The 144179-nt window shown below is 38.0% G+C and overlaps 3 protein-coding genes across 3 annotated transcripts in view; 2 read left to right on the top strand and 1 right to left on the bottom strand.

The window, feature by feature from the left end:
* Nucleotides 1-30764: 30764 nt before the first annotated feature.
* Nucleotides 30765-91835, top strand: LOC121317352 (synaptotagmin-14-like). The gene is made up of 7 exons (XM_041253191.1): nt 30765-30809; nt 52538-52690; nt 65390-65602; nt 78554-78825; nt 79513-79962; nt 83470-83662; nt 88687-91835. The coding sequence occupies exons 2-7, from the start codon at nt 52591-52593 to the stop codon at nt 88998-89000; spliced, it is 1542 nt and encodes a 513-aa protein (XP_041109125.1). The 5' UTR covers nt 30765-30809; nt 52538-52590; the 3' UTR covers nt 89001-91835.
* Nucleotides 91836-110379: 18544 nt separating this feature from the next.
* Nucleotides 110380-123411, top strand: LOC121317351 (SERTA domain-containing protein 4-like). Its single transcript, XM_041253190.1, has 6 exons — nt 110380-110649; nt 118256-118411; nt 118529-118690; nt 119622-119801; nt 120472-120587; nt 120822-123411. The coding sequence occupies exons 3-6, from the start codon at nt 118633-118635 to the stop codon at nt 121458-121460; spliced, it is 993 nt and encodes a 330-aa protein (XP_041109124.1). The 5' UTR covers nt 110380-110649; nt 118256-118411; nt 118529-118632; the 3' UTR covers nt 121461-123411.
* Nucleotides 123412-141278: 17867 nt separating this feature from the next.
* LOC121317350 (glycine N-methyltransferase-like) overlaps nt 141279-144179 on the bottom strand; it is a 9396-nt gene continuing 6495 nt past the window's right edge. Inside the window, exons 5-6 of the mRNA XM_041253189.1 lie at nt 143343-143467; nt 141279-141653 (exon numbers count right to left, since the gene is read on the bottom strand). Of these exons, the coding sequence (XP_041109123.1) occupies nt 141482-141653; nt 143343-143467 (297 nt within the window). The 3' untranslated portion in view covers nt 141279-141481. The remainder of the gene's footprint in view (nt 141654-143342; nt 143468-144179) is intronic.

Below are 144179 nucleotides of genomic sequence, written 5' to 3'. Positions count from 1 at the left end.
TGGAGAACTGAAAGAACTGGACAACTGAAAGAACTGAACTGGAGACCTGAAAGAACTGGAGAACTGAAAGCCCCTGAATGATTGTGTGCATTTTACCTATCTGACGATTTGCAGTAAAGGGCTTTGAGTATCTAGCCTTTTCCCTTATAAAAGTTTGTATGGTAATTTGACATTTTCCTATGGCTATACTCTGCTTTTATCACAGTTTACTATGGTTTGCCATGTTTTTAAAAATGCATTACCCTACCTCCTTGGATTTTACTATGCTTACCAATTCTTCACCATGGTTTCACAATGTGTTATTGCTAGGGGTCTACCTAAATTGCGATTTCGTGGATTTCGTGGAAATTGTGAAATTAAGGGGTCACCACAAAATTCACATCTTTTAGGGGCCAATGCATACAAATAAGTATGGAGAGGAAAAAAAAAAAGAAACCTCATTTAAATGAAAACACTGTCATGTACTGTACTGTATCTGCAGCCTACTGACCCACCAGTACAAGTTATATGGAGTGCTACAAATATTATAAATCACTTGTGAAAAGTCAACCAACCATCATTCAGGATCAGTCAAAATTCCAGTGCATCTTAAAAATATGCTTCACTATTTTAGTTGTGCACGTGTTGATTTTGTAAGATTTAATTTGCCCTCATTCATGAATTAATACACAATCCCCTGGTGGGCAACTAATAGGTGTGACTGCATGCCTAATACATGAGAGCAACATAATTGGTTACAAAGAAATATGGAATGAATACAGGTAATTAAATCTACTTGAACAAGGCTGAATTCAAAATGAATTCCTTCAGAGCTGTTGTTCATGTGGTATTCAGCTAGAATTCATCATAAATTTGCCGCCTTTATTTTAAAGCTTTACCAATTAAAAAAAAAATGTAAGCTTCCCTGTGGACTCAATAGGGCTCCCAGAACCTTAGCAAGATGGGCCAAATGGCCTCCTCTCATTTGTATCCTTTCTTATGTCTAACTTCCAAGTACATCTGATATACCACTAACCAAGAACCTGTCCCCTTGCCACAGTCTACCAAACTATTATTTAAGTAGATCTTTAATACTGTAGCTTTTGATGGTATGGTAACACTTCACTTAAGTTTGCTAGCCAACATTTATGCCATTAGACATTATTTCAGTCCAATTGTGCTAAAATAAATTTAAAAGGGTAGATAACATCAGAGGTCACCTTCTTGATACACAAGCTTTCAGTTTCCTGCAATGAAACGCTGAGAATTGAGAACTGTCCATTTACTGTGGTTTTGTTTGGCAATATACAGAGGTAATTGCTGCATGGAGTAAAGCTTGAATTGGGATCAATCTCTCACCTAACTGCAGTAATAGCTGTCATGCAAGCCACTTTCCCTGTATAAAACTGCAGTGTGCATCCATTCGTCCTTTGGAGAGATGTAAAACCGAGGTCCTGTTGTAGTCCACATCCAAGTCTTTGTAAGTCGCTTTGGATAAAAGCATCTGCTAAATGACTAAATAAATAAATAATAAATGGCACATCCAGCAAAGGCGCTCCATGCGGATGAGCCCTATAACCTGGGGATCGCAGGTTCAAGTCCAGGCTATGTCACAGCCGACCGTGACTGGGAGTTCGTAGGGGGCAGCGCACAATTGGCCGAGCACTGCCCGGGTAGGGAGGGCTTAGATCGGCAGGGGAATCCACAGCTCACCGCGCAGCAGCAACCCCTTTGGCCAATAGGGCGCCTGTGGTTCTGCAGTGGAGCTTCCAGGTCTCTGCTGACCTCCAGCGCTATAGGGTTGCGAGCGGTGAGCCGAGGGTACAGATAATAATTGGGCATACCAAATTGGGGAGAAAAACCGGGGTAAAAAATTGGAGAGGACTAAATTTATAAAATAAATATAAAATAAAAAATAAATGGTCTGAACCCCTCCTTCCCAGTCTCATTCACCTTCCCCCCTTCAGGAAGGTATTTAAAATATTAGTTTACTGGGTGGCTCTGATCATGCTGCTTCTATAGTAATTGGAACCTATAGTTTGGTCTGATCAACCATGCTCTCCAGCGATGCCTGACACTCATCAGCCACTGTGGCATCAAATAATTGCTATTGCTATTGACCAGTAGACATCCATTTCAGTGCGTGATGAATGGACATTGGATCCCATGCCAGGGATTGCTTTATAGTCCTATCAACCAATTCCCCTGTCTCTAAATAACTGGCTAGGCAATGCACCGTTCATCGTGTTGTCAAGTAGTAATGCCAGGGCTTTTTGACTCTGACTGTGGGAAGGGTCTCAGGCAATGTACCTAGCCTGAGCTAGATTAGCTTAAAGCTGTTAGGAGGCACTAATTGTTAGTGTCAAGGAAAGTATCTAGCCTCATAACTCATAATCTTACGCGACTGCCAAGCCAGCAAACAAATTGTTCCTTGCTGTTAAGGATCCTGAAATACAACAGAGTGATATAGTAGGTCCTTTTACATCCATCAGTTCAATGCATTATCTATGGTCCAAACCAATCGTTAAAGGGGCCATATTTGATTTTCCTGCAGGGCTTCAGTAGCTATTGGGGAAATAGTACCAAAGGAATGGTAGCAGGCTAGACGTAGTTCTAAGACAACACCTGTGTGTTTAACAGGATGGAGGCTGTGAATCATTGACCAAGCACACTGTAATCAAGAATCTTAACCACTATGCAAATGTCAGACACCTGCAAGAGTGGTTCTAGAGCTTTTAATATCTCACTAAAAGGGGTCAGATCTGTAACAGCAGTGAATCCACAACACTGCCCATTATACCCATCCTCTCTTAACCTCAGAGTCACAGGGCAGAGGAGTATACAATAATACTGTATGTGTTTGCCGTCTTTAGATTCATCAGGTTTTATTTAATATATATTGGTAGACGATATCCTTATCAACATTTATGGTAACAACAAAGTTTAAGATGGCTATAAAACAGAAACTGAGTCAGTGTCTCTGATACATTTTAGCAAAGATTTCCATTGTTACATGCTATCATAAAACAATTCCAGCAGGTGGGTGTATTAATTCATTTTAATGTTTCTAGCTTCTAACTTATCTAAAGCCTGTATAATCTTGTCCAGTTTTGTATAACACTGCAATACAGAAAGTATTTATGGCACAAAACTGCTAATTCACTCAATGAAGAAATAACCACCAGTGCTCTAGTTTGCAAATGATGAGGGCCCTATTTATTTTCATAAGTTTGTGGAATAACCCAAATTAAATGCAAACATGGTGATCAACAAAAATCTGGTATTTTTAAATTGCTGTATACTGTACATGATAACAATGCCATAATACATGTGTTAAGTAATTTTGTATTTCCTATGCATCACCATGGCTTTCTATGTTTTTTAATATGCTTTAGCATACCTCTCTGGACTTTACAATGCTTATCTGTGCTTAGACATGCTTTCCATATGCCATAATGGAACCTGTAAAGAATTGAAGACATTCATAAATAATTAATCCTCTGTGTATGGGTATTAAAACTAAGTGTAGATGTTTAAAAACCTTTTGGTATCACTGTGTACAAAGTAATTCCCACTTGAATTGTGGTATATTGCCTGATGAGCCTTTAGTTTGTTTTTGTACATTGCTTTCACAAATGCCAGGTTTTATTATTTGTTAAACTTGATCAATGGTTTATATACTATTTGTAAAAAAAACCTCCCTCAGAATGTCAGGAAACACATTAGCATTAATCATTAAACTCACTTTAAATTATTAAACATCAGTTAAGTGCTTCAGCCTCTTTCTGATTACAATATATAACAGAGATCTAACAAGCCATGAAATAGCAATACTGGCAGCCATAGTACTGGCAACTATATTTGGAATGAGTACAAGCTAGAAAAGGCCAGCACTTAGACAGATCTCCCTCAAGGAACAATAATTGTTGCACCATGATTTCAGTGGAAGTGCAGTAAGTAGCATAAATCACAGCACCATAGTTAGGATACAGTTATAGATGGGCTGCTTGAGGTCCCCAGAGGCTCACTTAGTATAAATCATTACCGAGTGTTGAGGGTGAATCATGCAATCGAGAGTTTGCTGGTTGGAGTCTCGGTAGAGCTGAGTTGCTGATCTTTGTTAGGGGCCCTCACAGCGCGCTGCACTGGCCTTTGCACCCCCGTGGATTGGGGAGTAAACCTGTTGCCTCACCTTCTGAGAGTGGTTCCTAAGAGTAAGGCACCCACCTAGTCCAGTCAGAGGCTTCCTAGGCTGGTTCACACCTCCAGGGTTCAGTCGCTTGGCAACTTTGGCTGTTTAGGTTTGTTGGGTGATCTTTTCATCCAAGATCAGCCGAGCTTTGAACTGCTTCATAACAGTTATTTTCTTATTTTCAAGTAAGACATTTTACCACATTCACAGTATGTCCATGTGGGTGGCTGTGTTCTCTAAAGAATAGGAAAATCTATCATCAGTGAAACTATAGCATTTAGCCTCTCTGGGTTTGCACTGTTCAGTTCAATCTGAGCTATGAATATGATTTTTTTTATTCACCACCTGGGAGATGAATAGCTAACATGTGATGATTAAGTTATAAGATGATGTGATTGGAACCAGACCCTAAATAATTGAATTACTCTGCAGTATAAAATAACAGACTTTGAAACAGAAGGGTGACTCATGTGAAATATTGGAATAGAATGTGCACTACATTATAATCCAGTGATACACAGGATGAGGATCAATTCTGTGGTGGAGTTGTGCTGTTCTTCATTGCCAGTTCAGAGTTCCAGGGTGGACTGGCACAGTGCCAAGTAAGGGAAATGTCACAGCGGTCCCACAGTGCTGCAGCAAGTGAATGACCGACTCTCTACACATATATGTATATGTGTATATATTCGGTAGCACTCTTATAAAAGTGGAACATGTACCACTTAAAATTTGCTCCGTAATTTTGCAGTTTTCTCTTGCTTCTTCCATGGCTGTACTATACACTTACTATGTTTTTTTTAATATGCTTTAGCAATCCTCTCTGGGATTTATAATGTTTACCAATGCTGTAGCACTATGCTTTATTACACTTTTCCATGCTTTCACTGTGGGTAACTTTTTAGTAAGGCATAAAGTACTAGGTTAAAGTAAGCAATGTTTGCATGCCTTATTTTTAAGTATGGTTGCACATTCTGGGACACTTCTTTGCACAGAGTTGTGAGGGTATGGAATGGGTTACCTAGTCCAGTTTTTGATACTGAATCACTGGGATCTTTTAAGAACCAATCTGACAAAATGGTGAGATCTCCAAGAAACCAGAGGGAAATGGATGGACTGAATGGCCTCCACTTGTTTGTATTCTTGGTTAACATGTTCTTATTTTCTTATTTCAAATTTGTAAAGAAGTTATTCACCAGTGAGAAAAATGGCACACTAAAATCATCTAAGTTTGAGCTGGAGAGATATTTGGAGGAAACACATACACATTTAATGTCATTTAATGCCTATGTCAATTCCTTCAGACATCCCACCTATCAATCTACCAGAATACCAAATGGAGGACTATGCACCTAAATGGAAAGAAGTAGAGCAAGCTGTGAAAAAAGCAAGGGTGTCATCATCTTGAGGGCCTAATGGAGTTCCATACAAAGTGTACAAGAGTGCCTATGGAGTTCTACAAATCCTATGGAAATTGATGAAAGTGGTGTAGGAAAAACAGATTGTACCAAGAGCATGGCGCCGAGCAGGTGGAGTCTTTATACCAAAAGAAAAAGATTCTGCAAGCATCAGTCAGTTTTGCCCTATTTCCCTATTAAATGTAGAAGGCAAGATTTTCTTCAGCATTATTGCTCAGAGATTGTCAACTTACCTATTATAGAATTGCTTCATTGACACTTCAGTACAAAAAGCGGGCATTCCAGGTTTCCCAGTATGCTTAGAATACATCAGCGTGATCTGGCAAAAAATTCAATCAGCTTAAAGGAGAGGAAGGAGCTTGATGTGACATTCCTAGATTTTGCTAATGCATATGTTTCAGTGCCACATTAACTTCTTTGGGCAACATTTCATTTTTTTCTGTGTAGTGATGACAATAACAAATTTAGTGAAAGCCTACTTCGGATATTTGAAATTTTGTTTTTCAACTTCAGAATTCAGCACTACATGGTAATGCCTAGAAATTGGAATAATGGCAGAGTGCACCATTTCTCCACTGGCTTTTACCATGGCAATGGAAGTAATTTTAACGGTATCAAAATGGGTAGTGGGAGGAAAGCACTTAGCTTCTGGAATGAAACTGCCACCAATTCAAGCAAACGTGTATGACATGACAACCATGACTACAATAGTAGCCTGCACTAATTGGTTATTGGGCAAATTAACCAATAACATTGAATGGGCACAAATGCAATTCAAGCCCACGAAATCAAGGAGCATCTCTATAATTAAAGGTAAAATAGTAGATGTGTAAAAGGTTCTACATTAATGGTGAGGCAAAACCAATCGTGTCTGAGAAGCCAGTGAAATATCTTGGGAGATGGTACGATGGGGATCTAAAGGACACAGTTTGTGTAGGAGAAGGTAGACAACAAGCAGCAGAAGGGTTGAAGAACATAGACACCAACACTTTACCGGGCAAACTGAAACTCTGGTACTTTCAGTTTGGTCTACTGCCAAGGCTGCTGTGGCCACTGACTGTGTACGAGGTTTCTTTGACCACAGTTGAGAAGCTGGAAACTTTAATCAGTTCATAGGTCAGGAAATGGTTGGGAGTTCCATACTGGCTCAGCAGAGTGGGACTTTATGGTAAAGGAATACTGTAGCTACCAGTCTCTGTTCTGACCGAAGAGTTTAAATGCACTGTGGTCCTACCTGAAATGACATTAGTAGATTCACACAACAAATGCGTAAGGGAGGCAGCACCTGTGTTGAAAACTGGAAGAAAGTGGGCAGCAAAGAAAGCCTTGGAGGATGCAAAGGCGGCCCTTCAAATCAGTAATATTATGGGGCAAGTTAAGCATGGAAGAGGGGGTCTTGGTCTCAGTTCAGCTCCTCCTACATGGTACAAAGCAACCCCAGCTCAACGGAGGAAGCAGGTAGTCAATGAGGTGCAAAAGCAGGAGGAGAGGATCAGGTGTGTAAAGGCCATTTCCCAGGCCAAGCAGGGAGAATGGATGAGATGGGAGAGTGTGGAATAACGCAAGATCGGCTGGCAAGACCTATGGACAATGGTACAGAGCAGGATCAGTTTCCTCATCAGATCAACATATGATGTTCTCCCATCACCACAGAACCTAAACCTCTGGGTAGGTAAGGATCCCTCCTGTCCTTTGTATTCATCATCTGCAATATTAAGGCACATTTTGATAGGATGTAAGGTGGTCTTGGCCAAGGACGGTTTACTTGGCGCCATGACCAGGTGCTGCAGTGTTTTGCCTTAGCATTGGAAGACAAGTGTAGCATAACCAATAAGTTGCCAAAAGTGCCATCAGAACATTACACACAAAAGACAATATTCCTCCGTCCAGGAGAGGAACCACCAAGAAAAGGTATTAAAACCAGGCCTCGCCCAGGACAACTGGAAGCAATGTTGGTCAGTGGCTTCTTTATCCTGCTGAGATTGCCACCAGTAACCTTGGAACATTGTCTTGTGGTCTGCATCAGCACACTTTGTTCATCTGGTAGAGCTAACAGTGCCATGGGAGGATGCTGTGGATGAGGTGTATGAGAGGATGAAACTTTGATATGCTCAACTAGCTGCTGAAGCCGATCAGCAAGGATGGAGAGTCCGGGTTTACCCAGTGGAGGTGGGTTGTCGAGGATTTGTGGCACACTCTACAACCCAGTTTCTCAGAGATGTCAGGTTCAGTGTAAGAGTTGCGTTGCACATTGGAGAACTTATCTGAAGCAGCAGAAAGGAGCAGCAACTGGCTGTGGTTGAGACGGAAAGATTCTGGCTGGGGATTTCCAGCACAATATAAAGAAAGCAACGTTGATGTACGGGTAAGTAAGCTGGGCTGAGTTGAGTGGGGGACGGAGGGGGGTGATGCTGGGACACCAGAATCACTGTCGAGCCCTCTTGAGGTGTCATGGGCTAGTCGACGAAATACTGAGGATGGAAGGTGCCCACTTGAAGACCACAGAGATGTACCCTACTTAGCTCAGTCCAGACAGTTGTCATGCTGATACACTGGGGAGACCGCACTGTGGCCAGCATCACAGTCTTTGTGTGTGCTGATGCACTGGGGAGGCAAAATAAGCTCCTCCCTAGAGCCAGCATTACACTTCAGCCATCAACCACAGGCAGAAGGATATCTACATCATCAGATGGAAAGAAAACGCAAATGGGTGGAGATGCAGATGGGTCACATTAGTTTACTGTAAAGCTAGAGCTGAGTTAAAAAAAGCATGAAGTTTTAACATCTACTCTCATGTAATAGAAATCAGTTACAGAAAGGAAAGGCTATTGGTTAGTGTGGCAGGAAATAGCGTTGCGGTGATGTCAGACCAGAAGAAGTAAGCACACGCAGGTCAGTTAACTGCAGTTTACAGGCACGGCATGCGACGTTTATTAAATAACACAAAATTAAATAAAATATTGAAACAAAAATAAACACTGCTCACAGAGCACAAAAATAAAAGGTTTAAACAAATATAAATCACGAACACAAAATACAAGTATAGGTCAGGCTGGGTGATCGCCTTCACTGTTCCTATATCTGCTGTTTTTAAATGAATCTCTCCTCTCCTCTCCTCTCTTCTCCTCTCCTCTCCTCTCCTCTCACTCTCCCGTTCTCCACTTCTGAACACCCACCCGGGGTGCCAAGAGCTGCAGGTATTTATGCAGGTGACCATCTCCCCATTAGCAACAAATTAATCACTTAATTATTTTGGGAGATGGCCACCTTTTGCATGGGTTTTATAATGTGGATAGGGCTTCCCATCCACGCTGCAAAACAATCACAAAACTAAAACACAGCTACACTGTTATACAATATATAATAAACAAACAAAACACACGGCGATTCGTCGTCATCTACAAACAAAATAAAACAATACAATAAACAAATACAAAATAACACAGGGACGGAGGGGGAGACCCCGTTCTAAAAATAAATAAACAAAATACATTAAAGCAGGGCTTTCCTACCACCCTGCTACAGTTAGATATATGCATGAATAGTATATGACCATAACATCATTAGCATACAGGCTTGCAATAAACAAATAGTTATTTTCAAACGGAGATCAGCTTGTTGATCTCCAAGGCTTGCAACATTATCTTTGTTGTCGACAGTTTTCCAACTGGGAATAGTTCCGTTGATCAGACATAACTCAGTTAAGATAATGCAATTGAAAAGTTATATAGTTTGTAGAAGTGTTCTTGTTGCAATTCTCTCTCTAGATCTTCCAAAAGTATAACTGATGGCTTCGCTTCAGTTCGTTTCATGCTATGTGGAAATAAAGAGCCGCTTTCTGATTAATGCAGTATCCCGTTTACTGATTCAGTCTCTTGTAGGACAGACAGCAGGGCCCTTCCTCAGAAGATGATTTTAGCCATTATTCCCAGCCCTAGAACCATAGAACAATGAATCTTCCTTGTGTTCCGTGAATTCAAGCAATTATTCTCCTATGACTTCAGTAACTTTCTTCAAAACAGTTCAGCTTCCATTTCTCCCTCAGCAGTCCTTCTGCTTGTCAAAGTTCAAAGACTTGTTTCTTGTGTGGAGAGTGCTCTCTCTTGCCTGGAGCGCTGTTCCTTCTGTGGGGCACACTTATAGTGTGGGGACCTCTCTCTCTCTTGCCTGGAGCGTTGTTTCTTCTGCGGGGAACTTGCTTAGTGTAAAGAAACTCTTTGTTTGTGGAGAACATGTTCCATTTCTAGCGACTGGTTTTGTGATTCTCACTTCCATCCTGTGATTGGTTATTTTGGGCTGTGCCCGAGTCCACGTGGGGTGTTTCTCATTGGTTGTTCTTGTTCAGAGACAGCCCATTATTCTCAATTGGTCTGTGGTTTTGTCCCCTGTTGGCTATATTTAGGTGTACTGAGGCTATATGAGGTGTACTGTTCTCTGTCCGAGGAGTCAAAGCACCCAAAACTGTCTGGATTGCGTTGTACAAGATGTTGCTGGCACCAAATGAATCATTCAGTGGTGGGGGAAGATAAGACATTGAGTTTATGACTCTTTTTGAAAACATTATTTGTCAGTGGGTGAGTTTGTGACCAGAAACCAAATAGACCCTGCCCATATATATTCCATTTCTGTTAATTTCATACACAGAATGATGTTATGACCCACATTGTTGCTACAAAGAAATCACCTGTGGTAAATGTTTATGAATAAACTAACATTTAACATGTGGATGTGGTGTGGCAATACAGTATTGTACATGTTTATTTCACTTTATTTTATTATTTGAAACTTTTGCCCACCCTCACAAGGGGATCCTGGGAGATAACAGCCACAGCCACGGTTATGTCTTTAACACTAAACATTACAAATATATTTACACTCACAATATAAAATCATCAAATCAACACTCACTTCAATATTACAAACATATCTAATGAACTCCATTCATTTCTTAAGTTTTCTAGCAAACCCTCCAATCAATACCAAATGTCTGCTTCAGTACGCTTGAGTCATGTGAGCTCTGAGAAGTGTGTTGATTTTTAAACAGCAGACTCAAACTTGTGGTTTATTCCTAGTACCTCATCCCTTTCTGTGTTATAGGTCACATTTAGTTCAGTGGTCTTATTGAAAAGAGAACTAGAAAACACCTATATACTGCATTTATTGCATTTAACTAAATATTCAAGACTTAAAACAAAAACAAACAAAAAAAAACATATCTTGCTTGTGGTTCAAAATCAAGTGTTAATTTGGTTGCATTTTATTGTGTCTTTAAAATTTCTATCCAGGTGGATAGAAAATCCCAATTAATGCCCCTTCACCTTCAAATTGTATTTACTACATAACCTTAGACAGTTCAAAAGGTGGAGGTGTAAGAAAGTATGATTCTACAATTGAGAAGAAAAAATGTTACCTAAATGTTATGATTATACCTATACAATAAACATAAGTCTGTATTTAATTGTAATTAAATTACATATATTTTAAATTCTGCATCATCAGTTGACAAAAGCTAATACTGTCTCTGATTTGGAAGCAACCATTTCATCACGCTCCTATCTCCCCCTGTTTAAAAAGGTTCTAATCGACTCTTCCACCCCTGTCTTTATCAGCCGGTTTGGTAGAGCCCGAATAGAACATCATGGCGATTGATGGTAAGTAGGCCAATAACGGTCTCCTCTTATCATTAATAACTTCCACTTGATATTTTGAAAATGTACAAGGGCTGGGAAATGTACCCGTGTATAATCCCACGACCGGAAACTGGTAGGGGCAGAGAGGGTAGTTTGCTGAGTGTTGGAAAAGTTTTAGTCGTTTGTAATTAGGCTGTGAATGGGGATGAGACGGCGAGGACGGGATAAGCCCTGAGCTGCGTGCTGTATAAACCCGCGCAGTGCATGGGCTCCGCTGGCGGTTTGTAGTGCTGAATGAACAGCTCCTTGCCTATTCCTGCAAGGAAAAAGAGAAGGAACACAGTGACCTAAATCAGTGATAACCGAGTTAGGGTCCTTGTTAATAAAAACATACAGGTAAACAGTTATTACGATGTTAAATTATTCTTGATTTGAGAACCACCACTAAAATAATAACAACAATAGTCTGACTAGTCACACAGCTCACAACTTTGAAAAAAATACAGCTACTGTCTGACTGATGGTAACTGAAAACGAATAGATTTTATATAACTGAAGGAACTTGTAATCGTGATTTGAAAGTGCCTGATGGAATTAGAATATCCCTGGAAATGCTGGTGAATTTATTTTGCTATGTGTTTCGATTAGCAATTCGAGAGTTTTACAATATGTTAGACGATCAGATCAGCCCTGCCAAATTAGTTATTCTCTGGAGATGTGCTTGTTATTTTCAAAATGACCGTACCACAGCCTCTTTTAAATTTTTTTTTTAAACAATTGTTCGACCTATTTATTCATAATTTTAATTTGTTTAACTAGTAATTTTTTTGTGGACACTATTTACCTTTTCTTCATTTGTTCCCATGGGTCTGTTGTGTTAGTTTCATTTGCTAGAGTGTGTCAGTCACAGATTCACATTTATTTGGTAGTATATGTGCAGTAGTCAATTAATAGTGCTATTAAGTCTCATTTGGCATTTTATTAACACAGTCACACCACTGTAGTAGAATGTACTGTAAATCATTTTCTGTTATTTACCTCTTCTGTTTTCAAAATTATTTTATTAGCTGTATGAATAGTGCTCTGCTTTCTTTTTAGTTTAGAAGGTTTATATTAGTTAATAAAAACGTAAGATAATGTGTGTTATTATCTTATGAAATGCTATTGACAAATATTTATTTATTTATTTTAAACTGTATTAAGCAGTTGTGGGATTTGAAAGGTAAATATTATGTCACATTTTCATTGTTATGAACAGATTGTTTTTGTAAAGTCTCAGCAGCCTTAGACATATAAATTAATTTTTGGAATTTTGCTTAATCAGACCATGTTTTTCTATTTTACCACAAGAAACAACAACATTCAAAACATATTTTTTTATTTGTGTATTGCTGTAAGTCACATAATGCCTATTTGTTCTGAATAAAAATATTGAAAAATACTTAAGTGATGTGCAAGATAAGACGAGCGACAGGTGTCAAAGCCTGCTGCAGCCTATTTAAATGCACCTTGCACACAAAATGAATGGAAACCGTGTAGCTCTTTATAAGACAAGGCATTTTAGCCTAAAAATGCCCCTAGATCAATTAAAGATACTGTTCTTACCACACCAAAAATGGTAATAGATCCTGCTGGCAGAACAGTGTCAAACATACAGTACAACGATAGGGTTTTGAGACTACTTACAAAAATATTTCATGCTACAGAACGTTATACATTATAGTTACAGTTGTATAATTAATTATAGGTACTATATTATTTTGTGCAAAGCAATTAAAAGCATTGTCCATTGTTTAGAAATATAGTGATCTAAGAGACCTGTGAAGTGTACCTCATGAATGTGTCACAGCAGTTTTTCATTTTTTATATTAATTTGGTTGTAAAATGCGACTGGATGCACAATATCAGTACAAAGCAAGGCTTTGTTTTTAATTAGACAGTATTGTTGTACATTTTTAATGGTGTACATTGACAGTTGGGATTGTAGTCATGACGGGTGCTAGGCCTATATACTTAAACTTTTGTGACGAGACTCATTTTTGCATGTTTTTTTTGCAAGTGTTTTTACTTGTAAAGAAAGTGTATACAAATGTACAGGTGTATAGAAGACTTGCCTTTATCCAATTTTATACTTCCTGCAGTAAATAAGTATGCTTGTAAAAATTATTTTAATGTGACCTTTCTCTATAGTATATTATATTATTAGTAGTAGTAGTCTAATAAGACTACTAAGTAGTCTTATAAGAGTAGTAGTATATTTCATTTACTCAGAACCACTGCAGAGCTTTTCTTTTATTGATAGGCACTATAGTGCTGACACATTCTCCTTTACAGCTTGAATTTTTATCCAAACAAGTGCTGTCCCACAGTTGATTTTTGAAGTGTATTAAGTATACTTCAGATTGCTTCATGATAGTGTGGGTTTGGATGTGGTGGTTTAGACTCTGAACATTAAACATGAAATTGTCCTTTTACAGATTGACCTTAACATGCCTATTTATTACAAATTAGTAGGGGTGGGTATTGGGACTTAGGATCTGTTTTGCAGTATATTGTATTACTGAAGGCAATATTGCGATATCTGTTGTGATACATGTTGGAATTCAATGCTGAGTGATGTTGATGTTTGGTATTGCTACCAAAATGAGAAATGAGCAGTTATTAATCAAGTTTGTATGTATATTGCAATTTTGCATATTTCAAACACACTGAATTAGCTATTTAAAATTCATTGAAAGCAATGATTTTAAACATCATTTTTAAATTTATTGTAAATAATCTTTTATCTTATTTATTTATCTTATATATTGAACATGTTTTTTTGAACTCAACATATGTGAATAATGCCAGAGTCATTATAAGTTTCACTTCAGCCTTGTCTTTGTTGTACATCTCTGGTATTATAACCTCTGAATTGGTTCCTGCTGGTACTTGGTATCGTCAGTCCTCTGAAGTGTACTGAATCAACCATTCTGTATGGCCTGAGTTTTTTAATAAAAATAAATAAATAAATAAATAAAAAAATAATAAAAAGTGCACTTTTCTGTGTTCATTATTGCAGTTGCTGATTTAGCTGGGTAATTCGCCCCAGGCATAGATGTGATTGTTTGCTAACATGAAATCGACATATTGGCCTTTACTTGTTCACTGGGACTTGAATTACTTTCTGCAAGTAAGACCCCCGGGTGATACCTGCGAATGTGATATGTAAGATTGGTGGTACCACTGTCATGGCAAATATCCCCCTCCTATAAAAGTATATTAATAAACGTGATTAATGTGTGTTCAGACAACACAACAACCAGCACTATTGGTGTGTCTGAATGAGAGAAAATTAGTTAAAACGTGTTGAACTTAGGTTTCAGTTTTTCAGTATAATACAGGTGCACTCCACTTGGACTCCAAGAGAGAATGGAAATCTGTACTTTATAAACAAAGTACATAGTAAACACAGTTCGAAATGCTGTATTTAACTGAGAACATAAGTACCTTAACTATAAACAAAATAAGAAAGCTTAACTGCCAAAGAACTGGAGTTATTATTTGTACAAAACATGCCCCTGTGGGCCGTACAATATAATAAGTAGTACCTTTTTACAAATTTATATTTTCGCTAATGTAATTAAAATTGTGTACGTTATACGTTTAAACTGTACTCCAGCTGTGCTAACAAAAACAGATGAATAAAATTTCTACAAATTGATGTTTTTTTATTGCAGAATAACTTTATTCAAAATATGATATTTAGATGGTTGAAAATGCGCCATACTGGGGTTGGTTGTCACACGATATGGGGTTGGTTGTCACAGCGTATGTTCTTGCTTTTACAGTAGACTATAATGCAACATTTTTAGTTTTTTTTTTTTTTTTTTTTAAATAACAAAGTTTCTACTGTGCACAATGACAGAAAGTTGTATTTTTACTTTTTATGTGATCATAAAAAATACAGACATATATATATATATATATATATATATATATATATATTCACACACATTGTCAGTTGTTGAATAAACAGAAACAGAATAGTTCCACGGCGACTTGTTAATTGTTAGTTAACAATTGGCAGATTATCTTTGATCATGTATTAGTGTATTAAATATAGAGTTTGGCCCTGAATTGACTGAAGGCTCATTCTTGCAGTGTTAAAGATTTTTGTTACAACACACACACACTGTCAACATCCCGGTCTGTACACACGTGATGCCGCCTCACAGTGAACTCTTTTGTCTTAATAAAAATGCGTATTCAATGCCTTCGAAATGAACATCATTTTATGTGCAACAAATCTGGAAACTATACTGATAGTTTGAAAAAAATGAGTAACACAGGCATAGCTCTGTCTTGAATAATAAAAAAAGAAAAAAAGAAAAAATAACTTGAGGATCTGAGTAACTTATCTTTCACGTCAAACTTCATGTTGGGTTGATTTGGTATAAAACATCAATCTGGGATTCTGTTGGATTAAGATTTGGTGCACTTTGAAATGATTAATGTCAGATTGATTTTGAATAAAAGTTCAGCTTCAGTTTGGGATTTTTGGTTTTTGTACCGCGTTTTAATTCTTTAATGAATTAGATGAAGGCAGAATACTGCATACATGAGACAAACAGGTACATGTAATTCTACTTTTATTCATAATCTCATCTCATTAACTTACTCAACAGTTTATCATTCATTTTGATTGTCTTTTCGCTATAACGAATCCCTTGATATAACGAACAAAGGCTTGGACCCCTACAAGGTGTGCTGTACAATTACTCTCATTGAGAATGATTTTCCAACGAACACTACCACGTCCTGTGTTTTTTTTTTTTTTTTAAATTCCCAGAGCATGTAGAGGACGCAGCTTGCATGTTTGCGTATGCCTAGTGGCGGGCTTGCTCGACAACAGTGTCTCAGACTTGCATATTTTCACATTCATAGTGAAGCATTAAGGTTGCAGATAGGAATTATGCAAACAAACATTCAGGAGAAACACTCTGATGAAACTAAAATGGAACTTTTTGGCCTAAATGCAAAGCGTTATGTTTGGCGCAAACCCAACACAGCGCATCACCCAAAGAACACCATCCCTACTGTGAATCATGGTGGTGGCATCATCATGTTATGGGGATGTTTCTCATCGGCAGAAACTGGGGCACTTGTCAGGATAGAAGGGAAAATGAATGGAGCAAAGTACAGAGAAGTCCTTGAGGAAAACCTGCTGCCCTCTGCAAGAAAGCTGAAACTGGGACGGAAGTTCACCTTTCAGCATGACAACAACCCAAAGCACACAGTCAGAGCTACACTGGAGTGGCTAAGAAACAAAAAGGTAAATGTCCTTGAGTGGCCCAGTCAGAGCCCTGACCTAAATCCAATCAAAAATTTGTGGCATGACATGAAGACTGCTGTCCAACAACGCTCCCCAAGGAAATTGACAGAGCTTGAACAGTTTTGTAAAGAAGAATGGTCAAATATTGCCAAATCTAGGTGTGCAAAGTTGGTAGAGACCTATCCCAACAGACTCACAGCTGTAATTGCTGCCAAAGGTGCTTCCACCAAGTATTAATTCAGTCGGGTGGAGACTTATCCAATTATGATATTTCAGTTTTGTGTTTTTAGTATAGAATTTTTTTCTTAATAAAAACTTGTTTTCTCCCCCTTAAGAGTGTGGAGTATGGTGTGTAGATAAGTGGGGGAAAAAAAAAAATCATCATTTAAATGCATGAAACTCTGAGGCTCTGACACAACAAAATATGAAAAAAAGTTCAAGGGGGTGTAGACTTTCTATAGGCACTGTATCTATACAGTATATATATCTCCAATCCTAAATAATTGTACCAGATTTTTAAAAAAGCATTCCCCTGAATTCGGAAAAAAAATTCACCCAAAAATCAGAAGCCCTACAAGTAAGCCTGTTGATTTAGCTCATTGGTTGGCGACAAATCCATAATATAAATATCTAACAGTACTATAAAATATGTTTTTATAACCTGGATTTATAGAAATATATGTGGAACAGGCAGTGTTGTATTATTCACAGGAGAGTTATCACAGAGCCTTTGGAATTGATTTTCCCTTTTGTACAGGGTAAGGGTTATTGTGACTGGAGATAAAACATTCTACTGGCTGTAGAATGAGAAGCATCTGGTTGTTGGTTTTCAAATAAATAAATAAGATGTTAAATAGGTAGAAAGCCTTGTCATGCATTTTAGCAAGTTGCGGAGGCCCAGCCCACACTGTTAGATCTGAACCGAACACGTGGCAGAGATACAAAAACCTACACTGTACACTACCAACAAGGAATGAATGCAAACTGCTTTCTTTAAAGCTAACAAAAGAATCCTAGTAAATCCTAGCTCATTTGTATTCCAAGATTCACACATTCTGTACAGGTAAACATGTATTTGATTTTTTTAATGGTACAATGGACAGGCGGGTTTGATGTCAATCTAGGCCAGGAGGCTGTCTAGAGAGTCCAGACATGGATTGTGGGTACAAACACCATACCTAGCCTAGCTCCATCGTTCCATTCTATAACATGCATGTCACAGAGCCAGTTCTTCTAGTACTAGTTAACTTCTACTAGTAGTTAACCCACGTTTCTCCGGATACATCTGAGGAACATCTGCATAGGTCTCTGGATCCTTGTTGGCCACATGGTAGCGTAGCATATAACCGGTGTATATAACCAGTTAGGAGACATACCAGAGAGAACACGTACAAGCTATAATAGTTGTATGTACACAGAAAGACCATAACTGAAAGTTGCTGACTCCTAAAAAGGGTGTACTGTATAAACTGGATTTTGCAGCCGTTGTTAAATGGCACATCTCACTGTGGAGATCATTTAAATTGTGTTTAGTAGCATAACTGCAGTGACAATTTTAGCATTACATAAGTTTAAATATAAGCTGCTGCTAAATAATTGTTTAACTGAAATGCAGTTAAACTAAAGCCTAATGAGGCATAATGCATTTGTTTCTCTATGCAGGTGCACTGCAGTTATTTTTAGTTGTAAAAAGCTGTAGAACTCAAAAAGAAAAGGGCAGCATAAAACACAGTTGCAGTAACCAAAGGATGATTTATTGTCTTTTGGTAATGAGCTGGGCAAGTTAATGCTCTTTCTCCAGCCTTTCATGAATACAGTCGGCCTGTGTAAGTAGGTTAACTGTGAAGTCTTGCACCTTAGCGTCTCTACTGTAGGCATCCATTACCAGATCCCCTGTGGTGGGCATAATGGAAAAGAACAGTATGTATTGAGTGAGAGCAAAGGTGATATTGCAGTCTTTTACTAATTCTCTGGTCAAGATGCAACTCTTCAACAAGGACAGCTTGTAACGAAAGTTGCTGTCTCACAGAATCAAGTTGAAACATGTTACTGTATGTGTTTGTCAGTTTTTTTAAATGATCAGATGGAGCTGTCAGGTAGAATCCTCCCAGTAAACTAACTTGTGGACAGAGTACTAGCTAAAGGTTTATAATATTGATTAAAAACCCTGTTTAAATGTTGTTTTAGGGACAATTCTGTTAACACTAGGCAAACCGGGTGTATCCAATATTTTTGATGTATTGAACCACACTTATTAGTATTTTTAATAACATAGTTGTAGTGTCGACATCAAAGACAATAATAATTGTAGCAGAGGTGCTACATTTATAGTACCTGTCCAAGAGATATTTTACCCTTTTGCCAAAATACGATAATGATCCCATTGCGTACATAGGTTCTACCATTTGCCCTGTAGCCCTTGAATTTTTCTTTCTATTAAAATGACTTAAACTCCATTGACTAGCAGTGATTACTTTTTTAGAGACGCTGGACTAAATTGCTGATGTTAAATATCAGCTATTAGTACATTCATGGATGCATGGAAGATCAGTATCTAACGTCGTACTCATAGCATCTGATGTCGTACCCATACAAATTGAACTGCAACAGGGATATTTTATACTCCTACATAATAAATGAACCACAAAACTATGAAACATATAGCCCCCTGTACATTTAAGTTTCATTATACCTCAAACGGACACGGCTCTCCAATTGTTTTCTATAAAGGTCAGCCATTCCATTATAACTCAGTAAATGAAAAGGTAACCCTAATGAATGACTCTGGTTCTAAAACCACAGCTCACTGATGAAATGCTTTGCAGGGACACTGGAGCCGTGCACTCAGAAAGTGAACTCTTTCAGTGGATGCAATGATTATTTCACAGATGTACATAAATAACTTTAAAAAGCTGTAGTATAATATTGATAATAACATTGCTATTGTGTGTTCTTCGGTAATAATGAAACTCCCTAGTTTAAATTATTGACTCGTGAGTTACATTATTACCTTGAAACACACCACGGCATTGCCATTCCCTCTTAAATAACACATCTCACATGCATGGCATTCTCAGTAAAGACTAATAAGGACTGATAATAAGTTGGTATGACAGGGTAGCGTCACAGCCCAAGATGTTACCGGCAGGAAGAGATCCTCAGACAAGAAAGCTGCACTGAAGAGCTGTAGACGAAAACACATTATCAAAATAAACAGGCACAGGGGCCAAAACAAAAAGTCGATACAAAAAGCAACACATACCTTCACCAGCACTGCCAGCTTGTCATTTTGAAGTAACCTAGACAAAACTCAAAATAGAGCAATATGTTCAATTTTCTTTTTTTTTTTTTTTTTTTTTCCCCACACACTTCATACACAGTTGTGGTGGCCTACATAGCAAGTCAGGAGTGAGATTCACTGGTTAGAAAACGCTTACCAAGCAAGGAATACTTGACCCATAATACTGAAGTTGGCTTGTATACTAAACAGTTTGGAGCCTGCAGCCCAAGGAATCCTGCTAGGAAAACATCTTGGTAAGGGTGTGGGCACTGGAGGGGGTCCTCCAGTAACAATAGCTAGCAAGATTCACTCTGCTCTAATATTCTCAGTGTGTGGCCTTCAGTATTACACCCTAACTATTCAGTTAAGGCTTTTGTAAGTAGACTTCACTTGATGAAGGGTAGGTGTCCCAGTACATGAAGTAGAGTATATTAGTGGTGTGCCAGCATTCAATTTTGTTTTGTTCTTGTTTTATAGTTTTCTTTAAATAGGAAGTGTATTAAAAAGAACAGGGCTTGAAACTCACAATAGACCTTCACCCAGTACCTTTAATTAAGCATGTTATTTAAATGATCAACAGCCAGGAATTCCTTCCTTAAAGCTGAATTTGTGTTACAGCTCTACATTTTACCCCATGCTTAGAATACAATTAATCAACAAAATATTCCAAGTGCAGGCTACAAGCCAAGCAGACATTAATTTGTAAAATCGTGTCTGGCAAGCAGGCATGTCAGTCTGCATCTTGGAGAATAGAAAACATCAGTCTTTACACAATTCAAATCCTCTTTCTGTGGAATAGTGGAAACTACATGGTTGATTAAAAAGATGCATGTAATCCTTTTGTTAATCGATACATGCTTTACAAGTTTTAAACCATTACATCCCACAAAAAAAAGAAATGTTGTAATGGGCTAATGCACACTGGTCCAGATCTGTGAGGCTGTAATGGAATTTAATGCGTTTTAGTAGTCTTATGGTTTCTAGTTTAAACACACTCATATCAGTGTTCTGGGTATGAGAATGTTCACTTAAAGCACAAAGAAATAGACCTATTACTTTTTTCTTTTTTCATGTATTTCAGTTTCACATGTGATAACTTGTAAGGAATGTGCTTATGATACTTAAGATCAAACCGAAAAAATAATAAGACACCCAATTCAAATGAGTAAACAGCCATGTGATTCCCATGTTCAATGTAATTTTTTATTTTTTTTTTTAACATTATATTAATTAGTGTGAGAAAAAAATAAGCAATGGATTTCTATTTTCTATTTGGTTTGAATTCACCAGTATAGCTTTGCTGCAAGTCATAATCTTTTTCCAGCTTTTCAAGAATTCAATTTACCTTGATTAGCAGCTGGCAATCCTTCAGTTGTGAAGTCGTAAAATTTGAAATTTACTACACTGCTGATGTCTCCGAAAAATGACTTGGCATATGTTTTCTTGTATTCTTCCCTGGCATCTCTCCACATGCATAGAGTTTAACAGATCCCTCTATATAAACAGGGTAACATCTTAAACAGAGTTCATTTTAAACAGGCGATTTCTCTCAGCTAAGTTATCACTTACTGACTAGAGGGTGGTGGGTAGCTCAGTGATTCAGTGAATTGTCAGGATGCTATTTAATCATTTGCATGATTGAAATTTTGACATGAAGTCAGTGCTTATTACAGGAGTGTAGCAGCAAGGGTTTTTGTCCAGTGCTTTAATCAATGTTGTGTTTTAGAGCTTTGTGACAGATTTTGATTGTATCAGTTTCCACTGCTGTTGAGTGTATCTCTGAGGCCCTAGGCAATTCATCCATAACTTCAAACACTCAGTCATGAATCCTGATGTAAAACTGTAAGTCAAATAGACAAATGGTGCAGCTCATGTCTGTGTATTATGAAGGCACATATCCTAAGGACACAGGGACTTAACAATATATTGTACAGCTGCCTATAGATTATTCTCATATGAATGAGAAGATATTATTTTATTATATAAATCTTTCAGTATTTTTTTTAATCTTCCTGTCAGAAATAACTTGCATTGTCTCACAGTGTTGGCTTAAAAAGGAAGTAGGGATACTGCACTGGAGTTTTTGCATATCCAAAGTTTTGATACAAGCTAAATTATTCATACAGATTTTGATCAAGTTTCCCTTTCTGTGGCTGGCAGATGTTTGTGGGCACTTACTTCTATAATGACTTTGTTTGTCTGGTCTTGCCTACATTGTGGCATGCAATTAAAACTGCAGAGCAGCTCCTGGACTCATTGACTAAGTGCAATAACAGGAGTTTAGTACAATTGCAATAAGAATCAGAAAGAATGATTGTAAACATCATAAGAAGTTAAGGGAACAGTTAAAAAAAAAAAAAAAAAACTTAAGAAAATATCATTTGAAGCTACTGTTTGTTCATTTAATATTGTTTTGTGAGCTTAGGTCAAACTTGGCTTAGTGTGAAAGATGTAGCCATTTGCACATCAACAGTTAAAAATGCTACTTTGGGTCAGCTTTCCGTCCTGGATGTTCAAATGGGTGGATTGATTGAACACAATTATTAATTCATTTTAATATGTAGATACGTTTTGTATGCCATGTAAAATCTCCATTTCAAGAGAATTATTTCTTTCACTGGTTTGCTGCATATATCCTGCAGCCTGAAAAAGGAGGCTGTTGTCTCTTTGAAATGCTCTTCATTTCCCTAGCTCAGGGCACTTTCAACTTTCATGAGCACTTAAAACAACAGTGTCCTGGTTTCTTAAATGAGGTAGTGGAGTTTCCACAAGAAAAATTGGGACAAGCTAGAAATATAAGCGTGTCCTTCATAGAAAAAAGGGTTGTTGAAAGTGTGGCTTTTCTTTTTATTCTTATTTCAAAATAAGTGTGTGTGCTGGATTTAAGCATAATATAGACATGGAGGGAATTGCCATAGATTATTTACCGGCATGGTATTATATCAAATGAAAATACAAAATCCTGTTTTTGCTTCAGTTTTGTTTTGCATTGATCTACCAGGAGTGAAGTAGTTTCTTGCTTTACAGTAACGTGGAGGTTAAAGCTGATTTAAATTATTCAATAATTTGTACCTGTCACACACGTCCATTTGCTAGGTTTGTTGTTAAATGTATTTATTATTTTTAAATAACATTTTCTAGCAAACATGTACTTTATTTTATTCTGGGATGTACTGTGTTATAGAAAGCTTTCAGTGTGCATGACTTACATTCTCAAGGTTAAACAACATTGGAAGTGCAATTGTAAAACACCACCAACAGTAGATACTGTAGCCCTGTCCCGATCCTGAGGCTAGGAGACAGTGTCTGGTACAGCAGGCATGCCTGGTTGCAATATCTATAGATATTGATATTATAATAATTGCAGTTCTCAATGGCTGGGTTTACATGTCCATGAAAGTTGACTCTACAGTCACGACTATGTGAAGTTGTCATGCAAATACATCGTGAAACAGCAAAAGCACATCCTTTGGTCAACATGACTTTAAGGTCAGGGTGAATCGCTGACAATAAAAATAGCTGTAAAAACCCATGTAAACCGGAGCAGGAGTCGTGCTTGTGTTTCATGAGATTTCAGCAGTCAAGATCCTGTTTAACTGGCGGAATGTCACTGTGGAAGGGGTGTGGCTAATTCACTGACTAGGAGACAGACAGGTGTAATTGAAAATGCCACACAGGTGCCCAGTTTTATTTTTAGACCAGTTCTTATTTTTTTTAAATTTGAAAGGGCACTGTTGGCCGTGGGCTGCCTATCAACGATGATAGACAGCACCACGGAAATACCACAGCTGGTAAACGAACAGCAAGTGCACTCGGAGGTGCTCAAAGAAATAAAAATGAAAACAGAAGGCGAAAAGAACAAGGGAAAATAAAACAGTAATAAAACTATAAATAAAAGGTGCTGCACTCGGCAGCGTTATCCCGGTCGCCACTACCCACACGACCCGGATCACCGTCCTACTCTGTCGGCTCCCTGCTTGCTCTACACAATAGTTTGGGGTCTGCCCAAGGGTTCCCCGCTGTCACTCTCTGACTTGTTCGCTGTTCTCAGCTGGTCTCTCCGTCCTCGACCAGCGCTTCCGCACACACACAGCGCGTCTACAAAGGCAGACCTGAGGAAACAGCAGAGCATTTTTTATATAGGGCTAGCAATCTGCCAAGACTCGCCTCTCAGCCATTCAGAGAGGGGGAAAGTCCACACACCTTCCTTCCCACCTCCCTGTGTCACTGCCATGACTCACAGGCGGTTGTTGGAAGGCTGCCGCCCTCTTCCTGCAGTACTGTGAACACGCCAGCAGAGTCAGCACAGAGCTCTCCCTGCTACAGTCACGTTATTCCTTAGCAAAGCACCTGGGTTATCGTCAAGAGTTCTGGAACAATGTTCTGTGGACAGATGAGTCAAAAGTGGAACTTTTTGGCCAACATGGGCCCCGTTACGTCTGGCAAAAACAAACCCTGCATTCCACAGTAAGAGCCTCATACCAATGGTCAAGCATGGTGGTGGTAGTGTCATGATTTGGGGATGCTTTGCTGCATCGGGACCTGGACGACTTGCCATCATTGAAGGAACCTGTATCAGAATATTCTACAGGAGCATGTCAGGCCATCCGTCCGTGAGCTGAAGCTGAAGCGCAGCTGGGTCATGCAGAAAGACAATGATCCAAAACACACAAGAAAGTCTACATCAGAATGGTTGAAGAACAAGGAATTTAAAGCTTTGGAATAGCCTAGTCAAAGTCTAGACCTAAACCCCATTAAGATGTTGTGGCAGGTCTTGAAACAAGCAGTTTATGCTCGAAAAACCATGAATGTCACTGAGTTGAAGCAGTTCTGAATGAAGGAGTGGGCCAAAATTCCTCCACGGCGCTGTAAGAGGTGGCGTAACTAGTTATTGAGTTATTAATAAATACATCAAATAAGTATAACAAATGTGTGTTATTTGTTCACACAGGGTCCTTTTTAACTAATGTTAGTTTTTTGTTGAAGATCTGAAACATTCTGTGTCAGAAATATGCAAAAATGCAGAAAATCAGACAGGGGGCAGATACTTTTTCACGGAACTGTAAATGCTGTGATGCACAACTAACCAAACTTTTAGCCTATTATTATTATTATTATTATTATTATTATTATTAGTAGTAGTAGTAGTAGTAGTAGTAGTAGTAGTCGTAGTAGTTGTATTTTCTTTCTATAATTTTTTTAAAGATGTCCCAGGAAAAACATAGCTCCTCCTCTTCTTCCACCGCACAGAACTGGAATGAAATGTTAGCATCAATTCGCATATTGTGCAGTAAGTAAAGGATATAGTTAACAAACAAAATACATGTACCGTATTGCTTTAAAAAAAAAAATGTTTATAATATTACAAGACATCCACATTTCATTATAGTGTGTGTGTGTGTGTGTGTGTGTTAAGCAGATTCTTTACCTGGCACTTCTACCACAGCTGCAGACCAGCAGTCACTGGCTTCTCAGAGCAGAGGCAGGGTATAGGGACTGGCAGATGTGTACAGGAACATTAGGATGCTCAGCCTGGTACTCCGCCTATAGAACTGCCAGTGCATGAAGCTGCTCAGGAACCCTGTATGTATTTTTACGCATCCCCCTGTTATCAATCTTATATTCATATAGACCTAAGGATCATACAGTTTTTTTTATTGTAGTGTAATGTAATCCCCTGTGTTCCCACACTTTCCACATACATTTATATACTATTTTAATTAAATAAAATGTTTAGATATTATGCATATCTATTTTTTAAGTAGTAAAACTTGTACTTAGAAGTTTTATTTGATATACTTTTATGTGTGTGTGCGCACGTGTTGGAAAGGTAACAAGACACAAACAAGTAACGCGTGATAATTCAGAATGTGTGTGACAACAGTTAATACTTTTCACTTGTCAATTTTTTCAAATCTTCAGGGCAACGCATGATGCCTGTCCTCATGATATTCAGAGTCATTCTTTCCCTAATTACTGAGTTTGCAAATGGAACCAACCACAATCGCAAATGGAGATAAGACATGTTTGGACAAATAATCTACATTTCTGTATTAAAATGAAAATGCTGCACCATTCCCTCTCAACCATGCAAGTCAGTCAGTATTCTGAGTCTGCTTCTAATATATTATTCAGAACATACTGAGGATATGACAGTTCTGTACAAATAGCTTCCAGAAATAAAATATGTATGATTTATTAATATTGCACATTTTAAATTAATTATACATTAGGTATATGTAACCATTAGTAAGTCATATATTATTACTAATGTTTAATAATTTTGTATTAATTGGAATTATCAGGCATGAGTTTTATATTTGTAAAAAAAAAACAAATTGCATATTGTATCATTTTTAAAGCTTCAGCTAATTTAAATATGTATGTCTAGCTAACTTTCTCAAATTGCGGTTAACATCTAAATATGCATATGAATGACTTAATTTGGAATTTGTAGAAAGAGGTGGAAATAAGGTAGATGCACATTGTTTATTTTCGAACTCAGCTGCTTTCCATGTTCAGTATTAATCAAGGTCTTAAGAAGACCCTGTTTTATAAGTCATGAGTCATAATTTGACCGGGTTACAAGTTAAAGAAGACTTAATCTTGTGTACAACTGCTGAAGATGGATGTTACATTGCCTGTCAACGAAGGGGTCTAGAGAAGATTATATTGCCATATAGCAGGAATTCAGGGATGACTGTGACGCTGATCAGTTACAGGAGGTGTGAAGACAGTGTGCAGTGACAAGGTTAGTGTGGAGACAGAAATCCGACTAACTAAGTAGAACTTTGTGTCTGGAAGTGGGCTTGAAATGCTGATTGAGGTCACGGGGTGAGTTTGGGATTCAAAGTTACTGAGTCTTTTGGTTGTCGTGATTTCTTGGAACTGCAGTTCATAAATACTGGTAACTAGGTTAATTATTGAATATTTGTCTAAAAGGGGTAAAAAAAAGACTTGGGCCTCCATGTCCTGGGTGAGTCACTCACCGCTGATAATTCTGAGGTTCCAGTTTAGGATTTTGTTGAACTGCACCGAATTGCAGTTTTAAAGTGAATTTCTCATGCTGGAGAAACATGTGAATTTTGTTTGTCCTAGAAATGTACTCTCCAGGCTGTAGGAAAAGATCTAGGCCAATAATTGGCACACAGACTAGTTGAATCTCTGTATACATACACAAATAGATGTTTCTTAAACAAATGAAAAATGAGAGTTATTAAAAATAAAAATAAATGATGGACAAATCATTTTGGTCATCTGAATAAAGCTAATGTTCTTTATTGCTAGAAATGTAATCCTGCACACTGTGTTAAATTTGGCTCTAATGAAAAATGACAATGACATGAAGTTTACATTTCAATTAGTATTGCAGATGCTGTAAGTTCTAGCAGTGCTTTTCAGAATGTTAATACGCAGCGCTGGCTTTAGCAGTGATTCTCATGCTACGCTCTCCCTGTAACCAGTTAATTTCCATTAGGAATTTAGATGAAAGGTTTTGGTAAAATAATATTGTAATTTGGTTTACAGATAATCTCAAAGATATACTATACACAAGAATAAATTATATAATTGTCCCTGGTGGACTGCTATTGGATAGATAATAAAATTAAATGGCAAATATCATTAAATATGGATTGATTTTGTTAAGGCAAAATGAGAAAGCATGCAGAGAAATCTGTGATTTTATTTATATTTGGTTGTTTGTATGGTGAGAGGTAGAATCGGTATCTTCTAAAGTAGTAGTTTTTTTGTTTTGTTTTGTTTTACTTGCCATCACTAGCCAAGGCTTGAGGCAGAGAAACAACCAAATAAAAAGTAATTTTGCTTCTAGTGTTCATTACACAATTGTCATATATATATATATATATATATATATATATATATATATATATATATATATATATATATATATATATATATATATATATATATATATATATATATATATATATATATATATATATATATATATATATGTTTTTATTTCCAGCCCCAGGTAATTTTATGATTGATATAAAAAATACACAAGCATTTTTCTTCACTGTTTTGTTTAATAATCTTGCTGACAGATTCGACATTTAATAAACATTGTGACAAACCAATCCCAGCAAAACAACTACCTTTTGAAGTACACAAAAATACTGTTTTTAATGCAAACCGAGTGAACAGTAGAATTAAACTTTTAAATGGTTAAAACTGTTCATTGCAGTCCATTTTAAAAACTGAAACTGGTTAAAATTGGTTACTGGTACCATTATTCAGAATTGCAGCAGCAATGATGTAGTTAAACTGCAACCTAACAACACTAAAGTTTAAACTGGGTTTACTGAATTTCCACTTGCGTACTTTCAAGTGTCAGGCTAGTGGAGTGAAGTTGCTGGTTTAATTCCAGCATGGGTTTCCATTGATTTAATGGTTTTTCAATGAGTTCAGGTTGTATCAGTCCACAGCACAGGTGTACACATTTTAATTAATTTAATTTCCTGCACAGGGCTGTAATACCTGACCTGTCAATAACAATGCAGCGAATGAAAGATTTCAGGATTTATTTTTTAGTAAGTAAAAGAGCAATGATCTGTTATGTTCTAATAATAATAATAATAATAATAATAATAATAATAATAATATAATAATAATAATAATAATACTTGTAAAGAACATTTCATTATACATGATCCCAAGGCACTTCACAATAAAAACATATTAAATAATAAAACAATGATGGTACCTATCAAAATGCTTTACAATGAAGTAGTAACACAGTAATAATCATTTTTTAAAAAACTTAATTTTAATCGGGGGTTGAAGGGGATGGACGGACGAACCTGCTTACTTGCGTAATTTTCTGGAGCACTCTTCGTTGTACAACTTGAGAATTGTATTAAACTGGTTGTTCCCAGGGTAGTAACAGTTTTTCGTCATCACTCATTTCAGTTTGCAGCAGCTAAGGATTGTAATGGGTTTCAACAAAAATTAGAAAGGTTGAAGTTGCTTTCAGCTTAATGGTTAACTCATTGCTGACTGACATCTGTACCTTTTTAAGTTGCTGCTGAGGTTTATGTTTCATGGTTGATAATGTGTTTTTTTTACTTCTTATTTATTGTGTTTTATGATGTTTGCTTTGGTGTTGTGAGCCTCTTGCCAGGTCATTATTGTAAATGGGAATATGTTCTAAGAATAAGAAAAAGCCTAATCAAACCTAACATTCATCAGTTCACTCTCCAGTATTTGTTTTGTTATACATTAATAAATACCATGCTTCCCAAATTAGTTTGGGTGCTTGTCATCTTCCTTTACCATGGGTTTTGTGTGGTTGAGTGAGCAGTATGGAAATATGCTTATTGACTCTTCACTTTATAGATTCAGCTGTCTAACGCTAATTAACAATACTAATACCAAACAAACAGTACCTAGACCTTTACTTACACATGGAAGATACATGGTGGTTCGAAGTAGGAAATGCAAAAATAATCGAGTGACGAATGACATATTGACAGAGGGATGATATTTTGAGATAAAACTATGAGTATTAAATGTCTTGACTAATGCCTTAGTGTTATGAAATGTTTTTTTTTTTTTTTTTTTTAAAAAGGGAAGCATATGTATAGTAGAACTGTGCAGAAAGTCATTTCTCATTGTGCTTTATAAAAATATATTAATTATCTTTCTGACCTTCATATTCTGTACCTCAATCAAGGCCATTTATTTTATGTGAGCACAGCAAATGAATTGTGCCCATACCCATGGAAACAGCCCTGTTTAATTGAAGATGATACAGCGGAGAAACGTGGTTGCATCATGAAAATAAATGGGAACAGAGCACAAGAAAAGTGCGGACTTTGACTGTTTCAGCAGGGAAACATGTTGTTTTGATTTAGACTACGATTTCCTTGAATGAATTTAGTCAAGAAATGCCTTTCTGACTTATCCATACAGCCTGTAGCCCTTTGATTAATACCAGTAATGGTAAAAAACAACAGATAGGATGTAACTTGACAGACTGAGCTGAAAGAGGCCATAAACAGGGTTCAAAATTAATCATCATCAAAGCATTGTCTGTTGACAATGAAAATAAAGAGCAGACAGGTAAAATAAACCCTGAATAAACTGATTTAATATAAAATATCAGGCCTTGTGATTTACTGGGACATCCTCATGCGGTGAATAAAAATCATATACCACAAATTCATTCAGTATCCACTCTTCTCTAAATATCTATCTGTCTGTCTGTCTATCTAGCTATCTATCTATCTAAATATATAAATCTACACACACAATGAAGCAAATTATTGATTTTTTCAGTATAAGTGTAAATAATGTACTGTATTGTTAACTAAACAAAGTCCTGTCATGCTTGGCATCTTTGTTGGCAGCCTTTCTAGGAGATCAAAGGGCACGTATGTTGAACTGAGCTCTTACCGAGGGTCAAGACACATTGGCTAGGACTTTGGCAGTGTGGTTGTCTGTGACATACTTTAAATAAAGAGTAAAATTAAAAAAAAAAAAAAAAAAAAAAAGATTAGCACTTAAGAACTGGTTAATATTCACCTCTGTCTGAAGACTGGTAACTGACAGTATCTAATAATAATATTGATAATAATAAACTATATTTTGGGGGCCAAATGTATACAGAAAAAGGCTGGTACCACAAAGTAAAGAATGAAAACAGATCCACAAGCCCCTTGTGTGTTGGTTATTATCCTCCTTACTGCGAGACTGTGTATTGCTAAGAGAGAGAGAGAGATGATTGGAGTGCTTAGAATAGACTAGTTTTTTTAGCCACTGGGACTCATGTCACTCACAGAGAATGCACAAATTATCCACTGCATCTAATGTGGGAAATACTGATGCCGGAGTGTTTACACCTGGATGGCTGGAATGGTGCTAATTATAGTATATGGTTCCATGTCGTCCATGCCACTGTCGTTTTAAAAATACATTCTCTCAACAGGTGGAGAGCGCAACTGTGGAGTACATGAGCTCATCTGTATTAGAAAAGGTAAGATGGCAGCTTTATTTTGATCCACAAGCCCCTCGTGTGCAATTTTTTCTGTGAGATATTTTGCCTGGGTAGTAAAGCTTCATAATAGGTTTGCACTTACTTCATTATATTCAAATGTGATTTATCGACCTATAGTTGTAAAAATTTATATTGACTATTAAAGAACCAGCATTAAGGGAATCAGCCTGCATACACAATGGAGTTTGGTTTTGCCAGAATACATAATTTTAGATACATGTCCATGCTAGTTTTAGATGCTCTCAGAATCTGATGTCACCTTTACTTGACAAAAAGGAGAGTACCCCAATAATATATTTCCTTTACACGGAGGCATCGCTTGGCTGACAAACCTTCAATCTTGGGAAAATAGGGTAGTAACGTGGAGGCGTCCGTATGTTTCTATAGTTATTTCTAAAGAACCATGTATTTAGAATTTAATTTGGTTAGAAATTCTTATTAGCACAGGTGACCTGTCTGTTTATCATATGCATTGCATGTTGTACTTCATATTTCTACATCTCTGGAGAACCGCATATCCAGTTGTGATGCAACTTGGTAACAACATTCATAAGCTAAAGTTGTCACAATTTTAAATATAGTAATGGAACCTCTGAGAATAAGGCAGTCCTGCCACTGCTGAGTTTAAATGGGTGAAACAGCAGTGCAATACAGGGAATAGTATTAAACAAGCAGCTATCAGTTTTGGCAATCTTACTGCTAGTGCTTTACTGAATGCTTTGTCTCTCAATTACACTTCACCGTTTGGTAATCCCAGACGTGGATAATTAAGGTTGCAGGGTAGATTTGTATTTAATAAACTAGTTTTCCTAGCTGTGTCAGTAGATTGTATCAGTGTTATTAATCTTGTTGGTTTAAAATATTTGTTAAGTAAAAAGCTCTGTATAACAAATTGATAGTGTGAAATCCTAAAGGCACAGTGCTTATGCTGCTGCACTGTACACAACACATAATTTGTAGCTAGATTAGTCCCGGAGACTGGAGGTTACAAGCTGTCTGGCTGTTAATATATTTCGGCTTCACCCGTATTCCTTGTGTCAGGCAGTTTTAGATTCTGTCTTTTTTCTATTTCATTTACTAATAGTACTCACTTTAAGCCTGACTGACAAAAAACACATTGTACACAGCACATTATAGAGACGGGGACACCTTTCATGACAAGACACTTGCTATGGTGTACACAGTGCAGTATATGTCAAACAATTTGATAGTGGCACCTATAGTGTGAATTCTCAACAAAAAAACAACACTTTATTTTGTCAATGTATTCTTGGTAAATGGAGCCATGTGCAATTAGAATATGTATATCATAAGATCATGTAACATGAGATGTATAACAAAAAATGTACCATAAATAGGAGCACGCTCAATTACAGTAAGTTACAATGCTCACACTGGAAAATATAAAACCACACTAGAACGATAGCCATCACAGTTGCTCATTATTTTATCCTGGTTTAAATAGTCTGCAAGTATTGGGGGCTACAAAAGTGTTGTGACAGTGATTAATATCAGATGGAATGATTTGTGTGAGAGATTTCAGTTGTGAATGGGGAAGTTTATTTTGATCAATTCTGATTGATTGACATCGGGGTGTTTTGTTTTTTTGCCGTGAAGGACCCATCTTAGTATTCTGATGTGAATGAAGCCAATGGAAAACAGGAATTGTGATGTACACTGTGACCTATCTTTTTCTTTTCCAGATCAACACAATTTTATAGTATTATGAACCAACAATACACGTTTAGTATTATAATATAGGATTCCAACATTGTCTTCTTATTCTTATGAACTGGGATATAATTTAAGACAATGACTTATAAAATATTGTTATTATTGGTTTATTTAAAATAACCTCTTTAATTTCCTGTGCCATACTAGCAGGTAGTAGATTGTATACTGTACATAGGAATCTATCTGGGTTCAGCTGGGGTCCTATTTACATAAAACACAGGAAGCAAATGGATAGGGGCAACTTACTGCACCATCAAAAAAAGTGAAAAATTGTATGTATTTTTTTTAACATTTGATATTCGGAGTGGATAGTTATTAACATAAGCAGTTTTATCTATCAGCCTCTGACGTCTTGTATTTGTGTATGAATGTTTGACTATGAACTATACTGCACAAATGTGTCTGTGCTGAATTACAATACATTTCAAGTACTCTGTATTGAACTGGCCTGGCTTAAGACGTGGTAAGGAGATTCTATTGATTTTGCATGTTTCAAGTGCAGTTCTCTGCACAGTACTGGTTTTCTCTTACTGAAGGATTCTTGGATGAAACTCCTCTGGATAGAACCTTATTGGTAGACTGTAAAGAGATCCTGTCATTGTAACAGAGAGGAAGATATTTGTTTTGAGAAATATCAGGAAATTGTCCTGGTGTAATTAAACTGTAATATGTACTGTATCTTTCATCCACGCTCCTCTCCTAGTTATTGTGCTAATAAAGCTGCTGCCTCCTGCTTTTGAGCTTCATTATTCCGGATGAGTCATTTTGTGTGTGTGTGTGTGTGCGTGTTATAATTCCGAGCAGGTAAGACTGTTAAACTGATAGTCTGTTTCCTTGGCAACCCGAATCGCAAAGATCAGACAGGCATGGCAAGTGCATATAGATGGCACCTAGTGACAAGACTGAAATGTTTGCAGTGTATAGTTGTCGATCCCACCACCACCGTGCACTCTTTACTTGTTTGCCATGAAGTGCCGTACTGTGCTTGGGCCCCTTTTGAAGGACTATTAATCAGTTATTCATCCAGGGTTTATTGTCCCCTGTCTCCTCATTCTGTGGCTTATTTGTACTTTCACATGTGTCAGATCCAGGCACTGTTTTATGCAGCCCCAGTGGTTCGCTTCTATTTATTGTGTCAAACTTAAGAAGTCCCTGGGTTTTGTCTGCACATTCATCTAGTTTTCTTATGAAATATTTGCCAGGGTATGTTTCTTGTGTTTACTGCTCTATGAACACTACACTACACCCTTCTTACATTTTCCAAAGCACTTGCCTTGTGATGCATTAAATTAAAGAAAAAACATACAGCACACTGTGGTAGAGCAAAGCTCTGCCCTTTTTAAATTGGCAGGGATGGGGTTAATTTCCCCTACCTGCCTGGGTTTATTATGTTCAGGTGGCTGGGGTTGATTAGTTTTGATAAGGTTAATTAATGATCAATCAGTGCCCAGCCACCTGACATAAAAGGAGGCCTCTGCTTCTCATTTGGGAGGAGGGAGTTGAGGAAGCAGGTTGGTAGTTTTTGGGTTGTGTGTATTTTTGAGATTTGTGAATCCATTGAAGGCATTGCCCAGCCTGGAAACCTTTATTTGTACATTTAGCTTTTTGTCTTTCTTTTTGTGTTTAAATCCCTTTATTTTGCTCTTGTGCACTTTTATTTTGTGTTATTTATAATAAAATTAGTATTTTTTTGAACTGCAGACTGTCTCTGGGCCTCTATCCACTCACCAGCCTTCCACACACACAAACAAACCAACTGTGCTTTAACCTACACCTAAAACAAATAAAGCAAACAAAAATATTTACATATGGAGATTTTATGTGAATATTAAAAAATGATTTTTAAACAGCAGATTTGAGTGTCTGCTCTTATCAGGATTGTCTTGACATTGGCGACATTGTTTTAAGGTTGAGTAACTGGGTGAAGGTACTGAAGCATGTCTGGCCTCCTGACTATAGGTGGCGCTGATGTCAACTGCAGGCTTCTCTGACTTGGAGGGTGGGGATAGCCCTTTAAGGCCGTCGTCTTTGTAAGGTCAGGTAAGGAGATACAAGGAGGTACCACAATCTGTTCGGCCATGTTGGTAAGGACCCCTACTAGTAGTCTATAGGTCCAGGCTGATTGGATAGGTGGAGCCTCTGAGTATATAGGGACCTACCTTGTTTGAAGCCTCCAGTTGGGGTTTGAAGAAAAACAGGAGGTGAAACCAAGGCCACAGAAGGGAGTGTTGTGTTTTTAACTTTTGTCCTCAAGATTGTTTCCGTTTTATACCTCACCACAGAGGCTCATTCTTGGGAATACCAATGAGCTGAGAACTGAGGAACTAAGGACTGGAAACAAGGAGGCTGGAAAACCTGCACTGAAAGGACTTTGAGGAAACTCCCTAATAAGGCTTCTCCCTAGGACATTAACCCTTTAGACTCTATGGCCTGTTTTGTTTTTCTGTAAATAAACCATGCCTTTGTTTCCTTGCAAAACATGTGCCTCTGTCCTCTAATTCTGTATCACCATTTACAGTAGGTTCTGTATAAGGCAGTAATCCTAAAAAAACAAAGTCATCTCTAAATGGTCTTTTTGTTTTTGTTGTTGTTTTCAAGGTAGAGGCAGCAGTGCAGATAACTAGATTCAGTGTAAGAAGAGCAGAAAGTCACAGTGCATGGCACAAGAGACAGCGCTAGGTAACCATTTGGAGATTTTTAATACAGTACTGTATGTGTGTGTGAGTCACTAGAGTTGGTAGAAGGGTTAGGGGTGAAAAATATTTTATGTAATTGGCTGAGGTTCTTCATCGGTACACCATAAAACTGGTTAATTATACAACAGGTATTTCCCACTTTCATTTAATGAGTTGTTTCTGACCAGCTGAGCTGATGACACACCATGATTGAGTGGGGCAAAGATAAAGGGATCCAAAGCCAAAAGGCGTCAGGTATGATTGATACCCGTCGCCTCAATATTTCAGTATTTTGTGAGCCCCTGAAAAATAAACATTGAAAAGGACTTAGCCTACATGCTTCAGTACAACAGTTTCATTTAAAAAGTAAAAAAATAGACTAACTGAAAAGGTCTCTGATTTCAGATTACACAACCTTTCCAACACAATAATGTTAGTCTTTTGAGACACGAATAAACACGATGTTCTAACAATTGCCCCATTCACTGCTTTATAAAGGGAACATATTGTGGGTTAAAGAGATCTTTATCTCTGCAAATGTATGTTTCAACCTACATTTAGTGCCCTCGCAACATAGGTAGAGTTTGATTCAAGGCCTGTATGTGATAGCAGCTTTGTTTCTTTGTGCTTGAAATACAATAATAATTTCATAAGAGGCTTTGCCATCTCATTTCAAATCTTTGACTTGTACTGCAGTTCAGCTTTCTACTCACAGCTGTAGAATTGGATTTCAGAATAAAAATTAGAGTAGAGATGAATGAACTGAGGAATATGATTTTTTCTTTTGTATTTTTTGTTTATTTATTTATTTATTTTACACGGTTTAGAAAAATCAGTTTGACATCTTTCCAAAACTTGAAAGGTAACTGCCTGTGAGGAATTAGAAAGAACTTGTTGAAACTGGGTTTCAAGCATTTTACCAATGAATTGACCATTACTTGCTGAGAAAGCAGAGCAGCTGACCGAGAGGCTTGACCAGAGTGATTGTAACTGTTTAAATGGAAGGTTATATCCTGTGCTGACTAAAATACCCCTAATACATACAAATAGAAATATACGGGCAGGTGGCATTCAGTGGCTAACAAACCCCACAACTCCACTGCCACCCAAAGCCAAGGTGTCATTTTTTTTTAAATAGATTTTAGAATAAATAATCTAACGAAATATACATTGCAGAGCAAGTATATAAGCCCATGTTGTTTGGCAGGGATAGGGTTAATTCCATCCCTGCGAATACTGTGGAATGTGGCTGGATCTTGTTTGTGTGATTGATCATCAATCAAGTTTCAGCCACATAATATAAAAGCAGGAGAAATCCTTTGTTAGAGAGAGATATTAGGGAGGTAAAGGCTGTGAGTAGCAGAGTGTGCTCACAGTTAAAGCACTGGGGTAGAGGTTGCTCAAGAGTGTGTTTCTTTTGATGGTGTAATTGTTTTGTTTGTTTTTAAACCTTTTTTTTTTATTTTTTACTGCAGTCATCAGGGGGCGCTATCCCATTTCCTGACACCAGTGTGAAAGGACAGCATCACTGCCCAGGCTGGCTACCCTCAGGAAGCAGACTCAGAAACAGGAATTTTTCAGTAGAAGTGCAAGAGCGCATATTTATTAAGAAACAGCAACAACAAAAAAAAAAGGTTTTAACAAACTAAACAGTTACGCCACCAAAAAAATCAATCACTTCCCAGTGTTTAAGCAAGACCCAGCCTCATTCCACAGGTGTATTCGGCAGGGATGAAATTAACCCCATCCCTGCCAAACAAAGTAAAAACACACTCCCACATTGTTTACCCTTTATCCTACCACAAAGTATAATAAATGGGCTGCAGTGAATTATAATCAGATACATTTAATCAAGCAAAACCGAGCAAAACATTTCACAACGTGGAAGTGGTTATTCCTTATAATAATTGTCAAATCCTTTAATAACATGTATACATGTTTTAAAAATGACTTATTAAACTAAAGAGTGTTCAATATTTTTTGGTTGACTGAATTTACTGTGAGGAAAAAAAAAAAATTGCAATGATGTATTTTTTTGGATGCGTCTGTTTTTATTAACATGCACTAGTCTTTCTGTGTTTGGGAATGCAATAGGTAGATAACTAATAATACCAACTCCCACAATTCTAATGTAATGTGTACTAGAGATCCTTTGATTTATAATACATCCTGACACCAAGACTTCCTTCCTTCGGAAACACATTCAGAAGCAGCTATTCATTTGTAAACGTCTAGGCATCCATAAGTGAATTGCTTTTGAAGGGGAGCTCATTAGAAACTAGCAGCTGTTTGAAATCTGAACTGTGCATGCCCTCTTGCCTTCACCACTTGAGAATGATGCTGTCAAATGAAACTGAATCAGGATCTGAATCCTCTAGCAAAAGAACCACAAGAGCCATGAAACATGAACCATTTGTAGGCGGTGAGCGGTCTTGTAATGAAAAAGCAAAAAAGAATAAGGGTTGCTTACATTTGGCTATACATATTTAGGACATTGCCATATGCAAAACTGTTCCTGGAAGGAGGGTCTGACAGTGCAGTTGTACACATTTCATACATTCACCTGTTCTTGAAGAATTTACTGTATGGCCAGGAATCAGTATCCAGTATGGGGGTTAATGTAGCTTAAACAAAATAATAGATTTGCTTATATTTAATGCTACCGTGGAAAAGATATTGTTGTAGGTTTTCATACTTTAATAAATAAAAAAAATATTCTGAAAATGTATGGCTGGCTATGCCTTGACGCTACCCTGCATAAGCTTTATGTGTAAGCAAACGGTGACCATTTTCTCACCCTCGCTACAAGCACAGTGCAACAGAGAAACTGACAGTAACCAAAACTTTTTATCTAATTTAAGAAACAGAATATATGAGTCTTAGCAGAATACTTTTATAATGACACACAGACAAACAGAATATGTGCGTGAACATGGAATAAAAATGAAAAGAAAGCACCATTGGACGCCTCCAGAGGGAAGAAACAAATGGTTAGACATGTATATTGAAGTAGCTAGAAATTAAATAATAACAGGCCTTACAAGTAAAGGTAAACTAAATGTAACGCTGAATGAAGAAGAAGCGCTAAAGGAATTACTAAAGGTTCAGAGGTGGTAATAATGAACAGAGATGATTATATAAAAGCAGTAGGGACTAAATTGCAAAGTATTAATACATATGAAGAAGTAAAAACTATTGTGTGATAAAATGCTCTGACTAATAAATTGTTCTATACTATTTTACGAGACTGATTATTTAACAAGATATATATATATATATATAATATATATATATATATAATATATATACTAATATATATCTATATTATATATATATATAAAGCGGATCCAAGAACTGAGTGAGCAGGTGCTGGGTCCATGTGCTCTCTGTCTGCCTGTTCCCAGTCTTCTTGCTTGTTGTGGCTCTGCAGCATTGTTCATGTTGAATCTCAATAAGCTGGGGAATGAACAAACCTATATTGTCATTGCCCCTTTGCTCCGGGCCAGGCATTGCACTGCAGATTCGCACTAAAATCTTTGCTGTTGTTTATGTTGAGCTGAAAATAGGTATTTTTTTAACGAAGTTCATCTTAAAAACATACAGTGCTGTTCTAACAATGCTATTACTTTCTGCACTGTAGGGTACAGAGAACAGATAGAAGCACATAGAAACAGCAGAGTACACAGATAGAAACAGCAAGGTTGCAATGACTTATTAGCAAATTGTTGCACTTCAACTGCAGTTTTAACTACAGTTATTTTTATGTGGCCGCTCACAGTACCATCAGCAGTATACAAGCCCAGTAGCCTACCTTGTACACATTTCTAAATGCTTAGTTATACCTGTCTATCTGTGAACGCTAGGAGTGAAGCATATGAAGTAGGTTTCTACCCGGCTGACTGACCAGTGTTCATCCTCTTGTATCAGTAAGAATGCGGAGCAATTTATGGCCAATTAATACTAACTTTGATACCAGAGGGTTGCTAGGAAACCTATTCCATTCCAATTGAAATGGTACAGACATACAGTACTTCTGCACAGGAAAACATTTTAGTTGCTCATGTTAGCTGTGTTAAGGTTCTTAACGAGGGGAACCAGGATTGCATCTCTCTAGGGTTGTGCAAAAGCCCCTAGGCTTGCAATTTTAATTATTTTAATTTTCATAATATCAGAAATAATAAATTGCATTTGCATGGTGCTGATATAATCATAATAGACGTTTTTTTGTAATTCTTATATACTGTACAGTGTAGTAGCAAAAGTGTTTAGGGTTATGAAAGTGATGTGAGATTGCAATTTTAATATAATTTTAATTAATCTTTAAATACAGTTGTGGTGTTAATCTGCAGTAACAATGTGGGGGCAGCCCATTAAGCGGCACAGCCATTTCAGATGGGATCCCACACATTTATCAGCAAACTGCAAGCCTTACTGTATGAACCTGTTTGTATAACTTGACAAAATACTTTCCAATATTCTGTGGTGGATGTGTCCCGAAGCATTATTTGTATCCTGTCCGAGCAGCATCATCCACATCACAGCAGATCCAATCACAGAGATAGCATTCTTGACAACCTGGTGCTGAGCTAATTTAACCAGCCTGCATGGAGCTTGACACTGCTAACTAGTAACCAAGCAAAGGGGACAGAGCTGGTCCCTTGCTGTGCAATCAAGACAGAGATGTGCAGGATGGGTTGTTTCCTGCAAGAACTTTTAACTTTAGATCTGGGCTTGCCACTGCTATTATTTTGTTAAGTACTATGACATTTTCTCTTGTTTGCAACAGTAGACTTTGATGTAGCCTGTGTTTGGGGCTTGGTGGAGGTGTCTTTCAAGTCCTAAGGTAATTTATTGTATGTGATTCCTGGGTGAAGCTGTCTCAGTCTTGTCACAATAAGTACACTGACTGGATGGTACTCATAGTGTGGAAAAAAACACAGTTTGCAGCACTGTCCCAGGCAAACAAGTGCTAACAAACTGCAGGGAAATACATGTTCTCAACAGCATTCTCAAAAAATTATTTGGGTTTTCATTTCTTTAAAAAATGTTTTATTGATCCTGCCACCACTCTGTAAATTCATTACAAACTCTCATAAATCTAGGCTTAGACCCATTTTACCACCACTATAGTTCTAGTGTAGTTGACTGGTTACAATCTGTGACAGAACAGTGTCACTGGCCATGCTGTTACGACCAGGATGGGAGACTCACATAAGTTGCAAATTTCAAGTGCTAATGTGCACTTTCAATATAAACAAAACACAAGAACAAAACAAAAGGCATGATGGCCAAAATAAACAAGTTTAACAAAACACACCAAACATAAACAAACATGGACATCAACATAAATACAGCAGAACACGCATCTCACCTCTAACACCAACATCAATCCTATCCTTACAAACACCTGGGATCACCCTATTTATACACCTGTTATCACCCTATTTATACATCTGTGATCACCCTATTTATACACCTGTAGCTGGAGCCTTAATTAATCATATAATAATGTATTCAATTCACGGCTTCAGCCACATTCCCACATGTTTTGACAAGTAGCAATCTAACCCCCTTCCTGCCAACCCATTATTCCCCACACCAACACATACACACATGCACTGGCTTTCGCACTGCCAGACAATCCAATAGTTATTCTTGAGCAATTGCATTGTAACAGTTAAGCTGATTTGATGTATGGTCATTTAAAACTTCTTAGACTCATAAATTGATACATTATAATAAATGACAAATACTTTGCTTTTGCCTTCATCTGTATGTTCTGCATTTCACAGCTTTTACCCAGAAGAAACATAATTCCTCTTATAAGCATCTTTGTGTATCCAGATATTTTTATTCCTCCTGTAATGCTGCTTGATGTTTTCTGGTCCCACAATACACCACACATTTCAGATGAGAGCACCAGCATTGTTGGAGGAGGGAGCATGAACTGGTTACATACCGATGCTCAAAGGATAAATTATTCCAAGCAAAAGTTAAGAAATGTATGTCCCAGGTGTATTTCTGCTATATTAATAAAAATGTTAAAAATAAATTAAAATAAAAAGTCTTAGGCTGCAGCAAAGTAATTCATTTTATGTGAACACTGCAGAGTGTGTGCATTTGGAAGAGAAGAGGGGATACCCTTAGCTGTAAGCACATTAATTGTGTTCAAAAACAGCGTCTGCTTTGGTACTGTACTTACATCATCAAAAAAAGAATATGCAAGTTTCATGGCTCTAGGTTCATTAGAACTATGTGTTATTGATGCCTGAACATGGTTCAAAATTTGCATTGATAAGCCCTTTGTACAGCTCTAATAAACATCCTTCTATCAGTGAAATTAGTTTTTGGTGTAAATCACATTGAATTGCTGTGGAATCCCTCTATTGTTTTAATCTTAGGCCCTGTCCACACTATGCCTGTAAACCGTCTAAGTTGCCTTTAAACTGGCTTAAAAGTGCTAACTACATTTAGTGTCTACACAGCGTTTAATACTGGACTATAGTTGAGACGACTATCAATACTGCTGTGCCATTTTCAGGCTTATGTTGTAAAAGTGGATCATGTAGATGCCAAAGTCAAGGCACTTATTGGTAGCTGGAGCAATGAAATTGTTCATGGAGAACTTTACAGTTCAAAACGAAATGCACACATTTATGATAAAATGTCTACTTGCATGCAGCAGGCTTTTAAAGAACACCAAACCAGTGCAGGGTAAAACTGAAACAATTGAAAAGTAGATACCAAGCTGTTTAAGATCAGAACAATCTGGAAAAGGGAGAATCACTTTTTTTGAAGAGATTAACAAAATACTGGGTTCAAGGCCTACAATGCAGCCTGTTGTACTGGAAAGTTTGGGAAATACTAGTTTTGAAGAAACCTGTAAACAAACGAATGAACGTGAACTGAGGGAGAGAAGCATAGAAAAAGTGAAGGTGTTAGAAAGGAAAAGTGTTTTGGCCCTGGGAACTCCTCTGACTCGTGTAGAGAACCTTTCTTCTCGGAGGATGGTGTAGCCCGCCCAACCCAAGGTTGGGAAGTGAAGCTTCACTTGCCCCTAGAGATGACTGTTGCAGAGGTGATGCAGAATAATGGAGGAGGTTGGGAGGAGGAGTAAAAAACTCAAACACAGACACAGAATGGGGAGTACTCAGGGTTTATATATGATTGGCAATTAAATTGGCGCGAACTGAGAAAGTAGGTGGAGCCTTACCTCCTGTCCCCTGAACCCCACCTAAAAGTTAACATCAAAAGAAAGGATCTATCACTTACTATTCATATAGGCTGCTTCTGATTTATTACTAGAATGAAAAAAAATATCACTAGTCATTGCTTTTGGGTTATTAGGAAAACTACAGCTTTACGAAGCCTTTATCAGTTAAACAACACTTTATTGTTTTTTTTTGTTTGTTTTGTTATTTTAAAGCATTGTAATTATGCACTGCAATTTTTGCCAATAGCTTTTTTATTAAGTATAACTTTTAAAAATATATTTACTCTCCACTGGAGTTTAGACAAAGGGGCATTCAGAACAGAAAATAGGAGGCACTTTTTTACACAGAGAATTGTGAGGGTCTGGAATCAACTCCCCAGTAATGTTGTTGAAGCTGACACCCTGGGATCCTTCAAGAAGCTGCTTGATGAGATTTTGGGATCAATAAGCTACTAACAACCAAATGAGCAAGATGGGCTGAAAGGCCTCCTCTCGTTTGTAAACTTTCTTATGTTCTTATGTTCTTATACAGTTGTAAACAGACATGGTGGGATACTCTCGTTTTAAATCCCACAGTCCATTGTGCCGCCAGGAACTGTAACTGAAATATTGTAATAGTGTTTGTATGCATTAAACCCAACTAAACATGAAACGGTACTTCGGTGTGGACACTTTGAGATGGATTAATTAAATTTTTTTTTGTATGATTCTCAAGATCGGTTGTGTGTGTAGTGAGGGCCTTAGAATAAAACATTTTCTTGGAACCCAAATTGAACATTATTCTGTATTTTCAGTTGTTTCTGTTACACAATGCATGTTTTTTTTTTACTTAGTAAACTTAGTAAATAAGTGATGTAGAGTAATTATTTTGAATACCACACAAACAGTTGCAAGTCAGATACAGTTTGCTGAAAAGCACACATTTGGAAGCTTCATGCACACATTCCCAGAGTTAACGTTATTATATCAAGCTTGGCTGAAAACAGCAGTCTTTTCTGGTCAGTCTACTCTAGATGTATGCCTTTTTAACAGTTCATGATCAATATTTTATTTATTATTTTTATGTCTGAACTCAAGTTATCTGATGCTGTTTTTGATACTTTTTTGGCTGTGTTTGAGAAAGCTTTTAAATATCACCAATGTCAGATTTAGACAGCGTTAAGAATCCTTGGGCCATTTTAACCATCTACACAATATTGAAGTTGGCAGAGAGTAACCAGAGAAGTTCTACCAAAAGCAAAGTACAGGAAAATGTTAGTAGTTTGCTTTTTTTGATGGATTGTGCTGAGGGTCAGCATTCCTCACGTCAGAATAATCAGCCTGTAAGAAACTGTACCATTCTGCTAATAAATGTAAACTGTTTATATTTATAAAATTGCATCTGTAGAACATGTAGGTCCTGTTTTTTTTTTTTTTCTTTTTTGAAACATAGCATATTATAGAACTTGTTTAAGTCATAAGAAATATAAGGGATTGATTTGATCACCTATGTAATAAGCCACAGCTTGAATTTTCTAGAGCAAAAATAAGATGTTGATGCAGTTCAGGTGGATACCCTGGTGCTGCAAAGTGCTCAAAAAAGTAGGTAAGGCAGGGAAATGGAAATTTGCTGCTAATGTTTTAATATGTGTGATTATGAATATGGCTGTTTTTAAGCTGTGTTTTCAATCAAGAAGTCTAGTTGCTTTTCAAGTTGTTTAGACGGTCATCGGTTTATTTTATTTTTTTTAATTAACCAATAATTTTTAAGTCGTTGGACTTGGCCGGTTGTTTTACAGATATATAGTGGTAATTAAAAAGAGTTTCATCTGATTAGAAAGATAATGCTCATTGATTTTAAAAAAATTAGATTGATTGCATTCACACAATTTAAGAGCCCATAATAAAACTGTGACAGGGTAGCCAAAGTGAGGAGACTCAGAATCAGGTACTGCAGTGAAACAAAAATACTTTAACCAAAACACTGAAATAAAAAGGCACGAGGGCCAAGCAGAAGGTACAAACACAAAGGTTTCAAACAAAACACTGGAAAAAAAGAAATCAATTTAAACAAATATTTATATTTCTATATACACACTTTTGCGGGCAACGCTTTGGTTAATAAACCAGCACGTCTAGCAATTGTTATTTCAGTGTTTTAGACTCTCGTCTCTCCTCCCATGCAGCCCAAGCTGCAGGTTCATATAGTGGTGACCGAGGGATTAACTGGCTAACAATGATCTTATTATCCCTCGGTTACATTCTGCACGAGTTAAATAAGGATGCGCGACTGTCAGCTAGTTAACAATCAGTAGCTGATCAGTCACGCATCCTCACTAAGTTTTTAAAATAAAACAATAACAAATAATATTAGCTTTCGCCTTCATATATACATATAAATTATAATACGAAATAAATAATAAACAAAGGGGCGGGACACTCTGCCACAATAAATTAAAGAGAGGTTAAGGAATATCAATATCAGACATTGTATCACTTATAAATAATCTTTCTAAACTTGATATACAGAAGACTCATTTGGCTGAAGTGATTATATGCATTTCAGTTTGTTGTCTGATGAGTAAAGTGTAATATAAAATCTATGTGGTTGTACTGTTTACTGTATATGAGGCATGAGTGTGATTCTATGTGTGATTTTATGTGCAGAAACATAAAAGAAATAATTGTCATATTTTATAAAATGTTCCCAAATACAGTGCCTTCCCTCAATCCTCCTGCCAGTGTCCTCAGATTAATGGTGTAAATATGGAAGACATTTCTGCAGCCTCAACTCACTCACATAGGTGGCTTCATTTGTGTATGGGATAGTGTTGCATCAATCTCTTGAATAATTTAGGCGCAGCGCTGACATATAGGCAGATAACCATATGGCGTCACACAATACAGGGCAGGTGTGTGCCTCGGTAATGTGACTTCCAGAAAGGCATATAAAAAAAAAAAAAAGTAATTGGATTTCAAAGTCTGCTGGATTTCAAATTTTCTGATGTTTGAGGATTAGACTCAGTGCTGTCTCCGGAGAATAAGTTGTCATGTGTGGATCTAACTGCAGAAATATACAATACACCCTAGACTAAAGGTGGTGTATGGAAGGGACCAACCGACAAGGGGACGGGATGGGGTAAAATAAACAGTCCCTAATGCACAGGTGAATGCAGTACGTGATAGAAAGGTAAGATTGTGTGTTTGTTTTGTGGTTTGTTTTTGTGTCTTTCTGACTTGAACAGTCTTTAGATATTTAATCCTGCTCTCTAGACCCCCATTCCCTTTTCTCTGTAAGGCAGACTATGCCAGATTTATAAAACAACTCCAAAATCATCATTAAAATGAAGCATTTTATATATGTTGACGCCCATGGAAAAGTTTCTAAAAGAAGAGCTATTGTATACCGTTCGTGTTGGGGGAGTGGGTGTTACCCCCTAGAAACATCTCCCGAGTGGACAATATTTAAGTTTCTTTTTAAATAGAATTTCAGTTGTAATGTTGCTGCTGCAAGCCTGGCCATTCAGGATGACTGGCAGAGATTCTAGCTGCTGTAGATGTAGGGACTATGAGAGTTGATAAATGTAGCTAAACTTGCACCAAATGATGGGAATGATGGAAATCTAGGACCACCAACGATGGAAATCTAGGACCACTCTGTAGTATATATAATACTGTATTGCGTTATCTGTCGTGATGGAGGGCTCCACTGTCAATATACTACAGTATTAACAGAATACTTAGAGCACACAACATGCTGGCAGAATGTAAGAAAATGTACGAACGAGACGAGGCCATTCGGTACAACTAAGCTTGTCTGGTTCATAGTAGCTGATTGATCTCAGAACTTTAATCATCAACAGACTTTATAACCACCCATATGTGAACTTGGATTACAGCAAGTCAGTGAGGAGTAATTCATCTGGTATCCAAAGGAGTCTTTGAAAGTTATTGCACTGACTGAGAGTTTAGAATTTCACAGAATGCCGTGGTTGTTTTCGTGATGGACAACTCACTTCCTAAGCCTAAACTGGGACGTAAACCAGCTTTGAAACCAGGTCTTCAGAGACGACAGGCTACTTTTTATGGTTTTAGGTTTTGGACAGGATTAAATGGCAACAATCATGTGATGGTTAATGTTTTTTTTTTTTCATCTGCCTTGCTTTTTTCCTGGGTACCAGAATGATCCATTTCTTAGATTCATGTAAATAATTCCTGGGTGATGAATAATATATTCATAAGAATCCTTGTTTGAAATCCATATTTGCTTTCATGAGGCACAACTTGTTTCTCAAAGAATACATTACTGTCAGCAAGTTATGCACAAGTGCTTGTATTGTCCTTGAATTCAGCAGACTATTTTATTCTTTTTTTATTACTTCTGTTGTGCATGAGCAAAGCTCTATTGGGTACAAAGCAATCAGTTGTCCCCAAGTATAAAATACTAGAGACCAGGGTGACTATTACTAAGAGATAAAACACAGTTGACTTGGCATAGCCCATGATTAGAAGTATTTCATTTCATGTGCATAACATATAGCACTATGTCCAAATGAACAAAGCTATGGACCATACAAACTATTTTACTGCTTGAAGCACCCTTCCCTCTTTTGCATGTTTAATGTATGTAAACTTGCATGCATGTTCACACATGTATGCATACAGCTGCTCTCTCACACTGTGAAGTGGGCTGTTGTTGTGTTCTTGTAGCAGCTGCTCTTGAAAGCATATTGAATCTGGTCATGTTAGGTTAACCAGGAAAAGAACATAATCTGCTGCAGGTAAAAAGCAGATATACTGTATGTTTTTGCAGTGGACTGTTGATTTTGTGATGTTGGTTGCAATATAGGTGAAAAAAAAACCTCAGCTGTGTGCGTGCGAGCGTGCATTCGTGTGTGTGTGTGTGTGTGTGTGTGTGTGTGCCTTGTTCCTGGTCTGACGTCACCTGTAGGCCATCTTGCCACAGAGGTGTTTATGTTGTGTTGTCTGGTCAGCAAAGTATATCTCAGTTTATATATGAATAACAGCATTTTCTACTGTGTATCATCTGCTATGCACACACACATCAACGGCACACTCATAATTAGATCTTTTAATGCACGATTTATAGTATCTAGGTTATAAACCCCAGACAAATTAGACGCCATTATTTTTTTCGACCTACTTGTCCACCTCCAAAATGGTATCAAATAAAACCTGCAATAGCAGTTGGTAGCTGTCTCACCTGGAATTTGTTTTAAGTGTTTGTGGTTGGCAACCCTGAAAGTACTAGTCTGACCTCTACAAGCATCTGCTTGTGTGTATGCCAGGAAATTCAGAGGAAGATGAATTTGTAATGTTCTCACAACAAGAATTCTAACCTCCAGAACACGCAGACATTGGACAGTTTTGCTATGTACACAAGATACCCCGGGCTCCACATCAGACCCATTGTAGTAATTAATCTGGAGACTAGTTAGGATTAGTAGCTACAGTGTACCTGCTGTGTTCTACAAATAGCTGAGTTGTAAGAAATTGAAACGGGGTGATTGAATATCCACTCTTGATGTTGTCAAGTTAAACAATAGGGATCAGGTGCAGGCAGGCATTTGGGATTCCAATGCAATATTTTGCAAATTGAATGAAAATTCTCCGAAATATGAATAATAGTGCTGTCACAGTATATTATCAACCCCTAATAGTCAAGTTAGAATAGGTGGACATGGGGAGTTTATACAGGTCCCAGCTTTGATGTCTGGTGGAATTTTGTCTGTTTATTGGGAATAGGGTATGCTCATTTATATTGGTTGGATTATAAATAACTGTTGTGATTAGAATTTCCACAATTAGGGCAACATCTAGAAGGCTGGAAACATTTATGGGATATTTAAGTTTTCTTGCAAAAAGAGCTATTGAAGTAATAATAATGTTTCAATACATCATCAACCTGAGTGGAAATCAAATGGTTTGTGAACGTACAGTACATGTCATACTTTCCATATACCTGATTTTATCATTGCTGTGTTAGGGGATATGTATGTTACTATTTTACGTGTTTAACATATAAGTGTATCTTTACATTTCCTTCTCCTTCAAACAAGCATAGAGCAATGTTATTTTCCGTGCATGCTTTTTATTATTCAGAATAGAGCTGGCACATATGTCAGCCAGATCCCTTACATGAATGCAAATTGTTACAAGAAAGGCAATTTAAAGGTCCTGTACTGGTACCAGATCCCATCAATTGGTAATGACCGCCAGGCTCCAGTTTCACTACTTTCATGGGATGTTATCGACCACATGGTTTTTCACTTCATGCCGCTGTCATCAGATATTGTGCGGCCATGGAGGGACAGGCGTCACGGACAAAGGCTGGCATTCTCAGCTGGAACACTAATAGGGTATTAATAATTCTAATTAGACTAAATGGAGCACTGAGGGAGAAAGCTACATGTGGAGAAATGGGGAGTTTGCTAGTGGCTCAGTATTTAAAACACAGAAACTCAAGGTCACTATTGTAGTGCATGCTCTTTTGAAAGTAACTAAATTGTTGGTATGCATGTGTTGTGGAAAAGGGGTGATAGGGGCATGCAATCATGAGCACATTGTCCACAGCCAAATGACCCAGGACCAAATCTTATACCAACACTAAACCACCATTTTACTGAATCCTAAACTTAGTCAATATTTTTCCTCTATTCAATAAAAAGCTATTGTCTCTATTCAATAATTGTTATTCAAAATATGGATGTTAAAAAATAATATGTAATAATTGAACTGTTTTTTTGTTTTTTTTTCTGTAGGAATACAATAAGGTTACAAATGTGCAATCAATATAAAATATTTTAAAATGCACCATGGTTTGCCAGATGTTGCATGTTGATAAAAGTTATTTATTTATTATAGTGATTGTAGCTAACAAAATTAGTTTTTTTTTTACATTTTCGCTACCATGCACATCCATTCATTATATAGTAATTTTTGCAAACAGATATTTTTATTTCAAAACATATCTGGTACTGCACTAGGTCAAATGTATCTTTGTTGGCATGCTACGCTTTTAGACTGTTTTGCATGGAGGTTGAAATTTTCCTCACCCCTTCATTGGATTTTGCCTGTCAATAACCAGTGCTGCTTTCCTATTGACTGACATGCATTCAGCCAGTAACATGCTTTGACCCAGAAGTTACTGCTTAGGTGAAATGACCCAGGAAGTGCAAGTGCAAACAGATAACCTGAGAATACGGCATAGAAACAGAGCTTCATTTAACCTAAAGTAGTACCAAATATATCATTTTAAAATGAAAATATACACACTGAAAACTCCATATTAAATGCAAAAGAGGTACGATTTATGGAATTATTTTGTTAGCTACAGTTACTTTAAAGAACATCCACTGCAAGAATCAATTATATTTTGTTGTCCAATGCAGCAAAGTCAATTGTTTGTATCTCTAGGACTATTTGTTTCATAAACTATAACCAAATAAGTAAATAGCTGACTGCTAGACATACATATATATTCCAGCAATGGCTAGCACTGGTATATGCTGGTCTGAGCTGGTTGTGCTGGCTTGGGAAACCTACAAACCTTGATTTTTTCAAAGAAAAAATAGTAAAACTCCCTTTTACTAAAAAGATCTAAAGTCTACTATTTGCAGTAAGCTTTGTCTGTGATTTAATTTATCTTTCTGCAAGCCCAGTAAAATGGTCAGTAAATATGTTATTCTAATTCCCAACTTAGCTGGTCACTAGTTAATCAGTAGTTTCTGGAATGTTTAGGAGGGTTTGCCTTTATATACATTTCTTGGGAAATTCATGGGAATTGATGTCCTTCACATGGTATGTACAGTATATTCTGGGACAGCCTTTGCTATTTGATTGGTGACCAAATAGACAATAATAAGTGGAATCAAGTTCAGTTGGTCATGGTAGAGAACATTTGGGCCATTCTTAATGTTTCATTGTATTTTGTCCCTACATTCTCACATTGGAAACACCCCTGTTCAAAACACATATAGCTATGACCAAAAGTTGTGCATTATATTTTATGATTGAGATATCATAAAAAAAAAAAATATATATATATATATATATATATATATATATATATATATATATATATATATACACACACACACGCACGCACATAGTATCAGTCAAAAGTTTGAGTACACCTGCTTGAAACCAGGTTTTTCATGATTATCTATGCTTTTAACTATATAAACTTGTCTATAAACACGTAATATTTCATTACATGATACGTGTACTTATATAAGCTAATAATCATAAGTGAATTGCATTCAAAAATTACATTTTTAAATGAAAATGTAAATCTTGCAAATTCAATGAAATGGTCACCCAAAGCAAGGGGATTTCAGTTTGAAGCCCAGGTCAGTTAAAAGTCTGAAAAGTGTATAACACGGTGTTAGAACACTGATCTATGTATAAAAGTGTCTTTGTTAGATGTTCTCTAAGTTAACTAGAATGTTACCTAATTAACCTTTTGTCACCAATTATTGTTAACAGGTGAGGGTCCATGATTACTATAAATTTAGGTAGCATAGGCACAAGTTTGTCATTCCAGAACGTAAGGGAGCAGAAAATGGCAAAATACGCTCATTTAAGCAAAGAAAAAAGACTGTAAGTCTGTAATTACTTTAAGCAATGAAGGTCAATTTTTAAGACAAATCGCAAGAACTTTGCAAATGTCTGTAACCGCTGTGGCCAAGACCATCAAACGATTTGAAGAAACTGGCACTCATGAGGACCGAACAAGGTCAGGCAGGCCAAGGGTGACCTCAGAATCAAGTCACTTCATTCGAGTCACAAGATGCGAAACTGGCGATTAACTGCCCCTGAAATACAAGCTCAGCTAAATGCTACTAGAAGTACAGATGTTTCAACATCAACTGTTCAGAGGAGATTGCGTGAAGCTGCGTTAACCATTGTTAAGAGTGCAGAATAAGAGGAAGTGACCTGCCTGGGCCAAAAAACACAGAAACTGGATGTTTGAGGAGTGGACGTTTGAGTCAAAATTTGAAATATTTGGGTCCAACCGCTGAGTATTTGTAGGACACAGAGAGGGTGAGCGCATGAGTTCTGCATGTGCGTTTCCCACTGTCAAGCATGGAGGAGGCAGTGTCATGGTCTGGGGTTGCTTTGCTGGTGACAGAGTTGGTGATCTTTACCAAGTCCATGGCAAGCTCAACCAGCATGGCTATCATAGCATACTTCAGAGGCATGCCATTCCATCAGGATTACGGCTAGTTGGGCAGTCTTTCATTCTTCAGCAAGATAATGACCCGAAACACACCTCAAAGTTGTGCAAGAACTATCTGACGAAGAAGGAAAGTGAAGGACAACTCAATCTAATGACCTGGCCTGCCCAGTCTCCACACCTCAATCCCATAGAACTTGTTGGGACGAACTGGACAGACGTGTCAAAGCAAAGTTACCCACAAGTGCCCTACATCTCTGGGAATTGCTGTAGAAGAGCTGGGAAGACATGTCGGGTGATTTCCTGCTGAAACTTGTTAACCGAATGCCTCGAGTTTGTGAGGCTGTTATTACGGCAAAGGGTGGCTATTTTGAGGAATCCAAGATTTAGAAACAATTTTCAATTTTCTTGAACATTGCTTTGATACTCCTTATGTTTTGTTTTGTATACTGTAACGTGTTTTCATTTAGAGGTATTTACAGAAACGTATATGACGTAAAACATTGTCAATTATGAAAAAAACCTAGTTTCCGGCAAGTGTACTCAAACTTTTGACGGTGTGTGTGTGTATAATGAACATAATTTAGAGATTTTATTTCACATCATGTAATTAAAGATACTACAAAATTATTCCGCTTTTCATTAGGTATGTGGAATACTACAAAGCAGTATGTAATTCAATTTGCTGATGTAACATTTATTGGACAGGTTTCGTTCCGTTTTGTGAAGCAAAATTTCTATAGGGAGATGCATAGCTACATATACCACCTCTCTGTTTAATGTGCATGAATGTCACAAAAGAACAGGTTGAAATTTAAGTAATTTTCTTTGTTGATGGAGTCTGTCACTGGCACAGCTATGGTACCCAGAGCTTTCTCTTTATTCTTCTTGTCTGCTTTCCTCTCAGTATCTCCAGAGGCGCTAGGATTCCTGTCAGCCGTTGGAGTCTTCGTTATCCTCATGCTCATCCTTTTTTTATACGTCAACAAGAAACTGTGCTTTGAGAACGTCGGGGACCTGTCATGCATGGACAAGTACAGAACAGGCAAGGATTTGAAAGGTAAATTCTGCTAAGTAGCTTCTAAATCGGACTAATCTTGTTAGTTTTTAATAAGTCTCAGAAAGCAGACATACCTGGTAATCCCTGTCATAACAACGCATCACACAAGTAGTATTTTTCATTAACATTACATCTATTTAATTAGAGCTGGCGGTGCACAATGTCTAAGGTGTTTCATGGCCGTCATGTTTAAGCTTTGACCATACAGCTCACCTATACTTTTTATAAGAGGCTTTAGTAGGAGAGTTACTATGCTCCAGATATCTGTTGTATCATCGTAATTCACAACTAATTATAAATCATTTCCACAAAACGTCAATGAAAAAACACAAAGCTGAGGTTTCCATGTAAAAATAAAAATAAGTCTCACCTTTTTGTTACGCTATTTTGATAATACCTTTTGGGTAATTTGGGTTTCCATGTAGTTTTCTTTCAAGGGAGAGAAATCATCCTTCCAAATGCAAATGAACTAATTTATTTAAAAATACCCACCAATATTTTTATATTGTTTCGATCTGAGCTCCAATTTGGCCTTGCTTGACTGCTGATATTGTGCCAACAAATGCAATTAAAAAAAGCACAGTAACCAACATAAACCCAGACATAGTGGCACACAAATACAAAGAAAAAAAACAACATTCCATAGGAAAGCGCTGTGTACTATCCTTGTATTTTTTGCTAAACATTTTTTGACTGCGTATATATTTTTTATAATATATACAAGTTTTCCTCCAAAGCAGTAGCGTCAACAAAGCAGTAGCCAGTCAAAATGTTTAGTACAGTAAATGTTTTAAATCTTGATACTACATCTACAATAGGCTACTACCCTACTAACCCACATTGTGCACTACATACTACGTACTACTACTACTACTACTACTACTAGTAATAATAATAATAATAATAATAATCCGAATTCTGCATAGATATTGCAAGGCTCTCATCAGTAGAATGTGGTTATATGTTTTGTTCTTTTGTTGTTATTGAGGATCCAGTATAACGATAGTCCATGCGAGTTCAACACATTTCTCAGCAGATGCTGTAATCCACCCGGGACTTTCAAGAACTTTGTTATATAAGCCTTGCCACAAGCTAATGTTAAACCCTGTTTTTGTCTTTGTGAACAAATTATTTTTCATGTTTTCGTTCATCTAAAACAAATGTTGCTCAGTGAGTTAGGTTTAAGAGATGTTACTTCAGTGTATTTATTGCAGAGGTATTTGTAATAGCTTCACTATTTAACCTTGCTCTAACACAATTAAACTGTCAAGCACTATAATTGGCAATAATGTGAAACTTTAATAAATGGTGTCACATAAAAAAATTAATTTACAAAATAAAATAAAAAAAAACACAATGAAGAGGATTCTAAACCCGTCGCACTGTATTCTAATTTTTTCCTACTTGGTACTAATCTTGCCAAAGCTACTTCCAGCATATCTCAATAGTGAATAAAGAATTGCTTTATTGGTACGGCCTTATAGCAGAAAGTTGCGCTAGGTTATGTCACAAATGGGATCTTCACTGCTGGAGTCTCGTGAACATAAGGCTTTCTGACATGTTTCCATATATAAAAAAAAAAAAAAAAAACACCTTTAGTGTTTTGATCGATTTGTGTTGCTTTTAAGCGCAAGAAGGTGATTTACCGATCCTTTTTAGGTGTACCATGTTTTGGCCGCGCACTTCCTGTAGCGTGAGGAATGTACGTGTTATATCACATTCTTACAACAGTGGAGAGAGAATTTGGATTTTCTAAACTGCAAGAAACCCTGGCAATATATTCTCAGAAAAGCACCTATCAAGTCCTGAAAGAAACCTATCTACTATTTCAAAGTATTCTATTTTGGCATTCAATTCAGAAGAAAGAGGTGTGCTGTTAGAATTCACCATATTATTCTTCCCAATTGTGGAGTCTGTGGGAAACTTCTACAGTCGTGATGACACCTTCTGAGCTTGTCTAGACCGCCCCTAACTTTTTGTCACATTAATTTCTAAAGCTGTCTCGATATGTGCAAAAGACTTGCCTGCATCAAAAAGGCTAGGGAAAGAAGTATCAGATTACATGCTTTGTAATACGATCCTGGTTGACTCGATGAGCAAGCATGCTTTTGAAATCGAAACATCACTTCACTAGATTGAAGCTGATCTGATAGACTGTTGGCACGGAGAACCTGCTCTGCAATGTGGAGAAGAACGACAGATCTAAAGGACTCAAGTTTGTCTCGCAATCCTATAGCTTCAGGTGCTGCATCCCTGTCAGAACCTTCTGACAGTACACCTAAAACTGCAAGCAAACTTCCATAGCGAAGTTTAACTTTTGAAACTGAGCGATACCAGTAAGACCATCTGGTTACAGCAGTTTGCTCAAGTGCTAGGACTTGAAGATCCTCAGCTTTTTGAGCCTCAATAAAAAGTTGATACCTGGTGTTGCCAATGTTTCTAAGCAGTTATCTAGAACAAGATCCAGTCTATGTGCATGGCAATGAATATAGATTGCTTGAGGAACCTTTTCCCTTAATGGTGCCTGTACAAAATTAAAGCAACCACTCAAAACACTTGCCCCATTGTAGTATTGAACAATGCAGATTGACCAGTTCAAGCCAGTTTGCTGAATTTCTTTGTAAATGAAATCAGCTAAACTGGCTGCATCAAGCTTCAGCATATGATAACAGCCTATCAAACGTTCCTTAACTTTTCCTTCACTAAAGTACCTTACTGAAATGGCAGCTTGTTCCTTAGACAGATATTTTGCTTCATCTACCAGAACAGAAAAGCTGAAGCATTTCAATGAAATTTCCAGCAATTGAAGCACTATGAACTTCAGAGTGACCATGAAATGCTAGACCCTGGCTACCCAAAAGTGCTACAACTTTAAGAAGAGGCTTCACGTGTTCTCTGTTTTCCTCAATTTCTTGCTGTGTCACGGAGTACAAACACGATGCAACTGACTGAAGAGAGCCAGACTGAATACCCTTGAAATGAGACCATGCAATCATGCTCTTAATGTGCCGCTCAGTAGCTTCATGTTGTTTAATACTAGAACTGCCGCAGTTGTACTTATACCTAAAGCTGCCGCCTGTAGTCCTTGACGGTTACATTTTAAACAATATCAATATTAAAATGGATTTCAAACTATCGGATACAACTAAAAAGTTTTATTCAAGCACATCGTATCAACTATAATAAAATAAACATTTAAAAAAAACTAGTGTGTAAACAGGTATACAAAAATGTAGAAATAAAAGTAGTATTTAATTTAAAACGAAAATACCATATGTTTTCCCTTGCATGTGTGTCACTTGGTGCAGCACAGAATCCAGGTTGAGTTGCAGCACCCTGCTGCTTTGCAGTTTTCTGGTTGAAATGTTTCTGCCTAAGTGCTGTGGCTATCTTCAAGATGAAATCTCTCCTACTGATATTTTCCACAGTGCATTCCTTGTACAAAAACAAAAGAATTGATGGCTGTCAAGTCCAGTAGAGATAACAATAGGCTTGTATATAAAAATAAAATAGAATATTGTAGGTTATATTTAAAATAAAAACAGGTGTTGTAAAAGTCAGTCAAAATGACTGCTCTGGAAGTTCTAGGTAGAGGGGTAGTTCTAGGTAGACTTTTTTTTTTGGCAATCCTGCCTTTCATACACCATCAGGGTATTTAATACATGTATTTAGGAAAAGTCAACAACGGACAACTGCGTATCTTTCACACACGCAGAATAATTACAATTTTAAAAGTGAAAATCGTCAAAATGACTGTCGTGGTGGTTCTAATGTTAAACAGAGCAGATATATCTTTCCATTTCCGAGCTCCAACATCTACAAAAACCTGCTTACTAATCTTTTCACCTTTTCAAACTGCAGGTCCTGCAAAATACGTACAACAAAAGCAATATACTGCATCTTGTGAAATGGAGTACTGTAACCAAGTAAAAGCTTCAAAATAAATGGCTCTGAATTTCCTATTACTTTAGTTATTAGGGTATTCTGTCAGTCTTGGTTGACATGGACCATAATAGGGTGTTTTAGAAATGTCTGTTGTGGATTTGTGTGACTGAGAAGGCAGATTCAAGAACTTCTAAACTTGAAGAGACTTGCTCAGTGAAACTGTAGATGTCAATTGGGGATACTGGAGTACCAGTGGAACTATCACTGACTGCACCTGACGCTTCACCAATGGAACTATCACTGACTACACCTGACGCTTCACCATTGGAACTATCACTGACTGCACCTGACACTTTACCAATGGAACTATTACTGACTACACCTGACGCTTCACCATTGGAACTATCACTGACTGCACCTGACACTTCATCAATGGAACTATCACTGACTGCACCTAACACTTCACCAATGGAACTATCACTGACTGCACCTGACACTTCACCAATGGAACAATCACTGACTGCATCTGACGCTTCACCATTGGAACTATCAATGACTGCACCTGACGCTTCACCAATGGAACTATCACTGACTGCACCTGACGCTTCACCATTGGAACTATCACTGACTGCACCTGACACTTCATTGCTGGTAGATTCTGTGCATGCATCAATGATCTAAAGAAATAATGACAAAAAATATTTATTTTGCCACATTATTTGTTCGTCACAACTTTCAGTCATTTGAAATGTAATATATTTAATATTAAAATGAACTAGGGCGACACATGGCGTGGTGATTAGCGCTGCTGCCTCACAGCTCCAGTGTCGTGGGTTCAATTCCAGCCTAGGGGTCTGTCTGTGTGGAGTTTGCATGTTCTCCCTGTGTCTGCATGGGTTTTCTCCAGGTACTCCAGTTTCCTCCCACATGCTGTTCAGGTTGATTGGTCATTCCAAATTGCCCTATGTGTGTGCAGTGCCCTCCAATGGACTGGTGTCCTATCCAAGGTGTAGTCCTGTGTCTGCCAGGTTAGGCTCCAGCTCACCATGACCCTGTAAAGGATTAAGTGGTTGGATGGATTAAAATGAACTAAATGGAGGTAAAGTTATAATTAATATAAAATTTGATTTCAACTAGAAAAAATCTCTACAATCTTTGAAAAAACAGACAAAAAATACTTAAACTTCTACTGCTGATGATGTACATAACAGAAACACTTTACTTCAAATGCATCTTACTTTTTCAGCGGGAGGATTTAGTGATCTGTTGAAGAAAACACTAAGTTTTGGTTGCTTCCTCTCTACTTCTACCTTTTTTTTTTTTTTTTTTTTTTTTTTGCTTTGCGCTTCTGACCACCTGACAGGTATACACGACTACTCATTCACCTTTCCAGTCAAATACCAGAGGAGAGCTGCTAGAAAGAGAACAAAGAAGTGTTAGATAAATAATAATCATGGATTTCTCAAAACAAATGGTAATTTGCAATGCATTTGAATCAACAGTTGATCCAGTGTACTTAACAGACATTTGAAAGTAAAGAACTCCATATAGATTCAGAGAAGGGACTCTTTTGCAAGAACTATTTCATTCATCTTAACAGTTTTTCATGAAGTTTCATGAACTTAGTAACAATTTTTGTTAAATAAGATGTTAAATCTAAATAAATAATCTGCTGAGAATTAATATGTTAGCTTGTTATACAAAATGTATACAATGTCTTAAAGTCACTGCTGCAACGTTTGGGGCAGTTAGTATTGTTAATGCCCTAGGACACGCTGTATGTGTCCATTATAAATACCATATGGGATATACTAAAATTAAAGAAGAAATATATGAAAAAGGAATGTGATTAGGCAGATGCAGAAACCCAATCAATGTATCTGGGAATGAACATTCATGTTTGTTGTATCTGTTTTTTTTTTTAATACAATAAAAATATCTAAATTTATAAGTGTTCATTTTTTAGGAAAATAAAATGTAAGCCTAATATTTAGGGACCCCAACAGCTGTTGTTGATTCTGACTCAGGAACTTCACAGCAGGACTAGCAAGTTTACGTAAGGACTAGAAAGATTAAAAAAGATACTAGTCCTTAGGACTAGCAGGGGCGGTTCTGCCATACAGTAAGTCTTGGGGGAGCTTAAGCCCAGGTGACAATTGTGTAATCAACTGCTTAATCAGCACACAGCTTTTGTTAGTTAATTACAGGCTAGCAAGAGAAAGACCAGTATATTTTTCTCTCTGGTAATTTGTAACAATTACAGTTGTTCTAATGTCATCACTAGTAAACAAACGAGAGAACAGCCTAATTCTCAACTCCAGCTAATTTTCACCCCCGTGAATTTTTACCTAGGCTAATTCTCACCCCTCTTGAATTGTATTTTAGGCAAATTCTCACCCTCTAGAATTAATTAGCCTAGGGCTGAGAATTAACCTTGGCTAAAATTCACGGGGATGAAAGGATTAGGCTGTGACGCCGACATGAAAAATCTCAGGTTCAATTCAGAGAGTGGGCTTCCAGGGAATTCCATTTTCGGGATGTAGATAAATAGTTGAAGCAGACGCAACGTTAAGAATTCATATACATCAGTTTACTTTTATGAGTTTGATTTGATCAGATTTGTGTAAAGCTATTCTTGTAATACGTTGTTTGTTTAAAGTGACAGCAGTAGCAGAACATTGCATCTTGATTGAAAATGCAGAAACAAAGAACTCTTTGTTTGAACTATTTCAACACTGCAGACCTATATACAGGTCTAGGAAAAATAACATTGCAGTAAACTGATCTAATATACTATGTGGCTGTTTTAATTTTTTCCAGTATGGATATTGTTTATTGCATTCTCCTAGGGTAGTGTAAAGTTTTTCTGCAATTGCACCTTACGTTTTTGGCAGTATTAGTGAATTTACTGCATACATGTTATGCAAACAGATTATTAGAATCGATGTGTTGTATAACAGTTTTATTTAAAGCTTATTAGTATGTTTTATTGTTCTGTAGAGCTGGCACCCAGTTGTTTTAAATAAGCTTTACCGATGGATGCTCGACCCTCTGGACGTGCGGACGCTGAACCCTCCGGATGTGCAGCTGGCTCCTCCCACTTTGGCACTTGAGACAGCAACAGCTCCTCCCTTTTTGGCACTAGACAGCAATGGCTGCTCCACTTTTGGCACTGGAGACAGCAACAGCAGTCCTCACACGCAGATTTTAGAGAAACCTCTAAAACCTCCAAAACCTCCAAACCTTGCAGCTTAGCACACATTTTCAACATGCTATATTTATCTGGAACAGTCAGTTTAATGTAATAGATAAACATTAACTTTACTGTAAAATTATACATCACTTATCACGGATAAGTATATTTATTAATTTTTTAAAATTTATTTATTTATTTAATGTAGCATGGACAGGGCTGTTCATGGCTTCATTGTATAATGGTAAAATGTCCTTCACCTCCACTAACAAGGTGGCAGCAGTAGTTTTAGTGTTTATTTGTATTACGATTAGCAGGTCACTCGTGATCTTTGCATCATCCCTTTGGTTCACAGCCGCAGCCAGCCTCCCGCAGTAACATTCAAAGCTGTGCTGGGCTATGCAGAATCTGCACAGATTTCTGTGGGTGTTGAGTGACGTCTACAGTGCATCTCTGAGATTCTGTGCAGCACTGTCCAGAACTGCGGAAATCTGCGCTATAAGAACATGACCAATATCTCAAACAAAACTAGCACAGACCCGTGACTGCAGCAGGATAGCCTACTTGTTATCAACGTGGTTTTTTTTAAACTAGTTGTAACAGTAATCCAATTTTCTTAGGTAAGTGAAGAAATCTTATTTATCCGGTTGAAAAAAATAAATGACTCATCTCTTAAATAATAACCTGTATGGGTACATGTTTGTGTTTTAAGCAAAAGACCGATCATCTAAACCTTCAGCTAAACAAAGTATTTATTTATTTATTTGTTTATTTGTTTAATTTTATAAGTTAATATTTTAACAAACTACAGCACCATGTCATTTTGAGCAAATAATAAATCTTAATACTGTTGTAGTATAACATTGAGAGTGTAGGTCTTAATTTTTTTTTAAATTAATTAATTAATTATTTTTAATTTATTATTATTATGATTGTGTTTATAAAAAAAGAAACGTACCACGTTATTTGACATAGTAAAATACTAAATACCAAATGTTTAAATCATTCCATGAAAGGAAGTGTGTTTTGTTGGTTTTATTTTTGTGAATTACGGTAATTTAAGTGATTTACATTCGTCATTTTTCATGTGAGGCTGTACTTGATAACTTGCATGATGTACAGTATACTGTGATATTAAGGTTATCATGGTATTTTTTTAACGGTTATCATACCATGCAAATTTCATACCGTCCCATCCCTATTCAGAGACAGAAGCTGCAGTCTAAAGCGCAAAGTGCACATTTGTTAAACACAACCAGGAACAAATAAACAGGCACAATGGCCAAAATAAAGGTTTTCAACAAAACAATACAATAAGCAAATGTAGGCTGGGCAGTGTACACACAGTTCCAAACTCACCTACACACCAACCCCCACAAGTAGAATTTCCCCTACAGCCACATTCTCACATGCATTATGGCAGGGAGGATTTTAACCCCCTCCCTGCCAACCCTATATTCCCAAAACGCACATATAATTTACATTTAGGGCTTTTAGCCTAACACAGTCTGTTATTACAGCCGTAGTAGTCCATTGTTCAACTAGTCAATTATGGGTGGTAAAGGTTCTAGAACTACTGTACTGTATGTATGAGAACATTTTGATGCTTTTGAGCAATTCCATGTCATTATCACAAACATGCTCAACATTCTTCCTGAGTTCCAGTTAGAAGCCTTAGTTCACAGTCACCTTTAGTGAAAACCTAGGAGCTACATCAGTTGGAGCACTCACAAGTACTTGCACATTATATCAGTATGTTTAAGTCTTCTTACCTGTCCTCAGTTATTCTCCTTATTACTAAATGTGCATCAGTATATAGTTGACAATTATTGTTGAAGACATTGAAAAATACTTCTAGTCAAAACGTTTGTCATTAAATTTTAGTTTATTTTAGTATTTCTAAATTCAGCACTATTGAGTGTTGAATAGTTATGGATGGTAATATATACATAACTGAAATAAAGCCCTCTACCCCTCTTTGATTCATTACATTACGGCTGTCATATAGTGTGGTGGTTGTGCAAATTTTATGTACTGTACTGGAACACTACAGTTCCTTGTAAATGAATTGTAGCTGTAATAGGGTTGTAACTTACCAAGCTGTGCTTAGGGACACATTTCAAAACTCCTAATCCTCCACCCTTTAAAATGTTTTAAGTTACTTTTATTGTAATTTTAACTTGCTGCATTGCACCACCATGTGGTCCAATGTTATACTTAGTTTCATTTTTTTTTTTTTTTCAGTGGTAGTCAAGTCGATGCACAATGCATGCTGGAGACGACAAGTTCAAAACTGTTGATGTAATGAGGGACAGCATATTTAAGATCTGGGGATCAAGAGTACAGTTTGGGGGTCCCAGTACGGGGGCTGGCTTTGCAAAACATTCAACTTGAAATGTTCACATCTGTAGATAATAAAAATTGATTGAAGGACTGCATATGCTATAAAGTAGTAGGCCCCTGGATATACATTTTAAATAACCCCTGTCTTGGCAATTTTTTTTAACAATCTAAATATCTAAATATACGTATTTTCTTTAAAGTATGAAATACAAGTGACGAACCAAAAAAATAATAATAGTCAGCATTTGAAAAGGGGGAGCATTCATTGATTGGGCAGATATTGCTAGTGCAAATATGGTGCAAGAAAGTGGATTGGTTAAAACCTTGGTTACCACTCCTTTAATCCTGCTGGTGTTTTTTTGTCTGGGGTGATTTTTTCGCCCCCCCTTAAAACAGTAAAGTTTATGGTGAACAATAAATACGTAGATATGTGAATGAATCAAATGAGTTTTTTTAATTCACTCTTTAATCATGATAAAAGAAAACCTTGAGATGATTTAAATCAATGCATTTTTTTTTTTTTTTTTAATTAAGTCTCATTGCACAGCCATATCGGAGCATCAATTTAAATTCTGGATAAATCTGAATGAGCAAGGCCTTCTGCCTTTGTCATGAGAGTGTGGGAGGCTGCTATGAATAATTTTTGTGCAAGACAGGTTTCCATTGTGTGGACTAACGGATCTTAGTCAGTCATGCTTGAGCACTTAATTACACAAGGCAGATGGAACGCTCTGTTGATTTTGCTACAGATCATTATTAGGATTTTAACTTTATTTCTAAGAATTTAGAATTGAGGATAAATCTGAAATGTTTATGTTTGCTGTAAGTTTATATTTTCATGAGTCTTGCTTAATTTAGCAGCTGTGATTGACTTAGAAATTGATTTGTTGCCAGTCATTTCAAACATTCCAGGGCTTGAAGGAATAATACGCTTCATTGCCAGATCTTGACAGGCAGTGTCAGGAAGAACACACTCATTCCTGGATTCCATTGGCAAACAAGGCTGTTTCCACCAGTTATACCTCAGGCAAAGTTGGCCAGATTATCAAGTTTGCACTCTGTCCTTAGCCAAGGTATGGAGTGACATACATGCAAAGCAGTAAAGAACAACATTGCCTATTCCTTGGGTCATGCCTTTGCCTTGTTTTCGGCGTGTTGTTAACTTTTCTTTCCTGTTTCTATGCCAGCAGCAGTGAGCTAGGAGGGATGACTGCACCACTCTCAGTTCAGTTGGTGTGTCTGAGAAAGGCTTAGCAGTCAAGTAAAAGCGACTGAATGAGGTAATAAAAAACACCTCTCAAGCACAATGGCGTTTTTCAAAAGTTTCCAGCAAAATCTGGCTCTGCCTACTGTCTCCTCCATCGTGGACACTTTCAGCAAAGCAGTGGATGACCTAGCTACTGCTGTGGGGGACGTTACATGCACAGTGAGAGATTCAGTCACAGAGCAAGTGACCACCATGATGCAGAACCTGCAGACTGAAGAGGAGGGAGATCCAAAAGGGGAGAAGAGCGACAAGGCTACAACGGACATCACCAAGGTAAACCAGGGGGTGGAGAAAGAGGCTGAGGGATCAATCAACTGCAAGGAAGGGGAACACCAACAGACAAATGCCACCAGCCGACAAAAGCCAGAACAGCAGTCATCTGTCACTTTGTCCAGGGACCCAGATGCCTACACCACTGATTACAGCACAGGGTCCACACGTTCCACTGAAATCTTGGAGAACAACTCCACTGATGTTATAAAAGAAGCAGGTGGGAAAAAAGAGGACTATCCGCCTTCAGAGAATTTGTGTAAAACAAAAAGTGAGACAGGCAATGGAACACACAAAAGCAGTCAAAATGACCCAGGTTTAGTCAAACAGGAGCCACAGAGCACTGATTCTGAAGCTGCCAAGGAAAGGTTGAAGGAGGCAGGTAGGAACGTGAAGGTGAAAGAGGAGAAGAAATCAAGTAAGGCGTTGACATCAGATACAAGTCAGCTGGTGTCTGCTGACTCCAAAGCAGGGAAGCACTGTAAGACTCCAGCAAGCGAGAGAGGGGACGCAGAGGGCAAGCCTCAGAACTGTAAAAGCTCATCCAAGGAAAATCGGAGAAAAGGGGACAAAAAAGAGAACAGTAAAAAGAAACTGAGTAAAGGTGAGATGCCCATGGTGAATTATCTTGGGTATTATCTGGCCCTCCTCTACTGTGTGACTACTGTGTGCTGATCTCATTGAAACTGATGCTTTTTCCGCTTTTTGCCTGCCTGCATACTTCTTCCAGTGTATACTTCTTCATTTTTTCTTCTTCTGCAGAGCAAATGCCATAGCTGTGGTGATCCTTGTGAAATGGCATTTTCCCAAAGTAGAGAGTTATTTTTTGACCTCACAAATAAATAGAATATGGTGACATGCTTATCATGCATAACATGCAGTGTGATTCCACTGTGGATTTGGAAACCTGCTCTTTCCAATAAGGCCGTGTGGTCTGACCTTCAGCCAGCACCATGTCAACTTTCCATTCATTAGTACCTGTTATCACCCCATTAGCAGTCAGCTATTGGATTGACAGGGCTGTGTAGATGGTATTAATGGATGTGTTTTCCTGTTTTCTTAGAAATGCTGAACAATACAGTAACACTGTTTTATGTAGCTTCTATTGAGTGTCACAGGGTGTATCACAAAATATATAAAAAGTGCTACAAACACATCAAGTCAGTCAGCAGTGCACTACTGTAGTAGCTAACTGGAAACACATATTGGTTAATGAGAGCATTGGCAGACAGTGGTGTCAACAAATCTGTTTTCTTACTTTACTTTTTGTGTTCTACAGTATTGACAGTATAATCAGTAGCCATGGTCTATGTCTTTTGCCAACTCTCTTTCTGCTTTAAAAAAGAAAATCAGAGACCAATTCCTGTAGCTTACTTTAGTAGGTACCAAAGATTAGACTCTTGAATATAATCTTCAGTAAATTCAGAGCTCACTATGTGAATACAAGCAGGTTCATGTTGATTTACAGTATGTTTAGATGCTTTACTTGCATTCATGTAAATTGAATGATCTGCTTTTTTTCTACCAATCTATCTGTAAAATAATACAAGATAAACAATACCTTAAACTATGAACTGTAAGTGTCAGGAAGGTCCACTGAAAAGTCTTTACCTTTGACAGTCTTGTGTACCCTGGCCTTCAGCTTGAATTTGAACTTTTGAACAGCGACAGGTACACACATAACAATATTGTCCCTTCTGGAAAGCACATTTACAGCATGTGGATCCTCTGTGTTTCACAGATAAAAACTGCCAGGATGGGGACCCGCGAGGCTCCTCTTCGGAGAGCGAGGATGATGTGGTTGGAAAGGGCCAGGAGGCGGTGTCCCGGTCCCAGGGAGAAAACGCCACAGACAGCCAGCACCAGAAGGGTTACGTGTGGGAGACCAGGCACAAATACAGCCCTCTGTCTGCAGAGTATGAGGGCTACAGCAGTGAGGCCTCAGCCGAGGATGGTAAGGCATCATAAGCCCTTTGTTTATGTATTTATGTTTTTATTTTAATTGTAAGTGTTGTACTTGTGAATTAACTACTCCTGAAAGGTCAGGCACACTGTTGGCAGACAATGAGAGCTTCTCTCTCACACAGGAATGCAAATAACACTCCCATTGCATAGCTAAATTTGTTTTCCCACCTATAGCTCAAGTGTTCACTGCATCTTGTGTTTCTTTATTTGGCACCTACTTTATTTCAAAAATGTGTTTTCCTTCACCCCTCTTTAAATCTTAACTCACATCAGTACTGATCTTGTGTTTTTTGTTGGTTCACAGCACCATCTAGTGCACTTCTTTGGAATAGCTCCAAGGCATATTAGCTGGTTGTATTGTGCATCACGTATTGGGGTCGGAGTAGGGATGTAGGGCTGCTTCCTCCAGATTACTGAGCTTTAGTTCATTCAAGTGGTCAGGAGAATGACTCTTAACCTTAACCTGCCAACGTGTCAACAGCAGTCCTCATAGTATCTTTGTGTTGAACATGCGCTGTGTTGGTTTGTACTAGTACTACACCTTGTGAAAGTACAATATATGTATTGCACCAGTAAATGCATTGTATGTCTATCTGTTTACTGGTGCACTAATTCTTCATGAATACTTACTTTTAAAATCCATTACCTCTTATTGACATTATTGATACGGATGCTCTTAGTCATACCTGTTTGGAATCCTTTGTAGAAGCTGTCATCTGGCAGGCTAGCAGAATGTATTCCGAGGGGAGTGAGACTTGTTTTCCCAAGGACACCTCAGATGAGACCTTCTCTGGTAGGGAAAGTATCTACACTGAATCTGACCAGGATTACAGCACTTGCTCACGGAAATACAGTGGGACAGAGAGTAGGACTTTGAGCAGGGAAGGAGCTGATTAGACAGTGCTGATGTCAGAGGGTGGAGAATGCTATTCCTGGCAGAATCGGTAACAGACACCATGGTGAACCTCAGAAATCATAATTTTTTCTTACTTTCTTTAATATATGTGTTTATATTAGACGATTAAATATGTTCCATAATAGTTTACTGGTCATTTTTCTGCATTTCCGTTTTTTTTTAGAAAATGGATCAGAGTTTTCCTTTAACCTTTTTTTTTGTTTGATGAAAGAAAATCTCAGTTCCGTTTGACGCCCTCTGAATGTTGTCTGTCAGTGTAGATTAAGTCTGCTTCCTTGCTGTCCTATACATTAAATCGTTATTGTTTTGTTTTGAGATTCAGCTTTTATTAGGGAATTCCCTAAATCCCTTGTTTAGAAAGATACAGGGTATTAATGCTTGTGAAGTTGATACACCTCGCAGGTGAACAGGATTTATTTACATATCAACACATTGGTAGCACACTGAGTACATAAAACACAGTGTACACTTTGGTGGGATCTATAATCTCTTAACTAATGTTCTCTGTTCAATAATAAACTAACTTCTTGTCCACGCTGTCGGTGGTTTTGCATTGCTTACTCACTCTTTGGTATTCAGTCCCGGTTTTCTCTCTCTCTCTCTCTCTCTCTCTCTCTCTCTCTCTCTCTCTCTCTCTCTCTCTCTCTCTCTCTCTCTCTCTCTCTCTCTCTCTCTCTCTCTCATACACATTACTGTAGTGTATTTAAATTTAGTATAGCAAATAAAGTTAATGCTTGCTGGTTTCAACGACAAGTTGACGAAATGAAACACTGAACAAGTTACTGAACAAACTGCACTGTCAGCAGTAATACACAGTAACTTAAATGTTGAAACTTACACAAATATACAAATCTGCACTCAAATGAAAATACATAAATACATAAATAAATAAATAAATAAAATAAAAAGATAGCGTACTTTTATTCACAAACTTCGCTTTTGTGTATAGGTACCTGAACTGAACAACAGATCCAGACGGTAAAGACCTCTTCTTCGGTTTCTGTTGCTTAAATGAAGCCTGATATTTTCTTTTGCAGACTAGAGTAAACCACAATAAGAACGAGTAGGGGTATCTAACCTGTACTGCATATTGAGCAGTACAAGCACCAGTGCCATATGGAAGTATCTCTAATAAGTATACAGTGTGCTGTATATACAAAATAAATCACGATAAACAAAATACAAAACTGGGGAATTTCCCCCCAAATTCTTTATTTTACTTAACTATTGCTGTTATCATAGCCAGATGACAATGGCTACTTTCAAGATGATAATGCATCCATCCACCATGAGACATGACTGAATCCACTAACATCACTTGAGACACCGTCACAGTAATAAGTGGTGAAAAATTGTGGCCCAACCCAATATTAGGTACAGCTCCTAATAAAGTGGCCAGACAGTGTATCAACGTTCAATGTTATTCTTATACCACTAGGTGTCCATATAAGTCTGTTCTTTTCTCTTTCCATCCCAGAAGATACTTGATTGTACACATCAGTATCGCTTTAGTAGCCATTCTGCTTTATTACATTTATTTCTGTTTTATGATTTTAGCTATTGTACATTTTTTAGTTGGTCTTTCCACTCCAGCGATAATGTACAATTGGGTATATGTTTATTGCAGTCTTTTTAATTTACTCCTATTTTATTTATTTTTTGAAAGGAGAAAAAAAAACAAACATGTTAATGTTATAAAATTAAGAAACAAACAACTTGAGCGCTTAAGGAACATTGAATTACATTACGTAGTTGTTTGGTTAATTAACGACTGGAGTAAATGTAATATTTAAATGAAGCAAGACCATGGCTTGGGAGAGGTTTATAAATGATTAGAAGGGGCGATTCACAGCAATGTGCACTTTCAAATGACATAGTAACACATGTACACTGTATAATTGTGTACACAAGTGTATATATATCTATATATATATATATATATATATATATATATATATATATATATATATATATATATATATATATATATATATCTCTCATATCCCCTCCCAGGCAGTGTAAAAATCTGCATTTGTAGTGGGTGATGTTTCAGATAGATAGCGAGGCAGAATGGAGTCTGGTGGACAGACTGTAATTGACAGTCTTCAACCTTCCTACAATAGGTACCTTTTAGAAGTAATTGTCAGTGAAAATCTGGCAATGTCATTAATAAACCATACGGGCTGAGTTGCAAAGCACAGCCCCAACGCAGCTACTAAAAAGCTTGGTTTTGGCCCCATCCAGCTCTGTACAGTACATAGAAGACCACAACCAGCCCATGAAAAAGCCTTATCTATGTGCAGCAGTCATGCTTCCCAGCTACTTTGAATGTGTGCCTCAGGAGATTCATCTGCATGGCTGTCTGGAGCTGTTCTTCCATTGGAACACAAGCTGCGCTGGCTGAGTGTGTATCATGAGGAAAAAACATTCATGCAGCACCAGTTTAGAAACTCTGCTACATTCAAGCAGAACAACTTGCATGATCAAGCATTTACAGCCCATGTGTACTAACTGGAAGTAACAGTGACAAATTCACATTATCTTTATACATTAAAACAATAAGTCAAGTAGATAAACATTTTGGCTCATTCCTTCATTACTGTAGGTGTGTGCACATAAAGGATACTGCCTGACATATGCAGCTGGAAGAGTGTGTGTGACTCATGAGTCCAAATCTGAGGGAAAATATGCAAAAAACTGCAGACATTGTAAGTAGATATCTGCAGAATTTTCTACAGAGCATCTTATGAGTTTAGTATTTGTATTGGTAATGGCTTATAAAAATGTAAATCAAGTACACATAATCATATCAAACAGTTTCTGGGTTTAGTATTTCCAATTTAATATATCAAGCATTTTTGTCAGTAAAATCTTTAGAAACTGTCAAACAAAAACATCACATGAAACTTCTTATTGGGCCACATTTTCAAAGCCTTAACTCCAGTCTTTAATTAACTCCTACTTTTTGAAGGAGATAAAACATCTGTTAATTTAACCAAACAACAAAGTTAAATATTTCAGGTCTGTTTATGATAATTATGCTGACGGTGTAGCTGCAGAATATGATTGCAAATTCCGGAATTGATCAAAGGCTTCACCATTCCACTGTATTCATTGCTTTTGTGCATGGCATTTGACATCTACTCATGAGTGCACTGTTTTACAAAAGTGTGGCAAGGATGGCTTTGTGTGGCACGGGCGGTGACTACCGAGTCCAGGAAGCAGTACACAAACAAATGGAGGTATGGGGCTCAGTCTGTCATAGCAGTATATTAACACACACAAGAAAAGGGCTCACTGGCCAAAACAAAACAAACACTAATGGTATTTCACAGAAAACAAGTACCTTTGAATCTCACAAATTGGAAAGCATTTGCTCTCGCTCTCAGGCTACCGTCATCTTCCTAAGCTCCTTTATGAGCCCGGAGTGGGTCCTTTTATATTATGTGGCTGGAGTCGGGCTAGTTCTGACAGCTGCATAATGGAATTCATATTCAAGCGAATAGCTTTTAACTGCTTTTATCAATAGTCCACGGGCCAAGACCAGAAATCTTCAAGTTGGCTGCACCCCCTGTCAAGGTTTTTTGGTATCATTTTGTTCCTTAACATGTCTAGATTCCATTTTTGCCTGTTGCCAAGCTGAGTTTGTGTCCATTTGGCTTGGCAACAGTATATTCTGAATTTACTTCTGATATCTGAAAATGCGCATTTCTTTTTTTTTTATTAACTTTCTGAGATGGGTTCAGTTTTAACAAGCTACAAAATTTGAACTTCAAGATCAGTTTACTTAAACAAGGGTTATTTATCATGTTTATAAACATAATGATACTACTTATCCTGATTTTAGGTTTTTATGCTGTATAAATTGCATTTATGGTCAAATACTGTAGTTGGTTGGTAAGTAAAGACGGTAAAAGCAGGATGCTGAAGTCAAGCTCTGGCTTTAAATAAAAAATGTGTACTTATATTAATAAAGCTGTTAATAATGATACATTAATTTAAACAGTCTGGTCCTTTAAGGCAGTGTCAAGATCAAAATAAATAAAGGAGTCGCAATCTATGAAACGGTTGTTGTCCTCCAGTTCCAAACCAACACTGAATAGTGAATCTTCTTTTTATACAAGTGTGCGTGCAGGACTGCTCTCCAATTACCTTAGATGAATTGGAAACAATAGTTAAGCAGATGAGAACCACTGTCTGTTCCCTTGACCCAATTCCTACTACACTCTTCAAAGATTTTTGTTAATACTGTTAGCAACCACATTTTAAAAATTGTATATAGCTCACTTTCGTCAGGCACAGTTCCACTGGCACTTAAGGTAGCTGTGGTAAAACCAGTACTTAAAAAACATAACCTGGATCCTTACTAACTATACATAGCAGAAAAAAAGAACAAACCACAATACATTTGTATAGCATGTCACATATACAACTGTCAAGTCAGACAATTTAAATAACAGTATAGATATAATACAAAACCAGGAATTTTAAAGTTACATTAAAACCAACTAAGATAACAAAGCCATTTTATAAAGTTTTGACTGTAACAGTGCCAGCTTCCCTGACAAACGAAGGCAGAGCATTCCATAATTTAGCAGCGTAAATTTAGCAAGAAAAAGCCCTACCTCCTGCGTTGCTTTTGTTGACCCTAAGAATAACCAGTAGCCCCACATCCTGCGATCTCAAAATGCGGTTTGGAAGCTATAGGGTCAGTAACACCTGCAAATAACTAGGTGCTAATGCATTCAGGGCCTTGTAAGTTAACAGCAAAATTCTATACTGCACAGAGAGCCAGTGTAAAGAGGCCAAAACAGGAGTAATATGTTCACTTTTCCTGGTTTTAGTCAGAATTCTAGTGGCGGTATTCTGAACAAGCTGCAAGCAGGTTACCACACGTTTTGGAACACCAGAAAAAAGTGCATTACAATACTCAATTCTAGATGAAACAAACGCATGCATTAGTCTCTGTGCATCTTTTTGATGTGTGATTACAATATTATACTTTCTAATATGGAAAAACACACTCAGAGCAGTTTAATGATACTACGCAGCAAGTATTGGGACAGCCATCCAGTGTGTATCGAGCACTGTAGCTTATGTTTAAGTGCAACTTAAAATGAAATGACATTATCAATTTTATTCAAGAGAGCTGCCAGGAAAGTAACATACCTCTGGGCTTTGCAGTTCTTACCTATGCTTAAGCATGCGCTCATTGTGCTTTGTTACAATTTGTTATGCATTTACTTTGGTAAACTTTTAAAAGGGTTGATGAATGGTAACATATTCATCCAGAGCATGTAACACCTTACAGATGTGCTGCCATATCTTATCTTGCATTCCTGACAGCACACGTTGGCCCAGCACCTGATTGTCATTGTCATTGCTTTGCAGCAATCTGTCTTTCTTTTCCAATTGTAAACTATGGAGGTCGTTGTCACACAGGTAAACTGAATGGCATGCATAGATTTTGGTGGAACATTTGACTGTTTGGCTTCCAATCTTGTTTCCGACATTCTTACAGTAGGAGTAGAACCAAAGAGTGTTAATAGGAATAATAATAATAGGAATCATTTTTTCTCCCTGTTTTACTAGAAACATTCTTCAAAACACAATATTATTGTGACATGAAAAAAAGAATAGATACAGCATTTTGTATTCAGAAGAAATGATAACCTGTAACATACAGTGTGGCATGTGGTGCTTCACACATCTTTAATGTGAACAGCGGTAGCACAAGAAAAGTGCGTCCTATATCTATATCTATATCAGAGACCAGAAATTCCTGTGCAAAAGTATTTAAACGGATAATGGATTGAAGATGTTCTGGGGAATCTTTTACAAGGATTGACTGTAGTGACTTGAACTAAACAACCAGATGACAGGGAAAGGGAATACATAAGGCAGCAGCATATCTAAATCCTGCAGTTGCCCTTTAAAGTGGTTTAGCTAACAAATATAATCATTTCCCATATCCTACCTTCCATTCGCTGTATGGGTTTCAAATGTGCAGTTTTAAAACACATGTTATAGTAATTATTATTATTATTATTATTATTATTATTATTATTGTTATTGTTATTATTATATATAATATTAAAAAGGTATCGACCTGTTAGATTAATGTTACATTAAAGGAAGCTCTGTTTGCAAGCAACACTTTTAGACTGTCTTGGACTTCCTGGACCATTTTACATGGAGGGTGAAATTATCCTTGCCCGTGCAATGCCTCTTTCCTATCAATAACCATCTGCTTCCCCTGTTGACTGGCAAGCTTTCATCCAGCAACACGCTTTGACACTGCAGAGGTGAAATGACTTGGACGGACCTGTGTAGCAAATACAACTGTAGCAAATTGTGAGTTATTAAATTGTGAAAAGGGCCGAAATTTACAGTTGCCCATCCCTAGATGTCATTTCTAAAGCCACCTAAATCCAGCTTTTGGTAAGTTTGAGTCTTTTTTTAGAAGAAGCACCTGCGATTGATAAAGGGCTTTAGCTAATAAACCTGGTAAATCTAAACAAACAGCAATAGATAATTATACAAAACATGCATAATATGAATTGGACTGGTAAGAAAATGAAATATTCAGAAAATATAGATGGTAAGTCTAAGTGATGGTGAGCGTTGTATAAAGGGCAAAGAGGAGGAGACCGTATAGCCCGGTTAAGAGCAAGCACTAAATTAGTGTGTACAGGAAGTGTGGACCTTAGAACATAAGAACATAAGAACATAAGAAAGTTTACAAACGAGAGGAGGCCATTCGGCCCATCTTGCTCGTTTGGTTGTTAGTAGCTTATTGATCCCAAAATCTCATCAAGCAGCTTCTTGAAGGATCCCAGGGTGTCAGCTTCAACAACGTTACTGGGGAGTTGATTCCAGACCCTCACAATTCTCTGTGTAAAAAAGTGTCTCCTATTTTCTGTTCTGAATGCCCCTTTTTCTAAACTCCATTTGTGACCCCTGGTCCTTGTTTCTTTTTTCAGGCTGAAAAAGTCCCTTGGGTCGACACTGTCAATACCTTTTAGAATTTTGAATGCTTGAATTAGGTCGCCACATAGTCTTCTTTGTTCAAGACTGAACAGATTCAATTCTTTTAGCCTGTCTGCATATGACATGCCTTTTAAGCCCGGAATAATTCTGGTCGCTCTTCTTTGCACTCTTTCTAGAGCAGCAATATCTTTTTTATAGCGAGGTGACCAGAACTGCACACAATATTCAAGATGAGGTCTTACTAGTGCATTGTACAGTTTTAACATTACTTCCCTTGATTTAAATTCAACACTTTTCACAATGTATCCGAGCATCTTGTTAGCCTTTTTTATAGCTTCCCCACATTGCCTAGATGAAGACATTTCTGAGTCAACAAAAACTCCTAGGTCTTTTTCATAGATTCCTTCTCCAATTTCAATATCTCCCATATGATATTTATAATGTACATTTTTATTTCCTGCGTGCAGTACCTTACACTTTTCTCTATTAAATGTCATTTGCCATGTGTCTGCCCAGTTCTGAATCTTGTCTAGATCATTTTGAATGACCTTTGCTGCTGCAACAGTGTTTGCCACTCCTCCTACTTTTGTGTCGTCTGCAAATTTAACAAGTTTGCTTACTATACCAGAATCTAAATCATTAATGTAGATTAGGAATAGCAGAGGACCTAATACTGATCCCTGTGGTACACCGCTGGTTACCACACTCCATTCTGAGGTTTTTCCTCTAATCAGTACTTTCTGTTTTCTACATGTTAACCACTCCCTAATCCATGTACATGTGTTTCCTTGAATTCCAACTGCGTTCAGTTTGAGAATTAATCTTTTGTGCGGGACTTTGTCAAAAGCTTTCTGGAAATCTAAATAAACCATGTCATATGCTTTGCAATTATCCATTATCGATGTTGCATCCTCAAAAAAATCAAGCAAGTTAGTTAGGCACGATCTCCCTTTCCTAAAACCATGTTGACTGTCTCCCAGTACCCTGTTACCATATAGGTAATTTTGTAAATGTGAAGATGTTTACAAGTGGTATCAAACTAAAGATAGGTTTAAAAAAAAAGGTGACAGCATTTATTATTTAATTTACCAGTAGTTGTATTTACAACGGTTTGTATTTTTGCATTACCAGTGTGTGATAATTCCACTGCCCTATTTCTCAGAACTCTGAGTGAGTAAAGAGGTTTTCAACTCACAAACACACTCCCAGACACTGAAACAAGACAGCTCCATTTGGACTGACAATTCTCTCCTGTCGATCTCCCAAAGGAACTTTCAGAAATCATTCAGAAAGGGGGAAAAAAAAGATTTGTTTTTATTTTTAAACACGCCAAATGTTTTAGCATGCCTTGTGCAATTGCATTGGAGCAGTATAACTTTCCATTTTGAATCTTGTCAATTATAATCATTTAAAAAAATAAAAAAAGGAATTAACAGTGCTTAGCTTTAGCATCCAGAAAAAAAAAAAATTCTGCTACAGATAGTGTGTACCCAGAATACACCTTATACATCGGTTTCTATCCACAAGCTCCTCTGTACTGGTAGGAGCTACCACAGTGCACCATGTGGTTCAGATCATTCGTCTGCCTTTTTCAATACAAATGTGTCAATTACATTTTGTGAAAAATCTCCTAGAGAACCACCAGGTGGCAAATTTCAAGTTGAAACCTAAAAAAAATTAAACAAAGTTGTTTCTAATTATGTAGCACTGTACCAATTTTCAAATCACAGTGGTGGGGACTACACAAATCTTCAATCCGAAGGGGAAAAAAAAAGATTTGCAATGTCATTGCTGATGACAACTGTTTTAGGCTAAATGTACCAGGTGTAAACTTTTTGTTTGTCAGGTAGTCAGTGATGTATTTGCACAACTTACAAATCACAATATACATGACTGGAGATTTGGACCTGCATTTTAAGAACTACAATCTTAAAAGGGACATTTCATGACAAATCATTGAAAAATACTCCCTGATGATTTTGAAACATAACTACTCTATTATTATTATTATTATTATTATTATTATTAAATGTGTGCATCCAGTGGAGATCACTAGCATTGCAAGGATTACATGTCTGGAAATTATTCTCATTGACAGTGTTGATTCTAAACCAGTCTCAACAGATGACATAAATCTCAAAAGAGGAATTTATTCTGCTGAAAAAGAACTTTGAAATGTTGGTAGAAAGCAAGGAGAGTAGTACGCTGACCTTCAATTTAAGAGGTATTGAAACCTGTATTTATTCATAACCCAGGTAACCCAGGGCCCAGACAAAGGACTAAATTCCATTAAACATATCATAACACTTATGAAACTGAAACACTAGTCTTAAGTATTTTCTTGTTATATGGCTGGTATCACTGATTAGTGATAATAGACTTTTTCCAGCTGTTTTTCTGGTGGAAGTCCTAAATTCACTTTAACCAAGTGGAACTCATACAGCAGCAGAAAAAAAAGAAGTATCTTTTAAACCCCATCAGAGCTATTACTCAGGCTTTGTAAATTATACCAAAGAAGTGCAATGTGGTAGGATAGTACAGAGTTCTTGGCATGGTGTAGTTCGAAGCTGTGGGAATTGAGTAAGGAGATTGCTGGCTGCAGTTTGTTCTTATGCTCAGTGGTATCTAGACTAGAGTCATAAGTCATGAATCAAAAGGTATAGAGAATCACCTATTTTGGTACAGATCTGTTCATACACAGTAGCCTCAAAATCAAAGAAATGTATGAAAAGAAAAGAAATACTGAAAACCTCCATGTACAGCCATTGACGTCGATCTCTACTGTAAGGTGGGGGGACGAAACATGGCAATTTAGGAAAATAAGGCATGACAAATTATTCTAAACACAGATGGCGAGTATTGAAACAGCATTGATAAGAAATGCTCTTAATGTACCTAATGTTAATCCCTGTAATTCCCCTCCCCCCCCCCCCCCACACACACGCTTGTTTGTTGCCTAAACGACAACTATATATTACTTTATAATGCTTTTGCACTGAAAAAGCACAATGCTGTACTCCCTTAATTGAGTCCTCACAGTGTAACCAGGGATAATGCGAGAAACCAGTCGGCTTGAAAACACTGTTTACTGCCAAAAATCGTAAATGTTGCAGGCTGTTTTTGATTTTGCAGTAAAACGATGCTTAAATTCACTTTGCTACCAATGTCTTCATTACTTCTACAGCAGCGGGTTTCTAAGAAGTAGTCAATATAGCCGACCGTGTATTAAAATAAATACAACTACTCTGTCTCTTACACAGTTCTTTATTAAACAGTTTATCACCACTCTCTATGCATAGGTTTCATAGTTTCAAACAAGTTGAAAACAAGTTGTATATCAGGTTGAATTTACACTAGTCTCAGCGATTATATTCGCAGAACGATAAGCAACATTCATCAAAACATTATTCTCTCAATTTTGTTTTCACTTTGCATTTTTTCACCTGACCCCTTAATTAAACATATTCATGTAAAAGTGTTTTTGGTAAATAACAGAAGCTGCAATAAGTTTCCCAAAATCATTTATGTGTAAGATTAGCCTTTATATTTTATATATAAAAAAAATCCTACCCCACTAACTTCTGTCAGTTTTTCACTGCTACCATCGAGTTGTTGTACTCTATTGCTGTGTTTGTTTGTTTGTTTGTTTTGCAGGTAGCTTCCTAAAACAAATTCGAATTTCCATTTCTAAATCAAAAATATTGTATGCATCAACTTCATCAATGACACGTGTGCAAGCAATGAGGTGTGTCAGGTTCACAGGCTGGACTAGTTCATTGTGTAAAATAAGGAAGGGTGGATAATCTGGTGCGTTCCAGTCCCAACAAAACAAGTTAACAATTCTGAATCATAAAACCATTTAAAAATACTTCTAAGGGGTCGTAACAGTGTGTATGTGTGTGTGTGTGTGTGTGGGGGGGGGGCGGTCTGGGAATCGAATGCATGTACTGCCTCCCCCCCACTACGAAGAATGGGTGAGACTTGACTCCCTCACCCCACAGGATCTGCACCTATGAGTACAGCACTGGGAGCCACATAAAGTAGTGTTATGTGCCTCTACCGCAGACACGTGCCAGTTTATTAAACCTGTGCTTTTCTTCCTGTCACAGATGGCTTGAGTGGTGCTTGTGGGTGGTGACATCAGGTTCAGAAAGCAGAAAGCCGTATCTTTATTAAATAACAAAATAAACAGTTTAAACAAAAACACACAAGAAACAAAAGGGCACACGGGCCAAAGTAAAACAAACACAAAATTGTAATTATAATGTTCGCTGGTTGGTAGCATTTATTCTTAATCTTTTTAACTCTCCTCACAACTCTCTCCCTGTCTGAGCCCGGAGTGGGTCTTTTATACTGTGGCTGGAGCCTTAATGACCCATAATACAATTACCTTATTAAGGCTTCAGCCACATTCCCACGGGCTTTATCGGAATGGGGACTTAACCCCATCCATGCCAGCTAACCTTTATGAGACCGGCATTTCACTGGTCACTATAATAATAATGAATATACAATATACACAATCATAACAATCATAATAATAACAATAATAACAATACAGAAACATACACGCAAGGGGTGAGCACCGCGTCACACTACCCAGTTTAGAATGTTCAGTTATGTTACCTCACCAGAACAACTCCACTCACAATAGGTCAGGAAAACTGAAGGTTAGTTGGCTGTCCTCCAATTCCACCTCACCTCTGTACTCAGGGACTTGACAGCTACTGGTCCCTGGAAAACTAGTCCTGCAGATGTCTGCATAGGCAGTAGCCTGTAGCCTAATGATTTTGCTTCCCTAACCCACAAGAGGGCCAGAGCCAGTACAATGTTCCTTGTGGAAGTTCCAGAGAAGCTCAGCAGTGATTCATTTAAAACTCGTATGTCTCCTTTTTTTGTGTGTTTTATGCTTGTAAGTGTGCACCCCTGAACACCGTGAAGCCACGCTCAACATATGGAGAGGTCAAGGGAGTGTACTTTCATTATCATGTGTACGAGAAGAGTTATAAACCAGAATGATTGATCTCTCGGCAGCGAACTGTATTCAGAGAATAAGGCGCACGCCCCCTCTGGACGAGCTTCAACCACCCCCCTACCAGGACGACGATGGCTCCCCACACCTGTCCTGCACCCCCTCTGACCTTGGGGATGGCAAGTGCAATCTGTCCCCCTGCAGCGACAGCCCCCAGCACTCCTACAACAAGTGTCTCAGCAAGGGCAGCGCCGGCCACGAGACAGAGAGCTACCTCAACAAGGGCTACGAGGAAGACGTCCCCAGCGACAGTACCGCCGTCCTCAGCCCTGAGGTAAGAGACAGGGGACCTCCTCAGGGACAGCATTCCAGTCATGGGTATGGGCATCGGTGACAATACAGCCAACAAGACACCTGAGTAACATCCAAACTTTTCTATGATCAACTCAGAACTGAAGGGCAAGGGCCGTGGCAAAGTTAGAGAAAGGTATTTCATTAGTGGACATCATTGTCTTTAATGAATATTAATTCAGTCACAGCACAAAAGTAACAAAAAACTTGGGTGCATATTTATAAACTTGTTTCCGCCCCTCTGAAACTGTGCCGAAGCCACCAGGTAGGACAGATGAACCAATCGAAAAGCTGAACTTTGGGAGAGGAGTCAGGAACCAATTAAATGTTTCTGATTGAACAGGTTAACTTGAAAGCACCAATGTGAATTCTGAAGGCATTTTGATGGAAAGACCAGATGCTTAACTGATGGGAAATGAAAATAACTGGTCAAAATGGATGTATGACCAGGGATATTTTCATAAAAATATGAATACAATGTTGAAAAAGAAATTACAGAAATATGTACAACTAGGCAGAAAGCTAAGGAAAGTAATGCATTGTGTTTTAAACCCTACAGCCTTTTCAGTAACACGCTAGTGCAGTTAATATTTACATTTTCTTAGGTATGAGTTCCACTCCATTTCGAGTTAAGTCTGCATGTAATTCTTGCATTGAACCTTTCTTTCAGGATATGTCTGCACTTGGCTCTGCTGCTCAACTCCCAAAAGCCTATGAACTGGAGCCAGTGGCTAAGTGCGGCATTCTGGATGTGGTGTTCGATTACGACTCGGGGGAGCAAAGGCTCATGGTAACGGTGACAGCAGTGACCGACATCCCTGTACTCAACCGGATAGGCAACACCTCCTGGCAGGTGCACCTGGTACTGCTGCCCACCAAAAAGCAGCGAGCGAAGACAGGCATTCAACGAGGACCCTGCCCCGTTTTCACCGAGACCTTCAAGTTCAACCGCATCGAGTCCGAGATGATTGGCAACTACTCTGTGCGCTTCCGGCTGTACAGCATCCGCCGCATGAAGAAGGAGAAGGTGCTGGGAGAGAAGATCTTCTACCTCACCAAGCTCAACCTGCAGGGGAAGATGTCGGTCCCTGTCACCCTGGAGCCTTGCTGTAATCTCACTGTAAGTAGAAAGAATGGCACCAGCATTTCTTTTTCTTTCAGTGGATTTTGGATTGCTGATTGAATTTAGTTTATTTGTTTGTTTGTTTGTTTATTTAAAAAAAAAAAAAAAAAACCCAAACTGATGTACTTAAATTCTTGTACCTGTTCAAATCTAAGCTCAGACTGGGACTAGTATTTAATATGCCAGCAGGAGCAATGCCACTTCAGTTAGAAGAGCATATTGCTGGGAATCAAGAAATCCATATGGGGACCTTGCATGGGTGATGCTGTGATCAGCTGTTTACAGCATCCTGGCAGGAATGGATGCTGTAATTGACACAAATGGAAATACCACTGAAAGTCACCTAGATTGAAGCCCCTGAATGGTGGAAAGCCATTGCTTTTATGGGCCACACTAGAGTTTTCAATGTACACATTTTAGTGCTCAATGACAACCCTCTTCGCTGTCATGGCTGTTCAGTCCCCCGGGTGACTTTAAAACCGATTTCTAGGATATAATGCGGGTGCAGGCTGATGTTCTAGGTTCTGCTGGAAATTAACAATAGATCCCAGCAGAACATAACTGTATATGAATAACAACTATTGAAATTTAAATAGAATTATTATTTTAATGTGCTTCTTAAAATTTTTATCTTTGCCACGTCTCTCTTTAGACCTCCTTCAACATAAAAGAAAAATCCACTTTCATCTGGGCAGCTTCATCAGGAAAAAAACCTACATGAAAACAATAATTAATTCTGTTTATTCAAAACTGTTGAATGCCTATTCATTTGAATGGAAAAAATCCCTGCAATGTTCAGCCTTCTCCCTAGATCTATTTTAGTTGTCTGATTCATTAAACCTGCGTCACTGGTCAAAAACATTTCACCTAAAAAATCTCACTCAGTCATGTTTCTCGTTAGTGTAGGAGGACAACACAAAAAATGTTTGGCTAAAATGTTTATTAAGAACAGCTGCAAGTCTCAAAACAGACGAATCAGATTGCAGCCTTTTTGTAAAGTTGAAGACTTAAATGTCCCATCTCATTGTGGTGGCCTCCTGCTGATCCCCACAATGATTTCCAAGAGAGTATTCTTACCAAGTTCCTGTTATTCTGTCTCAGGCATCCTTACATTTTTGGCAAGTGAAAACAATAATTTGAAAGGACCCATTGGGTTACTACTTTTGAGGAGACCAGTTTTGTGTCAAAGGTTTATTTCACGGACAGCGGTTCCACATTAATGTATTTGGATCACAGTGCTCAAGACAAACATGTCTTTCAAAAATCAAGACAATTATAAATGGCTGTTTTTGATTTAATGGCACCCCACCTTTATTTATTTTTTATTTATATTTTTTTTGGCGTTTTAAATTAAGCTTTATTAACACCTTTTAAATCAAAAACAAATTTTACTGTATTTGAATATAAGGCTATAACTCTATAATGAATGTACCAACACATCTGTGTAAATGTTTATTTACCGTTTAAACTGTCATACACATTTTCAATGAAGAAGTAGACTTGATTTCAACTTTATATTTTACTTTTGTATTTAATTCAAATTGTACATAGATTTTCATATTCAATTACACTTGTTTACAATGCATAAATATACTATAGAAATCAATCGAAGATCCTCTCAAGAAAGGTTCAGTGAAATGTTTTGTAAAAACAATGATTCGTTTACAGGCACAGTTTAAACATTTAAATCTTAACAGCCTTAATTGAAAGTTTTTTTTACAAGAAACTGTGATGTCTGAGTTAGGTTTATTTAATTAATATACTGCATATGTATGTAACAGAACTCTATAAATAGTGTAGAAAGTCTAGCTTTACAAAGAACCACATGCACGTGGGACCTCATTTACAACACTTTTAAACAGTGTACAAATCTGCACTTTTTCTGAAAGGGGACACACATTGAAACCATCAGTGCCAGTACATGTCATCTCCAGTTATCAAAGTCTTGCAAGTAAGTGACTTAGACTGTCTGTAGAAAGTGTTTTGTGTGTCAAGGTACCAAGCCTCTCCAGCCAAGCCCCCTGTATGGCATCTAATCAGAGCAATTCATATTCATATTACAATCACAGCTGGACACAAAACCACTGTTCTAACAGGCTGTGAATGATTGTCTGCTCTCACCAATTTATCTCTTAAGTTTTTACCTTTTGAGTATACATACAAAATGAGTGTATTTGGACAGCTGGAAATGTAATTGTCCTGCACCGCATGCAATACTAAGATGTTTTGTTTACTGGTTATTAGATGGCGCACTGTTTAGTTTGTTGTTTGCTTATAGCTGCACTGTTTAATACTTTTCTTTTAAATTTGAATTCGTACAATGAATTTGTAAAAGCCAGTGCAGCTGGAACGGTTGTCTAAGTTTAGTCTTGGAAAGAAATGTTCAGTAAAGCAAAGAAGATATGTTCTTGGACTTGTCTGGGTGCTTGATAAGCTATAATAAAATACTGGTAGGCTAATACAGATGTGATGTGGGATGCAGAACTTGATTTTACACTCTGTTAATTATTACTTTTTTACATTTTGGAAATTTTGAAAAACTGAATAGTTTCTAGCGGCTTAACTAAAAACAAAAAACAACACAGTAAAATGATGAATGGAATAAAATGTTGCAAACAAGGGTTATTTCAAAACTAAACCTGTTTGTCTTTCTTTATTTATCAGTGTTGAGCATGTAGGGAAAAAATCAATTGTAAAAAAAGTATTACACGTTTGAATGAACCTGGAAACAAATAAAATAAATGTGCAATGTATTGTCCTCGCCTTTTGCAATGCTCAACTACATCTACAAGGGAAATTTGCAGGACCTGTATCCTAACCTCAGTATTACTGTGCCTGTCATAGTAGGGTCATCTTTTCTGGCCTAAAAAGTATTATTTATTATTATTTATTATTTATTTCTACAATGTAGCAGGGACGTTTGACTGGACAACAGCAGATACCAATCATGCACCACATTTGTCAAAAACGGGATTATTCAGCTGTAATTGCAGACTTTGCTGTTGCGAAAGCAGAAAAGGTTAATTTCTAATTGTCTCTGTGAGTGTGTTTTGTTGCGATTGCTGTAGTAAAATGCAATATATTTAAGTGTCATTGTTGTTCTGTTTGAAAGTCCTGGTATGTAGTATTACTGGTAAGAATAGGGAAGAGGGGCCCCAGAAGCAAACTTTTCATGGGGTCAACATGGGATATAATTAAATGATAAAAACATTATTACTGTTCTATATAACAAATTTTAAAACTATATTTTAATGTTTTATTCCATTTGTATGGATTACCTGTAAGATAATAACAGGATTTTCAATCAAATATAAACAAGTAGCTATGGTGACGTCACCGGTAAATTATGAACATTAGTACTAGCGAAGATGCAAACCTTCCTTCGGTAATGTGTTCTGAACCTTCGAAGGTCCAAATGTACCCTTTCTTACAGCCCTAATGTATATAAGATGACGTATTAGTGAAATGCAATAACCCTTTCGTCTCCGTGTTCCTCTGTTCCAGCAGGGCTGTGACTCTCAGATAAGCACCTCGGAGATGTCCTGCAGCGAGACCACCTCGTCCTGCCAGTCTCTGGCGCACGGCTCCACCCCAGAGATCCTTGTAGGCCTCGTCTACAATGCCACCACTGGCAGGCTCTCTGTAGAAGTCATTAAAGGCAGCCACTTCAAAAACCTGGCAGCCAATAGACCACCCAGTAAGTAAATAAAGGAGCACTGCAAATGTTCAGCTTTTAAAACACTTTAAAACTGCAGACATATCTTACAGTACAGTATGTTTAACCCACAACTGCCACACTAAAGAAAAAAAAAAAAAAAAAAAGTTTTGAAGTTCTCTGTATGTATTGTGAAGTGTGGAAGCTGGTTGAAAGAACACAGCTGCAGCACAGCATCATTGTTCCCTAATCTGCCTGTTGTGTTACAGAGGATCGCTCTTTAACTTCTTACACACCACTTCTTTCTCACATGGTCTGGTCACCGTTGTGCTTTTATTTAAAGATTGCATTTGGATGGATATTTTATATGTTACAGGATAAATTGGGCTGATATAAACTTGACTACTTGTAGGCTGCTCAGTTAAAAGCGAGCTGGAGGCATAAGCTCAGTATTCCTACTTGCGGCATAAACATCTGTCAAACTGCATTATTTAAAACAGACGTTACATCAAACTAACTAAAAGTTTATTATAATAAAAAAGGCTCACACACACGGTGTTCTGTAATACTTTTAAAAAAGCACATAATCACATCACTGAGTAACAAAGGTTAATGGATATTTAAGAATGTTCTTTTAGAAACAGTTATAGGTTAATTTTAGTAATCTGTCAAAACCATTGAAATCCTATACTATATAATGACGCAGGCCAAATACAGTATAGTGATAGAAGGTATGTAATTAACTTACTCTACAGCACATATAGTATTTAACAGACTTTATTTCCTCATGTTGACTGTAAACATAAATCAGTTTGACAGGCCTTGCTGAAACTGTTGAAGAGAATCCATACAGCTTGTCTCTTTAAGGTCAGATCTCTATGTCAATTTCCAGGGGCCGCATGCTGGACATAAGTCTTGTTATTTAGATGCAGGGATGCCAAGTTTATTTTTATTACACTATGTGTATTAGATACAGGGTGATCCATAAGATGCCTTGTGGTTTTCTATATTGGATTGACATGGTAGTTGTACAGAGAGGACTCTGTTACCGATGTCTATAAGTGTTATTGCATTACCACCTCAAAATGACCATTCTTGGCCTAGCACAGCAATACAGGACAGTACTAGTAGAACTAGTGTCTCCACCTGCCTGGGGAATGGGTTTTTCAGAGCAGTGGCATGGCCAAGTAGTTTTCAAAACCTGCGTATTTAGAGTATTTATGAATATCATTAACTTTATGCAGTATATGAGTGATTAGGACTACATTATGTTAACAGGATTTTTATCTAGAACTCAAATATGCACAATTTAAAATGGTGTCTCTCAAAGCACTTAGATTTAAGATTTCGTTTAAGAAGTATTCACGAGTGGTGTTGTAATCTTGGCTATCCTGTTTAAATAATACAACTGCATCCCAAATTCATGCCCCCTCCCCCTCCCCCTCCCCGCGCTTTGTATTCTCACCCATCACCCATAAAGGTATGACCTTAAGCTTTAGCACGATTTAAGCATGAAGGAATACAAGCCAGCCATGTGGAACCACACAGGCTCAGCTTGATTCATCATCTCATTAGATATACCTGCCGTCCCTTCAGTTTAAAAAAAAAAATGTTTTTACCTTTTTTCTCTTGAAAAGTAACTGTTTTTTGAGCTGTTATCGAATCTTGTGAAAAGAACAGTGTTTACCTTGTTATGACTTTAATCTGTGATCCTCTCTCTCTCTCTTTCCTCTCTCTCTCTCTCTCTCTCTCTCTCTCTCTCTCTCTCTCTCTCTCTCTCTCTCTCTCTCTATCTATCTATATCTATATATATATATATATATATATATATATATATATATATATATATATATATATATATATATGACACGCCAACTATTTACATCTTGGTCATTGTTTCTTTTACTGCTTCCCAACCCTTGTTGTCAGATGGGCTGTTCTGTTGTCTAAAACACTTGATAGGTGGACAGGTTTATATAATCCGAGGTGAGTCTCCACTAATGGGTAGATGTTGTCTCTATGAATGTGGAACTCTGTCTGCTATTAAAGAGGACAACCCCTAGAGGGGTGTGTAGACATAATATAAACATTTGTATACTGTATTGATTCCAGCTGAATTTATGGAGTAGCACTTTCTCCTTGTGGATGTTGGTCACTGGCCAGTTGAGAAGATTCAGGTTGTTATACTGCAGGAAGAAAGGTGAGGGCCCTCAAGCTGTGCAATGGGGTGTAATAGAATAAGGCTGAAATCTCTCAATATGCACTGGATAGGCTTTTTGACCTTTTTTACTGCCATACGTGTCTGATTAGACTGGATTCGTTTTCACCTTGCAACACTAAGCCAAGATCTTTCAGAAACTAGATGCTTGCTGCAACAAGCATGGCCCAAATATCCAGTGTTGTAACATTACCATGTGGCAGGGTTACAGACAGCCACACTACACAAGCGATTGTCAGAGAAAGTATTTGTAAAAACAGCCTAGGCAGTGTTCCTAGTCACCTTAATCCTGTGCAACTTTTTAGGCAGTGTTTCAATTAGACAAACTCTGTATACAAATCCACAAGCTACACAAGGCATGGAATGAATTGCTCCACATATAGGGACCCTAACAAATAGCTAATGTAGGTCTTACTGATAATAGTGCTTAAAAACTGGTACAAACTATTTCTTGGAGCTCCAGCAAAATGCCCTTTAAAAGCCAGACCTGGACGATAGAAAAGTGCCCTGTATAATGGATCCCATCAAAAAAGCAAAACACTGCCGTTTAGCTTCACAGGAACTGTGGGTAGAATGTTTGATGTGATCTCAAGCTGCAGCACAGTGCTATTTCTAGCACAATGATTTATTTTCTCCATTAGTTGCATTAATTTTCCTAACAATTTAGAATGATTGAATGAAATTCCGCAATTTGATTCCCGATTTCAGACCACATCCACAAAGAGAATGCTATCTCAGGTCTTGTACGTTATCCATCCCTAGGATATCTTTGTGTCATTTCCCTTCACCTCCCTTCCAGTTCCCTACTGCTCATATCATTGCTTCATCAGCTTACCGAGAACACTGGTGTCCTGTTTGTCATGTGTGTCTTGATTGTGCTTCTAGAGCAGCTGTGATATGCTGTGCTGTGGCTGGCCCAAAAGCTTGCTTGGTGTTTGCTGGCACTATAGAAATGTGTGAATTGTATCAATACGAAAGTGTTAATAGATAGATGCCATTTTTTCATGTATTCAATTATTTTGAAACAGTTTTAAACTAGTATTATTATTATTATTATTATTATTATTATTATTATTATTATTATTATTATTATTATTAGCAGTAGTGATAGCAGTAGTGTTAGTAGTTGTATTATGTACAAGGGTTCTTGGATTTAAGGTGGTCCCAAGATTAAGACCAGTTTATTTAGTTTGTCAAATTACATTTAAGCAATTGGAAAGCTGTACAATTTTAGTTATTAGAACCTAAACCATAACAGTTGTCGCTTGTTGGCAGATCAGGTTAGCTTTGGCTTACTGGGACTAAACATTTCTATTCATGTAAATCTAAAGAAACCACTCCAAATATAAGTCTTAATCTTCATAGAATTAAAATACCCACACTGGGTTTATTTAAGTACAAGAAAAAAAATTGGTAAAACATGGTCTACTATCTAGGTTCCCCATAGCCTGTACAAAGATGCTGTCCACTGCCAGTGCCTGAATGCCTGAACATCACACAAAAGCATAAGGGGTATCATTGTCAGAAAGCTTACCAAGATGTTTTTTCTTTGATAAACTCAGAGCAAAATCTTTTCTTGACCTCAGTCATGGTTAGGCTAGATTTTGGATTGTGGGAAACAAAGTTACTATGGGGAAATCATTTCTTACAACTTGCTGGGTAAACTTTATCCTATCAGTAGCAATTTTAATAACAGATGTAAATTCTTATGAATTTCAGTAGGATTGCTTAAGAGTCACATCCGAATAACAACTGTTTTGTTGTAATTTTGTAATTATGTGTTTAGTCCTTGGCTAAAGGACTAAATAAATTCCTAATAAATTTAAGTGGAACACCACAGGAATACCAGCGCTATTGAAGTTCATACAAATGTGGGGCTATTTGAAAATGTAACCCATTTCTCTGGTACTCAGTACTAAAGCTCAAAAGTCTTACCATGTTAAGTGTTGTTAAGACAGATAATTACTTCATTTTGTGCTGCATGTCATTCTCAGTTGTTCCCATATATTTTTGATCTGTAATGTTCTTCCAGGAGCACTCATTTATGAAAGCAGAAATGATCCTGTCATCACAGTCAAAATAGATATATATATATATATATATATATATATATATATATATATATATATATATATATATATATATATATATATATATATACACATATACACACACACACACACACACACACACTGTAGTTAATGACATTGGTTGTGTTCTTGTGCAATGTACTGGTTTTCTCTTTTAGGAACAGCTCTTTAAAAATCTGTGTGGGCATGCTTATCTCCTGCATCTTACAACAGTTGCATGCAAATCTAATTGATTTTTATTATTTTTATTTGTTTTATTTTACAAAAGTATTGTGTGTTTAAGGTCAGTACTTTGCTTGCTTGCTTGTAGGACTGTATGATCTGGATTATTCATGTGAAATTCCTTTTGGAAAGATGTGGCTTACCGTAAGGGAAGCATATTAGCGTTGTGCTGTTCACAGAAGCATGTAAGTGACGCATTGTGCACTGAAACTGGTGTAACACTAATATGTTTCCCCAACTCGCTTATCAGACCTGAAGAGTCTTTGCAGAAGCCATATTTACTGGAATAGCTGGTAAATGGCCAATAATCTAAACAAAAACAACAGATAACCATACTGAACGCACATAATTGGATATTAAACAGGTAAGTACTGACATTTTAGGAAAATATAGATGATCTAAACATTCCTTTCGATGACGAGCCTTCTGTGTAAGCTAATGACAAGTATACTTTTTTGACTCTTTCAGCATTCATTAATATAAGTGAATATAACTGAATATTTTTTTATATGTCTCTAACTCTATTCTCCTCCTAGATACTTATGTTAAGCTTACCTTGTTGAACTCTATGGGACAAGAAATGTCCAAGTGTAAGACATCCGTCCAGCGTGGCCAGCCCAACCCCATCTTCAAGGAGACTTTCATTTTCCAAGTGGCGCTATTCCAGCTGTCCGATGTGACTCTCGTTCTCTCTGTCTACAACAAGCGGAGCATGAAGCGCAAGGAGATGATCGGCTGGATCTCCATGGGTTTCAACAGCTCGGGGGAAGAGGAGCTTAACCATTGGACTGAAATGAAGGAATCAAAAGGACAGCAAGTGTGTCTGTGGCACACACTGCTAGAATCCTAGGGAGAGGGGATAGCTTCTCTGGGTGTGGGATGTCGGGAGTGGGGGGGCGTGGCTTTACCGGCTTGGGTGAAAAAGCAGATACAAAGGAAAAAAACAAACAAGAACATGTGTGTCTTTATCAAACATGCTGACACCTTGAGAAGTAAACAAGCTGGGGGACCGACACACCCTCAATTCCTTAAGGGATCCAAGGTATTTCCTTGTGTATAAGTAGAGCTCTCTCCATATGCTGTGGTTGCAAAATGATGTGTTTTTCTGGCAAGGCAGCCCTTTGACCATGCAAGCTAGCAGACATGGCATCCATGATCCTCATGCTGGAGTGTAGAAATGTTTGTACAGAGTAGGAGGTTTTGACAGGGTGGCGATACATGTTGTCTTGTCCCCACATGGGTTGTGAACTAGGCCAGGTTACTAAGGTTTAGTTCCCTTTTTAAATGAATTTATTTTTTAATGTCAGCAGTAAGAGTTCAGCTCTAGCTCCCTCCAACAGCACAGCACACTGAATGTTGAGCTGTTCTGTAGGTAGATTATATTCTTCCCACTAAGAAGGATTCTAGCATATCATGACCTGGCCAAGAGAACAGGCTTGCTACACACTGAGCAACAATCCCCAAACTTTAAATACATCTCTTACACCTTTTTAATGATAAAGTTGTTATTTTTTCAGTTAGGACCACTCCCTGGCCTACTGTCTTATGTCCCAAGTTAAACCCCAACTGCTATAGATCCTAGAAAGGAAGGACAAGCTGCTAGATTTTGCATCTTTGTCAATGTGATGGTGCTGTTTTCCAATTTAACTCTTTCCTGTTGCTGATGCTTCCTCCTTGCCCACACAAGATGTTAGTTCAATAGGAATATTTTTTTTTTCATTAAATCAAGGAAAAGGGTATATATTCTTGAGCTGCTACTTATAACAGTAAGACTTAATCCAATTGTTCTGTTACATTATTAACAGTTTTAATCCTTAGGAGGCCACGTTGTAGGTGCTGATGTTCAATCTCTGCATGTGGCTTGAAACTCAAATTAGTCTTGGGTTTCAAAACTCCCTTTAATCAAGTACATTACTTAAAACATCAGGAGCCAGAAGTTTAACTTGAAATACATTGTTCCTCCCATATAGCTGCATTAACAGCACATATTGGTACACCTACAGACTCAGGTGTGACTCATCCATGATGTGATATGTTTGATTGCACCTGGTCATTTGCATAATATACCTAAACAAGGAACATTCTGAAACCCAAGACTGGGGCAAGGGCAATGCAAGTTTCAGGCCCATGTCACACCCTCAACTTTATCATGTGTTTCAAGCATCCCTCAGCACTCTGAGCAGTATACTTAAAGGATTTTAACACAGCTGTCGTGTTACCAGTTCAGTCAGTGGTTCTGGCCTTTATTAGAACTGGACCGAGAGCTTGCTCTGATCTCGTCTCTCATGTCTCCTAACTACGAGCTTAGCCTTGACTATGGGATAACCATCCAAGGGTTTAGAGATTTGCAATGAAATGTACTTGCACCCAAGTGCTCATTCAGAGTGATCAGGTACTGTAGCTCAGAGGCAATAAACATCAGCCTTCAGTGATTTTTTGACCTTTGATGGTCTGTTACTGGCAGAGGGAGTCGGTAGTGGTAAACACTTCGTTTCCAGATGTTATTGGTGGACCAGGAGACAACCCTAACACAGAGGTACAACTTGCAATTGCTCCTGCTATACTACTATATTTACTTCTTGAGGTTGTCTGACTGCAGTAGATTATTTACACTCTACACCAGTGGTCTTTCAGTAACATTCAGAAAGGTTAGGTAGTTTATTGTCTGCTAATAGTACTTTGATGGTTTGTGTTATTTGGTACTTTTTTAAAGCCACTATAAGAGACTGTTGTCATAAATGACATTTGACAGTCCGATCAGAGCAGCTTGTTAAGCATTGGCAGTGCTCTTTAGACAAATAGGTTTTGTAATAGGTGTGTTTACAACCCATACTTAATTAGAATGGTTTAGTTGTCTTCAAGCACAAAGGCTTCAGATTATACCTGCTTATATCCTGAGTACCACAATGCAGCACTGAAGCTTAACAGAGGCAGAGTTGGAGTATATATGTTAATTCACTTCTTATGTACTTGTGAGTGATAATTGTAAGCACATGGTTACTAAGCAATCGTTTAGTTGTTCTTTTTGGTAAGCCTTTTTATATGCATTTCTTATAAAGTAACATGAAACAAACAGTAGAATGCCAGGTCTTCTTTATTTTACACTTTCCTGAACTTTTCAGTCCTTTCAATCTTGAATAATTTTTCTCAGGTCTTATAATACAAAGCTACAATCTCACACAGCAGTTCCCTTAGGCTCACTTTCTCCAGTGGTCGCAGAGCTTTCAGAAGACATCTTCCAAAGCTCTATGTCTTCAGCGTCTTTTCACCTAATGATACAAGTCCTCGAATTGAATGACTGAGTTGAGTAAAGATGATAGTGACATGGGTGTGGAAGTGACGTCACTAAAGACCAAACCCACTGTTCCAAGATTTGGCAGGTTAGTACCTGTGAAGTTCAAAAATCCTGAATGATCTTGCTCGAGGTATATCATTCACTGCAACTGCTTTGATAACTCCAAGACCATTGGGGTAAGTATATGAGAGACATCTCCATTACAGTTACCAACAATTATTCAAGCAGTAACTCCAGTATATCCATAGTTTTTGTATGAATAGTAAAAAGTATAATTGTGCAAAAGGATAAATGTTCACCTTTCAAGCTAGAGCCTCCTTCTCCTAACTTGTCCACTGACTGTTGGAAAACCCTTGCTTACCACATAACTCTTATATTTAAGGGAATACCAATACCTTTACATTAATATAGGCTTTTATTTATTTTTATAAGCGTTTCAAAACCTGATTTACAAATGATGGGGAATAAGTGGGAAAGTGGTTTAAGAGTGGTTTGGCATCCAAGATTTTATGTTGGTCACTCAATAATATCTGCTTCATGCATGAAGCTACCAGGATAAGGTCTCCTGTATTAGATTCTTTTCACCTTGTAGTAATTCTGGTCTTTCTGTGTCTTTGTTTGCACCAAATATAGCAGCTCAGATGCTACAGTAGTAGTTTGTAGATAGTATACAGAATAAAAATAAGAAGATAAACAATACGAAAAATGTATTATCCCATCTCTCTAGAACACCACACTAATCTAAACAATGTGGCCAAGATATTGAAGAGAAGTAGTCAATTAGTCACTGTGACCCGGTTGGCTTGCGGTGATGTCAGACCAGGAAAAGACAGACAACAATACTTGGGTATGGAAACACTGACGTGCACGTTTAATAATAAAAGATTTGAACAAAACAAAATACTTCTCACAAAGTAAATGGCATGGTGGCCAAAACAAACAAGCAGATACAAAAACAAATAACCTGCTGGTTATTTGTAGCAATTGTTTTTATTCTTACTTTTTCTCGCTTCTCTCGTTCTCCACTCTGAACACCAACCTTGTTGAGCCAAAGCTGTGGGTTTTTTGTACACGTGACCATCTCCAGATGGCAATAATTCAATCGACGGTCACATTCTGCAGGAGTTTAGAGTGGATGGGAAATTTTAACCCCATCCATGCTGCGAAACAACAATAACAAAACATAGTGTTTTTAAAACACCAAACCATGCATTTAAATAATAATAACACCACACATACAAAATTATACACACACACACACACACACACACACGGACGGACGGACGGACGGACGGGGTGTCATAGTAAATACCAAAGTGGCAGAAGTCATTAATATACTGATACTGTGATGCTGGCAGTTTCCCTTCCTGCTGGGTCTCTGGCTTCCAGCTGCCCTAGCGATCCCTTCTGACTGTCCTTCCGCAGCTCTCTTTGATACTACCTATGATTGCATCAAGACACCCAGGGGGGCTCATTTCAGGAAGACTTAGGCTTATGCTTCATAATTTTTTTATTTGATGTATTTTATCATCTTACCCAGATAGAACTATTGAGCCTTTCAACTAATTTACAAAGAGGTCCTGGGGGACAGTCATGGCAGTATTTATACTACAGTTTATAAAAAAAATAAATTAAGAAAGAAATCGAATGGTTGTGTCTGATGATGTTGAAGAAGCAGGTCCCTATAATATGATTTCTCTAAGAACAAACTTGATTATTAAACTCAGCGTCTCAGTAGTGGTGTAGTATGCGGTGTTAGCAAGGACATGATTTTTGTATAGCATCAAAGTAACAAATCAAGTGTGGAAAAAATTAACAACAGTTGGAAAAAAAATGTAGTTTAGGATTCTGTTATAAGTGGTTATGTATTTGGAAACAGGTTAATAATTATGTTATTATCAGTGATAGATTTTTAAGATTTTTGCTATAACCTGTTCCTAAAAAGGAAACCCCAAATTAAAAAAAAATTCTAAAAAACTTGGAAATGTTTTTACTACAGATTAAAAGTTGACCTTTATTGTCTCAATTAATTTTACAAAATACAGTAAGCATCTAAAAATATATTTGATTATCGGAAGTGAAAATCTCCGCCTCTGTTTGGCTGTCCGCTATACATTCAAAAGCATTTGAGCACAGCTAGTCTCAGCTGAGTGCACCCTCTCGAGACAAACCGAACAATAGCCAACACATCAACTTTACAATTTCCTCTTAATATTTAATGTCTTAGACATTTTTTATTTTTTATTTTAACTTTTAACATTTTTATTGTACCAACTTGATAACTTACCAGTGCCTAGCAGTTAAGCAGTTATATAAAACCACCAAAAAGGGTAACTTAAGTTCCAAACTAAAGGAGTATTACTGTATAATGCAGCCTCAACCCACAATCCACCAGTCAATGCTAGCTGATAAAGTACATGCACACATACATTATTACAGAAGTTATGGCTTATTTTTTTTTATAGGATTTATAAATAAAATTAATACATATAAAACACACAAAAAAGTGTGTTAAAGAAAACTGATATCTGAAATGTATATGGTTTTTACATTAAATAATTGTGCAGTCAGGACAAATAGCTCTAGAAAAAGGTGTGTTTAAAACCTACACTTGTTTAGGTTTCTTCTGGCACAACTGGCCTCAGCCCGACTTCAGATCACACTTGTCTATATTCCCTGAACGAGCAACGCTCATCAGATAATAGGCCTCATGAACTACAAAGCGGCACAACTGAGATAGACAGGAACCGCGGTTGCTTATTTCTATTATATGCCTGCTTGATTTTTCAACATCTGTTGTTTATATGGAGACATAGCATGATCAGCCAAAAGCTTGACTAGACAGGATTACTCTAAGCAGTGTTCAAATCCCATAGCCACTGCCATGGAGGTTTGGACAACACCCATGTTACAGGGACAGAAGGTCCTCAAAGGTGGCCACAACTGCAGTTGTCCGTTTTCCAGTTGTAATGAATTTCCCTGAGTTTGGGACGGAACCTGGACAGTCAGGGCTCCAGAGTGAACATGCTGCAGCGAATCTGAACGCTCCCTCAGAGGAGAGGCGGTGCATGTTTTTATACTGCAGCATTCAGACAATGCTTACATGCACTGGGAATCATTACGTCTATAGACAGGTAAAGAGAATGCAGGATTCAGCCAAGACTCCAGAGGGCAGTTTGAATTTGAGTGAGACATTTAAGGACATGTGCACTAATGGCTGGTACACAAGGATTGTGTCTGAGGTATAATTAATTATACTACTGCACCATTACATGAGAGTAAATGTTAAAACTTCATGCAGATTTGAACTCAGTTCTAGCCAAGATAAGCACCAAATAAGACGTAGCTTTACATTAAACTAATGTGATCCATCTGCATTCTCCATCCGTTTGCTTTTCCTTCTATATTATGATGTAGCTGAAGCGTAATGCTGGTTCCAGGGATCAGCTTATTTTGCCTCCCAAGCACATCAGCGTACACAATGGCTGCAATGCTGGCTCTGGGGATCAACCACAGTGCTGGCACCTTCCATCCTCTGTGTTTGGTTAACTAGTCCACCACACCTCATGAGGGCTTGACGGTGATTCTGGCATCCCAGCATCACCCCGCTCCGTCCCCCACTCAACTCAACCCAGCTTACTTACCCGTACATCAGCATTTCTTTCTGTTGTGCTTGGGACCTTCTGTCCCTGAATCTTTCCATCTCAACCACAGCCAGTTGCTGCTCCTCTCTGCTGCTTCAGATAAGTTCTTCACTGTGCGATGCAACGCTTGGCTACTGAATCCGACATCGCTGAGAAACCAGGTTGTATAGTGTGCCACAAATCCTCGACAACCCATCTCCACTGGATAAATCCGGACTCTCCATCCTCGCTGTTCTGCTTCAGCAGCTAGTTGAACATACCGCAGTTTCTTTCACTCATACACCTCATCTACAGCATCCTCCCATGGCACTGTTAACTACCAGATGAACAAGGCATGCTGATCCAGACCACAAAACAATATCTAGTCGAAGGTTAGTGGTTGCAATCTCATGTGGAAAAATAAGCCGTTGACTAACATCTGCCAGCATTTTCCAGTCTCTAACAGCTTCCAGTTGTCCTGGGTGAGGCTTGGTTTTAACACAGTTTCTTGGTGTTTGCTCTCCTGGATGGAGGAATGCTGTCTTATTGGTCAGGTTATACTTATCTTCCAATGCTAAGGCCAAAACATTGCAGCACCTGGTCATGGCGCCAAGTAAACTGTCTTTGGCTAAGACCCACCTTGCATCCTGTCAAAATGTGCCTTAATGTTGCAGGTGATGAACACAGAGGGATCCTCTCCTACCCAGAGGTTTAGGTTCTGTGGTGATGGGAGAACATTATTTGTTGACCTGATAAGGAAACTGATCCTGCTCTGTTCCATTGTCCATAGGTCTTGCCAGCGGATTTTATGCTGTTCCACACCCATCTCATCCATTCTCCCTGCTTGGCCTCGGAAATGTCCTTTACGCACCTCATCCTCTCCTCCTGCTTTTACACCTCGTTGACTACCAGCTTTCTCCATTGAGCTGAGGCTGCCTTGTGCCATGTAGGAGGAGTTGAGCTGAGACCAAGACCCCCTCTTCCGTGCTGAACTTGCCCCATAATATCACCATTCGAAGGGCAGCCTTAGCATCTTCCACAGCTTTCTTTGCCACCCACTTTTTTCCAGTTATCAACACAGGTGCTGCCTCCCTTACACATTTGTCACGTGACTACTAATGTTGAGGCAGCATGGAACTCCCAACCATTTCCTGACGTATGAACTGATTAAAGCTTCCAGCTTCTCTACTCTTGTCTAAAAAATATTGTAGTCAGTGGCCACAGCAGCCTCGGCAGTAGACCAAACTGAAAGCACCAGAGTTTTAGTTTGCCCGGTAAAGCACTGCTGTCTATGCTCTTCAACCCTTCTGCTGCTTTTTGTCTAACTTCTCCCACACAAACTGAGTCCTTTAGGTCCACGTCATACCATCTTCCAAGACTTTTCACTGGCTTCTCAGACACTGTTGGTATTGCCTCACTATTAATGTAGAACCTTTTATCTACTACTTTAGTTACGCTTATGTTCCAATGCTAAGGCCAAACATCGCAGCACCTGGTCATGGCACTAAGTAAACCGTCCTTGGCTACTACACACCTTACATCCTGTCAAAATGTGCCTTAATGTTACAGGTGATTGTGACAGAAATACAATGAGTTCTGGTGATAAATCTCCCTCCGGACCTGTGAGGGCACTAAAGAACGGGAGGAGAAGTATCTGGAAGGGCTGGCCTGACAGTTCGTTTCTGGGACCGGGAAGTCGGTCAGCCTGGAAAGAAGTGAGACTCTGTTGTAAGACCGTATTGACCTGAAAGGTAAATGAGGGGCAGCTGCAAGTAATAAGGCAGCTGCAACCGTTTACCTAGATGTCATGCGGGAGTACATATAGGGGCCAGGGTAATGCTGATCTTTTCCTTCATTTGGGTTAAACGGTGGGAGAGAGAAGGACTGAGAGAGGAGCTCTCAGAGTGAATTAAATACGTGTTGTGTGTTATTGTGTCTGTCTGTATAATTGTCTGTTTTTGTGTTCACTAATAGACAGTTAAGCACACCTCCGGAGCTGTCGCCAGGGTCAGCACGATCCGGAGCACCACTGCACAACACACAACCTGTGTCTGCAACGAGCACCTGCACGTCTGCACTCACCCAGGACTGGTGACCGCGTCTTTTGTTTTTGTTCGGATCTGTGCCCTGTTTTGTTATCCCCATGCTTTACACATTGCTGTGTATTGCCGGGGATTTATTATTTGACGGTCACCAGACCTGGAAACCAAAAATAAACACGAATCCACGGAAGCATCGTTGTCTGCCTATCACTCCTGCACAGCATCACCGCTACACCTGTTCCCTTTACTAGCCACTTTGCCACAGTGATAATTACATGATAAACAAATATTAGCAAAATAATTATTGCGGGCAAATCTTAATCCAAATTGGGCCCATTTCAGATGCAGTTGAGGTGCAGTACTCCATTTTTAAACAGATGTAATTACTCTGTCGTTATAAACAAAAACGAAGTAAAGGGTCGCTGTTGGCACAACTATGGTAGAAGGTGTTTACTCTCGCTTGATCTGCCTTAAGATTTCCTCCCTTTGGAACAAGGTACTCATTCACACCTTGAAAAACATACTGGGAGAGGGCAGTGAGGAAACCATAGATTTCCTCCACAGTGCAGACAGGCCTTCTAATCACAGGGCTGTTTATGTAGCTTGCAATAGCTGCACCAGCTTGCAATCTCTAACAAATACTGAAGTGATGAGCTGAGATTGTGGTGGATACTGTCATTAGGTGGATACAAGTTTAGTTTGGAGAATACTAGTTAAATGTAAGCTGCATTCCAATTTGTGTAAAAAACATGCAAGCTTGGAATTGGGTTTGTATATTGAGAACTTGGAACATGTGTATCTCTGCTTTAGTCTGGTGCTCTAGAGATTGGCCTAAGAACCCCCCCCCCCCCCCAAATACATCCACTAGTATCTGTGATAAAATCTTACTTGAATTTTATTCTTTGCACGTTCAGCAAGAAGCTGGAGGCTTAAAATCTTTGGGGGTTGGGGGAGAGACTGGGGAAAACATGAATATTAATAAATATAGAAGTTCAAGATGCTAGGAATGGCAGTATCTTCTCATCTTAACTTCTGTAATACAAGATCAGTCTTACATACGATCGGTAATAAGATCCATCTTTATGCTCAATAATGACACTAATACTGTAGTGCTTCTAAATCCATAGAGGTACTATATACATTTTCAAGACAGTTTTCTCAGGTGCTAAGTTGAAACAAACATAATCTAAACACATCCTTGAATTGAGCAGCATGGGGAAGGATTGCTTCAAAATGTCCCCTAAAATACTGTAGTTGCGGTAACAGTTGCCAGGAACAATTTAGAGAAAGTTGCCTCATTTTTTGTAATTCATAAAAACACAGCACACTGTTCACCACATTTTTAGTTGATTCTGACAAAAGGAAAAAGAGGAGTGGACCAACCAAAACCTACAGTAATGTTATACATGATTTTCTTCTAACAATGAAATAATTTCGGTGGTAGGTTACAAGTGCCAATTCCTTTTCCTAATGAGACAATGGATACCAAATGAAATGGAGATGAGGCTGTTGCACTACCAGAGTAAAGCCTGCTAATTAAGGGTTTATTGGTATTCTAAATGGTTATACTGTTGTCTTTTTCCTTTGTAACCACTCGCACTGGAGTACAGTTGTGGGTATGTTGTAGTGACTGCTGTGTGCAGAGCACCTCCTGAGACCTTTTCTTGCATCCTAATTATGTGAGACTTGCAGTGTCCTGCTGGGTCCAGCAAAAGATGTATTTATATTTCAGTGGTGAAGACTTTAAAACCTATTAGTTTGTTTTAAGCAAACATTCCCCACGCAAGTTCCACTTTACGAGTCCTGCTGTGCGTTAGCAATTGGTAATGGAGCTTTCTGACAGCTAAATATAAATGTTTAAATTCTAGGACTTTCTTAATCTTAGTAAACTTGTAAGGCAGACACTGTTAAGGAGGCACTTGTTCCTATAGCCTCGGTACACTGGCTGGTGGTGCTGCTGTAACCGCCTCACTCATTCCGCCTTAAGATGCCCTCTCTTTGGAACCAGGCACACATTCACACCTTGGAAAGGGCAGTGAAGAAATACCATAGATTTTCTCCACAGCGCATACAGGCGTTCTAATCATAAGGCTGTTTATGTAGCTGGCAATAGCTGCACCAGCTTGCAATCTCTACTAAATACTGAAGTGATAAGCTAAGATTGGGGTGGATCCTGTCCTTAGGAGGATACAAGTATAACCTTATTAGAACAGGCTTACTACAAATAAAAAAGTGATTCTTTTCATTACAGCATGTAATTGCTTAGTTAAAAAGTGACAAGTCAATTTTGTGCTAAATGCAGCTTCCCTTGCTGAGTGTTAGGTACAGTATCTTCGTTGAGTTGCCTGTTATACTTGAATAAGATGATAATCCTGCTGTGGATCCTGTGTGACTCAGTGTGTTCATGCTGCATACAGTCTTGCTAGTGTAACACGCAGTGTTGTGTGATGCACTGCTGTTCCCGGTGAGATAGCCTGGCTCTTTTGCATTGAGGTGTGCAGGGTCACTGGTTCGTGCCCAGCCTCCGCCCTGTTACACTAACTAGCCAACATGTCTAGAAATGAGCCTCCTTTCTCACATCTCATTCAAACTTGGCAGTTAGGCTTGGCATATTTGACTCCCTCCCATTACAAAAAATACATAACACGATTCTTTAAGATTTTTACAGTATATTCCTAACAGTACCGGTATATAGTGTATATATTTGTATCTTGTTAGGTGTATGAGTCCAACAGTATGTAATTCGTTAATTGAGATTACTATAGATTTGCCATAATATTAGATAATATTATATTTAAGTAAGGAATTGATTTCTTAAGGGATTTGTTTTTGTTTGGAAGGGCACTAACCTTAACTGAAATTAATTAATTGAGATCCCAGAACTGTATTTGCGTTTATAGTGAAAGATGCTTACCACACTTGGTGATCTACCTGGCAACCTGACTTAGTGAATTACATTGTCATTCCATGACAGGAACACATATGACAATGTAGTCCTGTTACTGTAGCACATTGATAATGACATGATACCATGGGACCGAAACTGAGTAGTACTAGTGCATATTGGTTCATACTGTGTGTCTAAAGACCACAGTATGAGGAACCATTGTACCAGTAGTTCATCATGTCATTGTTACTGCCATTGTGATACCACTGTCACTATTAACATGGTTTTACTCAGTAGCACAACAGAGATATTGTGACAAACATCAAATTTGTGTTGACAATTTTCAAAACTTATCCATTTCCACTGGGACCAATTGTTTTGCAGTCCGTCCTGTTTGTTTCCATTGGCAACAGAACCAGATCAAACCTGTCTGAACTGGGACTCTAAGCTTCAGTTTGGATTGCAGGCTGGCAGAAAACAATTTCTGGTGAAAGAAGTTACCTAATGTGAAAGACATTAGAGAAGGATATTAACCCACCAACTGTTAATTAATTATAGTATCAGTGAAATATGGCAGGTAAATTAAGAAATGTATTAATGAGAATTATCCCCAGAGTCTTATGGAATTCACTTCATATTTTGACAGTGTACTGTACTGTGGGTCGCAAGAGGACTTACAAAAAAGTAATACAGATAGGTCTTTGTGTAACATAGCGGTAAGAATTGGATTGTAGAATTCATAGAAATTGAGGCTGCCCCAGAATTATATTCAAATGAGATAAGATTGAGCATCACAAACTGGTTTAGGGATGCAGATTGAAATGAGGCAATTTTCTGTCAGTACCCTGCAAATGGGCTCATGTCCAGCTTTTCTGTCTATTGTGTAATAACTTTTTCCTCCATGGAAAGTACCAGATTCTCTTTGTGATCTTTTCAAATCTTATATTGTGTTTTAATCAAGATGCTTAAGTCCTATCTATTGCTATATACTATATACTTTATAATATAGATTTTTCCTATCTATTTTTATATTTAAAGAAAAAACAAACAAGGTAATTAAATCAAGGAAGGTATACGTTAAAGCTCTGTGAACAATAATTATGAAGAGGTTCATTTATTTATTAATTTATGTATTGTTTGAGCATTGCTCAAGAACTCCTCACCTTCCTAACCCATTTTGATTTAGCCTTGTATTTGTTAGCTGCACACCCACGGAAACAGAATTGTGTGGAGAAACTGTTAATGAATGTGATGTTGTCTCGATTGTGCTAATGTCAGCGGTTGTATTGAAGCTTCTCTGGTTTTATTTCATCCTCATTGATAAAAATGTGCAGGCTTGTGAAGTGGTATGGTTTGTACAACAAAGCACACCCTAAAAAGCACAACAGTGAAACACACCTTGTGACACGGGTACGCAGACACAGGCCTCATGCATCAGTAGATATCTCATTTTGAAATGGGCTGGGCTAATATTGCTGTATGAAATTGATCAGATCTTAACAGTAATGTTTATAATGCTCTAGCATTGATTGTTCAAAGTGTGTAGTATTGATGATCAAATTTTCTTGTATTGTATTCAATTGTTTTTGTACTATAGATGACTTTGTATGAAGTACACTAGTCTAGAAAAGATTGCCAAGTAATTGATTTTGCTAAATCACTTTTTTTTGCATTACATTTATTTTTTATTTTGGGCTGGTATCTCAAATTATCATTGAAATTATCTCCCTCGTGCTTGTTTCCCACATTACACATGATAGCACTAGGTTTCAAGAACAGTACATCAGTTGGACCCTACAGTAATGGTCTCCATCTTTTGGCCTTTACTGATTCAGTAAACCAGTAGTTTCCATTACTGTTCCTAGGTAAGTTGATTGACCCAGAGCAGGTTCAGTTGACAGTTAGGAGCTAGTCGGAATGAACACCTGGACTTAAATAGATCCCAAGTGCCACAGCTGTACCCCACTAAATTGAACAATCAAGAATGGACTTCACCTAATAACCTGCTCATTTAGGAGCTTACATTTGGAGATAAATATTGGCAGAACTAAAGTACTTAAGGATGTGTGACCTCTTCTAGCAGATCATGGCTACACTACTTTTTTTAACTGATAAAGTTTTAAGAAACCTTGTTTCAAAATTGGCCTATATTATTCACCATGGAGCAACCATCATCTGTCAAACAACCATGTTGTAACCTAGACTGAAGTTTTCCCAAGCCAGCTTAATTCTACCAGCATTCCTGTCCTGGCCAAGTTCTCAAACTGAGGTCTACAAAACACACCATGCCGTCTGTTGAAATCCAATCAGAATGATGAAAATTGAACTTATTTGACAAGCAATGCCAGCATTTAAAACCCAGGCTGGCCCTCCTGTTGACAGCTAGCCAGACCTTCTCCAATTTCTCCAGTGACACCAACAAAATGTAACGATCTTCTGCCTGCACAAAAGCTGCAAAGCCTTTTATTTATTTATTTTTCTTTTCTTTGGGGTTACACAACAACTGTATTGTAAAATTCACAATTCATGAAGACAGAAATGTGATTTTTATATATATAATTTTTATTTTACAAACCTTTTGCTTAAGGTGTGTTTTACTTCTGTGGTTTAACACGACAAACATTTTGTATGTGTAGTAGATGTTTATATATATCTTCCCCCCAGCAACACTTTGCCTCTGGTGGCTAAGGAAACAAGTGAGTAAGAAACACCACGTAGAACAAATGTGGCATTTCTTACATCTACAAGAGGGGATGGGTTAATGCTCACACTCTGGTGTACCAGATGTGCTGTACTTGGAGGGTAGCCATAGGGGTGCTATAACTTCTGAGTGATGACTGAAACAAAAAATAATAAAAAGCGAATCTGAACAATAAGAAGAATACCTTATTTTAGATGGCTTCATGTCCATACCATGTTGCTTTTTTTATTTAACTTGGTTAAAAATACAAAGAGTAAACCGTCTGATATGGGCATAGCCATGTGTTTTAGCAAATATTTATTATAAGACAGTTTACATGCTTTCTTGTCTTAAAATCGACCTTAAATATATATATATATATATAATATATATATATATATATATATATATATATATATATATATATATATATATATATATATATATATATATATATATATAAAAATGGTAAATTCTTTCTAAAATAAACATTGATATTAATCGTTGATTTGGCAAAAAATTAAAAATGGAATAGTAAGAGACCTAGTCATAGTAGACACACATCGATTGCTTACAAAGCCTCCTGGGAGATGGAGTTCTTAAGAAAAGCACCTCCCAGCAGCCTTCATATCTTCCAATTGCTTGGCACTCCCATTGGTTCAGAAATCAGAGAAACAAACTAAAAACACTTCCTCATAAAGAAGACATATTAATGAAATACCAAACACAGGTTTCCCCATAAAGTGTGGTTCTTTCATAACCAGTGTAAGAAACAGCCCAGCATCCAAGGAGGATTAGTAGTTTTGTCAATTAAAAGGAGTGGCATGGTCAATCCCAGCACTTGGTGAACTAAAGCCTGCTTTTATTAACAAAACATTAGCTTGCCCTGGTCTTCAAGGCTTGTAATTCAAAAAAAATCATTGTGTCATGCCATAGAGACAGACTCTGGGGGACCTTCCAAGAACTGACATCTTTTGTTTTTTTATGTTCTGCCGGTTTTCTGTTAGCTGTAGCCTACTTTAAAAAAAAAAAAAATGAAATAAAAGCTGAAGTAAATAATTATCTGAAGATGATGAGGCTGGTGTACTCAATAAGTGTACTCACTCCTGAGGGCAGAATTTGTTTTGAGAACAGACATTTTTGTTTTCAAGATTTCACAGTTACACATTTATAACTATGAAGGGATCAACAAGCTACAGCTATGGCGAAATATTTAGCATCACCTAGAATTTTAGAATTGAGATATAATTTTAAAAAAAACCCATGTGAACATAATATTGCTTTTTTGTTTAATTTCATGAAATCAAAGAAACTGCAAAATGATATAGCAAAAGTCTACCAGAAGCCATAATAGTAACACAGTATTTCATGTTAGATTTCCAAGTGGCACAATTTTCAATTTTTTTTAAGTGTTTTGTTAAATATATGGAAAACTACAAAGCGGTATGTAATTCAATATGTTAATGTGACATTATTCATTAGGTTTCATTTGACTTTGTGAAGCAAAATATGTTAATTCTATAGCGATGCGAAAGTATTGATCATAGCTGTATAGTGAAATAAGGAATTAGTTCAGAGTTTTTGTACACTGTGTTGTATGTGCTCCATGCACTACCATGCTGGTAATGTCACATGAGCTGTTGAGTGTGTTGATATGTAAATAAATCCTGTTTGCCTGCAGAGCGTATCAACTTCAACCTCTGCCTCGATCTCCTGCCTGTCACTCAGCAGCGAGTGCACACACCCACATTTGCAGACGGCTACTCTGTCACAAGTACTAGTACTGTATCTTTCTAAACAAGGGGTTTAGGGGCGCTCCCTAATAAAAGCTGAATCTCAAAACAATAATTGTGTGAATATAGTAATTGTTGCAGCTGTGTATAATGGTATTTAAAACAGGATTCATTCATCCGACTTTTTACATATCTGCCCTTACTCTGGTCCCACCGAAGTTGGATACGCGAAAGAGTTCTTCCAACAACAATGAATCAAACAGAAAACACATAACACGGGATTGTAGATTATATAAAGTATCACGTTTAGTAAGAGCACGATTCAGAAAGCTTTAACTTGCTAACCCTATAAATAATTACTTTTAAAAGTGTATTGACAGAGTAAAGTTTGATGCTCATTAGATCATTCTATGCAGCTGTAACAGACAAGTGTTATTTTAACTCCATAAAATAATTTTAATAAAGAAATACTAAAATAAACTAAAGCTCAATAACAAATGTTTAGACTACAAGTCTTTTTCAATATCTTCAGATGATGAAATGTTTGTCATTGAATTTTTGTACTTCTTAATTCAGCACTTAAGTATTTATTCATTTTGGATGATTTGATTAATAAATACAACACATGTATTAAATAACTTTTAAAGTTAAAGCTTTCAAAAAACAAAATAGTGCCTTGACTCAATAAAAAAACACACCACTTACACTTTGTCAATATAGCACATACCCCAAAGCTTGCATTTCTTCACTCCCTCCTCCACCAGCACCTTCAGGAGCACGAAGAAACATTGCAATAAAAAACAAACGTGCTCTGCTTCATGTCACTGACTAAGCATCCAAAGTTCTCTTATTTCATATCTACAGTAAAGTATGTAATGAATGTCATTTCATACATTACAGTTACGTCTATATATATATATATGATATATATATATATATATATAATATATAAGTATATATGTATATATTATATATATATATATATATATAAAACACACACACAGGGATATTCCCTATAAGCAAGTCCTTCTTTAAGGAAGAAAATTGGTTCCATATTAAACTTCACTGGAGGAAATCCTTTTAGACAATTAGCTGGCCTAGTGCTAAAGACTGTTTTGACAAAACTTAAATTTTTATATATATATATATATTGTTTAAAATTCACTTATGGGCCCCAGTGCATGCTCGGCTGCAGGAGTCTGGCTGTGGAGTGTGGCGACAAGCTTTCTCACAGCAAAAACCAAGCCGCTCCAAGTTGTTACAGAACACTGCTTTCAACAGGCCGTGCCAGGTCGGGCCATCTGAGTCAATTTTGCCCACTCAGTTGGCAATGGCTCAAACCCATTGTTAGAGGCAGACTCACTGCTGTGTACGCATGAGATATGGAAAGCGATGTTGTAATAGCCTACCTCCTAGGATTTTGTGTTTTGGTAGATTTCCGTTTAGATTAACTTAACTAAGTTTGGCCAGTCCTTGGTTTGGGGGGCCACAAAGGAGCACAGGCTGTGTTGATGCCTCAGCACGGATTACTTTGGGTTACATGTCAAGAGTCTAGTCAGGGTGCTTTGTGATTAAGGGAATTACTTGGAAAATCAGAGTATCTGCACACCCCTAGCTGAAAGGACGTTCTTTCTTCCAAGACATGAAAGTCATGTCAAGATTCTGGCTGAGGATCTCAAGCACAATAGAAAGAAAGCAACACTGATGTACTGATAAGTAAGCTGGGCTGAGTTGAGTGGGGGACTGACAGGGGTGTTGCTGGGACATCAGAATCACTTTCGAGCCCTATTAAGGTGTTGTGGGCTAGTCAACAAAACACAGAGGACAGAAGGTACCCTTGAAGACCCCTGAGATTACCCTACTTAGCTCGTTATTCTGATGCGCTGGGGAGACCGCACTGTGGTTGATCCCTGGAGCCAGCATCACAGCTGTTGTGTGTGCTGATGCGCTGGAGAGGCACAATAAGCTGATCCCTGGAACCAGCATTACACTTCAGACATCAACGCCAGGCAGAAGGATATCTACATCATCAGATGGAAAGAAACGCAAATGAATGGAGAATGCAGATGGATCACATTAGTTTACTGCAAAGCTACGTCTTAGTTGGTGCTTATTTTTGGCGAGAGCCGAGGAAGGCGGGTGTACAGGCAGTAGACTCATGTACAGCTGGCCTGCAAGCCAGCAAGACCAGGAGTAAGTGCTTGCCCCAGTCCTTCTGGTCCCTGGCTGTGATGAGCACCAGTTGTACCCCAGGAAGTAGTTGAACTGTTCGACGAGTCCATCACTTTGGACTCAAAAATTCTGGCCTTGCTCACCATCTCCGCCTTCAGATCCAGTAGGGCGTCCGCCACTAGGATGAACCGGTTCCCTCTGGCCGATCGGGGAAACGGACCCAGGTAAATAATATGAATGATATTAAAATGTTAATGAATACTTGTTTCAATTCATTTGTTAGACTTGATTATAAAATACTGTAATGCCAGACTATAACTGGGTTCTGATCGGTCGGCGACGAGAATAACCAGGCAGAAATAACAAATACTTAATAATAATAGTAATAATAATAATAATAATAATAATAATAATAAAAAAAAACCTGGACATTATCAAATCTTTTTTTCATATTAAGTTCTAAATTACGTAAGAACATAAATTAGAAAGGTATTTTCCCAGCTTTAGTGGCATTATCAAGTCTGAGTATTTTAAATAAGGAATAAAAAAAAAAAAAAACTGAAACAGCAAAATTTAACGTTGCTGACGTACCCCAAATTTTCAACCCTGAGTGTTTTGCGCACACGTAACAAACCCTTAAAATCTCACTACAGTCTGGTTGAGTGCGGGACCCCCTAAAGGGCAGGGGCCCTAGGCGGCTGCCTCGCTCATCTTGCTTTAAGGCCAGCCCTGCCCCTGTGACCCTTAGAAGTACCCTGAGCGGTGCGATACCCCCTGGTTGACAACTCCTGCTCTAGATGGTGCTAGCCCTTACCAATATAAAGACAATAAACTTCTAGTAAAATCACCTTAATGCTAACTGTGGAGAGAATTGCATGCAATATGAGAGGGTTAGGATACAGAATTGTCCGTAAAGGTACAAGCTGAATCACTGCATATATTTTCTTTTCACCATTATAACTATAATTGAAAAGTAACCAGCTATTATCACAGACAATGTTGTGCGTCAAATACATTCTAGTTTTATCAGCTCCTGAAATGTCAAGAGACACTAACATGAAGACTGTAATGTAGATGGTGGTTTATTTATAGACTAATCTGTGGGTTTCAATATGATTGCTAGCAGTTGGTATGATCACATCCTGGCTTATACAAGAGGCACAACTTGGCCATTCATCAGGACAATGTGGATGGATTAAGTGGGATCTAGTATGTCTCCAAAGTTAAACATTGTTGCCACATCTGTCAGAATTTGCACTCAACTGTGGTTTTCCATGCAAAAGGACGGTAACTCCCTTTTAACATGCTCAGCATACGGATGTTGCCAGAATCTACAGTGGCATGTGTGGTCTATTAGGGGGAAAATACTGCTTGAAATTGGCCAAGACCTGGGAAATCAGTTAAAGCCGACAACAAGCATGTACAGCATTTCTAGTATGTGAAGGCAGTTCCTACACTAAGATTTACATTTGGCTTACTTACTTTAGTTAGAAATATGAAAAATGTAAGGGTTATGCTAATACCCTTTCAAGTAAGAAATGTACCTGGCTGCTGGGGCCTTGGGCACCAGTTTGCCGCTGGTTTGCGCACTGGGAGTAGTTGCTTGGGACCCCTGTGTGCAATGAAAGCGCCGCAGCACCTCATCCACCGCAGAACCAAAGATATGCCCTGGTGTAATGGGGGCGTCTAACAGCGGTGCTTTATTCACATCAGACACGCATGCCTGGGAAAGCAAAGCTGTCTTCTTGCAGCTACCAAAGCAGCCAGGTTCCTGCCCACAGCCTGTCTGTTCAATTTGGAGACACAGATCAGGTGTTTGTTCACCAAATGCATGCTCACGCAGCAGCTCTGCAAACGCCGTTCCCTGATGTGAAACTGCTGGCCAGAGTTTATCCAGCTGTTCGAAGTTTGCCAATCTCTTGCTCTTGGAATGGTGATTCTTCCTCTTCCTCTTCCTTGAGGAAAACCATGAAGATGGATTCCGACATGGGCTATTCCCCAAGCACGTTGCCTGCTCTCCCTTTGCTGAGCTAAGTGGAGAGGGCTCAGCCACCTCTTTAACAGAGGATGATGGGACAGCACACTGCCCTGGTGTAACAGACATCGAGCACTCTAGAGCTGCCAGACACACCTTTCTCCAGCATGCACTTAGAGAAGCTTGCACAAACTTGCAGAAACTGCGGTTAGTTAGTGCCTCTTTGGTGTGCAACCCAGCAGACTAGCCTTGCAGTCACAGGGATAAAATCCAGGCATGATGCATGCTGCAACATAGTGTTCAGTAATGTATAGCTGCTGCCTCAGTCTGCTCAAACAGCCACGGAGCAGGTCAAGATCCGAACCATGTATTCTGGTACTGGACCAAGGATGGTACCGCAGTTTGGAACCAGGTCGGTGCCTTAGCACCGGGTTGGTATAGTACAGTACCAGGATGGATCCGGGACAGTTCAGTACTGGTTCGGCATGGATCTACTCGGTTCACTTTATTGCAGGAAGCAGTATAAAGGGATGCCCACCTGTATAGCTTCTAGCAAAACCACACAGTCAGTACAAATACGAGACTGAGGGAAGCCTGCTTGTTAGAGTTAACAGCCTTCGTAATGGTGCTGCAAGCTGTCACCAAGACAGCAACAAGATACTGTGGGAGAGATTGCAAGCAATCTCAGCCGAAGTGCGTATCTCGGTCAATGCAGAGAAAAAAGATGATGCTGTGACTTTATGAAAAGGTTGTGTGCCACTTTATTTATTGTGCAGAAACTACAATGGCAGGTTTTTTTTTTTTTAAATGCAATGTCTACTTGTACACTATTTCTGCCAGAAATACACAAGAAAAAAAAAATGTATAAAGCCTTAACAATCTACTATTCCTGGATATTTTATGATATAACAGTTTTACAAACCTTTATACTTTTGTCAGATTTAGCTGGAAATTGGGCAGCAAGTGATTTAAACAGGAAAGTGAAAATTGTTTATTTATTTTATTTTTTTTTTAAACTTCAATACGTTAGTAATGTACATTGTATTACTTTATATCAAATTATATGATTGATTAACCTATTAAGTTTAACTTGTTGTCAGAGCAATAATAAAATAAAAAATGTAGCAAAACACCTGATTTTTGTCTCAAGTTTATTATTAGAAGTAATACAATTAAATTAAATAACATGCACTGTATATATGTTCTAATCCAAGTTTAGCAATGTGGAACGGCCAGGTTCTGTTGTAGGCGATTACCCAAGGTCTAGAAAGTTTGGGAATGGCCAAGAAAAATAAACAATTATTATTGCTTGTTACATTAAAAATGAAAGGGGTATTTCAGCCCATATTGTATTTTTTTCATAGCAAAATCGTATCGTATATATAATATATATATTATATATATATATATATATATATATATATATATATATATATATATATAAATTTGCTTTTTTAATGGGATATTATAATACACACACACACACACACACACACACACACACACACACACACACACATATATATATATATATATATATATATATATATATATATATATATATATATATATGAGATGTAAAAGTCATAACATTCATTTAATGACAGTTATCAAAAGATATGCGTTTGGCTTTGAGGTGCACTGTTTATTAACGTTGCCAATCAGCATACACACCCCACTACTAGAAGATGAGAGAGAGAGAGAGAGAGAGAGAGAGAGAGAGAGAGAGAGAGAGAGAGAGAGAGAGAGAGAGAGAGAGAGAGAGAGAGAGAGAGAGAGAGAAGGGTGACGCCCCCGTTTTTTTTAGACGTCTTCAGCAACCTTATGTTCCAGTCGACGGAGCCGCGGTACTACGGCACTATGCCTGTGGGGTGACTCGTGATTAAGTCGGTTCTGTGTACTGTACCTCTCGCTGTCTTGTTAACACCGTGCGAAGTGTTGTTGAATGAGAAACCGTTCTGGTGACCGCCGGATCTTCTGCTTTCAGCGTCGCAGTGTTGTTCAACTGGTGTACTAACAAAGGATATGCGAGAAGGTTTAATCTGACTTGATCTGGACAGTGTGGATGAAAGGTTTATAATCACCTGAAAAGGTAGGTGCATTTGTTTCCTTTTTAAGCAATACAAAAGCTGATGCCTGTAAAAGTCACTTTTTTGTGCAAAGCACGCTGATTCCTATTGAAGTTATGCCTTTAAACACCTTGTCATATAACTTAAGTGCCTAATTCGTAAAGGATGATGTTTTGCAGATGAGTTTAGTTAGGTATGACAGCAATAATGACGAAGCTGGGGACTACCTGTTTTGAGATTAGGGAGCTAGGTTGGCAAAGTTTTACATATTAAAGTCAGGGCTGAAGGAAAAAATATATTAATTTTCCTTTGGATACTTCTACAGATTTGCATTATTTTGAATTCACAAAAAACTGGACACCAGGTAAAATGTAGTTTAATTCTCTTAAAACTAGACCTTGGAAGGTACTATCATCTTGCTGGGCTCCCAGCTACATACAGTACAATGTGAGTTAAACTCAATAGCTTCCACCTTAGGCAACATTTATTCTTAATAGCCACAATTTACAACTTGTGACGTATATTTACGGCTTGCAGAATTCTATGGTCAACATATTTTACAGAAATATACAGTTGGCTGCTACTGAATAATTGTCTGCTATTGAATACAGTAATAGACATTGCGTCTCTTGTAAAATCTCACCAAGTTAATTTTGCCGTTATTAGCTCAGCCCATCTCATACCATGCATTATGCTTTACATCACTGCACAATGATGTGGGAGAATGTAACTACATTATTAGTTAAATGCACTGTGCAACATTTTATTTTTAAAATTTTTTTTTTTAGAAAATATGACCTTATCAGTCGGTTTGTCTGTTGTGCATTAAGCTTCTCAAAGCTGTCACGGTCCCTGGTATCTGTGTCAAAAAATGAACTGTTACTTTCAATTGCTATCATGGTGTTTTCAGTTAGAAGTGAGAGAGATCGGCTCATATATAAACGCCATTGCCATACAGATAGAAGTGTATTCAGGGTTTAAAGAAGTCACTATGCTATTTTACTTTTGATATGTAGGCCTACAATGTATTGATTTTGATTGTGTACAGAATATTACAATTATACATTATTATACTTATATTTGGGTTATAGTCTATAGAACACCAGCTGCGAACACCAGTAAATATACTTAATAATGTAATTGTAAACAATAAAGTAGAGGTGGGCAACAATATCGTGCACGTATTTCGATATCGATTATATTGAAGTCTTCCAAAACACAGAAAAATATAATGCAATTGCATTATATCCACGGAGAAAAACAAGGTCTTGTTACATTGTTTTACTGTTCCATCATTAGCCACCTCAAAACCAAAATATTTCTATACTTCACTGCATACAGGCTTCGGGGGTGTTCATTTCCTAGCCAATCCAGAAGTAATTGAATCTTCAGCTGCTGAGTATGCTGACTCACAACACCTTTAAAGTATTAAGTATGATGTCATGCCGAATTGTGCATGTGTTTTGATGTTTTAAAAGTACATGTCATTTATAATACCGAAAGTTCACATTTTAAAAATACATTAGCGGAAGTAACCACACAGACAAAGTGAAATGAATCGCTGACGCAGGTGCATATTTCAGAATAATGCCAATAGTGCTTATGCAGCATGCAAATAGCCTTTGGTACCTAATCACCAATCAATGGAATAAAATGTTTAAATAATACGTGTGTGGTGTTTGCCTGGAAGACTGACAGTGATTGGTATGCATAGGGTTTCTTGTATACTAATATAAAATAATGTATTTAAGTATTGTTAGCAATAAAAAGTATGTCTCTGCGAGCGTTCTTGATTTTTCTTTCAAACCCATGATATCCCGATATGGAAATTATTATAGATATCGAAAGATATCGATATCATATCAAAATATCGATGTTGGTGCCCACCCCTACTACATAGCAAGTACTGTGGCCACAGAATCAATTTGCAATTTACATGACAATGACCATCTCATGTAGGATAAACTAGAAGTAGAGAATAGTTTTGCTGAGCTGGCATCTTGAAATGTGGAGTGCCAGTGTCCAGGATGGTAATTCGGTGGGTCCCTCATTTTTCACTTATTCAAAAATCTCTAAAATAATAATAAACTATTTAACAAAAACTGTTTTCACTGTTTTTGGTCTGTCCAAGAAAGGAGTATTGGCAAAAGCTAATACATTTACTTTGTTTGCTGAAATTGGTGAATCTCTTCTTCAAACATTACACCTACATCACATAATTCAAAATGGTCCACTCATTGTACACACTGTTCTGCAATGGACAACTAAGGGTGCAGTAATATATTCCTACTCAAAGTGCAGCTACTAAGAACCTGATGGGGCTCCAGTTTCTCTAATAATTTTGTAAGAATTTAAAACAGCAATTTCTTTCTTTTTTTTTTTAAATTCAATTTCAGGGTAGACCCAAAAAAACAGACAAGCCACCTTGTTTTTAAGAGCGTCCTGGGAATTTACTTGGCAAAGATGGTTAAAGCAGGCTGTTTGATGGCTTTTGTAAGACTTACGGTTTTGCATTTGATCATCATGAAAACTGCAATTTCAATGACAGTGATATAAAACCCAAAAGAATGTACAGGACTGCTCTGTCACTAAGAACATTGCCTTCCTGTTCTGACTTTCCCCCTATCAAAAGACAACAGCAAGCCCTGTGCCCATGCCACACAGGCCTTGGACCGCAGGCCTGATAGGAAGCCTTCTGGTTCAGGAAGGCTGGCAAGCACCAGGAGAGCTCTAAATGAGCTGGTTTAGTGCTACAGCTTGCATTTCTCAACACAGACAACCAAGGGAATCGGCCTAGTTTAAACACTGGCAGGCATTCAGCAGGATATGCAAAAGGCTTCCTCCCCGATGACTCTCTTGATTTTTTTTTTTCCCTTTACAAAAATAATACGAAGACATACAAGCCCCTTGGCCCTAGTATTGAGATTGGAACCGCTTTTCATCAGTCTCTGCCAACAACATCTGGAGTCACTTGCCAGGAATTCAACCTTCGCTGTTTATTTCCCTTAGAAGGACAAAACTGGAAAAGACTGAATTATAATAGGTTCCATTTTACTGGGAGCAGAAAGTAAATACTGTGTCACCCACTTGTCTTTCTAATAGTGTCATCACTACTGTACAGATGTTTCAACATCACTGCTATGATAATTGCATCCACTGAGTGACCCTTGAATTTGGCGTTATAGGCATAGTTGTTACTATTGGTTCTCTCTACTTGTGATGTCTGATTTAACAGAGAATGCACTAATAGTGTGAGATATAACACTGCTTCTGATGCCTTATATATGGGACATCCTGTAGAAGGTGTTCTGATAATACTACAGACCACATGAGCAAAGGTTCAATAAAGCCCAATAAAACAGGTTTTTAAAATCAATCATGTGTAGGTGATGTTTTGCCAGTGATAATCAACCCACTGATGTTTGAATGGGCTGCGCATTCAAGTTGTACCAGATATCATTATTTAAAATAAAAATTTACAACACGTTTCTTTGAAAACTGCACATTTCAGATCTATGTAGCAAATCAAAGTGCATGACATGGAAGATGTATGTCCTTATTTTATTAGCTACAACCACATTAATGTGTCCAGTTAACCCTGCCTCTTATAGGTTCACTTTGGGTGACAGAACCGTCAAGCGACCTCTTGACTAAGTGCTTACTATAAGGTGCAAGGTGCAGTCTATGAAATCACAAAGGTAATGGATGGTTGGGCCAGAGTGCAGGTCCCTGTTTAGCTCGCCTTGTAGAATCGCGGGCATTGTTCTTCTCTTTGTTTTGTTTTGTTACTATTTTGGGAGAGGACTCTGATGTGCCAAAAGCAGTTTTGTTTCACATACTCCACCTTTAGGAAGTATGTATCTAGCTCTTTGGGACTTCGCTGTCTTGGTATTCTGGTATTTCTAGAAAAAGGTGCCACCTATTGTGTTCCAGTTTAAAATCAACCCAGTGCAAATCATTTTTGTGAGCAATTTTCAAATCAATAGCAGACTGGAATTGCTGTGCTGTGAATTCTGAAGCTGCAGCAAGGAATGAAGCGTGAGACCAAACGCACATCGGAGCCGTTGATTGCGACCCAAGAATTGCAATTTGAAGGTAAAAAAAAAAAAAGAATTTGTGGCTAACTTAGAAATTAATGTGAACACTTGGTCATTAATAGGAATATGAACAGCCCCTTCTTGCTTGGCTAGTGCGCCCTTGGATTCAGTTACAAGCAAAGGACTTGTTGTTTAGTGTTTTATTGCCTCCTCTTGACGCCCGACTTGAATAAGGTATATTAAAAAGTTATCACCGGCTTGAGATTTATATTTTACGCAATTTACACTGGAGGCATTCAAAATTATCTCCAGCAGTATTTTAAGAATTAATTCAGGAGGTGGAACTATGTGGTAAGTAAAAAAAAAAAAAATAAAAAAAAAAGTTATAATCAAAGGTAACAATCACACATTGAAGTGGAGGTGCATTACCATTCATTTTCTATTGTAGAATAGAACCATGTGACATTTTAAATCATACAAGTGTAGAGGTGCTACCAGGAGTTAGTACTGATGCAGCCTAGGGGAGAAGGCAACTGTAATAATTCAGCTTTTTAGTGAAATAACACCCAGTTGGTGGCTATGAGTGATTTGAAAAACAAATGAATGTTTTATTCTTGGTGCCTATAATCTGCATGCTGGAATCAATCTGAGAGATAAAATGGAAATAAATTGTTTTACTAGCACAAGTAATGGCTACCAGTGATGTCATTTTGATCTGATTTTACTAGCTTACAGTATTTGCAATGATACCAGCCAGGGTATCCTTCAGAAAGTAATGTATTTCTACACACAATTACACTGTTAAACCAAGGAAACATTACAAGCAGTGAAATCAGTTACGTGGCTAAAGCTAAAACTCCTTGCCAGCCCTTTGAAGATTTCTCACATCTTTAATCTGTACTTAGCTGATGTCAAATTTGCCAGATTCAATACTGCATTTCCAGGGAATTTAAAGCTGCAGTTTCCCACAATTGAGTGTATTTTTATTCCTTGCTAACTATGTTTTCCATTGTAGTTTATCTTTGTTGGCATTCAACCTTAGTGGACTGTTTTTTTTTTCAACATACACCTCTGTGATTCACTGTCACCTTCAGGCAACAGGACAAAGATGCTTCTGAGATACCTTCTTGACAAAAACGTATAAGCCTTTTTTTTTTTTTTTTTTATAGCAGAAACAAGTTGTGAAATCACATAAACCAGAGACACTGCCATAACTGAGCCTGAGATTTCATGTGATTAAAAGTGGAACTGGGTTAGTGCACACAACAAGCAGACAAACTCTTTCCACTGAACAAAGTAAAGTACTTCATAAAGGGAAAATAAAACACACTTTTCTCCATTGTTAAATTATTTAACATTTGAGTTGAAGTTGAAGGTATTCAGCCACTGTGCAACGTAGTTTTAGAGGCTTGTTAAACACCTCTCACCATGGTCCTGCACCGTGCCAGTAACAGAAAACTGTCACATCACATCATGAAAATACAGCACTGTTACAGACCGAAGAAGAAAAAAAAAAGTTCTGAATACTTGTGGTTATGCATTTTCAAAGCCAGCAATCAGGAGATGCTTTGGAAACCTGAGCCAAAACCAGAGGACTGCACACAGGAAAAGAATGATGTGGAAGAAATGAGGTTGAGGAAAACCTGGCATGTTGTACACACCTTAATCCCAGAAAGCCACATACGCTAGAAGTAACAGGAAACCTTACCATGCAGTAATTTATGTTTAAAAAAAAAGACAAACGGCCAGTGTTTTATCTACATGCCCTCATTTAATCTGGGTAGCGTGTGCATAGTAAAGGACATTACAACCCACTTTGGTATTTCACGATTCAATAGTCCACTATTTCTCTAAATCCCTCACTAATTCAGTTTTTTATGTGTAATTCAGATATGCAAAATAAAGAGGGAGCGCAGTACTTCACTGTACATCATACCCATGGCAACAGGAGCAGCGTACTGTCACTGGTTTCTCACTTTCATCTGGGTATCTGCAGACACTCCACTCGGGACATGCTACCCACTGAGATTTGTTTACAAGGAGCCATAGCTAAGAATTGGTCAGCTGCGGCTCCTTGACCGGCTGGTGAGCATGTCCCAGTGAAACGTGACCGAAGGTGGAACAAGGGGTGAGGTTTGTTTATTATTCTCATATTACACACACTCACTTTCACACTCATTCCAGCAGGGGGCTTTGGCATCGCTCAGAAGCAGGTCCCAAATACAACACTGTAATTAGTAAAATATTTGTTTTATTCAACAGGTAGTAACTGGTATAACTGAAAAGCTGGCAACTTACAGCATTTCTTCAGTTTAACTACTATAGCTGACATGTTTCAGCACCTGCAGAGACTAAGTGGAAAAAATGTGTGAACAATTGCTCAATTCTTATGGTGTCCTGACATGAAAAACTTGCTGTTGTTGTTGAATAGTATGGAAGCAACTGAGTGACCTATTGTCCAGTGAGCGAGCTACACCCGCCTAGCTGACAGTGTTTGCCTGGGCATGCCTCTGGGAGGAGTTCCTCTGCTCTGATGGTTGGGTGGGACTATGCCCAAATCAGCCGAACGAGATCAAACAGCTAGGCTAGCTTTCACCTGGGGAGACTGACTGTCAAACTAGCAGCTACAATACTCTGTAGAATCAAAGCCCACGGCAGGTCACCCATGTTGAGGCAAGGTGGTGGATGCATATGGGCACAAAAAGAATCAAATATTAACAGTGTATTTCAGGATTCATTCCCACTTACTCATTGCAACAGCCTCATACCAAATCCATCAATAAATAATATTATGGGTGTAGTATTTACTGTATGTTTTAAATGTTTTAAATTTCCTCACCCTACAGTACTCTGCAGCTGCCCTGCGGTATTGTGTGACAGAAATATCAATGGGCCATGAGGTTTCTTTTTATTAGTAGAAATATGTCCTCACTCCACTGGCAATACCACGGTAATAGGTACAGGTAGGAAAGTATAGGGAAGTATCTGTAGTTAAGCTTGTGGATTAGTACAGACCTGTCTTTAAAGAAACCTTTGATTGCATGTTTCAGTTCAGTCTCCTTGTGATTCTTGACTGATCCTGTTTAATATTCTGCAGGCCTCCCTTGATGTTGTGTGTGTGTGTGTGTGTGTGTGTGTGTGTGCGTTATCTATTTCCTTAGGGGACTCAATCACATGAATGAAAATCAGAGCCAATATAGCGTCCCAGCCCCTGCAAATGTTTTGACTGGAAAAAGAATGCTAGGGGAGTTTGAAGTAGTTGAGGCTCTCTCCAACCCCCTTCTTGTGTCTTTGGACTGCAATCAAGTTTTGATCAAACCTAACATGAATTGGGAGACAGACAGCTAGAGTGAGAAAGAAAGAGGCAAAAATACAAGAGTGAAGATCAGTTAGTGTTTGATCGTGGGAGCTATAATCAGAATTTAGAAGCCAGCTTTTTGTTTTTTTGTTTTTTGGCGTGTGTGCGTTTAATATTGCATTCCACACTGACACAGATTGAGGGAGATCGAGAGAGATGGAAAGAAAAAAGCCTCAAGGGGAAGATTTTTTTCATCAGATGAAAGACAAATAGAAATGTCCTTTTTATTATTAGCTGGCTGTGCGCAAGGATTACATACAGACTGAAGAGGAGGGAAATACAACTGGGGGAAGCACAGAAATTCACAAAGGAATACCCTCCTTGGGAAGCAGAAGGTGATGGAACAGAGGAAGGAAAGATTTGGTGAAGTGTGAATAAGAGAAGCACAAGGTAATAAATGTCTGCTCTTGATAACATGGCGACAGTCATAGCTGCACAAGGTAGCCCTTTGTTCAATGAGGCTACAGTAGTTTCCAAATAGGTCATGTTTTCTTTGCTTGGTTCCAGAGACTGCTCGAGGATATCGGAGGAGGCACAGAGGTCTTATGCTTTACTTTTAACAAAACCATGGAATTGCAACGTAACCCTTTTATAGAGCAGTAGTTGCTTTCATGTTTGTAATACAGCATCGACATACTGCAGATACTACTCCAACTTCATTTCAGCAAGGTAAGATCACCAGAAACTACCCAGGTGCAACAGCAGTGTAATCTAGGATAAAATGGTAAACATACAACATGCAGACTTTTTAGTTTCTACAGTAATTTGTCAACACACGATGCTAAGGTGTATCTTGAAGAATTTTTTTCCAGGTTTTCCCCAGAATGGATTTTAATTGTCAGTAGTACTACAGTACTGGGCTAATCACAATCATTTAACCCTTGAAGGACCAGCATTTGGTAGAATTTATTGTATCTTTATGCTGGGGTGGGGTTGGAATTGAAGCTATAATTATTATTTTCAATTATTTTACCATGATTTATTTTAGACAGGCAGCTAGATTCTCAAAGTGAAGAAAACTAATAAGAATCCATTTAAGACTTACAAGTAGCACTGGGACAAATATTCAAATAAATTTATGTGGTGGCAAAAAATGAACATGTTTATTTTAATTCATATAACATAAATGATAAAAGACTTAGCAAAAAGATATTATGTAAATTAAACCAATGCAATACATCAATGACATCTGAAATAAATAACACATATTCTACTTTTAAGAGAGTTTATCTCCTTTCTTTAAAAGGTAATTTGATGGGGTACCAGGGCTATCTTATTCCTGAGAGAATTTTTTTTTCTGTAATATGGTACAAATTATACTTTTGTTTTTCAGCTAGTTCAATTTTTGAAAGAACATGAAAAACACTCCCTACTTACAAGCCTCAAAATGTTTTATTTTGGTAAATCTTTTGGGACCGATTTTCCTTTACAAAAGAAAAAAATAATGCTGATGACAATTTGGAGTAAAAGCCAAAAATGCCTCCAAGACGTGATTCTTCAGGAGGGTCCTTATTCAGCAGTGTTTCAGTTACCAGCGGTAAGCTCCAGTTTAACACAAAGCCAAGAAACAGGTGGAGGTACCTTGTGTTTGTCTCTGCAGAGTGCAGAGTACAAGAGATGACCCGGGTCCTGTCGATGAATACGCTTGGTGACCACACTGCCCCTGCAGGAGACTCCGAAATCCCAGAGTTCCAGTGCCACTGGGAGTCACAGCGCTGCAGCAGGGGCTGCACCTCCGGGCCTGTTCCACTAGAGCGTGCTGCAGGACAATTGGCTGGAGGTAATTATCTTGAACAAAGCCCTTGGCTAAATGCGTAGCAGTAAATAAACAGATTCACTTTAAGGCAATGTTGCTTTTAAGTAGTCCTCTTTGAATTAAATTACTGCTTATAATATACGAATACTATGATATGTGATATCACTACAGCATGTGTGAGAGACTAATAAAAAAAATCCCAGGCTGCTAACTTGAGTAAGAATGATGAGCAGCTCACCGGTACAGGAGTGATGATCAGTTTACCTGACAGCACTATGCCTTGGCTCCTGAAGGCAAGGTACATTTTATTCTGTGCTGTTCACACAATGCAAGGCCTACTGCTGTAAGTAAAGTACACTGTTAGATCCTATGGTAAAAGCATAGTGAAGTTAAGTGAAAGCATTCTTGACTGTAGCTAAACCAGGTAAAATAAAAGGTAGCAGGTATGGTGATTAATTGTAAACCATGCAGAATTTGTTTTTGGTGAAATATGCAACCGTTTCCATGGCAAACTTCCATATAGATGTCCTGAATTTTTTTTTTTTTAATTTACAACAGTAACATTTTTATTAGATGATAGCAGCAAAAAAAAAAAAAAAAATTGTATTTTGTCCAAAAAAAGGGACATAAACAAGACTGTGTTTTCTGAGGGGAGTTGTCCTGTTTACCTGTCATTTGTGATTTATGGCAACAGAATCCCTTTGCCGGAGAGGACCAGATCCTGTAGCCACGTCAAGGATCGCATACTTCAAACGGAAGTATGTAGAAGACGAGGACTCCCACCCAGTCCTGTACAACTGCTGCCAGAGAGTAGGTTTAACTGCAGAGTTCACCTTTGAAGCATGCATTCCTAGGAAAAGTCATTACGAATTGATAACCTGAAATCGATTGTTCCCTGCATGAAATCCTTTTCATGCATTCATATTTTTCAACTTCTGTTTTCATCTAGTTAGGGACTGATCACTAAAGCAGTGTTTACCTGTATGATCTGGGTGCAGCCCAGATCGTGGTTCCATGTGAGTCATAATAGCCTCCTCCTTACAGGTGACGCCAGCCTTCGAGGAGCGGGCCCACGTGCTGCAGGTGTCTTTGGACAAGTTGCGTTTCATCGAGGACCCTGAGGCCTTCCTGCGGCGATCTGTCCTCGTCAACAACCTACTGAGAAGACTGCGGGCTGAGATCCTGCTACAGAGCAACTGGTGCTTCTCCCCTCCGCCCCCTGCTTCCTCCCCATCGGCCAGCCAGTGCCCCTGGGAGAACCCAGCTGCTCAGGCCTGCTTCACCAGTGTACCGCCCGTCAAGGGACACTACCGCAAACGATTCCGCGTCAGCCGGGGAGAGGAGGAGTGCTTTGAACGCTGCTGCTGCTTCTACCGGGGACGCTACCTGCGCTTGCCCTTCTCTGTCTGCGATGAAGCGCCTTCCTCTTCATCCTCACCATTGTCTTCCTCCTCTTCCTCCCCACTCATCCCTCAGCTGCTTCAGATGGAGGGTGAAGCCAAACTGCATGCCTTTTACCCTTGCCTGAACCTGCCAGGACCTGGAAAACTAACAGGGGAACATGAAGCACCAAAGCAGGACAGGACATGCGCTTCTGTAGGTGTGCCTGGGGTGGCTAAAATATTGGATGTGCAACAAGAGGGAGCTGGGAGATGCTTTGGAACTGCAGGCCACTCAAGCTGAAAAGCACATATTACAGAAGGGGGTCAGGAGACTATGGTCTGCTGCAGCATTGGGAGAAAAAGGTAAAGATATCAGGTTGCTTCTCTTCTGATAAAACACTTGTTTCAGAAGCCATGTGTTCTTAAGACTGAAAGGGATGCAGTGTGTGAGGCACTTGCATTTCAATAATCCAGAACATGCATTGCATATTTTTGCTAGGGCTGGTTTCCCAAGATCTGGAGATATAATAGCAGAATTATTTACATTGAATGAAAATGAAACCTAAGTAATGGGATCACAAAATAAGAGGCTTGTTGGACTGAGATGATGGATTGACAATACATAAATACAACATGGTGCCTTACATTTGTAAAACAAAAAATGCTTAAAGGTGTTTAATTGTTTTGGAATGGCTTTTATGTGCATGTTTAGTAATGGGTTTATGTAACACTGGGGGATATTATGAGGACCTTTTGTTTCTTGTTGTTTCTTAGGGATGTGAATACCTGGTAATTAGACCCTTGGGGTGTCTGATTCTCCAAAACAAAACTAAAGGACCACTTTAATTGCTGTTTGTAATGCCAATGTTTCAGAAGCTAAAATAGTGTGATGCATTCAAGTGTAAGTCCATGATTATGAATACATAAAAACTGTGATTAGGGGATCTGCAGTATAATGGAATAATATCGTATTTTATATTATTTGGGCAGGTTGGTTTGGGGTCCTGGAGTTTTTTGTGTAAATTCAATCATTGCAGGGCATAGACAGAAATAGGCCTGGTGTTATGTCATTGGGATATGGATTTGAAAGTACCAGACTTCAACGGGAAGCCCTTTAAAACAATGACTTCCAGTGGAATTTCGTTGGGAGTAAAATCTGAACATATTTTCTGGTAACAAAAAAATTACCATAGATTCATAATTAATTCAAGTAACAACAGCTATTCCATTATTTTTTAGGGTTAACCTCTCAAGATTCAAATAACAAAATCACAGCACTGTTTTTTTTAAATTATTTTTATTATTCTTCCTGTATGTGAGACACATTGAGAAGTACCAAAAAACACTCAAAGTCTTTCCAGTGGTGTGAGTTGGGTTTAATATTCAGAATTCATATTACAAATTCTGAATACCTTTTGTACAAAAACCAAGAAAACTGGGTTTACCCCTTTATTAACTTGTTATGTGATGAATACAGCTGGATTTAGAGCTGAATGAAACTGCTGCTTTTGATTGAATGAGGTATGTTGTTACTGGACAGTGGAAACACTTCTTCCCTGACTTAACACTGGTTTAATCCCCTGACCAATAAGGGGTCTGGATTTAGGACCTTCAAGTAAGAAGATTCCTCCACTGTTATTCTATCAAAGGGGTGTGCAAGCTAATCATTTAGAAAAACATGCCTAACCCTAACCCCAATCCTAACCCCAGACGTATATTTAAACGTTCAGACTAAATCTGCCCAAATTCGGTATGGCCCTGGTTTTGGCTTCATGAACACCTGTAATTCTACAAAATCTTTCCTCTTCCTTGAACATTCTCACATGATTACATTATTCCGTACCTTTTCCGTACTGTGTGACAACCGTCTTTACTGAGACTACCACACAATAGGACAGAACTGCTGAGAAATTCAGATGTCTCTTATCTGCGGAGCAAACAAACTGTAAAGAGCGACTTACCTAAACATGGTAGCGCATTAATCAGGTACACAGTGAGAATAAAAGTGTATTGAGTCTCAGGGTCTTGCTGACTGTATAATCTGTTATTATATATTGTATTGACACAGGACGGAACAACTGAGATGCTGATGCACTTTGTTAGCTAGGGCTTTTTTGTTAACCTATATTGGAAGACATCTCTCAGCATTTTACAAATAAAATGTACATATTCTTTTACTTGAAGTGGGCAATGTAATTATTAACTTCTCTTCTGAAAGATATCTACAGTACTGACACTATGCTTAGGCCAACTATGGGTCTTGAGGGGGCGTGTATCCTGTGAAGCTACCTACACCATTTCTTCCAGCAACTGATAGTACGAGGAGTAGCTGGTACAGACCAATACTGACAGTATCAAAGTTTATCATAGTAAAAGTATGTCAAAGTGTATTAAAGCACAGCAAAAGCATGGTGAAAGCCACTGAGGTAAAGTAAATTCTATTAAAAAAAACATGACAAACCATGTTAAACATGGGAAAACAGCAACATTATTGTGCAGCTTTAACGTGGTAAACTTGCATAAGCTTGACAGCACTGGTTAAGTACTGAGCTATATTTCACTACTTATGACAGAGGGTAAGGGTGTAATTTTTTACACAGAGGGTGGTAAGTGGATAGAATTGGTTACTAAGCTACACTGAATCATTGGGATCCTTTATGATCAGCTACTAGCAACCTGGCAAGCATGGCCTCTTCTCTTTATAACTTTTCATATCTACTTATGTTATTAATTCATGTTTATAAAATACATTTTAAAAAAAAGCCTGCATCCCTTTCATAAAATGTTGTCATTATGGAAACCAAGTCTGTATGGTGTATGTTAAAATAAATGTAATGACAATAATAATAAAATATTGTGTTCTAATGCATTGTGTGCTGTTTAATTAAGTAGGAAATTAGTAAGCAACACTTAATCAATGACCATAAAAAAGGATAGACCAAAGCATTTGTAATACTGTATAACAGCTAGAAGACACATCTCGTACGGTCTGGAGCACAATGAACCAGACCCAGCTACTGTGTCTGGATATGGGGGTTCTCTTGTAAACAACCAATGCACCCCATTTATGTGGTCAAGCCCCTTTTAATATGCCCCAGACCAAATATGGACCACTGGGAAGAAGTCATTACAAACCAAAAGCCATTCGGTCCCTATATTCTACTAGAAGCTACGAGAGTCATGCAGACATGTAGGTTACTCAATTCAAAATAACAGAACGCATGCTGCAATGGCCTTCATTTCACTGTGGGGCTAAAGTATGCAGCTTGCTGTCTTTGGGATTTGGCATCCTTCAGTAGGAAGGCAGGCAACAATGAATGGAGATGTTAGTTGTAAACAGGCACTTTGGCAGCTTTCTGTTGCCATGGGAACTGCCTGTTTCCAGGGAATGGTTTTGCATCACAAGGCTGTGAAATTGGTGCCATGCTTTATACAGATGTCTTTACATAATTTCACTCCACCTGGTTTCAAAGAACATATTTTTTTAAAAGAACAAAGCTCAGGTTTTTTTTTTTCTTTTCAGTTATACACAATTTTATTTTAACTCACATCTTTAGAACCAGCACATGTTCTCTGTTTGCATTAATGACCTAATAATTAGCACATTCACCTAGGTAAAATGTAGTATTTCATTCCAGTTTAGACATTGGGGCTGATGAGCTCTGTCATTGTGAAAACTGCTTCACATTTCAACAGTATTTAATTCAAATAAAGCGTGACAGGTTTTACTGCGTTCTATTTACACACTTCTCAAAAGACCCTTCTGGTTTTGGTTTTGCACCAGTGTAAATGTTTTGGCATTAACACATTTACTTAAATAACATCCCACAGGGACTTAAATAACATCTCAAATTGCTACTCAAACATTTATCAATCAATAAAATGTACCTCACAGATCTGGTAGTGTTGGCAGTGTGATGCTGCTTGAAAACAATGACAACCTGCAGGCAGGTTAAGTATTGTAACAGGCCTGGGTAAGGACACCCCCTACAGAATGTTCACCAAATTTAGTGGGGTGATCGTCTGTGCTATTTCGTGGAGGTATACATTTATTTCTTCCAATACTTTACACATCCCCATAGCTTCAGGTAATATGCCTTGCATCTAGGTTGGTCTCCATGCTCGCTATAATACAAACTTAAGCCATTTCTTGATAAAATAGAGGTCTTATTTTAAAACTAGGTTGTTGGATAGAATAAATACAATTTTTAAAAAATCTGGTTTCTACTTCATGGTCAGAATGCTGCTCTTGCAGAAAAATTAAACTCAAAGCAGTTTTTAAGCACCCAGCTGGTTATTTCGTGATTTGCAGGCGTTTTTCTGTGTATCTGCAAAGTTTCTCACCTCTTTTCGATGTACTACATTAAATCAATAATCAGATTACATACTACTAGCCTGCAGTTTTGTTTTTCACTGGCAGATGGCAGCAGTCCTTAAGAAATGTGCTTGTCAGACCGGCCCATCCTTATATAAGCAAAGCTGGGAATAAAAAATGGACGCTTGCTATAGAGAATAAGATGAGGGTGTTTATTTCTTTATTGAATGAGATGCGGGTATTTATTTCTTTATTGAATGAGATGAGGGTGTTTATTTCTTTATGCAATGTGATGAGGTTATTTATTTCTTTATTGAATGAGATGAGGGTGTTTATTTCTTTATTGAATGAGATGAGGGTATTTATTTCTTTGTTGGTGTTGTAAGGAAACCTTGTCGGGATTGGTACTGGTCGAAATGACCAATTTATTCTGCTGATGAAGTAACCTACACTTTACAGATAATAAATAATGCATGTAACAGCAATACACACCCGTACCTGAAACTGTGGAAGATACAATATATGACTTGATTGAAAATCTGTGGCTCAAGTTTTCTGATGTGTACGTGCTAGATAAATACATTAGCACTGGTGAGCATTTGAAGGGTTGTTATAATGCTACAATTGTAAACACGTTGTTATTTTGTTATTTAATTCTACTGAAAGAATATATATTTCCATTTTTCATAATAACAATAAAAAGTGTTTATTTTTTAAAATATAGCAAACATTGTTTTGAAAACTGTCCCAATTGCTTATTTAAGGGCTAAGAAGGAAGAATCTGCAACACAAAAAGCCAATTTTTGAAATTGCCAAAGTAAATGGGCAGCTGGGTGGTTTAGCAGCAGACAAGAAGCAGAGAGCAACAAATAAGTTGAGTTTTATTAAATATTTACTGAGTTACTTGACTTAACATAGTTTATTAAACATAGGTCGGGAGACGTGATCAATAATACACATTACGTAATCTAATCGTAACAAAACAAGACATAAATAAATATCCATGTAACTCATCCCTTTCTACTGTTTGATTCACCCGTGTACTGCCATCCCTCTCTGCTCCGGTCTCCAGCTCCTCCTTACCCTGGGCTGTGCTCTGCCATGGTTCCGGCCCAGTCTGTTGTTAGTATGCCCAGAGTGAGGGCCATCTCTTCAACAGTACCACCAGAGGTGAGATTAGTCTTTATAATTGCGGCAAGATTAGTCTTTAATTCCCCAGGAGCTTTTCATTCAGCTTATTGGCTCGCAGGGAGTGGTTGGTTTGTCTCTCTGTGGCCTGGGAACATCCAAGTTCAGTCGCTCCTGCAATGACGTCACCTCAAACCACCGTACTCTCACACTGCTCCTATGCCTGTCCCTAGGCTGAAAGGTTTTTTTTTTTTTATCTTGTAGTATTGTCTGGTTAATTTGATAATCTTTACTGTAAGTATGGGTATTACTGTGCTACGTTAATGTGCTATGTTTATACTATTCACATTTTAACTCTGTTACCCACCCTGTTCATTCTTTATTTACAGTTACCTTTCCTTTGTGTTACCCAGGGAATTAAAATCCATCCACTAAAGGTTTTAGCAAGACAGACCTTGTCTGCAAAGTAATTGTTCTTCAGTCAACCGCTTCTTGTTGATGAGCATAGAGCACAAAGCACCTTCAGCCATTCCAATACAATCATTTGACATGCCCGAGCTGCTGTTTTGTTTATTGCTACTTTTTTTAATTACCTCAACTAATTCTAGTATCATCCCATTGTGGTAGATCTATATTGTATAGGTCATAAAGGTGTGAGCAAGCTTCATATTATTGATTTGAATAAACAAAAATACTCTGCTTAAGACAATTAGTCTTTGGCGGATACTTCAAAGACTGGCCCACTTGTAAATTAAAGAGATCTGTTTACATTAACATTAGAGTGAGATTCCAGAACCTCATAGACAATGGCCACTGTCCAATCATGAACCAGAATTTACAGCACATGACTCTTTATAAAAACCCAAGATTCAATCTGAAGCAATCATTGATCTGTGTTCTGACACCATTGAAGTGGGGGAAGTAAAAAAAAAAAAAAAAAAAAAAAAAAAAAAAAAAAAAAAGATTTGCAGTAACATGATAACGTTTCTCTCTTTCACACCCACACAGCACATTATATATCACAATCTGGAACCTTAATACAGCACAATATGTAACTGACAAGTCTGTATGAGCATCATCTTATATCTTATATGAAACTGTATTCACCTACTCGGGCCATTCACCGCAGAGCTCAGGAATCAGTACTGCACGTGCTCGTACTCGTGCTCATGCTCATTCTGTATGATGTTACTAGCGGCAGTGACAAAATAGCAAATTATTATTGAATTCAGAGCCCCTTATACACCAGCCACGCCTGCTCTAGAGTTCTTTTTTCAACTATTGATAGATTAATAAATCCATCATCTGTTGCTTTTCCTTAGACTGAGGCTCCTACTAGAAGAAATTAATAACTATTTTCAAAACAAAATTATTAATACACCCACCCCTTGTTATATCACCCCTCGCTGTACTGCGGATTCGGATATAATGCGGTCCCCGAGTTGGCTCTTCATTTTTACTGTCTAACTGCGTATGCCTTAGCTGCAGTATACACAGACCCTTAGAATTACTGTTCGTTTTATTTCGTACTGCACATCACAAACAACAATATACAAAACAATTAAAAACAAAGCATTAATATCGTACTGTTATCATATAGACACGTATTGCACAATAGCTCAAAGCAAAATATCTACTTGCTGAAGCGGTTTCTATTTTAGCCAATGAAGTGTTCACATGTAGTAGCAATAGCCACAAGGTAGTGACGTCAGCTCCCTACCAACAAGCCTCCTATGTTGCTGTTGGGATTGGATTATTTCAATGCAGTGGGTTTGTGTATTTGAGAAAGGAGAAGGTAGCTCATGAAATTAATTGGAGATTGAAGTTGATGAGAAGCAGTCACCCTCTGCTGTACGAATTAAAACAGTGCTGTTTTTTATGTGGAAAATGAGAAAAAACAGTTGCGTAAAGGATTTATACTGGACCCTGACGCACCCGATAAAACGAGGGAGTGGTTGTACAGTATTTGTTTGTTAGATTGTTTTCCTATGGGTCTCTCGCTATATCGCAGCCCTCGATATATAGTGGATTTATTTATTTTGGACCCTAACACTCGTGATATATCCACTGGGTGGTGTATTAGGGATCGAGACCCCCAGGATGGTTCTTATTTGAATGTGCCCACTAGACTGATTGGCTCTGTTATGGAATCGCTTTCTTTGATTACACTAAAGGATTTCAATACGTTAGCGATGAAAATAAAATCTACCACCTGTTCCTTATATCAAATTCAAACTAGATTCCTTAAACATGTATTTAGTTATTTGTGTAACATTGTTCTTACTATAATAGATCTCTGTCAACAGAAATAGTTCCAGCTGCCTTCAAAACTGCTTTGGTTAAACCACTACTTGAAAACATTCTACTGTTTTGAGTAATTTTAGACCCATTTCTAACTTGCCATTCTTAACTCCCATTCTTGAAAAGGTAGTAGTCAAACAACGCAGCAGATTTCGGTAGAAGCAATGTCATTGAACATTTTAGATCTGTTCATTGTACAGAGCCTGCCCTTGTCAGAGTGGTGAATGACTTACTGATGTGTGGAGTCTATATCCATTTTGGTTGGTTTAGACCTTAGTGCTGCATTTGATACTGTGGATAATTTTAACTGATCTTCTTAAAAGCTGGGTTGGTCTGACTGAAACTGTTCTAAATCCTGTGCTGGCCTCACTGCACAGGCTTCCAGTGTGTTTTAGAATTGAGTTTAAAATCTTGCTGTTGACATATAACACACTAAATGGCTTGGCACCAGATTACCTGAGAGAGATGCTGCCCCCCTATAAACTGCTGTGCACTTTAAGGTCAGCTAATGCGAGCAAAGGTAAAATTGAAAATGAGAGGAGAAAGTTAATTTAGTTATAATGCCCCCAGATTGTGGAACAATTAAATCCTCTTTTCTGTTAGAGATGCTGCTTCAGTCAATATGTTTTTATCTATTTTACTTGCTTTTTTTTATTTGTGTTTTATCTATCAAATTAATTTCCATGTTTTCAAGTTTTTTGTTATTTAATGTTATTATTAATATTTGTATTATTAAAATTATGTAGTTATTTTGTACATTTTTTTATATTTCTTGATACTGTAGAATTCTTTCTGTTCTATAAAATAAAATGACAGCTTTGACTGGATCTCATTTTGGTTGAATATTATTTTTATGAGTGTGTGTGTATTTTGCTTCATTGCTCAGAAATCACCCTTTCAACATCTGGGTTCAGTAGAGAAAATAACTTGTTTTGATTGGCCCCTTTCAATAGAAATTTTTTGTCCAATGTGAAGTCTCTTTTTTTTCTTTTTTTAGTCCAAACATCCCACCTCTTCCTGTAAGCTGGCTGCACACGTTCTCAACAATAGGGTCAGTGTGCAATGACAGCTGCTGACACACACTGCAAACGCTGCTCGGACGGACCAGGAGAACCAAAGACACATTCTTTCAAAAGGAACCCAGAGGAAACACAGGGGTTTTGGGCATGCTGTTATTCTGTTATACTTGGAACAAGGTTCTGTTATTTTTGTCTAAGCCATGGCAATCTGGCACCTTTTTTTTTTTTTTGGCAAGACTGGAAGCAGACCTAACATCCTCACACTTCCAAAGCGTGCAAGCTGCAGCTTTCTGCAAAGTAGTGTAAGAAAAAACATTGCCTTGTGGTTGAAATGGACAGCCGTGGATCTGAATATCTACCGGGCTTGAATTGTATTCAAGAATTCTAGAACTAGAGTATGTACCGAAATAGACTGGTTCTGGGCAGCAGTGTGAAACATAATATGTTTCTGAAACTCAGTGGTAAAACTGAAAACCTTGTATCCTGAAATTCAAGTTCTTATTGCACATGTATAATCATTTCCCTTATTAGTCTATGACAGTTTAACAGTATTTTATTATATTTAATTTGTAGCTAAAATGAATGATCAGACAATATGATTATACATGGTTTTAAAAGTAATCAATACAAAATAATCAATACAAAATAATTATTGATATTTACACATCCTTCTGGGCCGCAGTGTGGAAGTTAGTGTATTTGAGTAGCTCAGTGATTAGAGTGCTGGGCTGCAGTGTGGAAGGTAGTGGATCTGAATAGCTCAGTGGTTAGAGTGCTGGGCTGCAGTGTGGATAGTAGTGGATCTGAGTAGCTGAGTGGTACTAGAGTGCTGGGCTGCAGTGTGGAAGATAGTGGATTTGATTAGCTTGGTGGTTAGAGTACCGAGCTGCACTGTGGAAGGTAGTGGGTTTGAGTAGCTCAGTGGTAGAGAGTTGGACCACAGTAAGAAAGATAATGGATTTGAGCAGCTCAAAAATACAATATGAACAGTATTGCCTGAATTGGATCAATGAAACAGATTTACTCATCTTTTTCCCCATTGCAAAGATGGCTCTACTACTTTCTAACTAAATGAAAAAGTATTGAAACAGTATTTCAGAATGAACAACTAAAAACTCAGTGTGGTGATTTAAACATTTACACAAGAAAGTCATTTTACTTCCCATTTTTAAATAGTGGATAAAGCTTTGCACTGGTAAAAAAACTGAGTAAATCTGTCCCAGGATCCTTCCAAATCCCAAGTGGCCATGTATCTCTTAAAAAACGGGCAAGCACAGAATGCAGCTCTGTTCACATGGATGTTTGTGTAAAAGACTTTAAAAAAAAACAAAGAAAAAAAAAAGTGTGTTTTGTGTTGAGAATAAAGCTTAACTGCACAGACTGAGCTCTGTGTTTTCTTACTGCAGACTGTGCCAAGGGTTTACTTCAGCCTAATTCTTTTGGCCTGCATTCTGATGCATGAGTCAGTGTCTGTAGCTCTAATAACCCTAAAAGACTGCGTGTCAGTGTGGGAATTGCTCAGACTGGTTGCTGTTATTCCTCTCAGTAACTCTATACTCGATATTTAATATCTTCAGCAATCCGCAGCATACCCCAGATTGCGTCTTGGCCGTACATACTGGAAAATCCCATTACTCGGATAGTGGTGTGGTCAACTCTGTTACCAACCCTATAACGTCTATCAGATATTCATTGAACCAATTGCCAAGTTTCCCCCAATAGTACCCCCTTTTTAAAAAAAATAACTACACCAGCTGGAAAAGTGATAACCAGAGCAGTTGTGATTCCTACCATCTGTGCATCAGTGCTTTTTGTGTGCTCCTCGTGTAATTTCATATAATAGGTGATACTTAAATTCCACAACATTGCAAAAACCAGAGGGTACGTAGAGGGTGATATGCAAAGAAAAAAAAAATCTACGACAGTGACATTCTGCTAGCACAGTTTGACCACCAGAGGGCTGTTTAATATTGTCAGCATTTAAGTAGAAAACAATGCATAACAACAATGTTGCACGAATTATGAATCACCCTGCATATAAAATAGCAAATAATATCTAAAAGTGGTAAACAAGCACACGCACACACACACACACACATATAAATAAAAATATACCCAATAAATGTCTACTGCAGTGTTCCATAACAATAAGAGATTGTCTGCATGCTTTAAGTGTACTCATGTTATATACAGGGTGTGTGTTACTTACAGGTGCAGTGAAGTCATATACAGTAATAAAATGATATATAGTATACTGCATAAGAGGCGAATGCAACAAAACAGCTCATCATATGCAGCATATTCAAACAATAAAGGTACTATGGTAAAAACATAGAGAAGTGTAGTCCGGCTTACTGAAACCTTGTTAAAGCAAAGTAGAATTTTTTAAATAAAAAAAAGCTGTTCACAATTTTTGAACTGCAAAATTAGAGTTCAATATTTATAGGGCTGTTGCCATGGAGAGACACACATATGCTACACCAAACAGATCCTACTTTTACTGTAGGTGTTAACAATTCTTCATAACAGTGGGAACACAGACAACTTGTGTGGCACTTGTCATATTTTCTTTCTTTAAAAAGACAGCAGTTTGGCACACCCAATAATACAATTATAACCTTCAAGAAGTCGTAGACGTCTTCAATGTTTTTTTTTGTTTGTTTGGAAATCCTGGTTGTGTGCCACAGTGCTCTACTTAACTTAAAGAGTCCTGGAAGGCTTAGAAGGAATTGTGTGCTACATGGACGATATCCTTATCTTTGAGCCCACATGCAATACAATACAATACAACCAAACCCAGACAAGCTGTCAGCCATTCAATACATGCCAAAGCCCACAAATGTCTCAGAAGTGCATAGCTTTTTAGGAATGGCTAACCAACTGAGCAAATTTATTCCAGATTTGGCAGAAAAAAACAAACTCCTTCGTGAGCTTCTCTCACAGAAAGATCTGTGGTCTTGGGATACTGCACAAGAATGTGCAATCTCATCGCTGAAAGCAGAGCTTGTTTCAACACAGCATTTTTTTTTATCCAAACAAGGACACCAAAGTTGCAGTCGATGTCTCATCCTTTGGGTTAGGGGATGTCTCAGTGCCAGATGCACTGTCCAGACTGCCTTGCCAAAATGACAACACCAATAGTGATTCAAATCTCATGGAACAAATCAACATCTATCTATCATGTTTCCAGCTTCACAAAGCAGACTGGACCAGATCTGCAAACATGTCATGAGATTTTGTCAACATGGATGGCCACCACGTTTTAAAGGACCAGATGAACTAAAACCTTTCTGGCTTGAGCGGCACATGCTTACTGTTTTGGATGGTCTCTCCTAAAAGGAACCAGGCTAGTGATACCACAGTCTCTCAGACTAACAGTACTGTAACAACTCCATCAAGGACGCCATGTGAAGTGCGGGGGGCCAAACAAACAGTATGTTGGCCAGGCTTTAGCACACAATTATCAGCTCTGATTGACAGATGGGATTTGTGAAGAAAAATCTGGTAGAATCCCAGTAGAACCCCTACAAATTCCCAGTTTTCCAGATTATCCATGGCAGAAGGTTGCCACTGATCTTTCTGAACATAAGGAGCATCAATACCTCCTCATTGTGGATTATTACTCCGCTAGGTGGAGATCGACAAACTGTCATCGGCATCCTCAGCAGCCATTGTGGAGCACAGAAAGCAGCGTTCACACAACCCGGAGTTCCTGAGACAGTTGTGTCAGACAACGAACCACAATACAGTAGTTCCACCTTTTCAGCAACTTTGAAAAAGCATACGGCTTCCAACATCTTACCAGTAGCCCACAACATCAACAGGTGAGGCTGAAAAGGCAGTGCAAACCATAAAACAACTGCCCTCAAAAGCAAATGATCCTTATCAAGCACTATTGGCTTATCAATCCACATTACTAACAAGTGGATACAGCCCAGGACAACTTCTGATGGGCAGAAAGCTGAGAACATCTGTTCCAATAATGTCAACACTACTCCAACCCCACCTTCCCAACAAGGACACATTAGTGCAATTTGAACGTTGCAGCAGAGCTAAGAACAAGCGCACGCATGATTGCTGACACTGAGCCAGATCCTTGTCACCACTCACCACAGGAGACAATGTTTGAATTTCTGACCAAGGAATCGCTGCAACAGTGATTGGACAACATGCACCAAGATCATACATAATGAGGATACCGCAAGGTATAAGACAACACAACAGGCGAGATACAATGCGCTTAATTTCTGCAGAAAGGAAAGAGGAGGAGGAAGAGAGTTACATGGATGTGCCTTACCCACCGGAGGAAGAGCCAACAATTCAGACACAGCCACATAGACCTGCTGATCTTCAGCCACCTTTGCCAGCACAAACCCAGGCTCAGATGCAAAGAAGTTTTACAAGATCCAGCTGTGCATCTGTCATGCCAAAAAGACTGAACTTGTCAAGGAAAATTGTTGAAAGGTAAGTGAGTGAACAAAGAGGCAAAATAATCATCTCACTAAGCCTGGAAGGCTCAAACAGTCTACCCTGGCCTCCATACTTAAAGGTGGTTATGTTTGGTTAGAACAGAGATAATGTTTTTTTTTCCCTGAGTTAAGTAGGCTGCAACAAGAAAATAGAGGGATTGGGAGTTACACAGAGCATGAAGTGGCAGTGTCTTATTTCCTCAGTACCAACAAACAGAACAAATAACATACATCCCCTGCCATGGCTGTAAATTCAAAATTAGAGCCAATATGATACGTAGCTGACCATGACCATGACCACAACAACAGTATTACAGAATATTATAGGATGTTTCATCACAATTTATTAAGAAAGTGTCCAGATGTATGCAAAATAAGGGTGACATATATACACCCCCCATATCCCCATGGAAAGGGAATAGAATTGGTGTTAATTGCCTATAACAGATCATTGTGTGCAGTCAATATCCTCATGCCATATCTTAGCCACTATTACACAGGTAGTTAATACATTTTACATTTCACCTGGTTACAACAGCAATAAAATGTAAGTTATTTTCCTGCTTGAAGAAGTGTGCACGAACAGCTTTCATTGTTTCAAAGGGTGTGATTTTTGTTCTCTTTAGGACAAAACACTAAACTGCACTTTAAAGCTAATACAGAAACTACATGCTCAGTTACAGATATTCTCAACACAGTCATTGCCTCTTAGGCTGCCTGGGGGAATGTAAGGACTGAAGGGGCTTGTTGGCTGAATTTTCCTCTCACATTTTCCAAGTGGCGGTCCTTCCAGGACAGGGCTCAAGCATGTTGATGACTGTGTGATATGTAGCACACACTTTAATGTAAACAGCTGTCTCTCACGTGACTGACATGTACTTAATAACTGACGTGTAATATATAAACGTTGCATCTCCCTCTTAGATGCAAGCCAGCTTCAGTCCCTATTGGCAAGACAACAGACTAGTTCGGGCAGAATAGGGTTGGGAGATGCTTCCATATTCAAGACAGTGTTTCACTTCCACAATTTCTATTAGAGGCTAGTAGCCATTAAAATTAAAACATGTCTTGCAGATTTGTCACATTCCATTCCTAGCTCTTGTAGATTTAAAGTAATAGCATAAGAGTTTGGTACAGGCGTGCCGTCAACACACACACACCCCATACACTCACAAATGGCTCAATTGCCATCCAAGTAAATTTGTTTTAAAGCTAAAATTTATGAGAAACACCAATATGTATATATATATAATATATATATATATATATATATATATATATATATATATATATATATATATATATATATATATATATAAAAAAATTCAAAAGCAGACTGTCTGGTGGATTAACATATACTTGTAGTCATAGGTGCCTAACCTTTACCACAGCATGTAAACCTACCCTGGCTGGAACAGAGAAAATAAACTGAAGGTAATAACAAACAGACAGGAAGTTCTCTTTTTTCTCCAGTATGCCAAAAATACCATTAAAGCTTAATAAAAAACAGCTGGGTGTTGATTTTTCAGTTATAAAACAGTGACTTAACTTAAGGAATTTCATCCCCTTATCACGTAGAATATACAACTGCACTTGTCTCTGTATTTCACAGATTAGAACCACATTGGCAAGCATCGGTCAACATCATTAACACCAGGTTGCTGTCAAGGGAAGACTTGCACTGAAAGCCTACGCAAAATGTTTACATCTGTTTTCTATATTTGTGGCTATGGCTATGCTTAACTGTTAAGACCAGACTCACTTAAATGCATTCATATTAATCCTCCTGTTATGCCATCAATTATAATATTTTGTGCATTATCAGTCCAAGGAAGTACCAAACATGTTGGAATTATGATTATATGTGTACATGTTCATCAGACAAAGTTGGAAGCCACTAAGGGGTAGATGTAAGGCTACACATAAAGTGATTTGCAGGTGCAAAACCCACATAATCGTGTTTAGTAGCTGTAAAGTTTGATTTTACATGCAGCGTATGTAAAGAATAGTGTTCACCTGGCGTTCTGCAACCACACTTTGCCATCATTAATCCATTAAAATGATATTGAAATGCATTCAAATGAAGAAAAAAGCATGTAATTGGGCAGGATCTGGATACTAAGCAGGTGCACACATTATAATGTGATGTAAGGATTTTGCCTTGCACTTAGGCAATTGCTGACCCTCCTCTTATTACAAGGTGCAAACCATTGTAGAAGCGAGTAAGTAAAAGAGCTATATAAAAGCAGAGACCTGTTATTAGTGTTCAGGATGGCTGCTGTGGTACAGTTCCTCATGTGGTGACACTTGGCTCTTGTTGAGGAGAGGCAGGAACACGTTCTGAGGAGAAGGGCAAGATGAAGAAGACCCTGCATATTCAATCCCAGGGTCACTTTGTTTGGGATGCCAGAGGATGCAGTGCTAAAGCATTATCATCTCACTCCGCAGGTCATCCTAGACCTAATAGCTGACTTGAGAGATGAGCTAGACCCCAGCATCAATCTAGGGACCGCCATCCCTGCACATGTGAAAGTGCTGTGTTCTCCACACTACTTAGCCTCTGGTTCCTTTCAGACGACAGTTGAAATGTCTGGAGGGATAACCCGATCCACCTTTTCCTGCTAGGCAAATTTCTAGATGTCATGCTGAAAAAGGCAGGCCAATACATGGAATTTCCTAAGGATACTAGCACAACTGATGTTGACTGAGGCTTTTCCAAAAAACTCAGTTTTATACCGAGTGACCTCAGCGGTAAGGACTTTCAGCACCTTCTCAGAAAACTTTTCTTTTCTGTACGCCAAGACAACTTTGCTGCCCTTCCTCTGACATATTTTTGTGTTTTGTATTTTCGTGCTCCACAAATGTCATATAGCGGCTACTGCTCTCTGTACTCCCAACTCCATCACCTCTGGGCTGCATGTGCAGCTGCTAAATAGACAATGTGCTCATTGAGACCCTTGTTATCATATTTGTGTGTGTTGAGTAATTTGCACTGCTCTTAAGCTTAGATAGGATGCAGTGCAAAATAATTGCCTAACTGTAATGCAATTTCAATTTTGCATCCTCAATTATTTGCATTGTGCCTATACTTACACCTACCCCTAAATGTTAGCATCTATTTTGAAAGCAAGTTTCCTGTTGTATTGCTGGCAATATACAGCTGAGAACTAGACGGTGGTGGCGCTTCACTTGTCTCGCACTGTACAGAGAAAAATCACAGGACATTTCTGAGCACAATTTGAGCAAAACAGGAGGGATGATTTCCTTTAATTTCTCATTGTGTGTACATAATCCTTTATAGTGTTTCCCAAATTTGGGTCCACAGTACATAATAGGGGTCAGCAAATCAATTTGCATGCAAAAAAGTTACGCATCTCAACATTTATATCTTAAAATTACAAGTTGCCAGGCTATCAAGTATTGAATAATGTACAAATGGGAGGTATGTCTTATTTAAAGTGTGCATAAGGTGAACTTATATGACCACCACTTGAAAAGCAGCTTATAAGACCATAATTTGAAAAACAGCTTATAAGACCATCATTTGAAATGTTAAAATTTGAAGGCAAAACATTTTACACCCTAGACTGTTGGTGTCAATTGCATCTACAGGAGAATAAACCAACTTTTTTTAATTGTAAGCATTTGGCTCCCCCTTCAGGACAAGATAATACAGTCAGCCAGATATAAGAAATATGGTTTTACCAGATTCTTCAGAATGCATTTGCCTTTATTAAACCCTTCTTTACTGTTGGTTGTCCTCCAGGTTTATGTGCAATTTATTTAGCATAAAACCAAATAGATAGATTTATCTTCCAAACAGAATAACTATTTGTAAATAATGTTTAAATAAAACAGTCTTTGAAATGGGTTTCATAACTGTATTTATACAGCACATACTTGTCATTTTCATAGCAGCGTTACATCAAAAATACCAGAAACAATTATTTCTAAAAAAAAAAAAAAAAAAAAAAAAAATGCAAACAAAATAATAATAAAAAGGTAAAATGACCCATTTAAAGAGGTTTCAAATTTTGACTTGGTTATTTATCAAGAATCGTCTTGCATGTGGTCTAATGGTGATGGTACAAGTAGGATTGTCTGTAAGCTGTCATGATGCAGACATGTTGAACTATACTCTGCATTTAAGTTTAGTACACAATGCAGGGAAGCAGAGATTTAGAAAAAATATACTGAGCACCAAAAGAAACTTATCACTATTATAACACGTTTATTTTCGAAAACAATAAGGTATATAAACTGACATGGACTAAATATTTTTGGTTTCTTTTTAACCACTCGATCATTCTTCCTTGACCACGACATGCATGAGTGACTATGACTTAACCCTATGCACTTAATTGCCTAATTAGTGAGACGGTCGATTGGACAGTGGAGTGATTTCAGCTGTTGAATAAAAGCAATAAAGAAAATCACAGAAAAACAAACAAACACAAAAAGAAAAAAACAATATGCCACGTCTGTCAAGAGATCAGCACCTTCATGCAATTGGCATGTTGGACGCTGGACTACAGCAGCGTACTGTGGCTCGCTGTCTTGGGTGCCCACAGTCAGCAATTTCAAACCTGGCAAGACGGTATAACCAGACAGACTCTGTCAATGACAGGCCACGAACTGTGAGACAAAGAATTACAACACCTGCCCAAGATGGACAGATAATTTTGCAGCATCTTTGTGATGGCAATTGTTAATCAGCACAATAAGAAGTTACTGCACCTGTTCTAAAACAGTTTGTCCTTTTTCTATCTAGTGAATTTTATCCAAATATAAGTGATAAGTTTCTTTTGATGCTCAAATATAAGTGATACGTTTCTTCTGATGCTCAAATATAAGTGGTAAGTTTCTTTTGATGCTCAGTATACATAAATTAAAAGACTGAAATCTGCCTTTCTCCAATAGCATAGCATACAAATGAAAACAATGTTCAAACCATGTCAAACTTTGCAAAACTACAGTGTGAATGTTTCATATTGTTTCATTGCTAATGTGTAAGAGAAAGGGACTGGTATTTATTAGAAATGGACCACGTCACAGCTAACAGTAAGCTCCACAGATCCCAAGTGGTTTTACTGGTTTTGAGGAAGGGTCTGGGAATGGTGTCCAATAGGATACTTAAAATAAAAAAATCAAACAAATAACTTCAGAGGTTAAGAGCTTGTTTGTGCACCTTAGTTACTTTTTGTCAGTTCTGTAACTTAAGCAGTTTGTTTTTTTGTTTTGCAAAAAGTGATGCAAACTTTCAGTGATCAGTGCTTTGTGGCCCCCTGTATTACGTTTCTCCTTTTGTTTGCGGTTTAACTACATATTTTATAAAAGTGCATATTTGCTATAACAACTGGACATGGACAGATTGTCAGGAGTTAATGACAGGCCCAGCTAGTTTTTGAAGCTGTTGGTTTGATTGTCTGCAACAAGGCGATAGTCTGAAACTGATCTGTTTTTGCATCAAGAAAAGGAAGGAGCCATCAGAACAATGACTGCAACACACAGACAAAAGTAGCATACAACAAATATTGCAGCACACCGCAAACTTAACTAAATACCTTGTCTGGTTAATCATATATCATGAGATGACAAGATACTTAATAGTATTCAATCCAAAAAATGATGTGTTAATGGGTATTCTCAGAGTTAAAAAAAACAAACAAAAAAAAAAAACTTAACAGCTTAATTGTGATTCTTTTTAAACTGTTACTTTGTAATTATACAAACAGCTCGAGCCTAGAAAAAAAATATATCATCAGTCACTAAATCAACATGGAGAAACTCAAATGAGCCTCCCGAGACGATTATAGTCTTAACGGCAGTGGTTTGCTCTCCACCTGAGCTGACAGGCTTTATAAATCTGGTAAGACACTCTGTGATTAGTGGCAGAATTTTATATACATATACTAGCTGAAGTACCCGCCGTTGCCCAGGGAAAGTCAATATTTCAATATTTCATGCATGACCAATTAATTGTGGAACGCTGGCCTTATGGTTTCCTTAAGTTACCGCTCTTGGGTGTCGCACAATGCGCTCGGACCCCTTTCCCTTTTTTTAAACTATTTTTTTTTTGGTTTTTGCTATTTTTTAAATGTTTGTTCTTTTTATTTATTTTTTGGTTTTGTGAGTTTCTTTAATTTGAGATACATGGCTACTGTAGAAATCCAGCAATGGGGTTACTAAATAAAGTAGCCCAGGGTCAAAATTTTTCATCCAAACATAGCCCTCGACCTTTCCCCTGGATGAAAGAGGAGGCCATGCAAAGTTTGGTTGCACTGTCTCCTGCGGGGTTCGAATGCATAAAGGAACAGACAGACAGACACATTTTCTTCTTATAAACTGGTTCAGTTTCTTGTCAATACAATATATTTCTCTCAATTAAACTAATTTCATGCATACATGTATTTTTATTTATGTATTTATTTATAAGGTGTAGCGGGACATAAACATCATTTTTTATCTTTGCTTTAATATACATCTCATCCCCCCACCTTAACCCCCCCCAAAATGTTGGAAGAATGCAAATCCTCCCTCTCCCCGCCATGTGCTTTTTGAGGACAATATTCGACCATTGTAAATTCAAATATCTAGTTTATGTTACAGCTTTAATCCTCTAGGTGGCAGTGTTGTTCATGATGCAAAGGGTTGGAATGCTAAACCCAGTAATCAGTTAACAAAGCCAATTTCCACAGTCATAGGGTAGGGAATACTTACCTTTCAAACATAGTCACTATCATAGATAACAACACCCCACGACAATCGGTACTGTTGACGTAAAAAATTCGTGACGTTTTAGTGAACTCAACGTCATTGAGTTATTTGGTTAATAAAAAACCACATTAGGGTAATATTGGTGTCTATCCTCCAACTATGCTATACGATTCAGGATGATTTCTCAGTGCTGCATAATGACCTGTTGAGACAGGGTAGAGGTTGTAAAATGAACCCTATGGTTTCTAATAGTTTTACCTCGGGGCTTGAGCTCGTTAGCCCAGAGTGGTTAACGAACTCGGCCCATGTACAGATGGATAGAATTATTCACAGAGTAAGAGAAAGTTGTCCGTCTGTCTGTCTGCCTCCTGATCTAGGCGGTCTTCTTGACCACGTGGATGAAGTAGCAGGGCACGGTGTCCTGGCCGGGGGTGTAGCTCTTGAAGTCTCCGTGGACGCTCTGCTCGCACTTCCCCTGGAAGGCGTTCCTCAGCAGCTCCTTGAAGCTGTCCACCTTGTGTGGATAGTAGGATAGGCGGAACTTACTGTGAAAACAAGATTCAGGAGGTGAGAGTCTGAGAAGCGCACGATTCCCTATTCAGATCGACTTGAATGCACACATTCTTAGTACTTTAAGCAGTATAGGGTTTTAAATCCCTCAGAACATTATATGCTATATGTATCAGGACAACTGCCCTGCACATGGGTAAATTAGTGTTGGTGTAATTTGTATGTGGAAATGGGTTTATTGTGTGTGCCTTTTTGGAGTTGTTATGTTTGATTGAATCATTGTTTGGGACTGCTAAGTTTGGTTGACAGAAAGGGCAGAGAGTGATTGGCTGTGCCGATCCTCAACCAGCAGGTGGGTGTGTCTCGACTGAGTGTCTGTCAACAGTGCCCAGCTAAGGCCGTATGAAGAAGCAGGAGTCGTCATAAGAATACTGGCTCATAAGTAAGTTAGTTTAGGGGATAATGATCCCAAGTAATGTATAGGTAGGGCTAGGTAGTGTAGCTGGTTCCTGGAGCGGGGCACCTTGTTTAGCAAGGCCAGCGCTCACCTGTGTGGCATGTTTTATTTGTAGTTTTTGTACTGGGTTTATTTTGCCTCCTGTATGTGTTCTCTGTGTGCTACCATCGCTGGTAGCATCATATGACCCGTTTGTTTACTTTTTGTGTGTGTTTATAAATCCTGTGCGCCTGTGCCAGCGTTTCAACTCCATCTCCCATGTCTCTCTCTGTCTTGCAAAATCAGCGGTTACCCACACACGTGACAAGTGCCCTGTCACACCATATTTTCAAAGAGTTTACTCCAGTCTTTAAATTAACTCCTGTTTTTTGAAAGGGGGAAAAAAAACACCTATTGTCTTTAAACATCTAATTAACATAACTGGAGGTCTCTTAAATCTCAAGTTGTTTGTTTCTCAGTTTTGTACATTACTGTTGAATTTTCATCTGAGATAATTAAAGACTGGTGTAAACATTATGCAAATATGGCCCTATGTATTTTTTAAAAAGGACATACTTCTTTGTAATCCATGTCTCATAGAGTCTAAAAATCTTGTCTGATGGTAATACGTAGAAGACTTAGTGAGGGATACCTCTGGTTTTCCTTTTCACTGCTCTTTTTGTAATCTCTGTCCTGTGAGTAGTTTGTTAAAAGGTGCAATATGCGGTCCCGGAGCAAAGGAGCCGTGAATAAGATCTGCTTCCCCTCCAAATAAACCTCAAAGGATAGAAATAGCACAGGAGCAGTGGCAAGGTAAACAGTTTGTTTCACCATTCCAGCTCAAGTGGACCAGATTCTGAGGAGATGTTTCTTCCATTTGTGAATGAGGACACATAAACCACACGCGATGGAAACAAGGTTCCAGGGTATCGTGTGCATGCAAAAGAAGAGCTGTGGAACTCAAGACGAGAAAGTGTCTGAAGGTGGTAAAAATACACACTTAAATGACCTTTAGAAAAATGGGCAATACAATCACCTACCCCTAGTCTTGCTATAAATCATTTGTTGTTTCCAAATTTTTGAACACTGCTGTGTATACACACACACACACACACACACACACACACACATTATGTACATGAACAACACATTTTACAAGAGTAAAACCTATGAAGCCCATGTCTAAGATCAACTCATCTAAAAAAATAACAAACACATATTAATTGATGTTATTGAAGGCGTCAGGCAACCCCCTGGCCAGCCAGCACAGGAGAATGACTGACGTTACCTCAGTTCTGGGCAACCCTCCTCGCCTTGCTCTGGTGGCACTTGCACGGTGTAGTCCAGGGTGATCATGTGTGGCTTGTTGTCCACCAGCAGCACTGAGGTGGTGATGTCCTGGGTCAGGTCACTCTGAAATAAAAGAGACCACTTTACAGTGCAGGCAAAGCTTTCAGTTTTTTTTTTTTTTTTTTTTTAAATGGGACTATTTATCCATTTAAAAGCTGCAGTACAAATGAATTATAAAAATCACATGAGAAATCAATCAATCGCCTATAAGGATTTACGTCTTATTACACTGTGCGTAGAACATACAACATAGTTACATGTTTTGTTTGAGGGCAATATCAATTTTGTAATTAGTTAATATGCCACGCTTAGGGGGTGTCTTACTTTAAAATAAATGATTTCACAGTTTTGAGCAGATCAGCTGATTTCTGGTTCTCTCGTGAAATAAACATTTTTTTAAATATTTTTTTTAAGTTTTTTAGTGGAATGAACATAGACGACAACAGACAACACATATTTCCTTTCTCTCATAAACTGAATGGGAGCCACGATTTGTAGCCTTTATCAGCCCATTCTTGATAATGGGCAACATTGTGCTGGTGCAGCTTTGAAGCCTTATAACATAACCAACACAAGGGCAGCAAGCATTAGAAATCAGATACAAACAGCCTTGGGAAAGGGGCACTGCTCATGAAAAAAACATATTTCAAAAAGTACAGCAAAGTTATCACTGCTTCCCCATTCACTGTAAAAAATACACATCTTCTGGTTCTCTGCAAGTACAGACCTACACGATAAAAGAAAGCGCCGATTCCTCATACTAGACGGTCACAAG

This window comes from Polyodon spathula, chromosome 6 (assembly GCF_017654505.1).
Source record: "Polyodon spathula isolate WHYD16114869_AA chromosome 6, ASM1765450v1, whole genome shotgun sequence".
In the NCBI taxonomy this organism is placed as follows: domain Eukaryota; kingdom Metazoa; phylum Chordata; class Actinopteri; order Acipenseriformes; family Polyodontidae; genus Polyodon; species Polyodon spathula.
Note: the sequence above shows the minus strand (reverse complement) of the source record. Positions and strands in the feature narration are given on the sequence as shown.

What these genes read in the sequence shown, in the direction of transcription:
- LOC121317351 (XM_041253190.1), top strand. Translation starts at nt 118,633, where the DNA reads ATGTTTGTAATACAGCATCGACATACTGCAGATACTACTCCAACTTCA. An exon ending in TCCAACTTCATTTCAGCAAG is followed by an intron (nt 118,691 to 119,621) that starts GTAAGATCACCA and finishes TTGTCTCTGCAG; the next exon opens with AGTGCAGAGTACAAGAGATG. An exon ending in TGTACAACTGCTGCCAGAGA is followed by an intron (nt 120,588 to 120,821) that starts GTAGGTTTAACT and finishes TCCTCCTTACAG; the next exon opens with GTGACGCCAGCCTTCGAGGA.
- LOC121317352 (XM_041253191.1), top strand. Translation starts at nt 52,591, where the DNA reads ATGCTCATCCTTTTTTTATACGTCAACAAGAAACTGTGCTTTGAGAAC. An exon ending in AACAGGCAAGGATTTGAAAG is followed by an intron (nt 52,691 to 65,389) that starts GTAAATTCTGCT and finishes TGTGTTTCACAG; the next exon opens with ATAAAAACTGCCAGGATGGG. An exon ending in AGCCTTGCTGTAATCTCACT is followed by an intron (nt 79,963 to 83,469) that starts GTAAGTAGAAAG and finishes CCTCTGTTCCAG; the next exon opens with CAGGGCTGTGACTCTCAGAT.